The 141,484-nt window shown below is 49.6% G+C and overlaps 1 protein-coding gene, 2 long non-coding RNA genes and 2 pseudogenes across 14 annotated transcripts; 1 reads left to right on the forward strand and 4 right to left on the reverse strand.

Annotated features, from left to right (window-relative positions):
- Nucleotides 1-9,783: 9,783 nt before the first annotated feature.
- On the reverse strand, nucleotides 9,784-18,165 carry LOC128930962 (putative inactive beta-glucuronidase protein GUSBP11). Of its 10 annotated transcripts, none has more exons than XR_013528328.1 (9): nucleotides 17,948-18,165; nucleotides 17,316-17,512; nucleotides 17,042-17,228; nucleotides 15,460-16,339; nucleotides 13,730-13,847; nucleotides 13,417-13,531; nucleotides 12,208-12,285; nucleotides 10,399-10,594; nucleotides 9,921-10,051 (listed from the first exon to the last, which is right to left on the reverse strand). XR_013528328.1 is itself a non-coding variant. In XM_078353699.1 (9 exons), the coding sequence occupies exons 1-3, from the start codon at nucleotides 18,047-18,049 to the stop codon at nucleotides 16,125-16,127; spliced, it is 750 nt and encodes a 249-aa protein (XP_078209825.1). In that variant the 5' UTR covers nucleotides 18,050-18,165; the 3' UTR covers nucleotides 9,921-10,051; nucleotides 10,399-10,594; nucleotides 12,208-12,285; nucleotides 13,130-13,241; nucleotides 13,417-13,531; nucleotides 13,730-13,847; nucleotides 15,460-16,124. The 10 variants fall into 10 exon arrangements, 8 of the variants coding, with proteins under 8 accessions (XP_078209826.1, XP_078209825.1, XP_078209828.1 ...); XM_078353699.1 differs by lacking the exon at nucleotides 17,316-17,512 and adding an exon at nucleotides 13,130-13,241 and having other exon boundaries at nucleotides 15,460-16,585; XM_078353702.1 differs by lacking the exon at nucleotides 17,316-17,512 and adding an exon at nucleotides 13,130-13,241 and having other exon boundaries at nucleotides 10,399-10,605; nucleotides 15,460-16,585.
- A 4,487-nt stretch (nucleotides 18,166-22,652) lies between these two features.
- Nucleotides 22,653-30,832, reverse strand: LOC128931294 (uncharacterized). Its single transcript, XR_008479428.2, has 4 exons — nucleotides 30,664-30,832; nucleotides 25,442-25,610; nucleotides 25,216-25,320; nucleotides 22,653-24,379 (listed from the first exon to the last, which is right to left on the reverse strand). It is a non-coding gene; the product is annotated as an uncharacterized LOC128931294 (long non-coding RNA).
- Nucleotides 30,833-31,060: 228 nt separating this feature from the next.
- Nucleotides 31,061-68,630, forward strand: LOC118151309 (uncharacterized). 2 transcript variants are annotated; one of them, XR_013528330.1, is made up of 5 exons: nucleotides 31,061-31,225; nucleotides 34,936-35,098; nucleotides 43,638-43,801; nucleotides 62,379-62,469; nucleotides 62,985-68,630. It is a non-coding gene; the product is annotated as an uncharacterized LOC118151309 (long non-coding RNA). The 2 variants fall into 2 exon arrangements; XR_008479429.2 differs by having other exon boundaries at nucleotides 62,379-68,630.
- A 24,872-nt stretch (nucleotides 68,631-93,502) lies between these two features.
- LOC128931265 (myb-binding protein 1A-like) lies at nucleotides 93,503-110,833 on the reverse strand (annotated as a pseudogene). The gene is made up of 26 exons (XR_013528331.1): nucleotides 110,631-110,833; nucleotides 110,380-110,475; nucleotides 109,275-109,358; nucleotides 109,102-109,176; nucleotides 108,886-108,993; nucleotides 106,963-107,138; nucleotides 106,637-106,804; nucleotides 106,392-106,509; nucleotides 104,694-104,991; nucleotides 103,673-103,785; nucleotides 102,888-103,011; nucleotides 102,510-102,677; nucleotides 102,324-102,423; nucleotides 99,911-100,007; nucleotides 99,652-99,803; nucleotides 99,287-99,373; nucleotides 99,054-99,205; nucleotides 98,794-98,964; nucleotides 98,519-98,697; nucleotides 97,092-97,301; nucleotides 96,826-96,951; nucleotides 96,670-96,738; nucleotides 96,071-96,184; nucleotides 95,761-95,883; nucleotides 94,656-94,792; nucleotides 93,503-94,489 (listed from the first exon to the last, which is right to left on the reverse strand). The product of XR_013528331.1 is annotated as a myb-binding protein 1A-like (transcript).
- A 4,024-nt stretch (nucleotides 110,834-114,857) lies between these two features.
- Nucleotides 114,858-115,872, reverse strand: LOC128931264 (glutathione hydrolase 6 pseudogene; annotated as a pseudogene).
- Nucleotides 115,873-141,484: the final 25,612 nt, after the last annotated feature.

The raw sequence follows: 141,484 nt of genomic DNA on the forward strand, positions 1-141,484 counted from the left end.
AAAGCCAGCAGCACAATAGAAACCCACAAATAAAGCCCTAACTCCCCAAGACAAAGCACCTCGGATTAAAAAAAGGGGGATTTATGAGTTCTACTGCAGCAGACTTAAATGTACCGGCCCAGCAGTTCTGAATGAACAATGGAGCTCATGGCTCAGCACTTGGAGGCCCAGCTCTTGGCCTCAGCATGGTCTCCTATCAGGCTCAGCTCCTGTGTTTTTGGCAGCATGTATCTACAGGCCCAGCACTGGCCTCCCAGTGGCCTCATTAGGCCAAGCTGGTGCCTCCCTGGTGACATTATCATGCTCAAAATTGGCTTTCTGGCATCTTCTCCCAGACCAGAATGTTGTCAATTAAACCTTTACAGGCCCAGCTCTTCCTCCTGGCTGCATCTACAGGTCCAACTCATGCCTCACAACAATCACATTTTGCCCTGCTCCTGCCCATCTCCTGGCAGCCTCTGTAGGCCCCAGCCTTCCTCAAGTCTGGCTTTTGCCCCACGTGGGCCTCACCCACCTTTGGCCTCCCAGCGGCCTAGACAGCTCTAGCTCCTGCCTGACAACAGCCTTTCCAGGCCCAGCTTTTGCCCCACGTGGGCCTTCTAAGGCCTAGTTACTACATGTTTTTCAGCTGACTTTGCAGGCCTATGTTTTGCCTCACTGTCGCTTTTTTTCGGGATTATCTTATGCCTCACATTTGCCTCTCAAGATTCAGCTTCTTTTTCACGGCAGCCTTTGTTAGACCTGCTGCAGCCTCACCATGGCCTCTCTAGGCTTATCTTCTGCCTTTTATTGAACACTCAAGGTCATCTCCTGCCTTATGGTTGCCTTTTCTGATGCTGCACTTGTCTCACAGTTGTCTCTTCTAGATTCAGCTTTTTAGGTCATTGATGGTAAACAGCAGTCAAAAGCTTAAAGCTTCCCTGGACTCTGATTTGTTTACTTCACAGCAGTGTGTGTTTGCAAAACACCTGTCTCCACTTGTAACCTTGACAGTGCATTTCTGTCAGATTTGTAATAAATTCTGCCTTTGTTTTTCACAGTGGTGTCTGTTTTATTTACTGTCTAATGGTTTGTCTTGTCTTCTGGGGGTTCAGAGGGGAATGGGCCTCTGCTTGGGCTGTTAGTCTTTGCCCTGGACATAGCACCTTCTCGTTTCATGTCTTCTGTTTTTATATTTTTTAGTTTTTTTCTTAGCCTCTTATTCTTTCAACCAGGCTGGAGTGTCATCATGTGATCATGGCTCACTGCGGTCCTGGACTTTTGCCTTCAATCAATCCTCCTAACTCAGCATCTTGAGTAGCTACAGGCACATGTCACCATCCCTGACTAATTTCTGCCTTGTTAGAGAGTTTGGTTCTCACTCCATGGCTGGCCTTAAACTTTTGGACACAAGAAATCCTCTTGCTGGGTCCTCTCAACATGCTGAGATTACAAGCTTGAGCCATCATGCCTGGCCTAACGCTTGCTCATCACGAAGTATTAAGAATTTACTTTATGATCAATATATTGATGATTATATACATTTGTGACATTTATGAATGTGTAGATATTTTAAAGTTTTCTGGGATACCAATTTATTTTGAGGCAAATATTACTTTGTCATGCGAGTTGAAGTGCACTGGTGTGATCTCAGCACACCGCAACCTCTGCCTTCTTGGCTTAAGTGATCCTCCCACCTTAGCTTCCTGAATAGCTGGGACCCCAAGTATGAGCCATCATGCCCATCTTATTTTTATATTTATTGTAAAGACAGAGTCTCACCATTTTTCCCAGGCCAGTTTAAAATTTCTGGATTCAAGTGATCTTCCCCCCTCAATATACCTCTGTGCTGGGATTACAAGTGTGAGCCACTACATCTGGCCTGCTATTCTCTTTTCATGGATCATTAAGAGTTTAATTTTTAATTAGCATACTATAAATATATATTTGTATATACATGTGTTTATGTTCATATGTGAATATATAAGTGTATATATTTATTTGTGAGACGGAGTTTCGCTCTTGTTACCCAGGCTGGAGTGCAATGGCACGATCTCAGCTCACCACAACCTCTGCCTCCTGGGTTCAGGCAATTCTCCTGCCTCAGCCTCCCGAGTAGCTGGGATTACAGGCATGTGCCACCATGCCCAGCTAATTTTTGTATTTTTAGTAGAGACAGGGTTTCACCATGTAGACCAGGATGGTCTCAATCTCTTGACTTCGTGATCCACCCGTCTCGGCCTCCCAAAGTGCTGGGATTATAGGCTTGAGCCACCGCGCCCAGCCGGGTGTATATATTTTCATAGCGTGCATGCACGCATGCGCGCGCACACACTGTGAAAGAGATATTTGAATACCTAGAAATTGATAAGCTTCTTCCAGTTTGTGAAATGACCCTTAGCACAAACATGAAAGAAGTACAAAGTATCATTATGAATGACCATGGACCAATATGACAATGAGCCAATAGTACTTTGCATCTCAACCACCTTACAGCACAGCATCTCAAAGGGCTGGATATATCCGATCATCATATTCTTTGACATAGATTAGAATGCTTTGTAATTATTACTTCTCTTCAGACCTCAGTGTAATCCTCATCAGTGTGAAATCAGAAACTGTTTCCCAAATCATAGAGAGATTGAATAACAGCTTTGGGCAGGAAATAGTTAATGCATTTGGTTTGTCAGGACAAGTTCCTGGCCTAGGCAGATGGAATATTGCAGAAGTTTGTGTGTGTGTGTGTGTGTGTGTGTGTATGTGTGAACATTGTTGTGCACAGATGAGGGGGTGGAAGTAGGGGGCTGATAAAACTAGCAGGGGGCAGGCTGCTGGGAGCAGGCACTTGTTTTGACAGCAGGTGTGTAACTCCAGCACTAAGAAATAATTGTAAGCATCAGTTTCCTCTTTTGAAAATTAAAGATTATAATTCCTCCCTTGATTCATTGATGAGGTGGTCCACTATATGCCAGATATCTAGTATAAAACAGGTGCTGAATAAATACCACTTTCTGTAGCTCGTTCTTAATCACTGCTTAATTTTAAAAATAGAATACTACTTTTGTAAAAATTGTTTGTTATTACATAAAATCTAAATCCTATAAAAAGTACGAAGAAGGCCAGGTGCCATAGCTCACACCTGTAATCCCAGCACTTTGCAAAGGCAGGGTAGGAGGATTGATCAAGGTCAGGAGTTTGAGACCAGCATGAGTGACATAGCAAGATTCCGTCTCTATAGAAAGTAAAAAAAAAAAAAAAATTATTGTAATGCACACCTGTAGTCCCAGCTACTTTAGAGGCTGAGCAGGTGGCTTGCCAGAACCCAGAAGTTTGAGGCAGCAGCCTGGGCAACAGAATGAGACCCTGCTAGAGAAAGAAAAAGGATAGAGAAAACAGAGAAGCAAGAAACAAATCATAAAATTTTCAACTACCAATAAATTACTCAACATTAGGTGATATGGCCAGGCACCTTATCTCACACTTGCAAGCCCAGCACTTTGGAAGGCCAACGTGGGTGGGATCACTTGAAGTCATGAGCTTGAGATCAGCCTGGCCAACTTGTCTCTACAAAAAATTCAAAAATTAGCTGGGAGTCATGGTGGGTACCTGTAATCCCAACTACTTGAGAGGCTGAGGCATGAGAATTGCTTGAGCCTGGGAGGTGAAAATTACAGTGAGCCGAGATTTCACCATTCCACTTCAGCCTGGACAACAGAGTGAGACTGTGTCAAGAAACTAAGGTAAGGTGGGAGAATTTCTGAACTTCGTATAAATGCCTATGTGTAAGTGGTATCTTCATTCAACATTCATTAAAATTATGATAAAAGAAAAAAGTGTCACGAATCTATTTAATCTGCAGTTTCTATTTTCACCCACAGCTGTTGTATTTTTAAAATTGGTTTGAGAGTTTCTGTATAATGCATGCATACTTGGATGACATCTTTCTTGGAAGAATATCCTTAATTCATTTTCACTTTCTTCAGTTCTTCCTCCAAGTTCTGACTCTATTATTATCTGGTTCTGGCTGGGGCAATGGGAAGACCTGAGGCTGGCTGGAGGTTCTTCTAACATGTGCCTCATGTTCTCCTGCTGAAAGGCTAGTAGAGTACTTTCTTTATCATTGAAGTTCAGTAGCTTAGCCAGGGTTGGCTCTAGGCCAGTAATTCTGTATTAGTTTTTCCAGGTATACAGGGTGCCTTTGACTGCCTACTTATCTCTTCATTTCTTCCTTTTTTCTTTTTCACTCTCCCTCCCTCCTTCTGTCCCTCCCTCCCTTCCTCTCTTTCTCCCTCCCTTCTTTCTTTTCTTTCCTTTTTTCTTCTCTTTTTCTTTCTTCCTTCCTTCCTTGCTTTCTTCCTCTCTCTCTCTTTTTCTTTTTTTCTATAGAACTTTGCTCTGTCACCGAGGTTCTAGAACACAGTGGTGTCATCATAGTTCACTGCAGCTTCAAACTCGTGGGCTCAAAAAATCTTCCCACTTCAGCCTCCCGAGTAGCTGGGACTACAGGTGTGCACCACCACACCTGGCTAAGTTTTGTTACTTTTGTAAAGATAGGGTTTTGGTGTGTTGCCCAGGCTTTTTCTCAAACTCCTGGCCTCAAGCTTTTCTCCCACCTCAGCCTCCTAAAGCACTGGAATTATGGGCATGAGCCGCCGTGCCCAGCCGTTTTTTTTTTTTTTTAAGGTTAACTCAGGGTCAATTGACAACCCAGTGTTAGACTACTATCTCTAATCTCCACAGCTTTTTTCAGTTGCGTTAATATACTTCTTTTATCCTCTGATTTATTTTGATTACATAAAGCATTTTCTGCATGTTGCACTTTTTTTTTTTTTTGAGATGGAGTCTCACTCTCTCACCCTGGCTGGAATGCAGTGGTGCAATATCAGCTCACTGCAATCTTTGCCTCCCAAGCTCAAGTGATTCTCCTGCCTCAGCTTCCCAAAGCAGCTGGGATTACAGGTATGCACCACCACACCTGGCTTTTTGTATTTTCAGTAGAGAAGGGGTTTTGCCATGTTTGCCAGGCTGGTGTCAAACTCCTGACCTCAGATGATCTGCCCACCTTGGCCTCCAAAGGTGCTGGTATTACAGGTGTAAGCCATTGTGCCTGGCTGCCACATTTTCTTTATTCTTTTTTCCATCAAGGGAAGAAAACTTAGGTTGATTCCATCTCTCCACTATTGTGAATAGTTGTCCTCAATTTTTTTTACACTTGTTATCAAAAGATAGAATTTAGTTTCTCTTCCCTTGAAAATGACCATAGTCCCCTGCTTCTGTAAGCAGAATAAAGTGAATTGTTGCTCATGACCTGACAAAGTTAGGTCATAAAAGATGATACTGTTTCCACTTGGCTCTCCCTCCTGGGGTGGGTGTGCTTAAAACCCATTCATCATTTTGTCAGACAGCCCAGATCATGTAGGGAGGTTATGTGTGGGTATTCCACCAGATAGCCCCAGCTGATTCCCTGGCTGACAGCCCACATTAACCAGGAGTTACTTGAGCAAGAAAACCTTTGACAGTATTCTAACTCCATACTGTTTAGAGGCAACCACATCCTGAGCCAGAACTGCCTAGGTGAGTCTAGTCAGCCTCCAGAATTATGAGAAGACTAATAAGTATCATTGTAACTGTATAATTTGGGGTGGTATTTTTTTATTTGTTAGTTTGTTTTCTCAGATGGAGTCTCACTCTGTCTCCCAGGCTGGAGTGCAGTGACACAATCTCAGCTCACTACAACGTACACTTCCTAGGTTAAAGTGATTCTCCTGCCTCAGCCTCCTGAGTAGCTAGGATTATAAGTGTGAGCTACCACACCTGGTTAATTTTTGTATTTTTAGTAAAGAAAGGGTTCATTATTTTGACCAGGCTTGTCTTGAAATCCTGACCTCGTGATCTGCCTGCCTTGGCCTCCCAAAGTGCTGGGATTACAGGTGTGAGCCACTGCACCTGACCAGTATGTTACACAGCAATAGGTAGCAAATACACAAAGTCATCTTCCAATACTAATATGTCAATTCTCCACTTGATACCATTCAATGGTTTAGAATTGAGTGTAAAATAAAGACAAAACACAATTCTGAATCCATCTGACAAGGGATTAATAATTAGAGTATATAATGAGCTTAGGTAAAAACAAAAATAGAACAAAAAGCAAATAATCTGATTTAAAATGGCCAAACGATCAAAATAGACATTTCTCAACAGAAAACATACAAATGGCATCTTTATAAAAAGATGCTCAACATCACTGATAGAAACTACAATGAACTATCATGCAATCCCAGTTAAAATGGCTTATATCCAAATGACAGGCAGTAACGAATGCTAATGAGGATGTGGAGAAAAGGGAACCCTGTTACACTTTTGGTGAGATAGTAAATTAGTGCAACCACTATGGAGAATGGTTTGGACAGTCCTCAAAAAACTAAAAAGAGCTACTTTATGACACAGTAATTCTACTGCTGGGTATATACCCAAAAGAAAATAAATCAGTATATGAAAGAAATATCTACATTTTTACATTTGCTGCAACATTATTCACAATAGTCAAGATTTGGAGGCAATCTAAGTGTCCATTAACAGGTGAATGGGGCCAGGCGCAGTGGCTCATGCCTGTAATCCCAGCACTTTGGGAAGCCGAGGTGGGTGGATCACAAGGTCAAAAGATTGAGACCACCCTGGTCAACATGGTGAAACGCCGTCTCTACTAAAAATACAAAAAATTAGCTGGGCATGGTGGGACGTGCCTGTAATACCAGCTACTCAGGAGGCTGAGGCAAAAGAATTGCCTGAACCCAGGAGGCAGAGGTTGCGGTGAGCCGAGATCGCGCCATTGCACTCCAGCCTGGGTAACAAGAGCAAAACTCGGTCTCAAACAAACAAAAAACAGGTGAATGGATAAGGAAAATGTGGTACATATACACAATGGAATATTATTCAGCCATGATAATAATAGAATCCTGTTACTTGCAACACCATGAGTAGAACTGGAGATTATTTTATTAACTAAAATAAGTCAGAGAGACAAATTTTGCATGTTCGCAGTCATTTGTGGGTGCTAAAAATTAAAACAATTGAACTCATAAAGATAGAGAGTAGGATGAAGGTTACCAGAGGCTGGAAAGAATAGTGGGCTGGAGGGGGTTCACAGAAATAATTAATGAATACAAAAATACAGTTAGAATGAATAAGATGTAGTACTTGGTAGTACAAAAGAGTGACAATGGTAAACAATAATTTACTTATTTAAAAATAGCTAAAAGGGACCAGGTGTGGTGGCTTATGCTTGCAATCCCAGAACTTTGGAAGGCCAAGGCAGGAGGATCACCTGCCAGGAGTTTGAAACCAGCCTAACATAGCAAAACCCTGTCTCTACTTAAAATACAAAAATTAGTCTCAGCTACTCAGGAGGCTGAGGCAGGAGAATAATTTCAACCCTGGGGACAGACATTGCAGTGCGATGAGATTGGAACACTGCACTCCAGCCAGGGAGAAAGAGCTACACTCCAGTGCAAAAAAAAAAAAAAAAAGAAAGAAAGAAAGAAAAAGAAAAAAGGAAAAGAACATAACTGAATTGCTTGTTAAATAAAGAAGTAAAATAAATGCTTAAGATGAGGAGTATCCGATTTACCCTGATGTGATTATTACACATTGCATGCCTGTATCCACTAGGAAGCAGAGGCTGGTCCTGGAAGGGCCTACCACAGGCAGGAGCCAGGCCTGGACAAACCCACAAGAGGAGGCTTTGGGCCTGGAGAGGCCACTTTCAGGCAGGAGCTGGGCCTGGAGAGGCCGACTTCAGGACCATTTGGGCCTGCCCAGGCCACTGGAGAAAGGCTGGAGCCAAGCCAAGAGAAGCCAACTTGTGGAAGTTTGGGGCCTGTAGATGCTGACAGAGAGCAGGAGCTGAGCCTGGGGAGGCAACCATGAGCCTTTCAGGCCTATGGAGGACATCAGAAGCTGGGCAGGAGCTGAGTCCACAAAGGATGTTGGGAGGCAGGAGCTGGGCCCAATGAGGTCATTGAGAGACAGAAGCTCACCCTGGAGGGGCCAAAGTGAGGAGGTTTTGCAACCAGAGAGGCCACCAGGATGGCAGGACCTGGGCCAAAATTGGCCAACTTTAGGAACATGTAAACCTCTGAGGCCACCAGGAGGAAGCTGGAGCCAGGCGAATAGAAGCTGACTTGAGCATATTTGGGTCCTCGAGATGCATTCAGAGGGCAGGAGCTGATCTTGGAGATGCCATTATGAGGCATGAGCTGTGTGGGCCTGGAGAGCTTGATTTCAGGACCTTTCAGGTCTACAAATGCCACAAGGAGCCAAGTTCACAGAGGTTGTTGCAGGGCAGGTGGGGGGCCTGTAGATGAAGCCATGAGGAAAAGCTTGCCCAGAATGGATTCCAGAAAGCAGTACCTGGGCCTGGAGAGGCCACAAAGGAATGAGCTTATGAGCTGGGCTTGGAGAGGCCACCAAAAGCTTCCGAGTAGCGGGCGTGCAGGCCTAAATCGTCTAGTGAGGAACAAGCTGGGCCTGCAGAGGATGCCGAAAAACAGGAGCCTCCATCAGCCTGGGGAGGCCATGGTGAGGCATGACATGTGCCTAAAGAGGCCATCAGAGAGCCAGGAGCTGCCATGAGGCAGGCACGCAGGCAGGCAGAAATGGCCTGGGGAGGCCAACATCAAGGGTAAGAGCTGGGCCTACCTGTTGGTAGGCAGGAGGTGGGTCTGTCCAGGCCACTGGGAGGCCAAAGGTGGGCCTGGAAAGCCCAACTTGAGGAAGGCTGGAGCCTACACAGACTGCTAGAAGCTGAGCAGGAGCTGGGCCAAATGTTGTTGTGAGGCAGGAGTTGGGCCTGTAGATGCAGCCAGGAGGAAGAGCTGAGACCACAGAGGCTGACTTGAAAATGTTCTGAGCTGAAATAGGAAGCCAAAAAGCCAATGCTTGGCCTGGAAAGGTGTCTACCACAGGCAGGAGCCGGACCTGGAGAGTTACACGAGAGGACTAGTGCAAAGACACATGTACACATATGTTCATTGCAGCACTGTTTACAATAGCAAAGACTTGGAACCAACCCAAATGCCGATTAATAATAATAGACTGAATAAAGAATATGTGGCACATATACACTATGGGATAGTATGCAGTCTTAAGAAAGGGTGAGTTCATGTCCTTTGCAGGGACATGGATGAATCTGGAAACCATCATTCTCGGCAAATTGACACAAGGAAAGAAAACCAACCACCACATGTTCTGTCCTAAGTAGGTGTTGAAGAATGAGAATACATGAACACAAGAGAGGGGAACATCACACACTGGGGTCTGTTGGGGGGTGTGGGACTAAGGAAGGGATAGTTGGGGGTGGAGAGGTTGGGAAGGTATAACATTAAGAGAAATTCCTGATGTAGGTAATGGGGACATGGAGGCATCAAACCACCATGGCATGTGTGTACCTATGCAACAATCCTGCAACATTTGCACACGTACCCCATAACTTAAAGTGTAATAAAATTTTTTAAAAAAGAAAACAGGCTCCAAGGTAGTGACTAAACAATAATTTGTAATGAAACAGACTAAGGCACAAATGAGTCAATAAAATTAAGAAATAATAAAGCAGGCTTTAAAGTAGTGAACTAAACAATATGTAATCAAAAATAACAATCATATATAAATGATTCAATAAAGTATACAATTTTTTTCAGATAGAGTCTCACTCTGTTGCCAAGACTGAAGTGCAGTGTTGTGATGTCAGCTTTCTGCAATCTTCACGTCCCACACTAAAGCCATCTTCTTACTTCAGCCTCCTGAGTAACTGGAACTATATGCATCCACCACTGTGCCTAATTTGTATTTTTTTTGTAGAGATGGGGTTTCAACATGTTGTCCAGGCTGGTCTCTAACTCCTGGACTCAAGCGGTCCACCTGCTTTGACCTCCCAAAGTGCTGCAACAGAGCAAGCCACAAGGGCACAAATACTTCCGTGAGAATAGTCGGAGCTCCTCCTCCTCCATCAGCTTCTGACTGAAGGCTGCTGGCCCTGGCTGATGCCTGTTACCCACAAAGCCTCCTATGTCACCTGGTTACCAGGAAACAACAAAGTCAGGCCAGTGGCTCACAATGCCACTTCCCACAACCCCACCCAAAGGCTCACAATGCCCATCCCTGCTGCTGGCCATCTGTGGCCACCCTGCCCCTCTCGGTGACTGCATTATTCATCCTGAGTGGCCTGAGATACTCCATTTTTCACCATAGGCCTCAAAAAACCCAGAAATGTCCCTTCATAGATTGTATATAGATAAATATATATAGAATTCTATATAGAGAGTGTATCTAACCTGTGAATAAAAACAAAGGTTTCGTTCGGCATGATAAATCCACAAACACACAGCATTTTCACAGAATCCTTTGGGGCCCACCTCTCACCTTCAGCTTCCTGTTCTTGGTTATTTGGGCTTCTGTCTTGTATGCTCTGTCAAGTTCTAGGCCTTGTAAGGGTGAGTTCCATGTCTCCACTCATTTATATGTGCCCAGGACGGTTGGCTCTTGGGAGAGTCTTCATGACTGAGGCCATGGATCCTTCGCACTGTCCCTTGAATCCACTTGACACAAAATACTCATCCTGCAATGATACTTTGAAAGTGATGCTTCCATTCAATTAGGGGCCAACTGTATTACGGATCCCTAGTACCCAATACGTGGCATATAAGAAATGAATGAAAAATGAGTGAATGAACTCAAGTGTGCCTACAAGGTGAGAGAAAAATGGTCCTACTTACTAGGTGTGCTACGAAGGCATCTGGGACCATTGGCTTTGCTATTTCATAGTAGGCTTGGGGCTTTGAAGGCTGGTATTTCCTCATTCTAAACCTCAAATTCCAATAAATTACCACCAAGTGGACAAAGGTCCATGGGCCAGAGCTCTTGGTGTGAACAACATATCTTTTGTGGGTGTGATTAATGGACAGGGACTATACAAAACTAAAAACAAAGTTTGTGTGCTGACTACCTGCAAGCCATGGTGATAAAACACTCTGTATACACGATCTTATTCAATGCTTGTTACATATCCATGAAGTGGATTTTTACACAAAGTTTCTATTCGAGCTTTTTGGAACAAGAGGCTAGTGTGGTGACTTTCACCTACTCGGCAGCAGATTCAGATACTTGTTATCTGATGGCCAATCTCGTTACATGTATACTCCTACATGCTTCTCCTCCCCCTCTCAGGATTTTATAGCAAATCCCACACATCATATAATTTCCTCCCTGACTCTCTTGGTATATGTCTGTAAAAGATACAATTCTTGTTTGTTCTTTCAAAACAAGGTCTCTGTCAACCAGGCTGAAGTTCAGTGGCATGATCTTGGTTCACTGTGGCCTCTCCTGCCTCAGCTTCCTGAGTAGCTGCAACTACAGACTCACACCACCATGCCAAGCTAATTTTTTAATTTGTATTTTAGTAGACACAGGGTCTTGCTATGTTGCCCAGGCTGGTCTAGAATTCCTGGATTCAAAGGATCTTCCCATCTTGACCTCCGACACTACTGAGATTATAGGTGTGAAGCGCCGTGCCCGGAGACAAGAACTCTTTAAAAAATATAATAATCCCAATACCATCATCAACCATCTCACACCATTGCTCTTTATCACTGTCAACTCTCCTTCTAGCTCCAAATTTCCAGTCATTTCATGTATTTATTGTGTGAATCAGGATCCAAATAAAGTCTCTCCTTGGGATTGTTTGATTCACCTCTTAGGATTTTCTTGATCCTGACCAACTTCCCACTTTGATCTCTGTGCTGTCCCTTGTAGTCCATTTATTGAATAAATCAGGTCATTTCCCCATAGTTTGGATTACGCTAAGTGTGTTACGCTAAGGACAGCCCTGCTCAGACACATTCACTGGCTTGGACGTCCCCACCTTAGCAAGACCTGGGAATCCATGCAGGGTCCCCCTCTGAGCAGATAACCTGATTTTGTAACTCTCTCTGCCCTTCCCAGCTCATGTGTGAATCCCTGGGCTATGCAGCAGCCACACCCACCAGGCCCTTAGGGCACTGGAGTTTCACCCACCTCCCCAGGGGCAGGACACCAATCAGCTTCCGAACCTCCAGCAGCTGCTCAGAGTCTAGGGTCAGCACCATGGCACCATTGTGGAAAGCCAGGGGCAGGAGGGTCAGGACAGCCAGGGTCCTCCCATCCAGTACAGCCCCAGCAACTCACCCAGCTCACCTCAGAATCCAGTGGCTCCAGTGATGGGGCTGGGCCCTCTGCAGGTGGGTGTAACCTAGGAAGAGGATGTCATGTTCCCTGTGGGAGAGGAGGAGCAGGGGCTTAGGTGGAGGCCAGGTCAAGGCCTGCCAGTGACACTGGGACACTGCAGGCCTGGGTCACCCCAGGAAGAAGTGTTGCCCTACAGCACTGCACCTGAATGAGGGATCCAGGATCTCCCAGGGACAAATTGCTCTCAAGGGAAAAAGAGGACGAAATGGGGCCATGTGAACCATGGACTGGGCCTGAGCTGTGGGGCTCCTGGGGTGAGGCTTTGCCAGGAACACCCAAAGCCTGAGCCTCTATCACTCAGCATCTCCCAGCCGGGGCTAGAAAAGGGGAGGAGGCACATGTTGGGTATGACTTGGGTATGACTTGGGAGGTTTCATTTGAGGACCCCAGAAATAACTGGGGCTCATAAAGTGCTACTCGGAGCAGGTGGGATACCCTGCCCCTCATTCAAGTTACTAATTTTTCATACTTTTAATAGAAACAGGGGTTCATCATGTTGGCCAGGCTGGTCTCAAGCTCCTGACCTCAGATGATCCACCCACCTTGGCCTCCCAAAGTGCTGGGATTACAGGCATGAGCCACTTCGTCCAGCCTGTTGTTGTTTTAAATAAACCAACTTTGCTGAGATATCACTCACACTTTAGTGCACACCCATCACCGATTTTAGAGCATTTTCGTCACCCCCTAAGGAAATTCTGTACTCAAGGCCAGGTACGGTGGCTCAAGCCTGTAATTCCAGCACTTTGGGAGGCCAAGATGGTAGGATCACTTGAGGCTGGGACTTCAACCAGACCGGGCCACATAGTGAAAACCCGTTACTACAAAAAAATGTAAAATCTTTGCAGGGTGTGGTGCACACCTGCGGTCTTACCTACTCAGAAAGCTGAGGTGGGAAGATCATTTGAGTCCAGGAGTTTAAGGCTGCAGTGAACTATTACTGAGCCACTGCGCTCCAGCCTAGGTGACAGAGCAAGAGCTCATCTCTAAAGACAAACAGAGAAAATTTGGCCGGGTGTGGTTGCTCACGCCTGTAATGCCAGCACTTTGGGAGGTCAACGTGGATGGACCACAAGATCAGGAGATTGAGAACATCCTGGCCACATGGTAATACCCTGTCTCTACTAAAAAATACAAAAATTAGCTGGGTGTGGCACATACCTGTAGTTCCAGCTACTGTGGAGACTGAGGCAGGAGAATTGCTTGAATCTGGGAGGCAGAGGTTGCACTGAGCCGAGTGCCACTGCACTTCAGCCTGGGTGACAAGAGCAAAACTCTATCTCAAAAAAAAAAAAGTTAAAAATTTTAAAATTAGGCTGGATGCAGTGGCTTATGCCTATAATCCCAGCACTCTGGCAGGCTGAGGTGGGCAGATCACCTGAGCTCAGGAGTTCAAGAGATCAGCCTGGCCAACATGGTAAAATCCATCTCTACTGAAAAAAATACAAAAATTAGCTGCATGTGGTGCACATACCTGTAATCCCAGCTACTTGGGAGGCTGAGGTAGGAGAATCACTTGACCCAGGGAGGCAAAGTTTGCAGGTAGGAGAGATCCCACCACTGCACTCCAGACTAGGTGACAGAGCAAGACCCTGTCTCAAAAAAAAAAAAGTAAATGAAAGAAACCCTGAGTTCTGTAGCAGACACTCCGTTCCTCCTAGCAGCCTTGCGCCACCTCCATGGTCACAATTGTGTGCCCTTATTTCCCTCCCAGTCTGAGAAACAGGGGTCACAGGGAGCTGACCAAGAGGAGGGGTCTCTGACAACACGTGGAGACTCCCCAGCAGCTCCTCCTCCAGGTCTACAAGGAACAAATCCAGACCCAAAGACACCAGGTCCCAGAAGCCAAAGCCTGGGATGAGGCCAGCAGGAGGCAGCCTTTGCCTCTGCCTTTCACCAGATGGGCTGGGTGGGGACACATAATGCGGGAGACGTGGGACACAGGCAGAGTGGGGAGAGACTCTTGCTGCTCCAGGCACAGCCAAGCTAGTGCCTTAGTTTCCTTCCCTCAAATCTGCAAAGGGTGAGTTCTTCACAGCTCACTGCAATCTCCGCCTTTTGGGTTCAAGGGATTCTCCTGCCTCAGCCTCCCAAGTAGCTGTGATTACAGGTGCACACCACCACGTCTGGCTAATTTTTGTATTTTTATTAGAGACAGGGTTTCACCATGTTAGCCAGGCTGGTCGTGAACTCCTGACCTCAGGTGATCCACCAGCCTCTGCCTCCCAAAGTGCTGGAATTACAGTCATGAGCCACCACACCAGGCCCCACAAAGGGTGACTCTTCCCTGCCTGCTGAGCTAGACTGCCATGGGAGTATTGGGGACTGCAGGAAATGCCCCACTCCTGGCTGTTCTGCCTCAATCTCGGCGTTCTGTAATACCCGTCCCCCAGGGCCTGGCATCTCCACCCTGTTTGTCCCTGCCACCTAGTCTGCTGTTCAGGATGCCATCACACCTCTCTCTAACCCCTGGGTGTGCCTTGGGACTCACACCTCTGTGGGATCCACCATGGTCCTGATGGGCTCCCACAAGAGGCCGGAGAGCATCGAGCAGGTCTGCCACATCCATAGTCTAAGCTCCATGACCACCTGTGCAAGCAGGAGGTGATGCTCAGGGAGGCTGATGAGCTGCTTCCCTGGGGAGCCAGGACCCTGCTGAGCTCTAACTGCCCCCTGGGCTCCCCAACATTGGGACAGCAAAAAGCAGGGGGTTGGAGGGGCTAGAGGCACCTGGTCATTCCAGCTGCATCCCGTGTGCAGCTTCCCAGCAGTTTTGCTAATGAGCTCTTGGAAGTGAAGGGAGGCCCAGGGTCACAGTCTAGATGCCCAGAGGAGTCAATCCAGGCAGGGCAGCTTTCATCAGCCCTGCCAACCTCCCTCCCTACCCAAGGGCCCCAGGTCTTGCCCAAATCTCTCACCAATTCTGCTTAGCCCTGTTGTTCATTTTTTTCTTTCAATTTTTTGTAGTTATGAAACCTTGTTATGTTGCCCATGCAAACTCTTGGCCTCAAGTGATCCTTCCACCAGAGCCTCCCAAAGTGCTAGGATTATAGGCATGAGCCACTGCAACTGGCCATGTCCTGAGATCGTCACTGCTGTCTGCCAATGGTGAAGTAAATGGAACAATGGTGCTAATGCTCCAAGTGGCCCAGGGCCAGGTGAAGACAGGAGGCCAGGAAAGCAGTGGGGCTGCAGGGATCTTACCTTCAGGTGGTGCTCGCTGGCTGTGTGGATGTCCTCATCATTGGGGTTGAGTCTGAAGGTGCCCTAGGCCCACTTCTCAGTCACCTATAGCAGGTGGCAGTAACGCTGGGGGGCAGGCGAACAGGTATCAGGAGTCAGGAGAGCCCCTGCCCTGGTCCCACCCTATCCCTAATGGCTGACTGTCCCTGTCTAGGAGCTGAGTCCTGAAAGCACACCTTGGGAAGGGGCATCTGGGGTGGGGACATCTTCACTCATGAGCCATGTGGGCATCAGGGGTCATTAAAGGATGGAGAGAGGCACTCATCAAGGCATGCAGTTAAACAGCACTTGAGCATTTAATTAGTTCAACATGAAACCACAGACTGGCAACACTGCACTATTTGCTCAGGGATTTGGTGGGAGCCTGGGGCCACAGGGAGGGGCCTCGGGCCACAGGGAGTACCTGGTAAGCTGCCTGTTCCTTGAGCACAATGTGTACCAAGGGGAGCTGGAGTGAGGGTAGCTCCATGGGAAAGGGACAGGATTGCCACCCTGAGCTGTGTGACCATAGGCAAGAAGACCCCTCTTCTCCAAATGAGGTCAACCACACAGGTGATTTTGGGAGCCGGTGCCCGCTCAGACAGTCTGGATTTGAGCTTTGTAGGTAGATGGGAACCTGGGAGGGTTTAGAGATGCTGGGAGAACCTTTTTCCTGGGAGAGCTTTCCAAACAGGGAACAAACAGAGCCACCCTGGGCCCCGCTGAGAAAGGATCCTACTGGAAGCTCTCGCCACTGTCTTGCTCCATGCTGGTGGTGATGGTGATGGTGATGTCATCAATGCAGGTAGTGTCGTGAACAGAAGCACAGACCGCTGCAGTCCCGCCGAGCTGAAGTCAAAGTCTGTGTTGTGGACAAAGTAACCCTTGGGATATCCAGGGTGGGAGAACTGTGGTTTGCTGGACCCCTGCTGTGGGTTGTTTAACCTCAGCTCACATGTCTGTGGCCTCCCCAGATCCAGGCCCGTCCATTCTGTGAAGGCAAATCTGTCCCTAGCAGGAAGACTATGGGGTGGGGTGGGGAGGTGGGGCGTGTGGTGGAGGCAGGATGGTAGCCACTTGCAGGTGTCAGTCATGTAGCAGATGATCCCTGGTGGCTGGATGGAGGGAGTGTGTCGTTGATGGCAATAGTGACGGGGAGGTGGGAGGGCAGGGGCCCCACCTGGACCAGGCTGCTGATGTTGGCCTTGAAGGGGAGGTAAACCCCCATGCTCTAGCACATCGACCCCGTTCACCCATCACAGACACTGGAGATATGGGGAGGGGGTGGCAGGTCAGTGCATGAGGAGGGGCCATGTTATTGGGCACTCCCTCATAACTTGCAGCATAGAGCTGAGGCCTGCCAGCCAGACGGGAAGAATGGCATCCCAATGGGGTAGACTAGGTCACCTATCCCCCTACACAGGGAACAGCCTCCAGGGCAGAGCAAGGAAGGGCCCCTCACCGTTCCAACCCAGGAGACAGGCTGTGGGTGGCACCTGGGACTCCCATGCTGTTCAGCAGCCACACCCACCCACCTGCCCTACGTGCTCCTGGCTGCACTCACCAGAATGGCATAGGAGTGGGCACTGCCAATCCTCAGCACCACTCTTCTCTGCAGGTCCTGGGTCCACCACTCTGGCAAGGTCACATCCCATTTGTGCCACACCCAGCTGACAAAAATGCCATAGCCGCGAGTCCTGGCAGATGTTCTTGAAGCTGGAGAGAACCTGCATGTCCAGGGTGGGGCCAAACTGTGGAGAGAAGGGTGGAGCTCAGCTCCTAGGCCCCCAAACAGATCTGGGACCAAGTTACATTCCTGGCTTCTTTGCAGAGCTGACCTCAGGATGTTTAAACTGTCTCCTCCTCCCCATCCTCAGGTCCAGCTCTGTGCAGCCCAAGAGGCTCTGGCCCGACTACTGGGAGGAGTGTTTGGGTGGCTCATGCCGGTAATCAGTGCTTTGGAAGGTCAACATAAAACGATGGCTTGAGGCCAGGAGTTCGAAACCAGCCTGGGCAAAGTAGTGAGACCCTATATCTAAAAGAAAAATTTTTTTTAATTAGCCAGGCGTGGAGCCCCCTAGCTAACTTGCAAGGCTGCAGCAGGAGGATCGCTTGAGCTCAGAAGTTAGGATTGCGCCACTGCGCTCCAGCCTGGGCAACAGGGCCAAGCCCAGTCTCAAAAAATATTTTAAAAATTAAAAACAAACATTAAAAAAAAGGACACTGCCCGGGCTCAGCCTTCGCCTCGGGAGGGGGCTCGGCAGGGGCGCTTCCTCCTCCTCCGCAGCAGTCCTCCTGGGTCCCCTCCCTGCCCCACTCCTCCAACCCAGCGCTCCCAAGCCCACTGACCTTTAACCTCCTCTGGGCCCCCAACCCCCGGGCGACAAGGGAAAGGAGCCTGCGAGGCGGCCCGGGCTCCCCTACTCCCTCCGCCCGGCTTCTGTGTGCCTCTCGGCCCTGCCTTAAGTACCGCAGCAGCGGCCGCTACCACCGCTCCTGGAAGCCCCGGCGCCGGTCGTCGGAGAAGTCGGCGCGGAAGCTCCAGGGGCTGTCCAGCTCCTTGCACTTCCATGACGGGCTCTCCCGGGGGTACAGCATCCCGCCCTGCAGCACCACCGTGCAGCCACACAATAGCCCTGGCGCTGCCTAAACCACCGCGGACCCCAAAGTCAGGCTTTCCGCTCTGCTGCTCGGGTTCCGGCTGCGGGGATAAAAGAAGCCCGGGAGGAGGCCGGCGGGCACGTCGCTTGACGTACTGAGGCCGTCGGCGCCATTTTGGTTGAGGGCGAGTGCCAGGTCTGGAGGGGAGGGGGAGCCGGGAGCTGCTGGGTGGTGCCAGGGACTGGGAACCGCGGGCTAGGCCTTGGCGAAATGGGACACTCACACTCAAACCCAGTCAAGAAGGGCAAGGTCTTCCCACCCCGACCCAGGCTGGACGATCCAGGGCGGCAGGCCAGGACAGAACCCCTGAGATGTGAGATTCCCTATTTTCTTCAAGGAGCACCTCCACTTGCTTTCCCCAGCGTAACTCCTCTGAGCAGGACCCAAGGGAACCTCTTCCATGCCTGCCAGGTGCATCGGTGGCCCTCGCCTGTAATCCCAGAACTCTGGGAGGCAGAGGTTGGTGGATCACTTGAGGCCAGTCTGGCCAACATGGCGAAAACCGATCTCTACTAAAAAAAATCAATAAATAGCTGGGTGTCCTGGCGGGCACCTGTAATCCCAGCTAGTAGAGAGGCTGAGGCTGGAGAATCGCTTGAACCTGGGAGGCGAAGGTTGCAGTGAGCCAAGATCATGCCATTGCACTCCAGCCTGGCCGGAGACTTATCTCACACACACACACACACACACACACACACACACACACAAAAAAAGGCCAGGGCCGCGGCTCAAGCCTGTAATACCAGCAGTTTGGGAGATTGAAGTGGGCAGATCACTTGAGGTCAGGAGTTTGAGACCAACCTGGTCAACATGGAGAAACCCTATTCCCACTAAAAATACAAAAATTAGCCAGGTGAGGTAGTGGTCTCAGACCAGCTACTCAGAAGGCTGAGGCAGGAGAATTGCTTGAACCTGAGAGGCGGCCATTGCCATGAACTGAGATGGTGCCACTGTGCACCAGTCTGGGTGATAGAGTGAGATGCCATCTCAAAAAAAATGTTTACTGAAAACCTTTAGAACAGGAAGGAAAGGAAAGGAAAGAAGAATAGTACAACTTGGAAGAGGGCCAAGTGTGTGACCTGAGAAACCAAGTGCCCTGCTAGACCTCTTGACTTGGGGTTTCATAAGCTGGCATCCTTCTGGGGTCTTGCCACTCCTGATTCCTTAGCTTGGGGCTGAGAACACACGTTCTTCTTAGACCATAAAGTCATTCTCAGGGAACACATCAGTTACGGCTGTTGCGTGCCCCTGCCATACAGAGGGGCCCCTTGGGTCCTAGGACCACCACCTGGACTCAATTGTTTGTATAATTCCTCCCCACCCCCTGTCTGATGCTTGCCCAGTCTTCTGAAAATGGACCTTAACACTGGAAATGGAGTCCCCAGTGTAGTGAAATAAATACATTCTAGGAACTGACAAGGCCTAAAGGCTTTTTCACAAAGGTTTATGCTCTTTTTTCCTTATTTTCTTTAATTTTACTTTTACATTACCTTAGCAAAAGGTTTACACACTTAAATTAGGATACATTTCACTGTTTATGAGGCAGGTTTAGGCCAAATTTAACAAAAGTAATCCCAGCAACAGGGGAGGCTGAAGCAGGAGAATCACTTGAACTCAAGAGGCAGAGGTTGCAGTGAGCTGAGATCATGCCACTGCACTCCAGCCTGGGCGACAGAGTGAGACTCCAACTCAACTCATAAGTAAATAAAGGGAGAAACATATATTTATATATGTATAATGTTTATGTTATATGAAAATATGACATTTCTATTTATAAAACAATCTACATATTTAATACATTAATTCATTAAATATATATTTTATATACATTATATATACACATATAAAAAGGAATTTATTATGGGAAGTAGAATTTATTATGGGAAGGTCCTCTCCTGAGAGGAAGAAACTGTTGCCTCCACCACAACTTCTCTCTTGGCTCATTCCAAGCTTGGCCAAATTAGGGAAGTGAGTGGAGGTTGCTCTGCATGCCCCCTCCTCTGCCTAAGTGTGTTTTTGTAACATCAGCTGGCATCACACAAAGGGCAGGAGAAGCAAACACCCAGAACTCTTTTGCTGGTCAGAGATTCCCTGAGTGTCTGTCCTCACCCAAGCCTGCTCTGTGTGTCTGTGTTGTGAAGCTTGAGTCTTTGGAAAGAAATCGGAAGGGGGGCGGGGTGGCAAAAATGTTACCATGAGAATGCTTCTCATTCCTCTGTTCTTGTAGGGTCCTGTTTTGGGGGAGGGTGGGGGTTGGGGGAAGTGTGACCTTGTGTCTTTGTCAATAAACTCATTTACACAAAATTTTTTAAAAAAGGAATTTATTTCTTTGCTGTTCTGACACTTCCCTGGTCTTCTTTTCCCTGTTGGTTCTGGTCTTGTCTCTGATTCCTGGAGGTAGCCAGCCTCTAAATCCATGGAATTTCTTGAATGACAGGTGTGTCTGTTACTCATAGTGGCCACCCCAGGGTCACAACTGAGTGCATGCTAACCAGATGACTTGGCCAGGGGGCAACCACACCAGAAAGACCAACCATGTGATTTGAAGGTTGTGATGTTGAGCCACATAATGTCAGCCCGACCTCCAGAAAGGAACTGGGGGGCTGGAGATGGACTCAATTGCCTGGCCAATGATTGCATCAACCCACCTGCTGTGATAAAACCCCTGGACGTGGAAGCTAAGGTGATCTTCCCTGGTTTGAGATACACATCAGTATGCTGAGAGGATGATGCATCCTGAGGACACAGAAATGTCATCTTCAGGACTCTCTCGGAGTTTATACTACGTGTCTCTGCTTTTGACTGGTGTTACTTTTGTCAGTTTTTCTTATATAAAATTGTAATGGAAATATCATGCTCAGCTGGGCACAGAAGCTCATGCCTGTATCCCAGCACTTTGGAAAGTTGAGGCAGGCAGATCACTTGTGTTTGGGAGTTCAAGACCAACCTGGCCAACACAGCGAAACCCTACCAAAAATACAAAAATTAGCCAGGTATGATGGCACTCACCTGTAATCCCAGCTACTAGGGAGACTGAGGCAAAGAGAATCATTTGAACCTGGGAGTCAGAGGTTGCAGTAAGCTGAGATTGTGCCATTGTACTTTTGCTTAACAGTGAGACTTCATCTAACAAAAAAGTATCTTGCTTTTCTGAGTTCTTTGAGTTGTTATAAATTATCAAACCGGAGGACACTGTGGGAACCTCTGAATTTGTAGCCAGTTGGTGAGAAGTACATGTGATCTGAGCACACCCAAACTTGCAGCTTGCATCTAATGTGAAGGCAGCCTAGTGGGGGTTTGTGGCCTTAACTTGTGGCATTTGATGTTAACATCAGGGAGTTGACATCAGAATTGTGTCATACAGGACAGCTGTGATGGCTCATGCTTGTAATCCCAGCACTTCGGGAAGCAAGGTAAGAGGATCACTTGAACTTGAGTCTGGGGCTACAGTGAGCTACCACACCACTGCAGCCCAGCATAGGTGACAGAGCAAGACCCCAACTCCAAAAATAAAAAAAATTGCATGGCACAGTGCCTGTCTTTAATGGCTCAAATGTTGCAGAAACTTTTTTTTTTTCTTTGGAAAGCAGAGTCTCGCTCTGACACCCAGGCTGGAGTGCAGAGGCACAATCTCTGCTCACTGCTACCTCCAATTTCCAGGGTCAAGTGATTTCTCCTGCCTTGGCCTCCCGAATAGCTAGGATTGCAGGTGGCCACCACCATTCCTGGCTAATTTTTGTGTTTTTAGTGGAGATGGGCTTTCACCATGTTGGCCAGGCTGGTCTGGAACGCCTGCTGGGATCCCAGGTGTGAGCCACTTTAGAAACGCTAGAAAATAAAAACCTTTAGAGTATTTTTACCACCTGGTTTTCTTCTCTCAATGTCTTTCTCTCATTTCCTGCTTTAAATCTCTAGCTTAGGGGCTGGGCATGGTAGCTCATGCCTGTAATCCCAGCAATTTGAAAGGCCAGGGTGGGCGGATCACTTGAGGTCAAGAGTTTGAGTTCAGCCTGGCTAATATGGTGCAACCCTGTCTCTATTAAAATACAAACATTACACCTCACCGTGGTGGCACACACCTGTAGTCCCAGCTTCTTGGGATGCTGTGGCAGAAGAATGGTTAGAACACAGGAGGTGGAGGTTGCAGTAAGCCAAGACTGCACTACTGTACTTGATCCTGAGCGACAGAGCGAGACTCTGTCTCAAAAAAACAAAATAAACAAAAATCTCTAAGCTTGGGATTGGCCTTCTCTATTTTTTTTCTTTTTAAAAAATAGATGTAGATGCTATGTTGCCCAGGTTGGTCTCAAACTCCTGGTGTCAAGTGATCCTCCTGCCATGACTTTAAAAGTGCTGGGATTATACATGTGAGCATTGAGCACAGCTTTGTTTTTTTCTACATGAAAAATAACGGGATTATCTTCCAGAGCTAATAAATATGTTCAAATAACCAAATATTTGGACATTTTTCCAAATAACATTAAGGAAAAATGTCACTTGATAGGAAATAAGCAATCCAGAGCAAGATGATTGCACTCTATAAAGGTGAAAAAACTTCATCTTTATTACATTTCCCCAATACATGCACTGCTCTGTTCTCTTGAAAACACACAGTGCATGTCCTCCTTTAAAACATACATCCTCTTTAACATACAAACATGTCAATATGAGGTAAAAAATCATGTCTGAATTCTCACATTTCAAAAACATACACTTAACATCAAATAAAAATTTATTTTTACAGGAATTTAGGGGAACTACCATGTAGCTATAAAGGTAATATACTAAGTAAGTATCAGAGAAAAAAAGTGTCATCCCTTCACCACCACATGTAATAATACATACAAAGATTTAAAGATAAAATACTTAGGATAAACATAATCCTCTCTTAAAAGAAAAACAAAATTATATTTATGTGTATATAACAGCTATAACACTCATCACACAACTCTATAGGAACAATGTCTTTTCAAAATACCAGGATTTCCAAACTATTTAAAATAAATACAGTAAGAATTCTAGGGGCTGGGTGCAGTGGCTCAAGCCTATAATCCCAGCACTTTGGGAGGCCGAGGTGGGTGGATCACGAGGTCAGGAGATCGAGACCATCCTGGTCAACATGGTGAAACCCCATCTCTACTAAAAATACAAAAAATTAGCTGGGCATGGTGGCGTGTGCCTGTAATCCCGGCTACTCGGGAGGCTGAGGCAGGAGAATTGCCTGAACCCAGGAGGTGGAGGTTGCAGTGAGCCGAGATCGCACCATTGCACTCCAGCTTGGGTAACCAGAGCGAAACTCCATCTCAAAAAAAAAAAAAAAAAAAAAAAAAAAAAAAAAAAAAAAGAATTCTATGCCCACCTTTTTCAAAATAAACCAATAAAATGTATAGTATATATTAGACCTATTAACATATACCTAAGATATGTTAAAAATCACAACTGGATTCTCACAATTCAGTAACAAACATGAAACAGCAAATAAAAATTCCTAGTACAAGAATTTACGAGAACTACCACATAGATATGATATAATAGATTACATAAGCATCATAGATAAAAAGAGTGTTCACTTCAGGAGCACATATAATAACAGATAATAAAAGATTTAGGATAAACAAAATACCTTCTTAAAAATGGAAAGAAAATTATATTTATGTATATGTAACAGCTATAACTGTCATCAAAAATCTCTACAGGAGCAGCATGTCTTCAAAAGTATAAAAATTTCCAAACTATCTGAAATAAATGTACTAATAATTCAATGGCCGACGTTTTCCAAACAAACCAACAAAATGCATAGTATGCATGAAGCTATCTGTTACAATCCTGTGGCACTCATATTTTACAAATAATTCTGTGCCAATCTGAGCACCTGCACTGTGCCTTCAAATGCTCCCGGACTGTGGCAACCAAGTCCATAGGAAGCAGGACCTCCAGGTTCCACCCCAGGGAGGTTGAATTCAGCAATCTAAAAAGGGAGGTGGTGCTGCAGGAAGGGGTGGAACAAGAAACACCGCTGGTTTCTCACTGTCCTCCAAGGATGCCCAGAAGTACCCCCTACCCACCACTCCTAGGAGGGCAGCATAATCACTCTATTCGGCTCCTTCTAGAACAGTCCAGGTTCTTCTAGGTTCTTCCAGATGATCTGCACAAATGGTTCCTCTCTTCCTTCCTGGTGTCTGCCATTAACATTGGAATAAACTTCCTGCTGAAAATCCACATCTTCCCTGGGTCCAGTGTTCTGGAAGTGAAAGAGAGGAGGTCACATTTCAAGGAGGCAGTTCTCTAGACAGGAAAGTTACTCACATCCCACTTCAATTCTAACTAGCAATTGACCAATCCAATTTTATCTCCTGACCTTCATTCTCTACCCTGCTTCTGAACCATCATGTTCAATTGTGATATTCACACTTTGGCGAACCTGACTCCAAATCTCACTTAATACACCCAAGGCCAGCCCCAGCGATCTGCTTCATAGTCAGGACTTTGGGTGGGTCTGCTCAGGGAGTAGAGCACCCTCAGAGAATGTGGCTTTGGACTTCATCACACCTGGGGCCTTTGGTGTAACTTAAGATCTAAACTTGTAACCATGCTAGCTGTGTTTCTAATGTGACATCATCACTAACCACCAATCCAGAAGCCTGATCCGTAATCTCACTTCCTAATGGTTAAGTCTCATGCTGGGTCCTCAACGTGGTTAGCTGCACAAGACATAAACCGAATCTTCACTGAATCCTAGACCCACATCAGTAACTCAAGTGCGTCAATCGTAATCAACCTCCTGGAACTCAGTATTTATGATGATTTTTGATATGGGGTCTCAGACCGGAGTGCAGTGGCAGGATCAGGGCTCCCTGCAGCCCCAACCTCCCAAGCTCCAGAGATCCTCCCTCTTCAGCCTCCTGAGTAGCTGGGAATAGAGATGCCTCCCACATCACCCAGTTAATTTGTGTATTTTTGTGGAAAAGGGATCTCGCCATGTTGCCCAGGTTTGAAGCTGGTTCAAGCAATTGGGTTCCTCAGATTTCCTAAATAGACCATAATATTCTGCCTTGACTCTAGGGGACACAAATGTACCTTCCCTCAGGCTGATGACCTCAGGCCTCCATGGTCCCTGGAGCTCTAGGAAAGGAGGGCGTGGTCTCATACCCACACCCAGTTCTCTGGGTCATAAGCCTGGATCTGGATAAGAAAATGGTCCTTGAGAAGACGGGGACTCCTCAGATGCCCCTCCCTCCCTTCATCCAGCCTCCAATCCACTTGACTCCTCCCCACCTCCTCCACCTCCCCACACCCCACTCACCTTCTCCAACTCCTCTGGGGAAACACAAGCTCTCCAGTGCATGGAACAGAAGAACTGGAACCGAAGCTTCTGGAACAAGGGTCACTGGAAGCGGTTCTTCCCATACAGGAAGTGGAAGATGGCTTGTTTGGGGGCCTCATCAACCTCCTCCACGTCATTGGCCAGGTACCTGGGGGCAGAAATCAGGTTGCTGCTGAGGGACACTGCCAGGAGAGACCTCCGGCTGAGGTCAACTTCCAGAGAGAAGGGCAGGTGACTGTCCTCAGCTCAGGACTACTACCCACCCTGCAGAGAGCCATGCTTTCCTCAGGAGGAACCTGCTGGGCAGGGACCTGCTGAAAGATTTCTCTCACACCTTCAGGATAGAGAGAAACAAAAACCCAACTGGTGGCCAAGAATGGTGGCTTACGCCAGCAATCCCCCCACTTTGGGAGGCCAAGGCAGAAAGATTGCTTGAGGCCAGGAGTTTGAGACAAGTCTGGACAACATAGCAAGACCCTTGTCTCTATTAAAAATAGAAAAAATCTCTCGGCCATGCATGGTGGTTCACGCCTGGAATCCCAGCACTTTGGGAGGCTGAAGCAGGTGGACTGCTTGAGGCCAGGTGTTTGAAACCAGCCTGATCAATGTGGAGAACCCCATCTCTACTAAAAATACAAATATCAGCCTGGCATGGTGACACACACCTTATTCCTAGCTACTCACAGAGCTGAGGTGCAAGAATTGCATGAACCCAGGAAATGAATGTTGCAGTAAGCCAAAATCAGGCCACTGCATTCCAGCCTGGGAAACAGGACTCTGTCTCAAGAATTAAGTAGGCTGAGGCTAGGCATGGTGGCTCATGCCTGTAATCCCAGCACTTTGGGAGGCTGAGGTGAGTGAATCACAAGGTCAGGAGTTCAAGACCAGCCTGACCAAGATGGTGAAACCCTGTCTCTACTAAAAATACAAAAATCAGCTGGGTGTGGTGGCAGGTTCCTATAATTCCAGCTGCTCGGGAGGCTGAGGCAGAGAACTTGAACCCAGGAAGTGGAAGTTGCAGAGTCAAAATCATGACACTGCACTCAAGCCTAGGCAACAGAGTGAGATTCTATCTCAAAAAATAATAATAATTAGTAGGCTGGGCACTGTGGCTCACACCTATAATCCCAGCACTTTGGGAGGCTGAGGTGGGTGTATCATGAAGTCAGGAGATTGAGACCATTCTGGTTAACATGGTGAAACCCCATCTCTACTAAAAATACAAAAAAAAATTAACTGAGCATGCTGACACACACTTGTAGTCCCAGCTACTTGGAAGGCTGAGGTAGGAGAATTCATTGAACCCAGGAGGTGGAGGTTGTGGTGAACTGAGATCACACCATTGCACTCCAGCCTGGGCAACAGAACAAGACTTTATCTCAAAAAAATAAAATAAAATAAAATAAAATAATAAATAAATAAATAACTGTCCTGGTGTAGGGGCACAGCCCTTTAGTCTGAGCTAATCAGGAGGCTGAGTTGGGAGGATTGCTTGAGCACAGGAGGTGGAGGCTGCTGTGAGCTATGACCTCACCACTGCACTCCAGCTTGGGGGACAGAGCTAGTCTCTGTCTCAAAAAAAATAGGATACACTGATATTTTATAAAACTCTGCCTTCTACAGGCATCTAGTGTAATGGGACTGGAAGAAATCAGGGAAGATCACCTAACCCCAATGTCACATTGTAACAGGATGTAACTGGAGTGCTGTGGGTGTGCAGCGGTGGGAAGATAAGGGCAGGCATCGTAGAGGCGTGGGGTGAACTGACTTTAAGAAATGTGTCATTCTCCTCAAAACACGTGTACAGGACCCCAGACAGAAAACACAAAGTCGAGTGGCGGGCATTTGGAAGGAGCAGTGAAACCAAGCCAGGAAACACCAAGAGGATGAGCCAGTTTGGCTTTAGAGACATTGCAGAGAGGGTGGAATTGACCCTGGCCTCGATTCCTAAGGACATCAGCTAAGGAAGCTGTTCAGGTGGGCAGTAGGGGGTCAGACCTGGGCTTTGGAGAGATGTTCAGGGTGCACTAGGAAGCCCCCTGGCTTGGGGAGAGGCTCCAGGAGACCACAGCAGGGAGGATTTAACAGTGGATTCGAGTGATGACAGGGGCCTGAACTGTGGCCTCTGTCATGGGAACCCGGAGGACAATGTACCCTTGCATTTGGGGTTGATGTGGGAAGGAGAGAGACAGAGGAACCAGAAATGGCTGCTTGCTGGGGGAAGTGTCATGTCCACTACATTTCCTCTCCCCTTGGGGGCTGGTTACAATTCTTTTTGATTTATTCTTTTATTTGTAAACTGATGTTTGAGCTTGGGTTTTTTTTTTGGCTTTGTTTGTTTTTGAGAAAAAGTCTCAGTCTGTTGCCCACGCTGGAGTGCAGTGGCTCAATCTTAGCTTACTACAACCTTTCCCTCCTGGGTTAAAGTAGTTCTCTTGCCTTGGTGTCCTGAGCAGCTGGGATTACAGGTGCACATCACTGTGCCTGGCTAATTTTTGTACTTTTTTAGTAGAGACAGGGTTTCAACATGTTGGCCAGGCTCGTCTCGATCTCCTGACCTCAGGTGATGTGTCCACCTCAGCCTCCCAAAGTGCTGGGATTATAGGCGTGAGTCTGCACCTGGCTTGAGTTTGTTTTTAGATAAAGCAGTCTAAAAACATCATGGCATAATGCTATCTTTTCAATACACAGAGTAAAGAGGACAAGTAGGTGAAAGAATAAATGAAAGATTGGAATCCCACTTCCCCCCACTGTCCCAAGGTGTTGGACATTGATGAATAGGAGGAAGCAAGCCACTCACAGGGCCAGGAAGAAATGAATGCATCAGTATTGCCAGGAGAAGAAGCCGGCATGGCTAAAATATGCTATGACCATAGCTAGCAGGTACTGATGGAGAGAAAGGAACACACAGAGAGAAAAGCCACATCTTGGAAGAGAAAGATCCTGGAGATGGGGCAATAGGGGGCTGGGGAGGGGCTGCCCATCAGAGAAGGGACCTCAGTGTTGGGGTGACTGTGCTTATTTGGAATCTGTGGGGTGGAGGTGTATTTGATGGTGGGATGCAAGTCTGAGGAGCCAGAGGAAGGGATGTGGGTGATGCGCCCAGCATGGTGAGCTCCAGTGGGATCTTTGCAGGGAGTGTGTCTACATTGGCTGGCATCAGGAGGGTCTTTTCTGTGCCAGGCAGTGAACTTTCTGAAAGCGCTAGGAGTAGAGAGGCCAGGAGCTTCAGGGCTGTGGCTGGACTGTGGCCCAGGGTTCAGATATCAAAGGATCAGTAGGACAGAGAGGGGCCACTCAGTCACTCTGAAACAGACCAGCAGAGTCCCAAGGAAAATGCTGACAAATCATAAAAAGACCAAGAAGAGCCAGGAGTATTCTGTGACCCCAGTTCTTTGACAGGCAGAGACAGGAGCTCCAGCCAGCTTGCCTATGACTCCGGCCGCCCTCCTACCTCTCCAGCCGCCCTCCTACCACTCCAGCCTGCTCGCCTATGACTCCAGCCGCCCTCCTACAGCTCCAGCCCGCCCGCCTATGACTCCAGCTGCCCTCCTACCGCTCCAGCCCGCTCACCTATGACTCCGGCCGCCCTCCTACCTCTCCAGCAGCCCTCCTACTGCTCCAGCCAGCTTGCCTATGACTCTGGCCGCCCTCCTACCTCTCCAGCCGCTCCCCTACCACTCCGACCGCCCTCCTACCACTCAGGCTGCCATCCTACTGCTCCAGCCCGCTCCCCTACCTATCTGACCGCCCTCCTACCCCTCCAGCCCGCTCCCCTACCGCTCCGGCCGCCCTCCTACCGCTCCAGCCCGCTCCCCTACCACTCCAGCCCGCTCCCCTACCGCTCCAGCCGCCCTCCTGCCGCTCTAGCCCGCTCGCCTATGACTCCGGCCGCCCTCCTACCTCTCCAGCCGCCCTCCTACTGCTCCAGCCAGCTTGCCTATGACTCTGGCTGCCCTCCTACCTCTCCAGCCGCCCTCCTACCGCTCCAGCCAGCTTGCCTATGACTCCAGTCGCCCTCCTACCGCTCCAGCCCGCTCGCCTATGACTCCAGCCGCCCTCCTACCACTCCAGCCCGCTCGCCTATGACTCCAGCCGCCCTCCTACCGCTCCAGCCCGCTCGCCTATGACTCTGGCCGCCCTCCTACCTCTCCAGCCGCCCTCCTACCGCTCCAGCCTGCTCGCCTATGACTCCAGCCGCCCTCCTACCTCTCCAGCTGTCCTCCTACCGCTCCAGCCAGCTTGCCTATGACTCCAGTCGCCCTCCTACCGCTCCAGCCCGCTCGCCTATGACTCCAGCCGCCCTCCTACCACTCCAGCCCGCTCGCCTATGACTCCAGCTGCCCTCCTACCGCTCCAGCCCGCTCACCTATGACTCCGGCCGCCCTGCTACCTCTCCAGCCGCCCTCCTACCGCTCCAGCCAGCTTGCCTATGACTCCGACCGCCCTCCTACCTCTCCAGCTGCCCTCCTACCGCTCCAATCCGCTCGCCTATGACTCCAGTCGCCCTCCTGCCGCTCCAGCCCTCTCCCCGATGACTCTGGCCGCCCTCCTACCTCTAGCCCGCTACTTTAGAACTCCGGCTGCCCTCCTACCGCTCCAGGCAGCTCCCCTACGACTCCTGCCGCCCTCCTCCTGCTCTAGCCGGTTCCCCTACCACTCCGGCCTCCTTCCTACCGCTCCAGTCCGCTCCCCTATGACTCTGGCCTCCCTCCTGCCACTCCAGCCTGCTCCCCTATGACGCCGGCCACCCTCCTACCACTCCGGCCACCCTCCTACCCCTCCAGCTCGCTCCCCTACCGCTCCGGCTGCACTCCTACCACGCCAACCTGCTCCCCTACTGCTCCAGCCGCCCCCTACCGCTCCAACCGCCCTCCTACCGCTCCAACCCGCTCCCCTACCGCTCCGGCCACCCTCCTACCGCTCCAGCTCTCTCCCCTTCCACTCCAGCCACCCTCCTATCACTCCGGCCGGCTGCCTTCCTACCGCTCCAGCCCGCTCCCCTACCACTCCGGCTGCACTCCTACCGCTCCAGCCCGCTCTGCTACAACTCCAACTGCCCTCCTAATGCTCCAGCCGCCCTCCTACTGCTCCAGCCCGCTCCCCTAACACTCCGGCCGCTCTCCTACCGCTCCAGCCCGCTCCCCTACCGCTCTGGCCGCCCTCCTACCACTCCAGCCTGCTCCCCTACGCCCTCCTACCGCTCCAGCCGCTGCAGTTTCCGTCACCACCACCCACTGCAGCGAGGCCAGCCGCGGTACAGCAGGCTGCAGCCTCCAGCGTGCAGTAGGTGGCTCTGCTGCCCCTTCTCCTGGTCCTCTAAGCCGTGAACACAGTGGCTCCGCTAGAAGATACACAAGAGCCTGGAACAGCGTGAGGCGGCCTCAGCATGCCTTATATACTGAGGTTTTGCCCATGGTTCCTGGACTACATGTTATGATTGGATGAGAGGAAACCTTTAGGCCTACTCTGATTGGGTTTTATTTTCATGCTCTGATTGGCTGGCCTCAGACTTGTTTTCATCCAATGAGACTGTGTAGTTCAGGAACCTCTGTGCATAACCTCAGTATATAAATGGCTCTGTTGGGCAGGCACTCCATTCTAGGCTTTTCTGTGTCTGTCGGCTGTGCTCCTCGGTGCTGGGCTTAGAGGAGTAGAAGACGGGAAAGCCAGCTGCCGCCTGCTGGAAGCTGGAGTCTGCAGTACTGCGGTTCGGAGGTTCACTGTGGTTGGCGGTAGCCACTGACGCATGCCCCTGGAGCGGTAGGAGGGGAAACGAGTTTGGGGTGAGGTGGGAGGGCTAAGGAGGGTGGTTATTGCCAAAGGGACAAAGAGGATGGCGAACAGGATAAGATGTTGAAAAAAGACGGTGAGGAAAAGATGGTGGGAAAACTATTTTGGGGTAGATGGAAGGGGAAAATGGAGTGGCAAGTGAGAGGAGGAATGAGAGGATGGTGAGGGGGGAAGCAGGGGGCGAGGAAGAGGGAGAGAAGCTTTTGTGAAAAGATGGTGGGGAAACGTTTTTGGGTAGATGGAAGGGGAAAAGAGAGTGGCAAGTGACAGGAGGAATGAGAGGATGGTGAGGGGAGAACCAGGGGGTGAGCAGGAGGGAGAGAAGGTCTGAAAAAATACGGGAGGAAAGAAGACAGTGTGTAAAAAGATTTTGGGCAGATGCAGAAGGGAAGAGGGGGACAAGTGGGAGAAGGAAAGGTGATGCAAAGAGGGAGGGGGAAGAGAAAGTGGGCAAGCAGGAGGGAGAGAAGGTTTTGCGAAAAGAAGGGGATAAAATTTTTTACGTAGATGAAGAGAGAAAAGAGGGTGGCGAGTGGGGAGGAGAAAAGGTTTTGCAAATAGACGATGGGCAGGAAAGAAAGACTGCAGAAAGAAAAGACAGTGGATAAAGTGGATAGATGGAGGGGGAAGAGGGTGGCAAGTGGGAAGAGAAAAGAGGGGGTGGCCAGAGGGAGTGCAGAAAGAGGGATGGGAAAAAGAAGATGGGAAAAATAGCGTAGAGGGCAAAGACGTGGCAAGCAGGATAAGGGGAAGAAGAGGGTGAGTGGGAAGCGGGGAAGGCTTTGCAAAAAAGATGGTGAGGAAATGTTTTGGGATAGATGGAGAAGGGAAAGAGGGTGGCAAGAAGGAAAGGGGAAAAAGACGATGGGGCAAACAGTTTTGGGGAGATGAAGGGGGAAAAGAGGGTGCTGAGCAGGAGTGGTGAGAAGGCTTTGGTAAAAGATGGGGAAAATGTTTTTGTGTAGATAGAGGAGCAAACGGAATGAGAGTGAGGCAGGAAAGAGGGTAGGAAAGAGGAAGAAAACACAGTGGGGGAAAACGGTGTATAAAAGTTTTGGGGTAGATGAGTGGGGAAAACTGTAGTGAGCAAGAGAGTAGAGAAGTCTTTGTGAAATGACAGTGGGGGAAAATGTGGAAAAAGCTTTGGGGTAGATGGAGAAAGAAAAAGGCTGGCGAGAGGGAAGGGCCAAAGGCTGTTGGGAAAAGAAGATGGAAAAATAATGCTGGGGGACAGACAGAGGGTTTGGGTAGATCTTTTTCTGATTTTTAAATAAGGTTATTTGTATTTTTTGCTTTGGAGAAGTTTGAATTCTTTATATGTTTTCTGTATTAGCTGCTTGCCTGATGGCATAGTTTGCAAATTCTTCCATATTCTGAATTTTCTTCATTCTGATTGCTTCCTCTACTTTGCAGAAGCTTCTGTGTTTAATGCAATTGCATTTGACGCTTTTTGCTTTTGTTGCTGTGGCTTTTGATGTGTATTTGAAAATCCCTTGTCCTAACCAATTTCATGAAGGATTTATACTGTTTTCTTCTCTAGTAGTTTCATAGTCGCAGGTCCTACATTTAAATCTTTATTTTGAGTAGATTTTTGTATTTGGTAAGATAACGGTCTAGATTTATTCTTGACCGTTTATTATGTATGTGTTGTGTTGTCCTAGCACAGTTTATTGAAGAGACTGTCCGTTCCAAAGGTGTGTTTTTGGTGCCTTTGCTAAAAATGAGTTGACTTTAAATGCATGAATTTATTTCTGAGTTCTCTATGTCTGTGTGTCTGTCTGTCTCTCCCTTGCCACTTTTATGGCCAGTACCATGCTGTTTTTGTTACTAACGATTTATAATACATTTTAAAATCAGGTATTGTGATGTTTCCAGTTTTTTTCTTTTTGTTCATGATTCTTTTATCTATCTGAGATATTTTGCATTTCTATGTGAATTTTAGGATTTTTTTTCTGTTTCCATGAAGAATGTCTTTTGTAATTTCACATGAATTGCATTGATTCTGCAGATCACATTGGGTGATAGATATTTTAATGTTCTAGTGCTTGGACATGGGCGATCTTTTCATCGTGTCTGTTTTGATATCTTGTCTCTTTTATCATTTTCATTGTGGGATCTTCCAAATTTTTTGTTGTGTTTAGGTATCTTTTTTGGGTGGTAGAAGTAATGAAACAGCTTTCTTGAATTACGAAGGAACGTTGAATTTTATTTTTTTCAGCATTACTGAAATGATGATAAATTTTTTCTTGATTTGCTGAATGTGATGTGGCACATTTACTTATTTGGGTTTATTGAATTGCCCTCATATTTCTCAGATGAATCCCTCTAAATCGTGGCAGATGATCTGCTTATTGTCTTGTCCAATGCAGTTTTCAAATAGTTGGTTGAGGATTTTTTGCATCTGTGTTTATCAGGGATATTTGCCTGTGGTTTGCTTTTTTGTGTTGTGTTTTGGTCTGGTTTTTGTACCAGGGCTGGCCTCATAGGACAAGTTTGGAAGTGTTCCTTCCTCTTTATTTTTGGGGGAATATTTTGAGTATATTTGGTATTAGCTCTTTTAAAAATGTTTCATTGAATTCAGTAGTAAAACCATGATTCTTGTGCTTTTTTTTGATGGGAGACTTTTTATTACTACTTTAATTGCATTACCCATAATTAGTCTGTTCTGTTTCTTATTTTTCTATCATTCTCTCCACACCAGCCAAGGGAAGCAGCGGAGGCCCCAGCAAGTGGCCACACTAGCTGCTGCCCTTCTCTCTGGCCACTGACACATCTGGTTTATCTCACTATCCCCAGGTGTCATGTGGGGGGCAGAGTGTAGCCTTCCCTGACCTAGGAATGCACCAACACAGGGCTCCAGGGTGAACCCAGAGTTGGGGCTGCAGCTAGAACTTCAGGGAAGGAGAGGACCCTGACCTCTTACTTCCTGGTTCCGGTGGTGAGGTTCCAGGAGTGTGGCCAGAGTGGGCCCACTCAATGTTGTGTAATAACAGGACAGAGAAGACAGCAGCCTTTAACACTTCACATGAAAATGTGGCATAAGAACCACTGATCAATCCAGTCTTGGTCAGAAAGGCATTGCCATTGTTGAGAGAGCCACTGTCTGAGTGCCTGTAGCTATGTATGTATGAAATATATACATATATATAATGCTGTTTGGCTTACGGTGTCTAAAATATTTACCATCTAATGTGTCATAAGAAATGTTTGCCTCTCCCAGTGCTACCTGCTTATGGTTGTGCATGACCCTGTAAAGATTTAACCACTTTTAATAACAGTAAACAATATTAGCTACCGTTTACTGAGGCTCAGAAATGTTTAGTAACTTGCCTAAGGTCACACAGCTAGTAAGTGGCATAGTGGGATCTTGCAGTGACAGTTTGGAGGGAGAGGAGAATAAGTGATAGACTTGATTACTGCCATGCAGATGCAGGTGGCCCCCTGGACTTCAGCTTCTCCAGGTCTGTGCATAACTCCAAAACTGCCAGGCAGCTCTGTGACCCCAATATCTCCTCTTGAGGTTGCTCTGGGATGGCTGCCAAAGCTTCTTTTTAATAAAAATCCTCATGAGAACACTGTGACCAGAGCTTCTATGTTTCTGGCATTTTCCTTCCCCTGGGGCCGCCCAACCTCAGCCATTCTTTTGTAACTTGGCTAACTCCTTTCTGGTTTCCTCCTAGACTTTACCTTGTGGGTTCACAAGGGAGACTACTGTTGCTAAACCCTGCTGAGCGTCATTTCTGGTGGGCAGAGTTGACAAGCCACCTGCTTCTTCACTACTCCTGACTCATCTCTGCAGAGCAGACACACCTCACTTTTTGGGCATCACTGAAGAATGTTCTGGTAAGTACGTTTCTCAGGAATCAAAGCTTAGTGCTCAGAACACTCAACTTTAGAAATTTGGAATTATTTTGCACATTAAATCTTTTTTTTTTGTAAAAGATGGAGTCTTACTCTTACTGCCAAGGCTGGAGTGCAGTGGCACAATCTCAGCTCACTGCAACCTCTACCTCCCGGCTTCAGGCAATTTTCTTGTGCTAGCCTCCTGAGTAGCTGGGATTACAGGTGCCTGCCACCACACCCAGCTAAGTTTTACATTTTCCGTAAAGACAGAGTTTCACCATGTTGGTCAGGCTGGTCTTGAACTCCTGAGCTCAGGTGATCCACCTGCCTCAGCTTCCCAAATTGCTGGGTCTGTGCTATGGCCAGGTCCAAGACAGGACCCAACCAAGTCTAGGGTGACAGCCAGGGCAGGGTCAAACCTAGGGTGTGGCCTAGACAGAGACAAGGCAGGCAGAGCAGGGCCAGGGTGATGCCAAGGCAAGGGAAAGGACAGAGAATGGCCAGGGCAGTGCCAGAACAAGGGTAAGGACAGTGCAGCTTCATGGCATGGCAAGAGTCCAGGGAAATGGTCAGGGTCATAGCAGCACTGGCAACAGGGCTCGGTCTAGGACAGTGACAGCCAGGGTCAGGGCCAGAGTAGTGCAAGACCAGGGTAATTCCAGGCATTTCAGGGTCAGGACAGGATCAGGACCAGTACAGAACCAAGTAATGCCTTAAGCAGGGAAAGGCCAGGGATGGGTCTAGGTTACGGTCAGGTCAGGGCCATAACAGAGGGGCAAGGCTAGGGAAGGACCTGAGCAGGATAAGGGCCAGGGCCAGGGCTGTGACAGAGCAGGGTCATGGTGCAGCAGGGACAGAGCTGGTTCATAGACAGGACAGGACCAATGTCAAGGTAGAGCCAGGCTAGTGCCAGCTAGTACCAGGGCTGAGAAGGGTCAAGGCATATTGAGGGCAGGACCAGGACCAGGGAAGAGCCAGGAAAGTGTAGGGCAGGGCATTGGCATAACTTGGCTGTTGCAGGGCCATTTCAGTGCCAAGACAGGGCAGAACAGGGCAGGATGATGGTAGAGCCGGGACAGGGACAATCCAAGGCTGAACCAGGTCACTTCAGTGCCTGGATACCTCCAAGTCCAGTTCATGACAGGGCAGGTCCAGGGTAATACCAGGCCAAAGTATAGGACTAGGGTCAGGTCCAGAGCAGGGCCTAGTTAAGGCTAGGTTAAGGGACAATGGCAGGGTCTGGGGGCTGAGGACAGAGACAGGACATGTCAGGGAAGGGCGGTTTAAGACAAGGGCTATACTAGTACAAACCAGGCCTAGGGCCTTGGCAGAGTCATGACAGGTCCTTGGAAGGACCAGAGACCAGGGAAGGGTCAAGGTCAGGATAAGGGCAGTGATAGGGTCAGGGATATGGCAATGACGGGGCAGAACCATGGTGGGGCAGGTCCAGAGGAAGTCCATAGAGAGGGTAGAGAAAAGCCAAGGCAGGGTTAGGGCAGGTATAGGGAGGGACCAGGGCCAGGACATAACCAGGGAAGGGTAGGCCAGGAAAATTACATGACTAGGCTAATGCAGGGCCAGGTCAGTCCTGGGAGAGAGCAGAGCAGGCAAGGCCATGGTGGGGACAGGGCAGGGATGGGCCATGGCAATGACAGGACCCATCAGGCACATGACATGTCCAAGTCTAGGTCATGGTCAGAACAGGACCAGGACTATGACCTCTGACAGCTTGGGGTCATGTCAGGACCAAGGTTGGGACAAAAATCAGGGTCAGATGAAGGCACGGCCAGCCCAGGTCCAGGGAAGAGGCAGTGCATGCTGGGGCTGGGCCAGTGTAGCACAGGGCCAAAGAAAGGCCAGGGTAGGACAGGGACAAGTCAGGGTCAGGGCTATGGCAGGACTGGTGGCAGGGTCAGAGCCATGGTAGGACCAGAGACAGGGCCAGAGCAGGTCCTGGACATGGATGGGGTTGGGCAGGGCAGGGCCAGAGTAGTGCAGTGCCCAGTCAGAGTTGGGTCAGGGCAGGATAGGGCCTGGGCAGAGCAGTAGTAAGGTAGCACAGGGTATTGCCAAAAGCAGGGCATGGTCATAGCAGGGGCAGGCCTAGGAACAGGGCCAGGGTATGGTGGGGCAAATACAGGCCCAGTTTAGAGGATGACAGAGTAGAGCCAAGGCAAGGCCAGGGAGAAGGCACACTCAGGGCCAGGGTCAGGCCAATGCAGAGAGGGCCGATGAAGGGTCAGTGTAGGGTGAGGGCAAGACCAGGACATGGTGGGGCAAGGAAGAGCAAGGGAAGGGCCAGGGTCCAGACCAGGGAAGGCTCAGGATCTGGATAAGGACAGAGTAGCACCATTGCAGGGAAGGGCAAGACAGGGCTAGAGCCTGACCATAGAGAGGGCAGGGCAAAAGCCAAGTCAGGGTCAGTGCAAATCCAGGAAGGGGCTAGGGCAGGCCAGAAACAGGGCACAACCAGTGTAGGGTAAGACTGGGTAATGCCATGACTGGGCCATGGCAGTGCCAGGAAAGGGCAGTATATGCAGGGACCTGATAGACTAGGTCAGAGACAGGTCCAGGAATGGCTGGGACAAATCAGGCTCAGGACATGTCCACGTCCAGGTCAGGGCCAGAACAGGACCAGGACAGTGACCACTGGCAGGCTGGGTGCCATGACAGGACCAGAGTCAGCAGGAGCAGCAGGGCCAGAATCAAACCATGGCAAGCACAAGTCCAGGGAAGGTACAGGGTAGCACATGGCCAAGACAAGGATAGGGTAGGGCCAGGGAAGTGGGTACAGCAATGCCTAGTCAGGACTGGACGAGGGTAAACTGGGGCTGGGTCATGGCTAGGGAATAAACAAGGGCAGGGTCATAGCTAGGGACACGATGGGGCCAGGAGAGGTCAAGACATGGGGAAAAACCAGAGCAATGCCGGGGACATGGCAGGGTCAGACCTTGAGAAAAGGTAAGGTTAGACAAGCTCAGGGCCTAGGCAAGCCAGGGCTAAGGTAGCACAGAAGCAAAGCAAGGCAGACAGTGTAGGGTGAGGACAGTGTCAGGGTATGGCAGGGCAGCGACAGAGATACCCAGGGCTGCTACATGGACAGCAGGGCCCACAGCAAGGCAGTGTCAGGGAGGGGCTAAGACAAGGGCAGGGCCAGGTCAGAATTACAGCCAGGGTAGTGTAAGACCAGGGCTGGATATGGCCAGTGTACGGAGGCCCATGTCAGGCTAGGATAGGCTAAGGGCAATGTCAGGGTTGAGGCAAGACTAGGATAGCACAGGACCAAGGTAAGGTCAGAGAAGGGCAGGGCCCAGGCAGAACCAGGAAATGGCAGGGCCAGCATAGCAGAGAGATAAGGAAAGGCTAGGGCAGGTAGTGGCCAGGGCAGGGCCAGAAGCAAAGTAAGAATGACAGGCATGAATGAATGAAAGGGCAGGACCAGGCCAAGTTAGAGTCAGGGCTATGGCAGGGCGAGGACCATGGGCAAGTCAGGGCCCAAACAGTATTAGGGTTAGAGCAGCACACTGGCATGGGAATTGTAGGGCAGGGCACTAGGGAGTACAGTGCCCAGTTGGCTGTGCTAGGGCAGGACCTGGGTGGGTCATGGTCAGGGAAAAACCAGGGACAGGGTCACAGCCAGGGACATGATAGGACCAAGATTAGGGCCAAAAGCAGTGCAGAATCAAGGCCAAGGCAGGAACGTGGCAGTACCAGGGCTTGGCACAGGATAAGGTCAGGATGAACTGGGGGCCAGGTCAGGGCAGAACTAGGGTAGTGCAGAGCCAAGAGAAGGCAAAATCAGTATAAAGCAAAGACAGTGCCCAGGGATGGCAGGGCAGGGACAGGGAATACCAGGGTTGGGAAATGGACAGGAGAGGACCCACAACAAGTCAGGGCCAGAAAGGGGCCATGACAAGGGAAAGGGCAGAGAATGGCCAAGAAAAAGGCAGGGCCATGGAAAGGTGAAGGCAACGGGTGGGGAGGGCCAGGGAAAAGGCCATGGCTGAGGCAGGACTAGGACAAGGCAAAGGCAGGTCCTGGGAAGGGTAGAGCCCGGACATTGCCAGGTTCGAACCACGGTATGGCAGGGCCAGATCAGGGTCAGGTCTATGGCATAAACAGAGCAGGGTCAGCTCCGTACTGTAGCCAGGGAAGGTCCAGGGACAATGCAGGGATAAAGAGGGTTCGGGGTGATTTGTATTTTGCTATAGCCCCCTAATTTTAGTAATACTGCCACAAGTACTATTGAGCCAGCAATAGGGGCTTCTACATGGCCTTTGGGAAGTCATGGGTGAAGTCTGTATAGACATATTTTGACTATGGAAGCCATCATATATGACAACAATGTGGTGTTATTAGTTCAAGAACATAATAATTCTTGGGTTATATTTGTTATTGTTTAGTATATTTAGTGATGAGATGTTTTGGATATATAGGAATGTAATAAGTAAGGGGAGGGATCCCCTAGTATATGAAATAAGAAATATGAGCTTCCATTAAGACATTCTGGCTGATACCCTCAGCAGGTAGTGATGATTAGAATGGGGATTAATGTAGCTTCAAATAGAATATAAAATATAATTAGGTCTGTGGCTGTGAATGCTATAATTAGAAAAATTTGTAGAAGAATTAGTGTGGAAATATAGAGCTATTTGTGGGAAAGAATCAGTGGCTACGTGATGTTGAGTAGCTAGAATTATAAGGGGTAGTAATCAGCTGTTAAAATTAGAAGAGGGGATGTTAATGGGTCTGAAAGGAAAGTCAGTGAGAGGCTGCGTGGGTTGTTGGGTTGGCAAAAGCGTAATAGTGCAAAGAGGCTAATAAATAAGCTATGGGTGGCTGTGTTGATTCAGATTGTTATTTTTTAAAAGTTATGTTGCTGGTAGTAGTATGATATCCCAAATTTTGGGGATAATATTTTTTATATTTTTAAATTATTTTTTAGGGTGTACAGAATATAACTTTTTTTATTGTTCCATTATACAATTTTACCTTTCTTTGGAATCTCCAATTCTCATAGTGGCAGAAAATTAGTCATGGTCATTTCTTGGTAAATTCAGGCATTTTACATTTAAGCTTAGTTAATTAAGAATTGTTCTTTTTCCTTAGCCTGGCTCCTAGGCTTGGGGATATACTTTATATCTCAGTCTCAGGGAGAGGTGTCTGCTCCCCAGACCTCCAGGTGGAAGTGTGTCACTGCCGCTTCTGCACCTGCATCCCCAAACTTTATCTGGAGAATTCAATAATAGTCTCTCATACTTCTTTACATCCAACCCCTAAGTAGGATACAGGGATATCCCTTCTTGGAGACCATGACTGCTTTTATCATTACTTCCGCCCCATTTCACCTCTTCCCTCAACTCAGCTTTATCTAGTCTGGGGTTGGAAAGAGTGTGAAAAAAACTGATTGAGCCAATATACTATTTGTTCAATTTTTGGATCTTATGTCTGAGTTGAGAACTCTTGTCTTAAAACTCAAGAATTTGGCATATTTCTTCACTGATTCCACTGTGACAGCTTCCCTAAACAATGGATATCTTGCATCTATTCCCCCAAATGGTAATTGGAGGAGGAATCCAGAGAAAAGGGAGTGTGGGATGGGGAAACCATAATTGGTGAACCCTCACATATTATCCCAGCTATATAAGAGATAGAGGATGTGAGAAAGATAAACCAAATATTAGCAGAGTTCATACCCAGGGCATAAGACGAAGAGAAGAAGGAAAAAGATTTTGGTTTTACATCTTTCCACATTGCCTAATTTGTTTTTACAATAAACATGTATTTTTTGGAAATGAATTTAATTAGTCTAAAGATTAGTGAAATGGTGAAATGGCTCACATCTGTAATCTCAGCTCTTTGGAAGGCTAAGGGTGAAGGATTGCTTGAGCCCAGGAGGTTGAGACCAGCCTGCGTAACATAGTGAGATCCCACCTCTACAATACATTTAACAATTAGCCAGGCATGGTGGTGTGCACCTGTAGTTTAAGTTCTGCACACAGCTTAGGCCGTATGTGTTGGAAATTGTGACTAGTAGGGCTATGCCTACTGCAGCTTCACATACAGCAAATACTAGAAGGACAGTAGGTATTAGGAACTCAAACTCAGTAGTTTGAGTTCTTTGTTTTGTGTATTAACCCCTTTCCTGAGGCATAGTTTGCAGATACTTCCATATTCTGGATTGTTTCCTCATTCTTCTGATTGCTTCCTCTACTTCACAGAAGTTTCTAATTTGAATGTAATTGCATTTGGTTCTTTTTGCTTTTGTTGCTTGTGCTTTTGATGTCTATTTGAAAATCCCTTGTCCTAACGAATTTCATGAAGCATTTAAGCTGTTTTCTTCTCTAGTAGTTTCATAGTTTCAGGTCCTACATTTAAATCTTTATTTTGAGTAGGTTTTTGTATTTGGTAAGATAACGTTCTAGATTTATTCTTGTACATGTGGGTGTTGTGTTTTCCTAGTAGTTTATTGAAGAGATTGTCTTTTCCAAAGGTGTGTTCTTCGTGCCTTTGTTAAAAATGAGTTTCCTGTAAAGGCATTAATTTATTTCTGAGTTCTCTATTCTGTTTCATTTGTGTATGTCTGTCTGTCATTCTTCTATGTCTGTCTGTCTCTCTCTGTCTCTCACTTGCACCTTTTTTGGCCAGTATTATGCTGTATTTGTTACTATAGATTTGTAATATATTTTGAAATCACGTATTTTGATGCTTCTAGCTTTTTTCTTTATATTCATGATTCTTTTGTCTATCTGAAGTATTTTGGATGTCTGTGAATTTTAGGATGCTTTTTTTTCTATTTCTATGAAGAATACCTTTTGTAATTTCATGTGGATTGCATTGATTCTGTAGATCTCACTGGGTAATGTATACATTCTTCATAGTGCTTGGACATGGGATATATTTCCATTTACATGTGCCTGCTTTAATACTTTCATCTGATTTATAGCTTTTGTTGTGGGATCTTCCGACTTTCCGGTTATCCCTAGGTATCTTTTGTTGGTGGCAGCAGCAGTGAAATAGCTTTTTGAATTTTTATTATGAAGGACTGTTGAATTTTACGTTTTTCAGCATCTACTGAAATGATTATATGGTTTTTTTGATTTGCTGAATGTGATGTAGCATATTTATGTATCTGTGTTTATTCAATCATTCTCCTGTTTCTCAGATGAATCGCACTTCATCATGGCAGATGATCCTTTTATTGTCTTGTCAAATGCAGTTTTCATGTATTTTGTTGAGGATTTTTTGTATCTGTGTTCATCAGGTTTATTTGCCTTTTTCTTTTTTGTGTCTTGTTTTGGTCTGATTTTTGTACCAGAATAGTGCTGGAGTCATAAAACAAGTTTTTGACATATTTCTTCCTCTTCATTTTTGGGGAAATATTTTGAATAAAATTGGTATTAGCTCTTTTAAAAATGTTTCATTGAATTCATCAGTAAAACCATGATTCTTGTGTTTTTCTTTGACAGGAGACTTTTCATTACTATGTAAATTGCATTACCCATAACTGGTCTATTCAGGTTTCTTATCTTTCTATCATTCTATCCACACTGGCCCAGGGATGCAGGGGAGTCCCCAGCGAGTGGCCACACTAGCTGTTGCCTTTCTCTCTGGCCACTGAAACATTTGGTTCATTTCGGCATCCCTGGGTGTTCTAAGCGGGGGGGCACAGTGTAACCCACACTGGCCTGGGAGTGCACAAACACGACCCCTGGGTGAGCCCAGAGCTGGGGCTGTAGCTAGAACTTCAGGGCAAGAGAGGCCCCTGGCCTCTCACTTCCTGATCCCGGTCCTGAGGTTTCAGGAGTGGGACCAGAGTGGGCTCACTCAGTGTTGTGTAATGACAGGACAGAGAAGGCAGCAGCCTTTGACACTTCACATGAAAATGTCACATGAGAAGGACCACTGATCAATCCAGTCTTGGCCAGAAAGTCATTGCCATTGGCGAAAGAGCCCGTGTCTGAGTACTTGTAGCTGTGTATGTATGAACTATATACATGTATATATGTAATGCTTGTTGGCTTACAGTGTCTAAATATTTATCATCTAATGCGTCAGAAGAAATGCTTGCCTTTCCCAGTTCTAACTGATAATGGCCATGTGTGACCCTATAAAAATGTAACCATTTTTGATAACAATAAACAATAATATTAGCTGCCATTTACAGAGGCGCAGAAACATTAAGTAACTTGCCTAAGGTCACACAGCTAGTAAGTGGCAGAGCAGGATCTTACAGTGACAGTTTGGAGGGAAGAGGAGAATAAGTGATGGAGTTGATTCCAGCCATGCAGATGCAGGTGGCACCCTGGACTTCAGCTTCTCCAGGGCTGGGCTTAACTCCAGAACTGCCAGGCAGCTGTGTCACCCCATCTCTCATGAGCTTGCTCTGGGATGGCTGCCAAAGCTACTTTTTAATTACAATCCACTTGAGAACACTGGTCAGAAGCTTCTGTCTCCCTGGCATTTTCCTTCCTGTGGGGCCTCCCAACCTCAGGAGTTCCTCTGTAACATGGCTAACTCCCCTCTTGTTTCCTCCTAGACTTTACCTTTTGGGTTCAGAGGGGAGACTGCTGTTGCTAAGCCCTGCTGAGCATCATTTCTGGTGTGGCAGAGTTGACAAGCCACCTGCTTCTTGACTACTCCTGACTCATCTCTGCAGAGCAGACACACCTCACTTCTTGGACATCACTGAAGAATGTTCTGGTAAGTAAATTTTTCAGGATTCAAAGCTTACTGCTCAGAACACTCAGCTTTAGAAACCTGGAACTATTTTGCCCGTTAAAATCTGGGCTCACTGCAACCTCTGCCTCCCGGGTTCAAGCAGTTTTCTTGTGCTAGCCTCCTGAGTAGCTGGGATTACAGGTGCCTGCCATCACGCCCAGCTACATTTTATATTTTCAGTAAAGATAGAGTTTCACAGCATTGATCAGGCTGGTCATGAATTTGTGACCTCAAGTGATCCGTCTGCATCAGCATCCCAAAGTGCTGGGTCTGTGCTGTGGTCAGGTCCATGACAGGGCCCAGCCAACTCTTGAGTGATGGCCAGGGTAGGGTCAAACCTAGGGTAGGACCAAGGCAGAGGCAGAACCAGGATGGTACCAAGACCAAGGAAAGGACAGGGAATGGCCAGAGTAGGGACAGGACAGGGGCAAGGATAGGGCTGGTTCATGGCATGGCCAGGGTCTGGGGACAGGGTCAGGACCATAGCATCACCAGCAACTGGGCTGCAGCTAGGGCAGTAACAGTGCCAGAGTCAGGCCCAGAGCAGTGCAAGGCCAGGGTAATGCCAGACATTTCAGGGTCAGACAGGATCAGGACCAGGGAAGAACCAGGGTAAGACCTCAAGCAGGGCAGGACCAGGACCAGGATGTAGGTTATTGCCAGGGTGGGGCCGTAACAGAGGGGCAAGTCTAAGGAAGGGCCTGAGTAGGTTAAGGATCAGGACCAGGGTGGGGGAAGGGCCAGGACTGTGACAAGGTAGGGTCATGGCAGGGCATGGCCAGAGCTGGTTCATAGAGAAGGCAGGGACAGTGCTAAGGTAGGGCCAGGGCTGAGGAAAGGACAGTGAAAATCAAGTGTGGGACCAGGGCCACGCACAGGCAAGGCAGGGTAGGTCAGGGCATTGGTACAACTGGGATGTTGCAGTGTCATTTCAGTGCCAAGACAGGGCAGAACAGGGAAAGACGATGGTAGGGCCAAAGTAGGGACAAGCCAAGGCTGGTCCAGGTCAATTCAGGACCAGGATACCTCCAAGTCCAGTACAGGACCATGGCAGATTCAGGGTTATTGCAAGCCAAAGTGTAGGACCAGGTCTGGGCTAGGGCCAGGTCCCGTGTGGGGCCTAGTCAAAGCTAGGTTAAGGGTCAAGGTAGGGCCAGGTCAGGGTCTAAGCCAGAGTAGGTCAAGGGCAGAGCTAGGGCAGGGTGAAGACACAGCCAGGGCACAGCAGGGAAGGGTGGGTCAAGACAAGGGCTATACCAGTACAGAGCAGGACCAGGTCCTTGTCATGGACCAGGAAGGGTCAGGGTCAGGCCTGGATAAGAGCAGGGTTATGGTCAGGGATATGGCAGGGACAGGGAAGGACCATGGTAGGGCAGATCCAGAGCCAGTCCATACAGAGTAGAGAAAAAGTCAAGGTCGGGTGAGGACAGGTCCAGCAGGGATGAGGTCCAGGGCACAACCATGGTAGGATAGGCCAGGGCAATGACACTACTGGACCATGGCATGGCCAGGTCAGTCTTGGGAGAGAGCAGAACAGGCAAGGATGTGGTGGAGACAGAGCAGGGAAGGACCAAGGCAAGGATGGGACAAATCAGGCCCATGGCATGTCCAAGTACAGGTCACAGCTAGAACAGGACAAGGATCATGAGCACTGGCAAGCCTGGGGTCATGTCAGGACCAAGGTCAGGACAAAAGGCAGGGTCACAGTGAAGGCATGGCCGGCCCAGGTCAAGGTAAGGGGTAGGGCCTGCTAGGGCCAGTGTAGTACAGGGACAAGGAAAGGGCAGGGCAGATAGGGGTCAGAGTAGAGGCAGGGACAGGGAAGGCCAAGGGTAAGGAAAAGGCAAAAGAAGTGCCAGAGAAAAAGCAAGCCAGGGAGGGTTGAAGGCAAGAATGGCCAGTTCAGAACCTGAGTCAGAGGAGGCCAAAGGCAGGGCCAGGACTGAGGAAGACCAGAGTAGGGAGGGACACATCAAGCCAGGGTAGGGCTAGGGCAAGGTTAGGGACAAGTTAGGACTAAAATAGCACAGGACTAAGGCAGGGCTAGTGCCAGGACAGAACCACAGAATGACAGGGCCAGGTCAGGGTCAATTCAATGGCATGGGCAGCGTCAGCACATTGCTATGGGCAGGGCAGGTAAATGCAGAGCCAAGGAGGGGCCAGGGTTAAAGCAGACATAGGGTGGGTCTAGTGTCAAGGCACAGTAATTGCAGGGCGTGTATGTTGCCAGGGCCAGTTTAGGGACAGGTCAAGGTTGGGTGAGGGACAGGGCCAGATCAGGGCAGGACCAGTTAGGGTACAGGGCAAGAGCTGATCCAGAGCAGAACCAGGACCAGGAGAAACCAAAGGTAGGGCCAAGGTAGGGTAGGGCTAGGGCAGAGTAGGACTAAGGTAGCACAGCCTGGCCAAATGCAGGGTAGGACCATAGTAGGGGAAGGATGAGGATCAGGGCAAGGGCAAACACTGGGCCAGGGTATGGTGTGGCCAGTACAGGGCCAGGATAGAGAATGACAGGAGGATGGCTGGAGGAATGGGTAAGATCAGGACCATGGCCACGTGAGGGCCATGACAGAACCAGAGCTGGGTTAGCACCCTCGTATTGGCAGTGCAGGGCAAGGAAAATGGCATTGCCCAGTCAGGACTGTGCTAGAGCAGGAGCAGAGCTTGGATAGGACCAGAACTGTGGCAGGGCAAGACCCAGGGTAGGAAGAGGGTTGGGTCATGGCCAGGAAAAATTCAGGGGCAGGGCAAGAGCCAGGGACATGAAAGGACAAAGATGAGGGCCAGGGGTGAGTAGAAACAGGGCAGAACCAGAAATAGCCAGGAACATGGCACGGCCAGGGCAGGTTCAGGACCAATACAAGGCAGGGCAGGGATAGGGTAGTACAGAGCAAAGGCAGGATAGGGCCAGTGTAGAGCAAGACTGCAGCAAGAGGATGTCAGAGTGTGGTCACAGAAGGCCATGCTGAGAACATGGACCCGGCAGGGCCCACAACAAGACAGGGCCAGAAAAGAGCCAGGACAAGGGCAAGGTCACTGAAGGGCCAAGGAAAAGGCAGGGCCACGGAGGAGCTAAGGTAAGGACAGGGCTATGTGAGAACCAGAGTCAGGGCCAGGGCAAGACAAAGGGAAGGAAGAGCCACAGCAGACCAGAGTAGGGCCAGGGCAAGGTCAAAGCTAACACAGGACTAGGAGAGCACAGGTTTAAGACAGGGCCAGTGAAGGGCAAAGCCATGCCATCGCCAGGGCATGGTCAGGTCCATGGCTTGAACAAGGCAGGATCAGTGCCATACCATAACCAGGGAAGGTCCAGGGACAAGATGGGACCAAGATAGACCAGGACCAAGTCAGCCATAAGGTAGATTCAGTGACAGGGCATGGCTGCATCAAGGACAGGGCCAGTCCAAGTCCAGGTTCAGGAAAGGTCTAGAGCATGGATAGAGCCAGTGCAGAACCAGGAAATGACAAAGGCAGGTCCAGGGCAAAGTATGGTTAAGGGTAGGACCAGAGCAAAGCAGGACCAAGGTAGCACACGGCCTGGCCAAATGCAGGGGAGGACCATGGCAGGGGAGGACTAGGAGTAGGGCCAGGGAAAACACTGGGCTCTGGGCATGGCAGGGCCAGGGCAGAGGAGGGCAGTGCAGGGCAAGACTATACCATGGACAGAGTAGGCCTGGGGTTGTCATCCCAGAGCAGGGTGAGGGCAAGTCTGATAAGAAGGCAGGGCCAGAGCCAAGACAGAGCCAGGGAAGCGCAGGACAATTTCAGGGGAAGGGGAAGGTCAGAGCTTGCAGGGGCAGGGTCATGTAGATCAGGGACAGGATAAGGATAGGACCAGGGTCAGGGTCAGGGCCAGGGCCAGGGCCAGGAATATCATAGGTCCAGGGCCAGCTCAGGGCAAGGCAGGGAAGTACCAGAACCAGACCATGGGGCAGGGAAAGTCCCAAGGAAGGACCAGGTAGTACCAGGGCTGAATGACAGCTCCGAGTGCAAGGGCTGAGGAAGGATATGGGAAGGTCCATAGCTGAGCCAGGGTCAGATCGAAGACATGAACAGGGAGGGGTCAGGATCAGGACAGGTCCAGGGCACAACCAGGGAAGGGATAGGCAGGGCAATGGGAGGACCAGACCATGGCAAGGCCAAGTCACCACCGGGACAGGGCAGGACAAGACCGGGGTCACACAGGATAAAGGTAGGGCAAGTCCATTGCAGGGCTGGGGTTTGGACCAGAACCAGAGAAGTGCTGAGGCAGGGCCAGTGCTGGGACCAGGACTAGGAAAAAGGGCAATTTCAGGAACAAGGCAAAGAAAGATCCTCAGGGCCAGAGTCAGGGACATGGCAGGACCAGCAACAGGGCTAGGTACAGACAGTGATAGGACCAGAGTCAGGGCGAGGGCCAGAAGAGCGTGTACTGGGTTAGGGCTCAGGCAAATCAGGGCCAGGGCCAGGCCAGTGTCATGATAAGGCCTTTAGCAGGTCAGGACCAGGACAGGGTTAGTGCCATGGCCAGGTCTAGGACAAGACTGGGGCAGGAACATGATAGGGTCAGCACCATGGCAGGACCAGGGATAGGAGCAAGAGCCAGTGGTCAAGGTCAGGGCTATGGCCAGGTCAGAGTGGCAAGACCAGAAGCAGGGTGAGTGAGGTCAGGACCAGGGTAGAACTAGGATTGTGCAAGGTCAGACCCAGGCCAGAAGCAATGTATGGTCAGGCTCTAAGACACTGTGGCCATGTCTAGGCTGGGGCCAGGGCCACAGCAGATGCAGAGCCAAGGAGAAAGCAGAAACATGGAGGGTCCAGAGGAGGGCAAGATCAAGGCAGAACCAGAACCAGCAAGAAGCAAAAGCAGGGAGAGGGCAGTGCAAGGCCTGGTTAGGGCCAGTTCCAAAACAGGGCAGGGCTAGGATAGTACAAGGCATAGCAAAAAGCAGGGCAGGGGTCATAGCTGGGGTACAACTAGGAACAGGGCCAGGGTATTCTGGGGCCATTACAGGGCCATAACAGAGGATGACAGTGCAAGGCCAGGGTAAGGAAAATGTAGGGCCGGGGCCAAGGCAGAGAGTGTCAGTACAGGGTCATTTCAGGGTGAGAAGAAGACCAGGGAATGAATGGGCAGGGAAGGTCCAGGAGAGACCTGTGGTCCAGGGTCAGGGCCTGGAAAAGGAAAGGGCTAGGGCCAGGGATATGACAAGACCACCAAATCAGGGCAGGGAAAAAGTTAAGACAGGGTCAGGACAGGTCCAGAAAAGGGCCAAGGCCAGAGCACAAACTGTTCAGGGTAAGATAGGGTAATGGCATGACTGGTTCATGGCAGAAACAAGTACAGTGTAGCAGAGGGCCAAGGAAAGGACACTGCAGGTTAAGGCCAGGGAAACGTCAGGACCATGACAGTACCAGGGCCAGAAGCAGGACAAGACCAGAGTCAGGACAGTTCCAGGGCCAAGAGAGGGTCAGGAACATGGCAGAACAAGTGACAGGATGAGGGTCCTGGGCAAGTCAGGGCCAGGGTACTGGGTAATGCAGTGCCCAGTCATGGGTCAGCCAGGGCAGAACCAGGACTGGGGTCAGGCTGGAGCCTGGACAGAACCTGAGCTGGGCCATGGCCAGGGAGAAATGAGAGGCAGGGTCACAGCCAGTGTTATGACAGTACCAAGACCAGGACCAGGACAAAGTCAGAAACAGGGAAAACGAGGGACAGGACAGGGAAAATGCAGGACCAGAACTTGGCACAGGGAAGGGCAGATATAGGTAGCACAAAGCCAAGACAGGGTAGGGCCAGTGCCAGAGCAGGACTAGAAAAGGGCCAGGCTATGACAGGACAGGCACATGCAAGCCCAGAGTCGTGATATGGACAGAGCAGGGCCCCCAAAAAGACGGTGCCAGAAAGGGGCCAGGACAAGTGCAAGGCCAGAGAAGGGTCAGGGGCCAAGGCAAGAGGAGGGCTAGGTCAGATCCAGAGCCTGCACAGGCTGAAGGCAGGGCTAGAGCTAGGCAAGACTAGCATAAGGTCACAGCAAGGTCAGTGCCAAGGCAGGACTGGGATACATAGGGCTAAGGCAGACCAGGGAAGGGTAGAGCCAGGGCAGAACCACAGCAGGGAAGGTTCAAATCCATGGAATGGACAGTGCGTGGCCAGCACCATGTCATAGCCAGGGCAGGTCCAAGGACAATCCTGGGCCAAGAAGCACCAGGGCCAAGCAATCATAGGATGGGTCCAGTGCCAAGGCACAGCCAGTGGGGGCCAGGGTATTGCCAGGGCCACCATTGGCCAGGCCAAGCCTGGGTTGGTGATAGAGCCAGACAGAGGGCAGTGCCAGCAAGTTTCCAAGGTAAGGGCAGGCCCAGAACAGGACCAGGACTAGGCAAAGGTAGAGCCAGGACAGGACACAGCCAGTGTAGGGCCAGGCCAGAGCAGGACTAAGCAGGACTAAGGTAGTACAGGGCATGGCTAAAAGCAGGGGAGGGCCATAGCAGTGGCAGGAATAGGAACAGGGTTAGGCCAAGCAGAGGGCACAGTGTGTGGCCAGAACAGGGCAGAGGAGGTCAGGACAAGGACTAGGTCATGGACAGATTAGTCCTGGGGTCAGCCCTGGGCAAGACCAGGAAAAGTTCAAGAAGGCAGGGCCAGGGCCAAGGCAGAACCAGAGTAGAAAAGGACCAGTGTAAGACCAATGCAGGGTGAAGGTGAGGCCAGAGCACCGAAGGGGTCAGGGCCATGGTGGGTCAGGGCCTGTACAAGGTTAGGGCCAAGCCCCAGAATATTGCAGGACCATGACCAGGGCAGAACCAGAGCCAGGTTCTGGCTCTTGAAAGAGTTGTAGGGTTTATGGGATTGGCTTGAAACCAGTTTCTGGAGATTTGAATCCCTTTTTCATTTAAGATTTTACATAGGCTGATTCTTTGCATGTGTAATAAAAATGGAGACAGCTATAAAGTCATTCTAAGTTATTTAATTGTTCAATGGGAAAAACTTTCATTTTGAGAAAGAGGCTTCTCAGACTATGAAGGCTGTCAGTACCTCTGCAGTTGATGAGATGAATGAGCCTGCAGATGAAATAATATCTCATGCAGTGATGCATCGGGGTAGTTGGAGTATCATCCAGGTATTCCAGATAGGCTGAGAAAATGTGGTGGGAAGAAAGTTAAGTTTACACCTACAAATATAATGGTGAAGTGATTTTTAGCATAGGTTTGGTTAAGTGTGTAGCCTGAAAATAGAGGGAGCCAGTGGATTAAGCCTGCTATCATGGCAAACACTGTCCCTATTGATAGGACATAGTGGAAATGGGCTAATATATAATGCATGTCATGTAAAATAATGTCTAATGATGAATTGGCTGATACAATTCCTGTTAAGCCACGTATTGTGGAGAGAAAGATAAAGTCTAGAGCTCAGAGTGTTGCAGGAGACCATTTAATGTTGCCACCGTGTGATGTGGCCAATCAGCTAAAGACTTTTACTCTGGTAGGGATAATGATGCTTATAGTGGTGGAGGAAAAGTATGCTCGTGTATCTATATCTATTCCTACTGTGAATATGTGGTGATCCCATATGATAAAGCCTAGGAAACCAACTGATATTATGGCTCATATTCTACCTATACCCAGATGGTTCTTTTTTGCTGGTATAGTATGTTACAATAAAAGAAATCATTCCAAAATCTGGTAGGATAAGGATTTAGACTTTGGGGTGCCCAAAGAATCAAAATAAATGTTGGTATAGAATAGGGTCACCTCCACTAGCAGGATCAAAAAAGGTATTATTAAGGTTACAGTTAGTAATATAGTAATATCAGTGGTTGGAACAGGGAGAGAAAGAAGTAGAGTAACTGCTGTAATAAGGATGGATCAGACAAAAAGGGGTGTTTGATATTGGGTTATGGCTGGAGGTTTTATATTAATAATTATGGTAATAAAATTTATGATTCCTAGGACAGAACAAATACCTGCTAGGTGGAGTGAGAAGATAGTTAAATCTACAGAGGCTCCTGTGTGTGCCAGGCTTCCTGCTGGGGGAGGATAGATTGTTCAGTCGGTTCCAGCACCGGCTTCTAGTACTGAGGACACAAGTAGGAGTAGAAGGGATGTGGGGAGAAGTCAGAAGCTTCTGTTACTTATTTGAAGGAATGCTATATCAGGGCACCGATTACTAGAGGGAAAAGTCAGTTGCCGAAGCCTCCGATCATGATTGGTATTACTATGAAGAAAATTATAATAAGTGTGTGAGTGGTGACAGTAACATTATAGATATGGTGGTCTCCTAGTAGGATTGCTGGCTGGCCTAATTCTGATGGAATTAGGAGGCTTAGGGCTGTGCCTGCTATTCCTGCTCGTGCACTCAGTAATAGATGTAATGTTCTGATATCTTTATGATTAGTTGAAAATAATCAGTAGTTGATGAACATAGGTAGAAAAAGGTAAAATGGCTGAGGAAGCATTCGACTGTAAATCTAAAGACAGGGGAATAAGCCTCTTTTTACCAGTCCGGAGGAGATACTATCATATTGAATTGCAAATTCAAAGCGGCAGCTTCAATCCTGCTGGGACTTCTCCTGCCTTTTTTTTTTTCTTATGGCAGGAGAAGCAGATTGAAGCCGGTTGATCAGTTATTTAGCTGTTAACTAAATTTTTGTGCGTTAAAGTCCCATCCATCTAGGAAGGGCTTGGTTTAATGAAAGTAGTTGATTTGCATTCAAGTGATGCAGAGTAAAGTTTTGCAGTCCATAAAATTGATACAGAAATTAAGTATAATTGACTTCCTGAGGGCTTTGAAGGCTCTTAGTTGTGATTAATATTGACAGGGTTATATGTAGAAGGAGAGTGAAAAAAAATGATCAGTGGAGGAAGGAACAGTATGGGTTTTATGTTTTCAAATTGTCATTCTATTTTTATGTTGTTGGATGTAGGAAATATTGTTATTGAAATAGAGTAAATTAGGCATATGTGAAAGTATAGATTTTGTAGAGTTATTATCGCTATAGTAATTGGAATAATTAGGTTATTGTTTTTGTTAACTCTTGTTAGATTTCTTATTTAGGAGAGACTCCTATTAATGGTGGTATGCCTCTTAGGGATAATAGAATTAGTGCAATAATAGGTATTAATCACATTAGTTTATTTCGGGTGTGGGATAGTGATAGCGTTTTAGTATTCAAGTTTAAGTTAAGTATTATGGATATAGAAGCTGTTAGAATATAGTAGATAAGTAAGTTTAGGATGGTGATGTTTGGGTCATAGGTTAATACTGCTATTACTCATCCTATATGGGTAATCGAAGCATAGGCTTGGATTTTACATAGTTGTGTTTGATTAAGTCCTCCTCAGCTGCCAGTTATAATGGTTAAAATTGAAATTAATGGGAGGTTATTTGTGTTGATTGATGGAAAGATTTGAAGTTACATGAGATGGGAGGTAGTTTTTGCCATGTGAGGAGAAGTATGGCAGGTATTGGGGGGTCTCTCGGCTTACCTCTGGGAGTCAAAAGTGAAAGGGGGGGCTATTCCTTGTTTTATTGCCAGAGCTATTATTATGGGTGAAAGGTGGTTAATGTGAGGGGTAATTGTTCATTGTCCGGAGGGCATGTTGTTAGAAAGAATAGCTATTTTAAGAATTATGATGTGCTTGCTTGTGTTAGGAAGTTTTGGTGGCTGCTTCTGTGGAGCGGTGGCTTATGTTTTTTATTAGGATCGGCATGATGGCTGATAAATTTATTTCTGAACCTGCGCAGATGAGGAATCAGTGTGAGCATAATACTGTAATGAAAGTTCCTGTAAAGATAGTAAGGGAGATGGTGAGTTGGGCTAGTGGGTTAATTAGTACAGGAAGGATTAAACCAACATTTTGGGGTTATGGGCCCAATAAGCTTGTTTAGCTGACCTTACTTTAGTGCATAATACATAGCACGGAAAGTTTTGAATTCTCAGGTGTGGGTTCAATTTCTATAGCCTTAAAAAAAAGGGGATTTAAAACTCTATAATTTACTCTATCAAAGTAACTCTTTTTTTCCGGACACATTTCTTGTGTTTGGGGTGGGATGCTGGACATTAGAATAGGTATTGAGATAGATATCATATGCATAGTGCTAGTGTAAGTGATAAAAAAAATTTTCATAATAAATGTATTAGCTGGTCATAGGAGAACTGAGGATTCATTTAAATTCATAAAAATAGGGTGGTTAAGAGAAGGGTTTGGTGATTAAATTTATTGTGTAAAGTTCTGGTGAAATTATGGTGTGGGGTGCTCCTAGAAAAATAGTGTAGTTAAGGCATTTATTATAATAATATTTATGTATTCCGCTATAAAGGAGAGTGAATGAACCTGCAGCATATTCAGTGTTGAAACCTGAGACGAGTTCTGATTCTCCTTCTGTTAGGACCAAAGGAGCTTGGTTGGTTTCTGCTAATGTGGAGATAAATCATATTATGGCTAGGAGTCAGGGTGGTAGAAGTCAGAAATGTTCTTGTGTTGTAATGAGTGTATATAAAATGTAGGACTGATAATGGAATGATGGCTAGGGTGACTTCATGTGAAATTGTCTGGGTTACAGTTTGTAATGCACCAATTGGTGCACAGTTTGAATTGGGTGCTCATCCGGATCATAGAATGGAATAAATGGCCAGGCTTGATGTGGCTAATATAAATAGAAGGCCTAAGTTGAAATTGATTGGGGATCTGGTCTGGGGAGAAGAGCTCATAGGAGGGAAATGGAAAGGGCTAAGGTAGGAGCGGTTATGTAAAGGGTTATAGTAGATGTGGAGGGTCATAAAGATTCTTTTATGAAAAGTTTTATTGGCGAATGGTTGAAGTATTGTGTAGGGACCTATGATGTTGGGCCCTTTACATAGTTGTATACAGCCTAGAATTTTTTGTTTGATGAGTGTTAGAAATGCCGATTAGGGCAGGAATACTTAGGAGGAGGAGGTTCATCATGAACTTGGTGTTAAGAAGAGGAACTGAACCTCTGAGTGTAAAGCTTTGAGTCTTATGTGGGTACTGGGCTCTGCCATCTTAATGAACCCTGTTCTCAGGCAGGGAAAATTGTTAGATTGAGATAATATCATCTGTTGGGTTTGGGCACTTTGTAAAGTAGGCTCTATTTCTCTTGTTCATTCATACTGGGAGAAATATTGAATACATAAAAACCGACCTGGGTGTCTCTGGTCTGAACTCACATCATGTGGTACTTAAATCGTTTGAAAAATGAACCTTTAATAGTGGCTGCACCATTGGGATATCCTGATCTAACATTGAGGTGGTCAACCCCATTGTCGATATGAACTCTAGAATAGGATTTTTCTCTTATCCATACGGTAACTTGGTCCGTTGACCAAGTTATTGGGCCAATGTCTGTTAATTTAGTTAGACTAGTGTGGTCTTAGTTTATACTGTTTGGAGGTTACTGTACACCAAGGTCACCCCAACCAAAATTTTTAATGCATGGATGATAAGTTAATGCCTGTATGTTTTTTGAGTGTTGTTTGTGTTAGGAAATTGAAGCTCCATAGGATCTTCTCATCTTATTTGGTCGTATCCGCCTCTTCAGGGATGGATCAGTTTCACTGATGAAAAGTAAGAGACAGTTAGACCCTTGTGTGGCCATTCATACAAGTCCCTATTTGGGGAACAAGTGATTATGCCACCTTTACACAGTCAGGGTACCACAGCCATTGAACATATGTCACTGGGCAGGCAGTGCCTCTAATACTGGTAATGCTTGAGGTAATGTATTTGGTAAACAGGTGGGGGTAAGGTTTGCCGAGTTCTTTTACTTTTTTAAATCTTTCCTTAAGGACATGCCTGAGTTGGGTTAACAGTTTTATATGGTGTTTAGAATATAAGTTATTATAGTTGAGCTGTTATTTCAGTCTGATATAACTTACACAGGAGAGAATGCTTTTGTTACTTATATTAACATTGTTGCTTCTACTAATAGATTAGTGCAATGTGATGTTAGGTGTTCAGTAAAGTGAGTAGAATTGAAATACTTAAATATTGAGCTTGAACACTTTCTTAATTGGTGGCTGCTTTTAGGTCAACTATGGTAATGAAGTTTTTTACTCTCTTTAAAAGGTTATTTCCTAGGGAGAGAAGAGCTGTCCCTCTTTAACAGTTAAACTTAACCATTAGTCAACCTCCTATAACTGGTCCAGATATACCAAGAGGCAATATTCTTGTGCTTGAATAATCCCAGAGCCATGAGCCAGGCAACTAGGGATGACCCCTATAGCCCAACGCCTACTAAAATTGTTCAAGCTAGCCAAACCCAATCTTGCCCTGCCTGTCCTTTCCTATAGAACCCCCAGTAAAGGCAGTGGCCTAAATGTTCTTGCTCTTGTCTTCTGCCTGCTGACCACCTTAGTGTCTTTCCCATGAGGCCCTGTGTGGCATGCTGTGCATCTTGTTTCTTCAGCAACTCTGAATATTAAAAATCTCTTAATGGCATCAGACTCTCCATGTTATCCTTCAGTCATCTTTGTAAATTAAGACTTGGGCACAATGCATTGGAGATTTAACCACTATTTGATTAATTAGAAAAGGACTACCCAAAACATGAGTATTCCTATGTTTCCCTTTAAAAATTGCATTTAATATAGTTAGTTGTTGCTTTAGGAATAACTATATCTATGTTTAATGAAAAATGAAACAATCTATGTGTACTAATGGAAAAGCTTAATGGAACTCAATCTGTATGATCTAATTGTAGAGTTTGTGACTCTTATTCAGAAGTAGACACAGATAATTTGGAGAATTTTTCCTCTCTTATGTGTGTCTGAAATTTAATTTTTTAAGGAAAAGCTGGAAGTAGAATAATCAGCCAGCTGATTATAAGAGCTAGTAAGCATTGCTTCACACAGAATATTTTTTTTTTATTTATTTGTAGCTTTAGGGTTTTTTCCCCACTAATGTTTTGTAGATTTTAATGTGTAAAAGTTTTAACTCCTTGGTTAAATTTGTTCCTTAGTATTTTATGTTTGGATGCAATTGTAAATGGGATTTTTTTTAAATTTCCTTTTTGGATAGTTCATTGTGTATATAGAAACACAACCCATTTTTGTATGTTGATTTTGTATCTTGTAACCTTACTGAATTTGTTTATTAGTTTTAGTAGTTTTTGATGGAGTTGTTGGGGTTTTCTATATGTAAGAGTATGTTATCTGCAAATGGATAATTGTACTTTTTTTGTTTCTGATTTGCATGTCTCATATGTCTTTTTATGGCCTACTTGCTCTGGCTGTGACTTCTGGGTATAATACTGAGAACTGATGTGAGTTGGCTTCCTTGTTTCGTTCCTGATCTTTGAGGAAAAATTTTCAACTTTTTAACATTGAGTATGTTAGTCTATAAACTTATGGTCTATGGCCTTCATTGTGTAGAGATACATTCCTTCTGTGTTTCATTTGTGGAGAGATTTTTTTTTTTTTAATTATGAGGATGTTGAATTACATGGAATGCTTTTTCTGTACTATTAACATAGTTATATTTTTATCCCACATTCTGTTAAATTGACGTATCAAATTGTACATATTGAACTATATTTGTATCTCAGAGATCACAGTATATAATTTTTTTAACATGCTGTCAAATTAGGTTTGCTAGTATTTTGTTGTGGATTTTTGCATCTTTGTTTACCAGGAATTTTGGCCTGTAATTTTCTTTGCTTGTAGTGTACTTGTCTGCCTTTGGTAGCAGGGTAATGCTGACCTTATAAAATTAGTTTGTAAATGTTCCCTCTCATTCAATTTCTTTTTGAAGCTTGTGAGAAAGATTAACAATTTTTCTACTGTAAATGTTAGTTAGAGTTTGCCAGCGTATCCATCAGGTCCTGGACTCTTTCTTTGTTAGGAGTTTTTGATTACTGATTTCATCTCGTTACTCTTTATTTGTCTCCTCTTAGTTTCATTTTTTTCATGGTTTAATATTGTTGGATGTATGTTTCTGGGAATTTATCCATTTCTTTTAGGTTATCCAATTTGTGCATAATTGTTCATAGTCTCTTATGATCCTTTGTTTTTCTTTGTTACCAGTTATAATGTCTTATAATTATACTTATCTGAGAGTCATCTCTCCTTTTTTCTGTCATATAACTGAAGATTTGTCAGTGTTATCTTTCCAAAATCAAATCTTAGTTTTGTTGATCTTTCTGTTGTCATTCTAGACTCTATTTCATTTTTTTCTGCTCCATTTTTTCTTATTTTCTTCTGCTGACTTTGTATTTAGTTGCTCTTTTCTAGTTATTTGAGGTATAATATTAGATTGTTCATTTGAAATATTTCTCTTTTTTTAAATGTAGGCACTTGTCGCTATAAACTTCCCTTTTAGAACTGCTTTTACACCATCTCATAAGGGTCATATGTCGTTTTTCCATTTTCACTTGTGTCAAGATATTTTTTCACTTTCTTTTTTGATTCCTTCTCTGACTCAGTATTCAGGAATATGTTGTTTAATTTCTACGTATTTGTAAATTTGGGATTTTTCTCCTGTTATTTATTTCTAATTTAATACCATTGTGAGTGGAAAGGATGTTTAATATTATTTCAGTCTTCTTAAATTTGTTAAGGCTTATTTTGTAGTCTAACATAGGATCTATGCTAGAAATTGTTTTATGTTCATTTTTAAAGAGTATATATTCTGTTGCAGTTCATTGAAATGTTAGGTTTATATTTGATAGGTTCATTTGGTCTATAGTGTTGTTAAAGTTGGCTGGGTCCTTACGGTTTTCTGTCTGGATGACCTGTATATTGTTGAAAGTGAGATGTGGAAATCCTCTACCATTACTATATTGCCGTCTGTCTCCCTTCAAATCTGGTAATATTTGCCTTATGTACTTAGGTGCTTCAATGTTGGCTGCATATACATTATAATAGTTATATCCACTTGATGAATTGAAACCTTTGTAATTATATAATGACCTCTCTTGTGACAATTTTTGACTTAAAGTCGATTTTTTTTGTTTCTTGTTGTTTTTAATTGTACTTTAGGTTCTGGGGTACATGTGCAGATCATGCAGGATTGTTGTGTAGGTACACACATGGCAACATGGTTTGCTGCCTCCATCTCCCCGTCACCCACATCTGGCATTTCTCCCCATTTTATCCCTCCCTGATTTCTTTAACACCCTGCTGTCCTTCCTTGCCCCCCACAACAGACCCCAGTGTGTGATGCTCCTCTCCCTGTGTCTACGTGTTCTCATTGTTTAACACCTGCCTATGAGTGAGAATATGCAGTGTGTGATTTTCTGTTCTTCTGTCAGTTTGCTGAGAAGGATGGTTACCAAATTCATCCATGTTCCCACAAAGGAAACGAACTCATCATTTTTTATGGCTGCATAGTATTCCACGGTGTACATGTGCCACATTTTCCTTGTCCAGTCTATCGTAGATGGGCATTTGGGTTGGCTCCAAGTCTTTGCTATTGTAAACAGTGCCACTATTAACATATGTGTACATGTGTCTTTATAATAGAATGATTTATAATCCTTTGGGTATATACCCAGTAATGGGATTGCTGGGTCAAATGGAATTTCTATTTCTAGGTCCTTCAGGAATCGCCACACTGTCTTCCACAATGGCTGAACTAGTTTACACTCTCACCAACAGTGTAAAAGTGTTTCTATTTCTCCACATCCTCTCCAACATCTGTTGTCTCCATATTTTTTAATGATCACCATTCTAACTGGCATGAGGTGGTATCTCAGTATGGTTTTGATTTGCATTTCTCTAATAATCAGTGATGATGAGCATTTTTTAATATGTTTGTTGGCCTCATATATGTCTTCTTTTGAAAAACGTCTGTTCATATCCTTCTCCTACTTTTGGATGGGTTTGTTTTTTTTCTTGTAAATCTGTTTTAGTTCTTTGTAGATTTTGAATATTAGCTCTTTGTCAGATGGGTAGATTGCAAAAAATTTTTCCCATTCTGTTGGTTGTGGGTTCGCTCTAATCATTGTTTCTTTTGCTGTACAGAAACTCGGGAGTTTGCTTAGGTCCCGTTTGTCTATTTTGGCTTTTGTTGCCAATGCTTTTGATGTTTTGGTCATGAAGTCCTTGCCTATGCCTATGTTCTAAGTGGTTTTGCCTTGGTTTTCTTCTAGGGTTTTTATGGTGTTAGGTATTATGTTTAAGGCTTTAATCCATCTGGAGTTGATTTTAGTGTAAGGTGTTAGGAAGGGGTCCAGTTTCTGTTTTCTGCAAATTGTTAGGCAGTTTTTCCAACACCATTTATTAAACAGGGAATCCTTTCCCCATTGGTTGTTTTTGTCAGATTGTTAAAGATCAGATGGTTGTAGATGTGTGAGGTTGCCCCCAAGACCTCTGTTCTGTAATTTTGTTTGATATGTGTATAGACACCTATGCTCTTCTTTGATTACGTTTTTAATGGAAAATCTTATTCTGTGCTTTCGTATTTAGCCTATATGTTTCCTTATAGCTAATGTGAGTTTCTTGTAGGGAGCATAGAGTTAGATCTTTTTGAACATTTATTAAGATTGCAGTGTTTTCTCTTTCTCCAAACACAGTAAGTTTGGACTCACGGGACTTCACTGTGCTAACCAGGATGGACTCAGTCTCCTAGCCTCATAATCTGCCCATCTCAGCCTCCCAATGTGCTAGGATTAGAGGCCTGAGCGACCTCCCCAGCCAAGAAGTAACTATTATTATACCAAGGCTATCTGAAAATATCTCAATTTTAGACACTTTTAATTAACAGCTTGACATGGCACTGAATTTTAGACTTATTACCATTTTCTCCCCGAAGTTTGAAGGTATGATATCTAACTTCCAGTACTGCTGTGAAAAGTCTGGGCACATGACTATGTTTACCAATCCTTGTAATTTGATTTTTTTTAGTTTTGCATCCTTCAAAAGAGCTCTCTGTCTCTGGTATTCTGAAATGTCCTCACGATGTTCTTTGATGTGGATCTAATTTCAACCACTGACCTAGGTACTAAGTGAACTGTTTCAAACTGGAAACTTATGCCTTGGCACATTTTCTTGAGTTAATTATCTCATGTATATCCTCTCATTTTCCATTTTCTTTTTCTTAAACTTCTAATGTTTGAATAATGAGTTATCATCCTCTTTGATTTGACCTGAAGTTTTCTTATCTTATTTCCTAATTTCTTTCACTTAATCATTTCACCCTGATTCCCTAGAAAATTTCTAAACTTTATATTATAATCCTTTTATTTATATATCAAAAACTGTTGAGCAATTCTTATATATCAGGCACTGTAAAATATTTGTTTCCCATAAAAGACAATTCCTTGCATATATCTACTATATTTGGTTTTGGTTTTCTCAATCTTTCCACTAATTTGATTTTTATTTTCTCTTCTTTAATCTGTACCCACTTGCTAGGCCCATACTTATTCTAAGTTTCCTTCCACTGATGCATTGAATAATTTATGACTCTGTTACTTCGGCACTACTTGTCCTCTTATATTAGCCTCCTCTTTCAACATGCTTTGGGTTTCCTATCAGGTGGTACCCCACTTCATTCTTTGAGACGTCTTTCCTAATTTTCACTGGGTCTGAATCAGAACTTTATCAGTAATTTTTCAGCCCTTTTTGACTTCACTTTCCTTATGGTTAATTTCACACTGAAGTTCATTATTGTTACCTTTTTTTGTATGGTTGCCATCAAGAGGCAAGCTTTTCTTTGTTATTAACAAAAGCCAGTAATTAGCAACCATTTAACTTATATGTTTTGAAGGAAAGAAACAATTTTACATGATAATTTTTCTGATATTTGGTAAATCAAGGAGACTTTTTAGAGCCCTTTCAATTCTTAAGGTGATTCTTAGCCTTGAGATTTCTGCTCTAGATTTCTACCCACTGGCTCATGGATCTGATCATTTGAGTTCTGTGATTGAAGCATCACTTTCTAATCTGGCCACTTCTGCAGAGTCAGAAACTGGCATCAAATAACATATATGCTTCCAGATTCATGCAAGTATTTCATTACGTAAATTTTTACAACTTCCTTTGTAGGAGCAAATCATTGCACACTACATTTTATTTTCTACCTATTCAAATATGTTTCAAATTATTCATTTATTCATGTATTCCAGTTATTCATTAAGTAGGGGTGTGTGTGTGTGTGTGTGATGTTAAATGAGTGAAAAATAATGCATACAAAGATTAGCCTTAAAATGTTGTTTTATACTATTATACATCTGAAATGAGCTGTACAGGCAGTTTCAGGAAAGGACTACATAGCTCAAAGAAGGGAGGAGTAGGGCATGATTGCTGTCTCATTTTAATGTCTCTCTGGGCCTGGTAATTAAAAGCACTTTACATTCTTCAGATAAGTGGTTTTTTTTCCTTTTCTCAGAGTTTATTTAAGAGAAGGCTACAATTGTTGAGACTGCTTTTCTATAAGACTTGTGAAATGTGGGAGGAGAGGACTACTGTTTCTTTGTAATGTAATTTTATAAACTATTGGATCTTTTAAACAGTGTGATAAGCAACCTCAATAAATATAAAGGTAATGTAACTGAAATATAAGGAATATTATAACACATACAAAGAAAAAGATATAATTGTTGTTTTTCTTATTACAGATTCCTAACCTGAAAATCTGAAATCCATAGTGCTCCAAAATCTGAAACCTTTTGAGCAACAACATGACATCACGTGTAAGAAATTCCACTTGTGAGTACTTAACACAAACTTTGTTTCATGAGCAAAATTACTTACAATAGTTTGTAGAATTAACTTCAGGCTGTATATATAAGATATATATAAAGCATAACAGAATTTTACATTTAGTTTGGGGTTCCATTCCCAAGATAGCTCATGTATATGTAAATATTCCCAAATCTGAAAAAATCAGAAATCCAAAACACTTCTTGGCCCAAGCGTTTTGGATAAGGATACTCAACCTGTCAGTTGAAAATAAAATATTTTTCTTTGATAGTTTTACATGCCACAAATTTTTCTGACTCCAAACAAGCCCATGTAACTATTGCTTCACAGATGTGTGATTTGAAGCTTAGCAGAAAACCTGTCTCCCACTTTTTCCATATTGTTTTCTAGGTATAATGCAGATAACTTGTAAAATAACATTCTAGGGTGTAATATATAAATCCTGCCTAAACAAAAGCAAAAGGCGCAGGAAATAACAATAGGTATAACTTCTAACTGGCTAACTCATGCTTCTCTCCAAGGGAAAAGCCAAAAATGTGCCCCTGAGGTGGATGGCTGGTTAGTGAATTATGGGTAAGACTCTGTGGAAGACAAGAGCAACCTAAGACAGGCACAGCTGTAGGGCAGCGACCAATAGCTAAATTTATACAAAAAGCCAGCCTGCTCCCACGAAGGAATCGAGAAGCACTACAAGCAGATGCAGCAGCAGCGTCATTGACAGGAAAGTACGTTGCAGGGAGGCCAGCAAAGGCTAAATTCATACTGGGAGCAGATGTACTAGCAGTGTAATTGACAGACAATCAAGTTGCCTGTATGCCTCCCAGGTGGATGGCTGGTTAGCCAATGACAGATAAGACTCTGAGGGATGAGAGCAACCTAAGACAGGCACAACCACGGGGATGCCAGCCAAGGCTAAATTCATACCGGGAGCAGATGAACCAGCAGCGTACTTGACAGGCAGACAAGTTGCCTGTGTGCCCCCCAGGTGGATGGCTGGTTAGCCAATGACGGGTAAGACTCTGAGAGACTAGAGCAACCTAAGACAGGCACAGCCACGGGGAGGCCAGCAAAGGCTAAATTCATTCTGGGAGCAGATGCACCAGCTGCGTACTTGACAGGCAGACAAGTAAGTTGCCTGTGTGCCCCCCAGGTGGATGGCTGGGGAGCCAATGACGGGTAAGACTCTCTGAGAGATGAGAGCAACCTAAGACAGACACAGCCGCAGGGAGGCCAGCAAAGGCTAAATTCATACCGGAAGCAGATGCACCAGCAGCGTACTTGACAGGCAGACAAGTTGCCTGTGTGTTCCCCAGGTGGATGGCGGGTTAGCCAATGACGGGTAAGACTCTGAGAGATTAGAGCAACCTAAGACAGGCACAGCCACGGGGATGCCAGCCAAGGCTAAATTCATATCAGGAGCAGATGCACCAGCAGCATACTTGACAGGCAGACAAGCTGCCTGTGTGCCCCCCAGGTGGATGGCTGGTTAGCCAATGACGGGTAAGACTCTGTGAAGGACGAGAGCAACCTAAGACAGGCACAGCCGCGGGGAGGCCAGCAAAGGCTAAATTCATACCGGGAGCAGATGCACCAGCAGCGTACTTGACAGGCAGACAAGTAAGTTGCATGTGTGCCCCCCAGGTGGATGGCTGGTTAGCCAATGACGGGTAAGACTCTCTGAGAGCTGAGAGCAACCTACGACAGGCACAGCCACGGGGATGCCAGCCAAGGCGAAATTGATACTGAGAGGAGATGCACCAGCAGCGTACTTGACAGGCAGACAAGTAAGTTGCCTGTGTGCCCCCCAGGTGGATGGCTGGGTAGCCAATGACGGGTAAGACTCTCTGAGAGATTAGAGCAACCTAAGACAGGCACAGCCGCAGGGAGGCCAGCAAAGGCTAAATTCATTCTGGGAGCAGATGCACCAGCAGCGTACTTGACAGGCAGACAAGTTGCCTGTGTGTTCCCCAGGTGGATGGCTGGTTAGCCAATGACGGGTAAGACTCTGAGAGATTAGAGCAACCTAAGACAGGCACAGCCACGGGGATGCCAGCCAAGGCTAAATTCATTCTGGGAGCAGATGCACCAGCAGCGTACTTGACAGGCAGACAAGTAAGTTGCCTGTGTGCCCCCCAGGTGGATGGCTGGTTAGCCAATGACGGGTAAGACTCTGAGAGATTAGAGCAACCTAAGACAGGCACAGCCACGGGGATGCCAGCCAAGGCTAAATTCATACCAGGAGCAGATGCACCAGCAGCATACTTGACAGGCAGAAAAGTTCCCTGTGTGCGCCCCAGGTGGATGGCTGGTTACCAATGACGGGTAAGACTCTCTGAAGGACGAGAGCAACCTAAGACAGGCACAGCCGCGGGGAGGCCAGCGAAGGCTAAATTCATTCTGGGAGCAGATGCACCAGCAGCGCACTTGACAGGCAGACAAGTAATTTGCCTGTGTGCCCCCCAGGTGGATGGCTGGTTAGCCAATGACGGGTAAGACTCTCTGAGAGATTAGAGCAACCTAAGACAGGCACAGCCGCAGGGAGGCCAGCAAAGGCTAAATTCATACCGGGAGCAGATGCACCAGCAACGTACTTGACAGGCAGACAAGTTGCCTGTGTGTTCCCCAGGTGGATGGCTGGTTAGCCAATGACGGGTAAGACTCTGAGAGATTAGAGCAACCTAAGACAGGCACAGCCACGGGGATGCCAGCCAAGGCAAAATTCATACCAGGAGCAGATGCACCAGCAGCATACTTGACAGGCAGAAAAGTTCCCTGTGTGCCCCCCAGGTGGATGGCTGGTTACCAATGACGGGTAAGACTCTGTGAAGGACGAGAGCAACCTAAGACAGGCACAGCCGCGGGGAGGCCAGCAAAGGCTAAATTCATTCTGGGAGCAGATGCACCAGCAGTGTACTTGACAGGCAGACAAGTAAGTTGCCTGTGTGCCCCCAGGTGGATGGCTGGTTAGCCAATGACGGGTAAGACTCTCTGAGAGATTAGAGCAACCTAAGACAGGCACAGCCGCAGGGAGGCCAGCAAAGGCTAAATTCATACTGGGAGCAGATGTACCAGCAGCGTACTTGACAGGCAGACAAGCTGCCTGTGTGCCCCCCTGGTGGATGGCTGGTTAGCCAATGACGGGTAAGACTCTCTGAAGGACGAGAGCAACCTAAGACAGGCACAGCCGCGGGGAGGCCAGCAAAGGCTAAATTCATTCTGGGAGCAGATGCACCAGCAGCGTACTTGACAGGCAGACAAGTTGCCTGTGTGTTCCCCAGGTGGATGGCTGGTTAGCCAATGACGGGTAAGACTCTGAGAGATTAGAGCAACCTAAGACAGGCACAGCCACGGGGATGCCAGCCAAGGCTAAATTCATACCAGGAGCAGATGCACCAGCAGCGTACTTGACAGGCAGACAAGTAAGTTGCCTGTGTGCCCCCCAGGTGGATGGCTGGTTAGCCAATGACGGGTAAGACTCTCTGAAGGACGAGAGCAACCTAAGACAGGCACAGCCACGGGGATGCCAGCCAAGGCTAAATTCATACCAGGAGCAGATGCACCAGCAGCGTACTTGACAGGCAGACAAGTAAGTTGCCTGTGTGCCCCCCAGGTGGATGGCTGGTTAGCCAATGACGGGTAAGACTCTCTGAAGGACGAGAGCAACCTAAGACAGGCACAGCCACGGGGATGCCAGCCAAGGCGAAATTGATACCGAGAGGAGATGCACCAGCAGCGTACTTGTCATGCAGACAAGTAAGTTGCCTGTGTGCCCCCCAGGTGGATGGCTGGTTAGCCAATGACGGGTAAGACTCTGAGAGATTAGAGCAACCTAAGACAGGCACAGCCACGGGGATGCCAGCCAAGGCTAAATTCATATCAGGAGCAGATGCACCAGCAGCATACTTGACAGGCAGACAAGCTGCCTGTGTGCCCCCCAGGTGGATGGCTGGTTAGCCAATGACGGGTAAGACTCTGTGAAGGACGAGAGCAACCTAAGACAGGCACAGCCGCGGGGAGGCCAGCAAAGGCTAAATTCATACCGGGAGCAGATGCACCAGCAGCGTACTTGACAGGCAGACAAGTAAGTTGCCTGTGTGCCCCCCAGGTGGATGGCTGGTTAGCCAATGACGGGTACGACTCTCTGAGAGATTAGAGCAACCTAAGACAGGCACAGCCGCAGGGAGGCCAGCAAAGGCTAAATTCATACCGGGAGCAGATGCACCAGCAGCGTACTTGACAGGCAGACAAGCTGCCTGTGTACCCCCCTGGTGGATGGCTGGTTAGCCAATGACGGGTAAGACTCTGTGAAGGACGAGAGCAACCTAAGACAGGCACAGCCGCGGGGAGGCCAGCAAAGGCTAAATTCATTCTGGGAGCAGATGCACCAGCAGCGTACTTGACAGGCAGACAAGTAAGTTGCCTGTGTGTCCCCCAGGGGGATGGCTGGTTAGCCAATGATGGGTAAGACTCTCTGAGAGCTGAGAGCAACCTAAGACAGGCACAGCCACGGGGATGCCAGCCAAGGTGAAATTGATACCGAGAGGAGATGCACCAGCAGCATACTTGACAGGCAGACAAGTTGCCTGTGTGTCCCCCAGGTGGATGGCTGGTTAGCTAATGACGGGTAAGACTCTCTGAAGGACGGAAGCAACCTAAGACAGGCACAGCCCTTGGGAGGCCAGCAAAGGGTAAAGTCATATCAAAAGCCATTCTGCTCCTAAGAAGTACAGGAGCAGCGATAGGAGCAAATACACATGCAAGGTAATTCCCAGGCAAGGATGTTGCCAATGAGGAGACTTGGACTCTGCATTCTGTGCATAAAACAGATGTAAAAGCTTTCTGATAATAGTATCTAGATTTTAAAGGGAAGCTTCTAAAGGGGCAAAATGTGGAAGAAAATGAAAATTAAATGCAATAGTAGATAGTTTCTATAGTATGTATGTATGTATGTGGTAGTTAAATAAAAGTACAAATAAAGCAGAATGGGAACCCCTCTCTTTACATAGATAAGCTCACCAGAGCACATCTTTGGGTCTGTAACCAGCACATTTCTGCATTTCCTTATTTTCTGATTTTCCTGGATCACCTCCCCCCACCTTTTTACCCCTTACCTCAACTGCAAGTTTATGGAGTCAAATGATCAGGATGCTTAATTTTGTAAAACCTGATTGTCATCTGAAACCGACTTCCTGCCTCAACTTCCAGCCTCAAACAGCATATAAGTTGGACTGCCTCCTTTGTTAGGCTTCCTGACCATTTTAGGTGTGAGCCTGCTGCCATCCTGGGTGCATCTGTAATAAAGTTCTCTTCTGTCTCAAAAGGAAAGAAAAAGATTGGTTAACTTTCATATACCGAACACATTTAGATTCAACAGTTTTCATTTTGTCGTATTAGTTTTATCTATGTCTGCCTCTAGCCATCTTTTCGACTGAACCATTTAAAAATAACTTGCAGTTGCAATAAAATTTTATTTTCAAACACTTCAGGATGTATATTCTAAGAATGTCAACATAGGTTTTGAAGGAAATCAAGACCAAATGTGTTTCACTTAGTGATATAGGTAGGCTGTATTAGACCCCTCCTACCATATAATACCTTCCATGTTCTTATTTGATATTTATTGCTTGGAACATTCCAACATATAAACTAGATTCATGCAAATAAAAACACTCTGAGTATTAAAGAGGCCTACTGAGGTTTTATGGATAGGAAGAGAGCTTAGAAAGAGGATGAATGAAAACAGAACAGTGGAGCAGCGATTGTATTTGCATAGGGGAAATTTAATGATTGGATCAAGTGGTCCTTAGTATGTTTTAACATAACTGATCACAGGGCCTTGGAAATTGGGAAGTAGGCCAAGGTTATGTTCTCAGGTGGACTTTATGAGCCACTTCCTTTGTTTCTTAAAGCATCCACATCTGCCACTGAAAAACAGTATTTCGCATTGTATATACATAACATGATGGTGCTATTATTTTACTAATAACCTAGTAAACACAGACATATAATTATGAGATCATGGTAGATATGGGATTTGGGCGAGCATACGAAGTATATGTCCAAGTAGAAGGGATTTCAAAATCGCTCTTACTGGGTTACGATTGTGTTGCTAAAGTGCTTTGCAACTTGAAAGAGCTATTGAGAATAAAGTTTGTTATGAGAGATCACTGCAGCTCATGGTTGTTAATGTTGTGACCGTGGAGAACATGGCCTTTTGGGAATGGGCGTCCAGGGACCAATGTATGATGTATATGTTTGAAATAGGGGAAAAATCCAAAAAGTATTTAGAGTTGCAGACAGACTTTTAGTTTTAATATGTTTAGTGTATTCAAGTTTGGAATTTGTTTTATGTTTGTTAGAGATGGGCTCTCATTCTATTGCCCAGGCTGGAGTGCAGTGGTGTAGTCGTAGCTCACTACATCCTTGAACTGTTGGGCTCAAGCAATCCTCTCACCTCAGCCTCTTGAGTAGCTGGGACTACATGCATGAGCCACTGCACCTGGCTAATTAAAAATTCATTATAGTGACAGGTCTCACTGGATTACCCAGGCTGGTCTCAAAATCTTGTGCTCAAACAATTCTCCCACTCGGTTTCCAGCATGGCTGGGATGAGAGGCATGGGCCAGACACCTGGCTGTCTTTTATTTGCTGTTCATTCTATATAGTCTAGGTGTTTGGGGAATAAAAATGTGAATCATCTTAACCTTACAGTTCAGGACTTGGACTCTGTGATGGATTTAATAGTGTCCCCCACCCACCCCAAAAAAACATTCCTATGTCCACCACACTAAGTAAATATTAGAATGTGACTTTATTTGTAAAGAGGGTCCTTATATAAGTAGTTAGGTGAAGATTGTCATACGAGATTAGGATGGGCTCTTACAGGAAGAGAAGAGGACCCACAGATTCATGGAGGTATAGAGAGAATACCACGTGAAGACATTGGCAGGGATTGGAGTGATGTGCCTATAAGCCAAGAAACACCAAGGATTAGTGGCAACCACTGGATATATATAGAAAGAGACATGGAACAGATTCTCTCTCAGAACCTCCAGAGGAAACAAACCTGCTAGAAGTTTGATTTTGGGAGTTTAAGAGAATAAATTTTTATTGTTTTAGGTTACCTACTTTTTGATCATACATATTTTTTACTTTAAAAAAATTTTTACAAAATTATGGGGTACATGTGAAATTTTATTACATGTATGTAATGTATAAGTCATTCAAGGATATATAGGGTGCCCATCACCCAAGGACAATACATTTTTGTTAACTGTAGTCGCCCTATTCTGCTATCAAGCATTAAATTTATTCCTTCCTTTTAACTATGTTTGTACACCTTAACCCACTTATCTTCCCCCTTTCTCTCATGTACCTGTCCCAATATCTGTTATCTCTTTCCACTCTCTACCTCCCCCCACGTGATGAAATGTTTTAGCTCCGACTTGGGAGAACCTGTGATACTTGTATTTTTTCTTTTTTTCTTGAGATGGAGTCTTGCTCTGTTGCCAGGCTAGAGCACAGTGGCTCAGTCTTGGCTCACTGCAGCCTCTCCCTCCTGGGTTCAAGCAATTCTTCTGCCTGAGTAGCTGGGACTACAGGTGCGTGCCAAACGCCCAGCTAATTTTTGTATTTTTAGTAGAGATGGTTCTTCACCATGTTGGCCAAGATGGTCTCAATCTCTTGACCTCGTGATCCAACCGCCTTGGCCTCTCAAAGTGCTGGAATTACAGGCACGAGCCACTGCGCCTGGCCAATAATTGTATTGTTGTGCCTAGCTTATTTTAAGATAACATCTTCAGTTCCACCCATGTTGCTCTAAATGACAAGATCTTGTTATTTTTTATGGTTGAATAGTATTCCATTGTGTATATACACAACTTTTTATTCACTTATTGGTGGACACTTAGGTTGATTCTGTTATCTTTGCTAGTTTGAATAGTGCTGTAGTAAACGTGAGTATAGATTTTTATTTGATATAAATTTTCTTTGGGTTAGATACTCAGTGGCATTGCTAGATCAAATGGTAACTCTATTTTTAGATTAGATAGAATGCTCTATAAAAGAAATTTGGGATAAAGTCCAGTTTAAATCCTGTTTCTGTGTTTATTTTATATATGTACATGATCAGTCTAATGCTGCGAGTGGGGTGTTAAAGTTCCCCACCATTATTTTATTTTACTTATTTAGAGCTAGCAATATTCGCTTCATAAATCTGTGTACTTCAGTGTGGGATATATATATATATATATATATATACACATATAATATCTTCTTTCTGATTTCATTCCTTTATTATTGTATAGAGTTTCTTTGTCTTTTTGCCAACAATCCCATTATTGGATATATACCCAAAGGATTGTAAATTGTTCTGTTATAAAGGCACATGCTCATGTATGTTCACAATAGCAAAGATCTGGAACCAACCCAAATGCTCATCAAGCATAGAATGGATGAAAAAAATGTCACATATGTACACCACAGAGTACTATGCAGCCATGCAAAAGGATGAGTTTATTTCCTTCGCCAGAACATGGATGAATATGGAAACCATCATTCTCAGCAAACTGACACAAGAACAGGAAACCAAACATCACATGTTCTCACTCTTAAGTGGTTATTGAGCAATGAGAACACATGATACAGGGAGGGGAACATCACACACTGGGGTCTGTTGTGGGTGGAGGGATAGGGGAGGGATAATATTGGGAGAATACCTAATGTAGGTGACTAGTGGATAGAGGCAGCAAACCACCACGTGTGTGCATACCAATGTGCTTGTGCACATGAGCAGGTGAACCAGAGTGAGTGTGACTGCTCCATCCCAGGCCAGAGGGCTCCCTGCAGCTTTCAGGCCCCCCACTGCTCTCTAGGCCATAGACTCAGAGGGAAAGCCCATGTGTGTTGCACTGATCCAGGCCTGGGCCACAGGTAGGGAAGAGGCCCAGGCTGGCAGATAGGAGGCATGGTTACCCATGGGGCAGAATAACCACAGACAAGCCCTGCCTGTCCCTGCCCCTCAGGCCTTTGTGAATGATGGGGACGGGCTGGGGACAGGAGGCCCAGGTGGGTCAGGAGGCAAGCCTGGCAAACCTTGTAAGGGTGGAGGTCACAGCAGAGCAGGAGACCTACAGATGGGGCAGGCTGGGCCCTGCAGGGTGGGAAAGAGGCTGGGCTGGGCTTGGGGACACCAGGCATCAGACTCGGCCAGTGAGCACACTCTTCCTCCAAGCATCCTTCTGACATCCAGCAGCACTTTGGGGTCAAGGACCGAGGCACTGGCTTGCTGCAGTCAGGTGATGCCCACCCCCACCTTCCCCCACCCACGTGCTGTCATCATGGGTCCTGTCCTGTTGGCTGTCCTCTGCCCCCCCGCCCTGCCCTGGTCTTTCTTCACTGCTGCTGACTCCTGGAAAGAGTGGACTTTGCCCCCCAATCCCACTGTTGTTGCCTGCCAATGACAATGTGTCTCTGAGCCTCTGCTTCTTGTCTAACAAAATGGATAATACCTGCACCGAGGGCAGATATGGGGGTGCAGATCAAGGGCCAAGGTTGCAGAGGTGACCCTTCCTCTGGGTCCTGGGGCCTCATCGGGACCCAGTGATCTGGGATCCATCCTGCGGCTGGTGTAGGGAGCTTCTTAAGTCAAGGTGGGCAATGCCAACAGAGCCATGATGACCCCGTTTTTATCTCCTGCCCTCCCCCACATTCCTTCCATTACCATCCACCCTGGAAATCACCTCTTAGGTGATGAGCAGGAAACTCCACCTGGTCAGCCTGAGAGCAGTTCCCAAGCCCAGGGCAGGCACCTGAGAATTGGCCCTGGACTGGCCATGGGCCTGAGGTTCCCTGCCACCCTCTTCTGTAGGGCCCAGGCTTCTGATGGGCTGCCGGAGTAGGGCCTGATATGCTAGCCTGCTGGAAGCTGGTCTGGGACAGTGTAGGAGGCCAGGCAGCCTCCCAGGCCCTCCCTCCAGGAATGTGCCTCCCTGTCCTTGCCCCCACTGAGGCATGGTCCCTCGGGAACTGGGCTCCTGGCTCCCTGGCCTCATTGGCTTTGCCCTCAGAAGCACCCCTCAGGCCAGGCAGAGACTCTGGCCAGTCCTACAATCCAGGGCTAGGGCAAGAGGCCGGTCCTGACTCTGTCCTGGGGGGATGCTGTGTGGCACTAGCTTGGGCCCTGCCTTTTCTGAGCCCTTGGCCCTGGAGTCTATCTGGCTTGGAGGCCCAGTCAGATGTAGGATAATGTCCCTGTGGTCTGTACTCCAGTCAGTGAATGCTTCCCCTCCTGGGAGGGAAGGGTGGAGTGAACTGGCTCTGCCCAGGAACCTGCCTGACCTAAGTGGCATTTCAGTATGCACAATGCCTCCTGAGCTCAGAGTGCCACAGCCACTCACCACCTTCTAGCTGTCCCCACAGCCCAGATAGGGACTTCAAAGCTCAGAGAGAGGGAATGCAATGGTTCCAGGGCTCATGTGAGACTGGACTGTGCTAGGATGGGGCAAGGTTGTGTGGTCCAGTGTTCCCTGTGGGTGTCCAAGTCCCTGCCCTAGTAGACATTAGCTCTTCCCAGGCCATGAGCCCAACCCTTCCCCCACCTCTTCCTGGGGCTCCCTGGCTAGGCCAGAATAAATCTGCCTGCCCTGCCCCCGAGATGGGCTCCTGTGGCCCCCTCTGGGCTGTGTGCATGCAGTGACCAGTATTTTGGCTGAGAAACAGAATTCCAGGCGCATGGAAAGGAGTGGGCTGCCAGGCTGGTGAGGAAAGGGTGGAGAAGGCCTCACTGCCCAACCCCTGCCCTGCATGGCCCTTGACTTACTGGGGACCTGGCCTGAGCCCCATGTCCCTCCTAGTCCTGGCCTCACTTCCTCATCTGGAGTAAGGCTTTATCTCAAGTATCCTCCATTTAATGCCCATTGACCATTTATGGGGCCAGCACAGCCCAGGAAGGGGGAGGGGTGGGAGGTGCAGGGAATTGTAGGGAGGGCCATGGGGCTCGGCTCAAGGCAGCTGTGAGAGTTCCCTGGTTCTTTTTGTGGCTCTGTTCTTGGCTGGCTTCTTGGGCTCATGAAAGAGAATTCACACAGTTCCTATTCATTCCAGTGACCTGGCCGGAGGTGGACAAAGCACGCCACGCGTCATCTCATTTGATTCTTCTGGTAACCCTGCAGGTTCCCTTCATCAGCTTCACTTATCAGATACAGGGACAAAGGCCAAGACATAGAAGCCACTTGCTTGAGGGCTCACGGTGGACAGCAGCCAGCCCGGAAGAGGGATCTGGCCTCTGCCTCTCCTGCCCACTGGCCTGCATGGTCTGGGTGTCTGGCATCTCAGTGTCCCCAGGGTGGGTGTCTCTGGGCCATCGTGAGAACTCCCAGCATCCTCAGGGACCCTCTAGTCTGTTCATGATGGCCCTCACCTGTCACCTTCCCTCACATAGCTGGGATGGCTCTCCAAGGTGTCCTCACCCCTTTGGCCACCTGAGCCAAGACACCATTCAAGTAGACCAAGACGTGACTCAGTGGACAACTAGGCAAGTCGCCTAATTGGCCTGTGTTCCAGGCATCTGTGCCTTCCCCATGCCCGATAAGGTCAGAGCCAGGTGGAGGGTGCCAGCCAGGTGTCAGTGCTTGCCCAGATCAAAGGGCCAGGGCTGAGAGCTGGGCTGCCTGCTTATCTGTGGGCACCAGGGGCTGCTGGGCCAGGAGACAGGGAGGAGGTGGCTCAGGGATAGGCCTGGGCTTGCTCCTGCTGCCCCCACTCTGGGACCAGGCATGAAAACTGCTGAGGATGGGCCACTTTCCACATCCCCTTTGCAGATAAGAGTGCTGCTGGCTCGGGCATGGCCCCTGAGTTGCCCACAGCAGTCATAGCTCAGCCTCTGTGAAAACCCAGAGCAGAATTACAACTCACAGGCCAGGTGCAGTGGCTCATGCCTGTAATCCCAGCACTTTGGGAGGCTGAGTCAGGTGGATCATCTGAGGTCAGGAATTCGAGACAGTCTGGCCAACATGTTAAAACCCCATCTCTACTAAAAATACAAATATTAGCCAGGTGTGGTGGTTGGCACCTGTAATCCTAGCTACTCAGGAGGCTGAGGCAGAGGAATCACTTGAAGCGGGAGGTGGAGATTGCAGTGAGCCAAGATCATTCCACTGCACTCCAACCTAGGTGCCAGAACAAGACTCCATCTCAAAAAAAAAAAAAAAAAAAAAAAAAAAAAAAAAAAAAAAAAAAAAGCTGGACGTGGTGGCTCACATCTGCAATCTCAGCACTTTGGGAGTCCGAGGCGGGTGGATCACAAGGTCAGGAGTGTGAGACCAGACTGGCTAATATACTGAAACCCCATCTCTTCTATAAAAATGACATAAATTAGCTGGGCCTGGTGGTATGCATCTGTAATCCCAGCTACTCTGGAGGCTGAGGCAGGAGAATTCCTGGAACCCAGAAGGCAGAGATTGAAGTGAGCCAAGATTGCACCACTGCACTCCAGCCTGAGTGACAGAGCGAGACTCCATCTCAAAAAAAAAAAAAAAATTATGGCTCATAGGTTTTGCTGTTTTGGGAAATCAGGAACCACCATGGCCTATACGTAAAGAGGCAGCTGCCGCTGGACCTACTGCTTGGCAAACTGTGTGTTGGGCTCGGCCCAGACTCAGTTTCTTCCCTCAGGTAGATTCCCTCTAGCTACAGGGGCAGAAAATGTATTATGGCAGAGAGTGTGCACCACACCCTGGTGGGTGGCAGGTGGAGAATACGTCCTCGAGGAGGAGACATTAGAATGAGGCTTTGAAAGATGAGTTAGAGTTTGTTGTCAGCGTGTGAGATCAAGTAAATGTGTGAAGCCCTCGTTTTCCCTCCAAGCTAGATAAAATATGCCAAGAAAACATGTTTAAATTACAAAGCTGAGCCTGACAGCTAAAGCTAGCAGGAAATTCCCAGATGCCAGAAGCAGAGAGCTGAACTCAGAAAAGGGAGTGGGAGCTAGAATCAAAGCCAAGTGGTGCAGTGTTTAGAGACCAGATAAATGTCTTCAAAGCTTGTCACAGTATTTTTAATATAAACATTTTTACCATGAAAAATTTTCAGCATACATAAAAGCAGTGAGAATAGCCCAACCAACTTCCATATGACACGTCACCCAGATTCAGCAAAGGAACACCAGTGTGGCTCAGTTTCCAGGCCTGGAGCTTCTGCATTTTAATCATGGTGGTTCCATTTCCAGCCAGGCTTCCTGATTCCAAGCTGTGTCCCCACGCTGGTGGGTAGTTTTCTCATGGAGTTCAAGAATGGACATTTCCCACTGGCTCTGGCTTAATAGAGAGAGCCTAGTTCCAGCCCCTGCTGTATACAGGCCTGGGCCTTCTAATTCCTTCCCCATGGAGGCCCCCTATGTTTCCAGGGACCCCAGCAGAAGCAAATCCCAGACCATTCTTTAGGCAATTCTTCATGATGCAGAGACTGCATGGGACACAGGACAATCGCCACTGCAGACAAACTCAAATTCCAAATTAATAGAGCAGGCCAGGTGTGGTGGCTCACTCCTGTAATCCCAGCACTTTGGGAGGCTAAGGTGAATGAATCATGAAGTCAGGAGTTCGAGATCAGCCTGACCAACGTGGTGAAACCCCGTCTCTATTAAAAATACAAAAATTAGCTGGGCATGCTGGTGTGCACCTGTAATTCCAGCTACTTGGGAGTCTGAGACAGGAGAATTGCTTGAACCCAGGAGGCAAAGGTTGCAGTGAGCCGAGATGGCACCACTGCACTCCAGCCAGGTGACAGAGTGAGACTCCATCTCAAAAAAAAAAAAAGAAAGAAAGATCTGAGGAAATCGATGTCAGTGGAATACAGAGAAGGGCGAGGGAGAACGAAGGTTGTTTGTGATACTGCCTAACTCAGTGACCTGTGTGGCCCATTGGTGCATGGGGAAAACAGAGGAGAAGAGGTTCGGCAGTGGGTGGAGTCTGACTGTGAAAGGCTTGAAGGCCAAGATAAGGCATGTGGATTTCTTCTTGGGGCAGTGGGGAGCCAGTGAAGGTTTTGGAGCAGGGTAGGTCCATGTAAGATGTGTGTGTCAGGATATTTATTCTGAGATCAAGCGTGGGAAGGGTGGCAGAGGAAGCTGAAGGCTACTCAGGGCTGGGGTTTGCGGGGTCATGAGGAAGTACCAGGATGGGGATGGGGGAATGGAGGGAGAGTGGGGACAGGAAGAGCCAGCTCAGACTGAATCCAGACAGTGCCTCTGCTTTAGGGCGAGGCACTTTCTCCCCAACATCTTTGGCCAGCCTGGTGACTGCCTCCTGCTTCAGCAGACTTGGATTCTGAATGCAGAGTCAGACAGCTCCTGTGCCTTTTCTCCAAGCCCTCCACCCACACTGTTCAAGAGGTGGCCCCAAAACCTCATTCACCCTGAGGCCTGAGAGGCCAGCACAGTTTAATCCTGAGTAGAGGGATCACGGAGGAGGTGGGAAGTCTGAGTGTGGTGACCTCTCAGGCGCCGATGGGGCCGTGTGTCCTCAGCACTCTCCCTTGGCTTGGCCAACCTGAGCTGTCCCTTGGATGGTAGAGCCTGGCCCCACCCCACCCATGCCTCCTGAGCATCCTCCCTGCCCACAGGATGTGGAGGATGGCAAGTCTTCTCCAAATAACAGGTCAGCCATCTAAAAATAATCACGGTTCAGCCCAGGCCAAGACAAGGGCCGAGTGCAGGGTCCAAGGTTACAGAGTGGGGGCTCAGTGCTCCCCAAGCTCAGCCCTGTCTCTCCAGCTCCAGAATGGCCTTTTGGGGTCACACAGGTCAGGCATGCCAGGAGGATGGCTCTTCTCACCATGGACGGGGGTCCGGGGCTGCCCACCAGGACGGTGAATCCCCATGGGGGTTCTGAGCTCTGGGCTGCTGTGAGAGGTGGCCAGCACCTGAGGCACCCGTCCACCCCCTTTGGCTTTCTGATGGCCTCTTGCCTGAACATTCAGGGGAGGGAGTGAGGCCCCGGCCCGAGACCTCGAGGTGGGTGGGTAGTTTTTGAGTCCTCCCTCCCTGCTGCCCCAGCCCTGCCCACCGGGCCCTGGCTGCCTGCCCTGTCTCCATTGTCCCAAACTTGCGGGCTCAGCACACGTGAGCTGAGTGAGGGCTCCCCACATTCTTCACAGGATGTTCTCCTGTGGAACTACTGGGAAACCCACCCCTTTCAGAACCAGGGGTGTGGCTGCCAGTCTGCCGAGAAAGTTCTCCTCAAACAAAGACCACGGGATTGTGGGGTGGTGGACAGGGGAAGCTTCTAGCTTGGAGGCCCAGCTAGATTGGTCTTTATTTTCCACAGAGCTGCCTGCTGGCCTCTGTGTTCGCATCGGACAAGGTTCACATGGCTGGGCCATTGCCCATCCTGTCGCTTCTGCCAGGAACATTCTCTCTGCTCCCTCCCCATGCCTACCCTGATTGTGTTCAGGACCCTTCAAGGCTTGTGACCTCCCAGAGGGCCACGAGGGACCTTTCCTCCTGTCTACCCCAAGCAGAGGGGAGGGCAGCAATGATGGACCCCACCTCCCCCCAACCCTGGACTGCCTTGTTCCAAAGGAAGGCACTGGGGGACAGGCAGCAGTGTGGAGTGTCCCGTCCTCACGTGTTGTCATCTAGGGCCAATTCCTCCACCTCTTGGGGCCTCAGTGACCCCAGCTGTAAGATGGGCATGGAAATGGGGAGCTAAGGGCACGTAGGTGTTTGGCCAAGTTGATCAGGCTGGGGCTGGTGCGTGGGGACAGAGTGTGCCTGCCTCTGCCAGGAGTCCACCTGCCATCTTGGAAGCTTCTTCCCATCTGAGTGAGCAGCCAGAAACCAGGGAGGGGTGAAAGATCCAGGAGGGGCCTGCACTTCCTGCTCCAGGGTCTGGCCAAGGTCTGGGCCACGTTCCTCTGATGCCTCTTCACCCACCTGGCGGGGGCTTTTCCAAGTGGCATTGGGGGTGGTGGTTCTCCCATCACCTTCTAAACACCAGATGCTGTCCTGCTCTTCAGAGTACAGTCCTCCCTCCACGGCCTCCCTTCTCGTTGCCTCCTCTTCAGCCTTCTCACACCGTGGCCTGACCTTTCTCCTTGCTGTCCTCAATGTGCCCTGAGCTTTCTCTGACCTTGGGAACATCAGTGGGGACCTTCCCGCTTCCCAGCATTAGGGGGTCTCCTTGCACACCCACTATGTACACACACTCCCTGGCCTGCTCTTTCTTGCATAAGAGAGGAGCAGTCACTGCCTTAGCCAAGTGCAAGGGGCTGTGCCCGGGCCCTCTCACCCCACCTTCCCCTCTCTTTTCCTCCTTCCTTCCTCTCTCCCTCTTTCTCTTCTCTCAGATCCCATCTCGCCAGGGTCTCAGGCCCACGCAAAAGCAGCCGGGCCCATGCACACATTCAGCCGGGCAGTCAGAGGCCAACGGGCTGCCTTGTCTGCCACTCCCAGCCTTTGTCTGGCCATCTGGCCATCAGCTGTGGGACTGCCTTCCTGGGGGAGATATGGAGATGAGGGCTGCCTTGCTGTGTGACCTAGGGTCTACCCTGTCTTGCTCTGCCCCTCTTCATTCCACCTCGGACCTCCAAGGCCCCTCCCATCACTGGCAGTGGACTCCTGTTGAGTCTTTTAACCTCTTGTCCTGGAAAAACAAAGCCAGGTCATGGTGTGTTCTCAGCATCCCCTCATGTCTTCCTTTGTCATCCATGAACCTCACAGTCATCACTGGGGACTCTGAGGCCCCACCCTGGCCTATCTTCTGTCCTCCAACATGCTGAGTGGACTTCTGCCCCAGGGCCTGGGCGCCTGCTGTTCTTGCCCCAAGAATTGCACAATTTGTTTTCTTACCTCCTCCAGGTCCTGGCTGAAATATCTCCTCCTCTGACCCCTCTCCTTAAAATTGTGGTGGCCAGGTGTGGTGGTTCATGCCTGTAATCCCAGCACTTTGGGAGGCTGAGGCAGGCAGATCGATTGAGGTCAGGAGTTTGAGACCAGCCTGGTCAACATGGTGAAACCCCGTCTCTACTAAAAAGACAAAAATTAGCCAGGCATGGTGGCGTGCAAGTGAGCCTGGTGGCCACAGTCAAAAATAAGGACTGGGCTGGGCACAGTGGCTCATGTCTGTCACCCTAGCACTCCAGCCTGGAGGCTGAGGCAAGGTTCAATTGCTTGAACCCAGGAGTCGGAGGTTGTGGTAAGGTGAGATTGTGCCACTGCGTTCCAGCCTGGGAGACAGAGCAAGACTCTGTCTCAAAAAAAAACTTGATGGTGGTGGTGGTGGTGAATGACAGGAGGGTAGGATGGGGGGGTGGATGATAGTGTTTTCAGCCATCAGGAAAGGCCCTGAGATGCTGGGAGCAAGGGCAGCTGTGTGATTCGGCATGTGTGAAATGGAGTTCCAGGTCCAGTTCTGCCCTGATTTGCTGGGTGACCTTGTGTAGATCCCTTCCACTCTCTGAACTTCTTTCCCAAGTAGAATAATAAGTGCAGTGTGGTAAAGTATAAGGAGCACAGGCCCTGGAATCAGACAGATGGGGTCACATCCCCACTGGGATTTTTATTGCCTGGGGGCTACTGGGAAAGCCACTTTCCCTCTGCGTCTGTCTCCGCATCTTTGAGGTGGGAGGGGCTGGAAAGGCACATGATACATGAGATACAGCCAGGTGCAGTGGCTCACAACTGTAATCCTCACACTTTGGGAGGCCGAAGCAGGTGGATCTGAGGCCAGGAGTTCTAGACCAGCCTGGACAACATGGCCAAACCCCATCTCTACTAAAATGCAAAGATTGGCCAAGTAATGCCAGCTATTCAGGTGGCCGAGGCATGAGAATCACTTGAACCCAGGAGGTGGATGTTGCAGTGAGCTGAGATTGTGCCACTGCACTCCAGCCTGGGTGACAGAGTAAGACCCTGTCTCAAAACAATAAACAGAAGAAAATTTTAAAAAGACACGTGAGATATGACATGCTGAGACCCCAGCACAGTGTCTTGCATGTAGAAAGTGTTCAATAAATAGGTCTTTACTCCTTTAGAAAGTACCCAAGCCTGGGCGTGGTGGCTCACGCCTGTAATCCCAGCACTTTGGGAGGCTGTGGTAGGTGGATCATGAGGTCAGGAGTTTAAGACCAGCCTGGCCAACATGGTGAAACCCCATCTCTACTAAAAATACAAAAATTAGCTGGGCATGGTGGCACAAGTCTGTAATTCCAGCTACTGGGGAGGCTGAGGCAGAAGAATTGCTGGAACCCAGGAAGCAGAGGTTGTAGTGAACCAAGATTGCGCCATTGCACTCCAGCCTGGGTGACAGAGCAAGACTCTCAAAAAAAGTACCCAAAAGGCTCACCTAAAACTGGGAAAACTGGACATGTATTGGAAGGGATGGTGCCATGGAATTGCCTGACCTCGTAAGGCTGGTCTTGCCATCCTGGGGTGCAGGTGAGGCTGAGGTCCCCTCTCTCTGAGCTGCTTCCTCAGTCACTTTGCCCCACAGGCAGTTGACCTCAAGTGGGTGTGAAGTGGGCCAGTGTACTGGGGCATGGGCCCAGGCCACCCCTCAAGCTCTCCTTTCCCTGCACAGTGGTCATCTGCAGCTTCATGGTGGTAGCCCCCATTTTCAGCTACCTGAGCAATCGCTTCAACAGGAAGGTGATTCTCAGCTGTGGCATTTTCTTCTGGTCTGCAGTCACCTTCTCCAACTCCTTCATTCCCCAGCAGGTGAGGCCCACCCTAGCTTCTCCCCCACCCGTGCATCCCGGGCCCTCAAGTGTGTCATGAGTCTCACTGGCCTGTGCTCATCCAGCCCGGGGCTTCCAGCTTCTTTGGTTGAACCCCAGCATCTTCCCAGTGCAGAGGGACAAGGTGGTCTTCAGGCACTTTCACAAACCAGCCCTGCAGCTGGGGCCTATTCCATACTGGCCTGACTGGAGAGACCTGTAGCCTTAATGGCCTGACTCCTTTTGAGTGGCCCTCTGACTTGGGATGGATGCCAAGAACAAGTCTGGCCTAGGAGTGAGGGCCCTGGGTTCTAGTACTTGCTCGGCTGTTACCTGGCTATGTGATTCTGGGGGAGTCACTACCCCTCTCTGGTTCTTGCTCAGTTTGTGCTTGGTCTGATGACCATCTAACTTCTTGGGTCATCCCAGAGAAGCAAACATCAATTCAACACAAGGAAGCATCCTCTCATTTAGCTCTCCCAGGCCTCAGCTTGACTATCCCAACTTGGTGGTTTACTTAGCTTTGTGACCTGGAGATACTTATGCTTAATCTCTCTGAGCCTCAGTTTTCTCATCGATAAAATGGGGATGATGCTTCCCAACTCGAAGGTTTCCTGTAAGAAGTAGCCGAGCTGTGAAGGGCCAGACCCTGGAACACACCCTGTGTTCATCCAGTCCCTGTTTCTGCTCTTTCTTCTGAAGATGAGCCTGTTGCCTTGTGAGATAGTGAGTTTCCCATCTCTAGGTGCATTCAAGCAGAGAGGGGCAATCAAATGATGGCTGCTGTAGAGAAAGATGATGGAAGAAGGGGAGAACAGGTCTGTGTTCAAGGAGATTTTAGTACAGCCCTGTCCTTAGGAGCACCGAGGCTTTGGGGCAGGAAGATTTGACGGGATATTCTGCACTCAGATCCTTCAAGAGGTGCAGAAAGAGTCCTCACTAGAGACAGCTGTCTTTTGAAATCCATGGGGTCAGGGAAGGCTTCCTGGAGGAGGTGGCATTTGAGCTAGGCAGACAGGACTGAGAGATTAGGCCTTTTGGTGAAGGCATCATGGGCAGAAGGGGCCAACCCACAGCTGCAGAAATGGTGCAGTGTATTGAAAGAGTGAGATTGGGCTGGGCGCAGTGGCTCACACCAGTAATCCCAGCACTTTGGGAGGCCAAGATGGGTGGACCACCTGAGGTGAGGCGTTTGAGACCAGCCTGGCCAACATGGAGAAACCTCATCTCTACTAAAAATACAAAAATTAGCTGGGCATGGTGGTGTGCCCCTATAATCCCAGCTATGTGGGAGGCTGAGGCAGGAGAATTGCTTGAATCTGGAATGTGGAGGTTGCAGTGAATGGAGATTGTGCCATTGCACTCCAGCCTAAGTGACAAGAGCAAAGCTCCATCTCAAAAAAAAAAAAAAAAGACTGAGGATTGCATCTTCACTGGAAAGGAAGTGGGGACTGAGTCATGGAGAACCTTGAATGCCAGGCTCGAGGGTCTGAGCTTCCTTCTGTGGTAGTTTGAAGAACAGTGGCCGGGTCAGATGTGGATGGATAGAGGGGCCACTGGAGGGAGGGCAGAGAGAATCAGCAGGTTTTCAGGGACACCCTTGCTTCATGCCTCAGCTTCACAGAGGAGGGTCAGGTCAGGTGTGCTCCAGGCCCAGGATGGCAAGTTAGCCTGGTGGCCACAGTCAAAAATAAGAACTGGGTCTGGTGCAGTGGCTCATGCCTGTAATCCTAGCACTTTGGGAGGCTGAAGCATGTGGATTGCCTGAGCTTAGGAGTTCGAGACCCCCTGGGCAACACAGTGAAACCCTATCTCTACTAAAATACAAAAGAAATTAGCTGGGCATTGCAATGTGTACCTGTATTCCCAGCTACTCAGGAGGCAGAGGCAAGAGTCACTTGAACCTGGGACGCAAAGGTTGCAGTGAGCCCAGATTGTGCCACTGCACTCCATCCTGGGTGACAGAGCAAGATCTGTCTCTACAGAAAAAAAAGGACTGGATCAGAAACCTCTAGGGCCCGTCAGGGGCTTGTCTTGCCCCTGGCCAGGCCCCTTGTCATCAACCTCTTGGGCTGCTCCTGGGACTGACCAGTGAGTCAAGGCCATCATGCCAGGTCTGTGCCCACTTCTGGGTGTGTGAAAGGGGAGGGATGGTTGGTAGAGGAGATAAGCAGAGGCACAGAGAGAAACAGGTCAACCCCACTGAATCTGGAAATCCATCGCAGTCACAATTTGCATCCCATGGGGGTTTTTCGTAGACCTTGGCCATGTGGTTCTGAAGTTAATTTGGCAGAGAAAATGCCGAGAAGCCGCCAAGAACATTGTGAAAAATGAAAGGGGATTTGGCTCTCAGTTATGAAAATGCAGCTATTCTAACTCAAACAGCAGAGCCATGGACTAAGATTCATGTGACAGTCCTCATTTCTGTGCGGATTTAGTGGAGGACAAAAGCTGCATATGAAACAGGTGGCTTGGGAAGAACTATCTCTCCATCTGGATTGAAAGAAAAGTTTGGTCTGTATTTCAAACCATCCTGCAGAATAAAGTCCAGATAGGTGAGAGTAAAGCAGAAAGCAAGCTCTTAAAATCTAGGACTATACATCAATAAGAAAAAGACAAATAACGCAGCAGAAAAATGGGTTAGAGATAGTTACAGACAGCTTCTGAAGACACCCAAATGGCCAATAAATGTAGGAAGAGACAGTGCTCAGCCTCTCCAGTGATGGGGAAATGCAAATGAGAGCAGCGAGGTACCATTTCACACCCGTCAGATTGGCAACAATTGCAAAGGCTGACAATACCACGTGTTGTTGAAGCTTCGGGGACACGGGGACTCCAGCCCTGCTGTTGGGAGTGTAAGTAGAGTCTCTTTGGAGAGTGAAATGGCAGGATATTATAAAACTCTCTGTATCTCCCACGGCCCAGCCCTCTACTTGGGGTATATACCCAAGAGAGAAACTCCAGCTTGTAGACACATCCATGTAAGAAGGTTCATTGCAGCACTGTCATAGCAAAAACAAAACAAACAAACAAAAAAACAAGGAAGCAATCGAAATGGCCATCTCTAGCTACACAGATGAATAGTGTGTATGACTCTTTTTTGTTTTTGATAGAGTTTCACTCTCACTCTTGTTGCCCAGGCTGGAGTGCAATGGCTCAATCTCAGCTCACTACAACCTCTGACACACCCTGCCCTCCCTACCCTGGGTTCAAGTGATTCTCCTGCCTCAGCCTCCGGAGAATCTGGGATTATAGGCACCCACCACCATGCCTGGCTAATTTTTGTATTCTTAGTAGAGACGGGGTTTTGTCATGTTGGTCACGCTGGTCTTGAACTCCTGACCTCAGGTGATCCACCCATCTTGACTTGCCAAAGTGCTGGGATTACAGGTGTGAACCATCATGCCTGGCCTTAAATGTGTTTCACTGCGCCTTGTCGCCTAGGCTGATATGCAGTGGTGTGATCACAGCTCACTGCAGACTTGACCTTCTGGGCTCCACTCACCCTCCTGCCTCAGTCTCCTAAGTAGCTAGGACTACAGGCATGCACCTTGATGTCCTACTGATTTTTATTTTATTTAAAACATTTCGTAGAGACAGGGTCTCGCTATGTTATCCAGGCTGGTCTCGAACTCCTGGCCTCAAGCAATCCTCCTGCCTCAGCCTCTCAAAGTGCTGGGATTACAGGTGTTAGCCCCTGTGCCCCGCATCACAAAGAGGGCCAGGCATGGTGGCTCATGCCTGTAATCCCAGCACTTTTGGAGGCCGAGGTGCCTATAATCCCAGCTCCTCAGGAGGCTGAGGCAGGAGCATCACTTGAATCCATTGGGGCAGAAGTGGCAGTGAGCCAAAATTGCATCACTGTGCTCCAGTGATACTTCATCTCAAAAAAAAAAAAAAAAAAAAAAAACAATGCAAAGAGACAAATGACCCCACAGAAAAACAGACCAAGGTTGTGGGCAGGTAATCCAAGGAAGATTACCTGCGGTCAGAGGTAATCTGTGAACGGTGGTCAGAGCCAGGGAGCAGGTCTCCTAGTTGGTGGAGAGTGGACACCTAGGCTTGTGTCCCAGAGCTTATGGGGGCAGAGGGGTCTGCCTGGGCCATACCACTCTCAAGCTGGGATCGTCCTGTCCCATCCCATCATGGGCCAGCCAGGCCCCATCAGACCCACTAGACAGAGGGGCAAACTGAGGCCTGGAGTGGCTGGTTTTTACAGAGGTGCAGCCCACCAGCACCCTTACCCTTCTCTCCTCTGGCTCCTGGGCCTTGCCGGGGGAGGGAGCAAATGGGAAGCAGAGATGAGAGGCAGAGAGTTGGTAGCCGGTCCCCAGCATCTGCCACCCCTCTCCACAGTAATTCTGGCTGCTTGTCCTGTCCCAGGGGCTGGTGGGCATCGGCGAGGCCAGCTACTCCACCATTGCACCCACCATCATCAGTGACCTCTTCACTAAGAACACACGTACGCTCATGCTGTCCATCTTCTACTTCGCCATCCTGCTGTGCAAGGGACAGCCGAGACACCAGGGTCTGGCTGAGGATCTGGGGAAGATTCCCTGCACCCTTAGGGAACACAACAGGTGGATGGTCAGTCTTTGAGAAATGCCTGGACCCACTCCCTGGCCAGCTGGCTGGGTGGTGAGGGTGGGCAGCCTCCTTGCAGACCAGTGGGCACTCCCTGTCCGCAGCTTGTCTCTGCTCAGCCTGATGTGTCTCTTCTCTGCAGCGGCCTGGGCTACATCACTGGCTCCAGTGTGAAGCAGGCAGCTGGAGACTGGCACTGGGCCTTGCAGGTAAGTCCTATGTCCCTTCCCTCCACAAGGACACCCTCCAGTCCAGACCTTGCCCCAGGATTGCCCAGAGATGGAGCCCAGGCTAGGTCATAGGCCTCCAGGATTCTTCCCCAGCTGCCTGGACCCTGAAATCCCTGCCCTTCCAGATTAGTGCAGATCGAGGTGTCAGAATGCTCAGGTGGGCGGGGAGCCAGACACAGTCCCACTGCCCTCAGGACCCCCAGGCTGAGTGTTGGAATCTCCTGCCCAGCAGTCCCGGGAGAGAATCAAGGATTCTCCCACCATGTCAGGAAATTCCAGGTCCATGGTGGTGCTTCCTGCTTCAAGCCCTGGTGCTGTGCTAGGGTAAGGCTGGGACGAGACCTCTGCGTGAAGGCCCCAGGGTCTGGAGTCATTTCCTGTCTCACTGGGTTTGGGGCAAGTTACTGAGGCCCCAGGACAGTGCAATCAGAGGAAACAGAGGCCCCCAGTCTCTCGGAGTGGAAGCTTAAGACAAAGTGTTTTTTCCTAAAAGCAGGAAGGAAGCGGCCTCCATGGAATTTCTTAATGGGGGGCAAGAGGGAGGTGGCATGCAAAGGAACTCCCCAACCCAGGAGCTCTCAGTCTGGGAGCGTGAAGGGAGACTGTTCTGAGGGGCTGGTGGGATGGAAGCCAGGCTGCCAGGATGTCACTCTTTCATCCGGAGAGAAACCTGGGGCCTTGGAGGTTCTCTTCTGAAAAATGGGCTGGACACAGGGAAGACCCAAAAGGGCTGGTGAGCCTCTGTTCTTGTGAGGCCTGTATGGGCAACCCCCCTAAATGCCAGCCCACCTGGTCTGTCAGTCAGATGCTCCATGCCCAGACAGCACTTTTCCAGTGCCCTGTGGCTGAAGAACCTATGTTGGTAACCTGCCTCAGGAATTCTCTCCTCCCTCAAAGTCATCATCCCATCTGGCTATCTACTTTTCTCTCATTTGTCCATCTGTCTGTCCATTTATTCATTTATCCATTCATCCATCCGTCCATATATCCATATATTGATCCCTCCCTCCCTCCTTCTGTTCTCCATCCATCTCTTTAGCCATCTCTCCTCCTCTGTTTATCCACACACTGCTTTACTTGCCCACCCCTTCTTCTTCCTCTAGTCTGTCTGGCTTTCCTGCACCTTCCCTGCTCCTGTCCTGCCCCTGGTCTGGAAGGTCCATCTCAAGCCCCCAGCCTCTTGACTGACCTCAGCCCCAGCATTTCTCAGCAGCCCAGTTAGGAAGGCTGGGCAGATCCCCAACTCAGAGGAGAAGTGTGTGGCCTGGAGAAGGTGTAGTTTGCCTGAGTCCCCCTTCTGCAGCAGAGACAAGGCTGGCCAGGCCCTGGTGTCCTAACTTCCTGCTCCCTGAACGGTGTCCCCTGTCCTGGGCATGATCACAGGAATGCTCATCCTCATCCTGGTCCCAGCCACTAAGAGAGGCCATGCCAACCAGCTTGGGGACCAGCTCAAGGCCTGGACCTCATGGCTCCGAGATATGAAGGCCCTGATCCGAAAGTGAGTCTGGCTGGGAAGGGCCTGGTGGGCAGGGGGAGGAGTGCTGAACTGAGGGGCTCTCCCTGCAGGGCAGCCCCCCACACCCTCAGCTGGAAACCCACCAGTTCTGCTGTCTCAGTGCTGCGAGGGATGTTTGGCCCCGAGGATCTATTATTCCTGCAGCCTGAACCCTCACCCCTGGGGCCTGTAAGATGAAGCATTTGGGGCTTTCTGTCCCCTCAATGCACGGTGCTGCCCATGGGAGCTGGAGGAGGTCCCTCAGCTCAGTGCCACTGCCTGGCCTCTCCTCAGCCGCAGGTACCTCTTCTCCTCCCTGGCCATGTCGGCTGTCTCCTTCAACACAGGGGCCCTGGGCATGTGGATCCCACTCTATCTGCACTGTGCACAAGTCGTGCAGAAGATGGCGGAGTCATGCAACAGCCTGCCCTGTGGGGGCCAAGGACAGGTGGGGCCCCTTAGGGTGGGACCTCAGACAGGAGGGCCCCTCAGCCTGAGCCCTGACCCCCCTCAACTCATGCCCCATCCTCTGTCCCCACAGCCTCATTTTCGGGGCCATCACCTGCTTTACAGGCTTCCTGGGTGTGGTCACGGGTACGGGAGCCATGCGCTGGTGCTGCCTGAGGACCCAGTGGGCCGACCCCCTGGTGTGTGCCGTGGGCATGCTGGGCTCTGCCATCTTCATCTGCCTGATCTTCGTGGCTGCAAAGAGCAGCATCGTAGGGGCCTATGTGAGTGCGGTGGGGAAAGGGGTGCTGGGGGAGCTGGGCCTCGGCCTGGGCCATGGGGAGGGTCTAGAATGGGAAATTCTGTGACTTGTGGGACAGTCCCTTCCCTAGGGAGGCTCCTGTTCTCTGGCTGCCCCTGAGCATCCCTGGCCTGTTGGGGCCTCTGGGTGACTCAGGGCCATGAGCATAGCTTGAAGTCTCTGGACAGCCCATGAATGGATGTGGACCTGGGAGGAGGGGTGAGGTTTTGTGGGCTCCCCACCAGCAGCCAGTGTGTAGGAGCAGCCTGTGCCCGCTGCGGAGGGAGGGTCCCCTTATGATTGCTTTGCTTTCTCCTGGGCAGATCCATATCTTCATCGGAGAGACACTGCTATTTTCCAACTGGGCCATCACCACCGACATCCTCATGGTGAGCCAGGCAGGCAGAGATCACCTTATACAGCTGACCCAGGCCTCGACCTCACAGGGGCAGCTGGGAAGGGTGGGTGAAGGGGCGGGAGAGCTGGTTGGGAGTGGGCAGGAAGGCAGGCCTGCCAGGAAGGTGAAGCCAGAGGCAGGGAGGGAATCAGAGTTTGGGGTCTGCGTCTGGACAGATCCAGGAAGCAGAGGGCTGGGTGGGCAGAGTGAGATGTGGGGACCGGGTGGGGAGGGGTGTCTCAAGGCTCAGGTTAGTGTCTGGGAGGCTGGCAGTGCCAGGTTGGCACCGAGGTACTGCTGCCTGCCAGCACTCCTCCCCCCAGGTCTGAGTGTTCATGGGCTCTGCCCCTCCTTGCTCAGCCTGGCTGCCAGGCACACCTGCCCAAGTGCTTGTGGCTGGGGCTGGCGGACAGAGGCCATCTTCACTGGGTCAACAATGGGCTCCAGCCCAGCCTGCTGGGGACAAAGGGCTGTCTGAGCAGCGAGCAGGGGCTTGTGTCCCTGGGTGGGGATGGGAGCACCCTGGGAGGAGCCAGGAGGGGGCTAGGAATTCGTGGCCATCTGGGGGTGGCAGGGGTGTGACACTTGGTCCCATGCCCAGGGATCAGCCTGGCCAGGGTCATCAGGGGACAGGGGAGTGTGTCTGGGAGGTGTCAGGGCAGGCTCTGGGGCAGAAAGAGGAAGGACTCATGGGTGGACCTTCAGGGTGCTCGGGGGTCAGGTGCCCAGCATGGGACAGCCCAGGAGATCAGTCTGCCAGGCTCCATGGCCCCTGCTGGCTCCTGTGCTTTGGAAAGCCTGCCTTGCACACCCCGAGCCTCCTGGGCTGTCTCTCTCTGTCCCCTGGGTCCATGGGCTGGGTGGTGGTGGGGAGGTCTGATGCAGCTTTGAGCCTCAGCACAGAGCCAGGCAGTGGCAGGGATGGGCTGTGGTCCCCATCCAGGCCCAGCATGAAGGGAGGAGTGAGTCTGTGCAGATCAAGTGCCCTTGGTGCTGGCCAGGACCCCTCCTCCACCACCCCCAGGGGAGCCCCTGACAGCTGCCAGCAGGGTCAGGGTCCCAGGAGAATTGTGTCCCAGTTTAATCAGTGTCAGTTTACTCCTGCTGGAAACGAGGCCACTCTGGCCAGATTCAGGCCTTTTTCCACCCGCCCCCACCTCTCCTGCAATGGGGTGCCCATGGGTGCTGGCTGCTGATGCCCACTAAGACTGGCACTCCGAAAAGGTGAGGCAGCTGGAGCTCAGGGCACAGGGGCTCAGGGCACCCACAGAGCTAACCGTGCCTGTCCTGCCCCCACCCCAGCCCCTCCTGACTCTGGCCTGCCCAGCTTTGAAGTGCGCCTCCTGTGGCTCAGGCCTGCTTGGTCTTATGGGGGCCTGGGGCCCAGCAGTACCTGGCATTCAGTGCTGAGGTGCCCATAGGTGTGAGCAGAGGCTCCTCCAGGCAGGTACCTGCCTCACCAGCTCCCTTTCCAGGCGTCAGGCCTTACTTGGTCCTCAGGGAGGGGAACCAAGATGGGTCTTTAGCTTGATGGGAGTGAGGACAAATGGCCCAAGCTGGGGTTCAGGTTCCCCTGGAACATGTATCTCTCTGGACCTCAGTGTCCCCGTGACCATGGGCCAAGGGCAGAAGCCACGGCAGCCTGATCTCAGGAACAGTGAGAGCTGAGCAGGAAAGGTGGCGGCATGGCCATTTCTGATGGCTGGGGTCCTGCGAGGCTCAGAGGGCTCTGGGCTAATGGCCTCTAGTGACTGGCAGCTGGGCAGCCCCCAAATTACCTTCCCTTTGCTGCAAGTAGCTGGGAGGGAGGTGAAGATTCCCATTTCTGAGGGGCGTTTCAAGGGACACAGCAGGTTTGAGGCCAATGATGCTTTCGATCTGGGGCAGGTGGCACTGGTCTGGGCTGGACGTGGGGAAGCCCCTGGGGCTGACTGAAGCTGTGTGTGGGTGAAGGGGCTCAGGGAGGAAAGGGGTGCCTGGTGGGAAAAAGCGGCCAGGCTGGCGGGGAGGAGGGAAGGGTCCAGGGGAGAGAGGACTGAGTCTGAGGGTGTGGGGCTTCGGAGGTGCCAGGCACTGGGCTGGGCCCGGCTCCTTGGGCTGATGACCTGCCCACCTATCCCACAGTACGTGGTCATGCCCACCTGGCATGCCACGGCTGTGGTCTTGCAGAGCTTCACCTCCCACCTGCCGGGGGATGCCAGGAGTTCCTACCTCATCAGCTTTGTGAGTCACCCTGGGAGGGGCTGGCCTGGGGAGGCTGAGGGTTTTGGGGGGCTGTGCCCTGACACCCACCCCCACATCCTCACAGATCTCAGACCTGATCTGCCAGAGCACCAAGGACTCCCTGCTCTGGGAGTTCCTGAGCCTGGGCTATGCGGTCATGCTCTGCCCCTTTGTCATCATCCTGGGGGTCATGTTCTTCCTCGCCATGGTGCTCTTCTTCCTCAGCAACTGTGCCAAGGCTGAGCAGCAGTGAGTGGGGATGAGGGGAGGCCTGCTGGGGAGCCCTGCTAGGGGGTGGTGGAGGGGAGACCTGGGTGCACCCAGGGGGTGACCTGGTTGCTGGGGTCCAATCCCTGGGCCTCCCCACACCTGTGGGGCTCAGTGCCAGCATCAGCCTGGAGCTGTGCGGAGCCACAGGGATGTCTGGTGGGTCCAGGCTTGGACTTGGTGGTTTCCAAAGCTGGGACCCCTCCCCCTTCCTTTTCCTCTCACCTTCTGACTGCTTTCTCCTTTCCTCTTTACTCCTCTCCCCACCCCTGGGCTCTCCCACCTCCCCCTTGGGCTGATGAAGTCCCTGCCCAGCACCTCCAGTCAGCTGGCCCCCACGACGCGATGTGCCAGAGCAGTGCCCGGGCCCAGCCCCTGCTGACGCGCCATCCTGACCCCCGCCTGTCTCTCCCCTAGGCTCAACCAGCGGGTGATGCTGCCTTCATCTGTGGAAGTCTGAGGTGGTGAGTGCAGGCAGGGAGGCCCTTGGGGAGGGGGAAGGCCAAGGCTAGGTGACAGGGAGCACTCTTCCTTTGGAGTCCCCTCCTGCCCCAGCACCTCCCACCAACCCTGGGCTTGGACTCTGATGTTGCCAGAATTCACTGATGGAACCACGGGTCAGGGCTCCTCCCTCCCTCCCTCCCCCCTCCTCCCTCCCTCCCTCCCTCCTTCCCTCCTTCCTTCCTTCCTTCCTTCCTTCCTTCCTAGGGCTGGGTGGGGCCTGGCTGGAACTCCCCACTCTATCTGGACTTCTGCCCTCCGGTTCCTCGTGGATGTACCAGGGCCTGGCTCCTCAGACCTTCCAGGTGGGAGCTAGAGCTTCCCAGCAGCACGAGAACCAGGGTCACAGCCCCAAGCCCAGGGGGAGGCCTGCTGCTTCAACGGCAAGGGGAGGAGGGAGGGCAGCCTGGCAGGGGGCCCCACTGAGCCCTGTTTCTGACCTAATGCCCTTTTCCCCAGGTGCCCCTGGGACAATGAAAAACCCACACTCCCACCTAGTCTGGAAGGTGTCCTACGGCATCCGGGACCACCTGGGCTGCCCACAGGCTTTCTGTGTTATCCACGGCTAGGTGCCCACCTGCTCTGGCAGGGGCCTGCTGAGTGGCCCTGGCTGCAGGAAGAGGCAGTGTCCTCAGTCACCCTGGAAGGCTGTGTGTGTTGGAGCCATGAGGTTGGACAGATTCCTGGCCCTAGATTTGGACTGCCGGGCCCCTGGGGCCAAGGAAGTAGGCAGCCCGAAGTGGGTACTGCCAAGAGCCCGGCCTGCCACCAGCCTATGTGATCCTGGGCCAGTCCCTGCCCTCCCTGGAACAAAGGGCCAGGGGGCTCAACTTTCCCAAGCAACTTGCTGAGCAAAGCACGATCTGCAGCTTTGAAGATTCACCAGGCACTGGGCCATACGGAGAGTGAATGGCCTAGGCAGTCCCAGCTTTGAGGCCCAGGTGAGGGCCAGCATGCAGGACTGCAGCTTCTCAGCTGGCCTCTGACCTTGGGGACATCAGACTCAACCTGGGAGATGAAGCTGGGCACCCCCTGGCTGGGCCAGTCTCTCTGGAGGCCACTGTCTATCTCGGGTTGGCTGCTAGGCAGGAGCTCCCAGGTGGGGATTGTTTTGACAAGCTGGCATCACGAGGGGTGAAGGCCCTGGCTGCAGCGGCGCAGCACCTGGGCCCCAGCCTCGTGGTCTCAGGGTTTCACACACCAGCCAACCTCTGCAGGGCTCCTGGTGGCCCCAGGAATATTTCGGCTGTCTAGCCCTTCGCTACCACCACCCCAAGCCAGGAACCCACTCCCTCTAGAGGCTGGGCTGAGCCTTGGCTAGGGCCAGGGCCCAGGAGACCATTCTAGAATCCATGGGGCAGCCGCCAGGGCTCTGCTGCTGGAGGAAGCAGCTCTCCACAAAGCTTCCTGCATGGGCTGAGGCACTGGGAGATGCCAGTCCCTATCACACAAATGACCCCCAGGGCCAGGCCTTCACACTGGCTTTGATCACCCAACTCATGCCTGTGCGCATACCAGGATACAGCTGCCAACATCACACCAGCCCCAAACCCCTTTGGGGGAGTTTAGCCCGTGTCATACACTCCCTGCACATTTGCTGCCATCAAGGCAGTGCTGGTGTCTGGGGCCCAAGGGGCCAGTTAGGAGACCCTGAGAGCTGGCTTGGACAGTGCTCTTTCCATCCCTTAGTTATTGGCTGACTGTGTCTTCAGTGGGTGTAAGCTAGTGGAATACCCACCCATGGAGCTGTGGGGTACCCGGGGAGGCCTGACAAGGGTGGGCTGGTACCCCACAAAGCCCGGCCTCCACCCCAGCCTCAGCCAGGGCCCCAGTGATGTTTTCTTGTCATACAAGAATCAGGTCCAACTGTTGCCTCCTCTTCCTTCCAGAAGCCAAACTGCTCCTTTATTTTTTAGAGCTGCTGATTATGAATCTCAGAGTCTTAAGAGAGAAGCCAAATATATTCCTCTTGTAAATGAAGAAATAAACCTATTTAAATCACTCCCTGTGGCTCCCTCAGCAAAAAAGCCTGGGGCAGAGGGTGCAAAAGACGGTCACACCTGTACCCAGCCTGCAGCCAGCATGTCACCCTGTACCCACCCAGGTGAACCCCAGAGCCCTGGACCTGGCCCACAGGGCCCTGAAGCCACAGTCCCAGCCTAGAACCGGGGGGGGGGGTGTCTCTGCATCCTGGGACCCCTGCAGGAACGGCTTGGGCTGTGCTTACCAGAGCAGGATGCCTGGGCAGGCAGTGACACCCTCCCTGGGGACAGAGCCTTAGAAATAGCTTGCATATTCAAATCATGGTGGAAAAATAGGAGTCTTGGGCAGATGGAGGCTGAGGGTGGCCTGCACTCAGCTTCCCCACCTTCCTCAGCTGCGTTTTCTTCTTGGTCCCACTCTGGAGCAGGCTGGGGCTCCTGATGACTAAAGGCGACCTTGCCTTTTTCTGTGCCAGTGTGGATGGCGGTGATTTGTCCAAGACCCCCTTTTTGGGAATGGCCTCGTGGTGCTGCTTTTGGCCTACAGGCTTCATTGGGGAGCTGGGAGCTCCATTCACCTTGGACAGCTTCCGGTTTTTCTTATGCAGTTTTGTGGACTTGGCAGGGGTGTTGGGGCTCAGGGTGGGAGTGCCAGGGACTGGGCCCTTGGTGGTAGGCATCCCGTTGGCCTGGTCTGGGACCTTGGCCTTTGTCCTCTTGCTGCATGTGCTGGCTGGCTCCCGCAGGTGGCTGCAAGTGTGCCATCCTCTGACCTGTTTCTTGCAATTCTTTGTCTCTGGCAAGAATCCCTTTTTCTTCTGCTTCCTGCTGATGGGGCTCTGGGTGGCGCTGGGGATCTCCTTGGTATCTTTCTCCAACTTGGGGTGCCTGAAGGGGAATAAGCTGGTAAAAAGGTGCCCAGTGAGGGCAGCAGCCACCTCCACCCAGGTCCCGTGGGGTTCCAGAGGCCCAGGGATCCCACATCTGTGTGCGCGCAGCAGTGTGAGGGTGATCCTAGCCCCGCCCAAGTGTGCATCCCCTGCCCAGTACCTACTGAACTCCCAGGGTTTTCATGGCCTGCCAGTAGAGGTCAAGTAGGCGGCTGGAGCCGGTGGAGTGCACCCCCTGCCTCAGGCCCTGCTGCTGCCCCTGCAGCATGCCCAAGAGCACTGTCAGGTCCAAGGTCAGCTTCTGCAGAGGATGGGAAGGCAGGGTGGTGGTGGCCACAGGGGCAGGCCTCTCTGGGGCTCCTGGTGGTCTTCCCACCTTGGCCCCGTTGCTGTCTCACCAGCAAACCCTGCAGTCTCCTGGGCCTCAGCCTCTTGTTCTGCCTGTTAAGGCATCCGTGTCTGTCTCACCATTGGAGGAAACACATGCCCAGGTGTTGGTTCTCCTCCCCACAGCTGCAGGCCTGGTCTGAGTCTCCACCGTGGCACTGGTGCACCCACCTCCAAGAGGGCCATCCCCACCACTCCATCACCGTGGGGCTGCCAATGCCTTTCCTCCAGCCTCCCTGTACGTCCTGAATAGGTTACTGTTGGAATCTGCTGGTTTCCAGGAGCCCTGCTCTCCTGGCTTCCTCGCTATCACCCAGTTTTGCAAGGCCCCATCCCAGGCCCCACCTCTGCCTGCTGGTGTAGCCTTGGCAAGCTCTCCCTCCATAAGGGCTGACTGGCACTTATGCTGAGGCTTCCCAAACCTTGCCCTCTAGGCCAGACTAGGGGACCGAGATGGCCACCTACAGCTGCCTCCCAACCCTGCCCTGTGGCTGCCCAACATGTCACATTCCACCCATCCACACCCTGCACGAGGCCTGAAAACATGGCCTCCCTAACGTATGTCCACCCTGAGTCTTCTCCCATCCTTCACCATCTCCAGCCCTGCCAACCCCTTCTCAGCTTTCTCACTGGACATGACAGTGCCATACCCTTGCACCCCGCCCTGCAGGACAGGGTGGCACAGTCCCTTCCCTAGTCACTTGCCCATCCACAGCTCTGTAACTGCCTAAATGACAGCCCAGAGCCCCAACCAAGGCACTGAGAACCTTCCCCACATGACCCCCACCCCCAAGGTCTGGCCTGGGTAATGGCACTGATGCCGGGAGGCCCTGAGGCCCCCAGGAGGAACCCGACACTGCCCTGGGCTGGGCCCCACCTCACCTCATGTTTACACGTCCTGAAGACAGTACTGAGCAGCTCCAGGGAGGACAGCACCTGCTGGTGCTCTGCCTTGGTCTGTGCAGGTTCTGGGGAGGGGTGGCCAGGCTGAGGTACTCTGGAGGGCTGTCAAAGCCTTTGTTTCCAAGCAGGGACTAAAGCCCAGAGGCAGGGACCATCTCCTGGGACAATCCCAATTCCCTGTCTCCCCACCCCCCACACTCCGGGAGGCTCAGGCTCCAATCCTGGCTTGTCCTCTCTCAGAGAACCGATCCCGAGCAGGCCAGGAGGAAGGGTGCCCCCCGGCTATTACCTCCATGACCTTTGTCAGGACCTGGCTGATCAGCTGCTTCCGCTCTGGGTCCTGGAAGCACGACCTCACCTCCCACATGGACAGGGTCTTCTGGAGCAGCAGGCAAGCTTGTGCCTGGTGGTTGGGTAAAGGTGGGTGCCTGGAGCCTTAGCATGTTGGGTATGAGAGGCTGAGGGGGGTGAGGGGGCCTGCCAGTCATGGATGTGGGCGGCGTGCAAGGCCACCTGCTGCTCTGGACTCCGTGACCACCTGCTCTCATGCCTTCATGTACAGGTGGGGGCACGGAGGCCTCCCAGCTGGATAGAGGTGGGACCTCAGGCAGGACAATTCCTACCCATTCCTGGCTAATGCCATCTTCATTCAGTCAGTCTGCCCCCAGCAGTCCTGGCACCTGATCAGACACTACCACGGTGTCCTCTGTGTGGCCAGATGGGCAGTGGTGGCTGTGGGAGTGAAGCCCGCCCCCTTAGTGCCTCCATGCTCGGTGTGGCAGGGATGGCTGCGCCCATGTTCACCAGGCCAGCACTCTGGGGCCTCAGAAGCAGGTTAAGCAGGTTAATTCACATGGGTCCTGGGCTGGGAGCCGGGAAGTCTCTTACCTGCTGGTGGGGCCGCCCTGGGCTTGTGACGTGCTAGACCAGGACAGGGAGCAGGCTCTTACAGAGCACCTGGCGGGGAAGGGAGGGTTGTGAGGTGTGGGTGGGGCTGGGGCTGAGAGGGGACCCCAAGTGGGCAGGGTGGGCCCTGACACTCACTGGGTGCCGGGAAAAGAGACTGAGGAACATGGGGACCGTGAGGGGACTGTGGCGCTTGGTCAGGAAGGAGCTCAGTACTGATGAGTAGACACATATCGTGAAGTTCAAGTCCAGGCAGCCGGCAGCCTAGGCCAGGTGAGAGAGCTGGCTGAGGCCAGGAGAGGGCCTCTGGGATGGGAGGAGACTGGGCTAGCTTCGGATGGTGGAGGGTGAGTTCTGGGGAAGTGTGAAGTGCATGGGCTCTGCCTGGGCCAGGCCCTGCTCACCTGTGAGCCCTCAGTCATGGGGCTGGGGTTGGTGCCAGCCTCCAGCTCCTCCTGCGTCTCATGCACGCACCCCTCGGCAGTGCCGCCCTTCAAGACTCAGAGCAGGTAGAGGGAGGCATTGAAGTGGTAGAGGGCGGTGGAGTCGGGCTGGCGGCCTCGATGCGGTCACCCAAGTCGTGGCAGTAGATACGGCCACGGCACAGGTGGTAGCTGCAGGTGGTGAGGACAAGAGCTGGTCAGAACAATCTCAATCCACCCCGCTCTGCCAAGCAGCACCAAGCAAGTCCCACTTTACAGGTGAGGAAACAGATCTGGAAGACAGATGTGACTGAGGACACAGAGGAAGGTAGGGCTACTGGCAGCTTGCTTGGGAGCTATGTGAGCTCATCGTGCTTGGGCAAGGGGGCACCCCACAGGGGGAACAGAACAGTTCCCCAAGTGGGGGGCTGCACCAGGGCCAACCACCGCCTGGCATACCTCTCCTGTCCATACTCATCCCTCGTGGGGAAGTGGCCTCCAGGCCTTTTGTAAAGCGAGGCAAGGGTTCTGCACTCAGAACCCTATGTGGCCCTTCAGGGCCAGGACAGAGTGGGGACAAGAGGCAGGATGCTCAATGAGTGACACTGTCCATGCACACTGGCAGAACTATCTGAGAAGGTGTGGCCTGGGGTGGAATGGAGGATGACCACCAGTCATGCCCCCCACCCTGCAGACCATCCATGCAGTGCCCAGGGGCCCAGGCCTTCAACTACCCAGCACCTAAGCCCTGAAGGCAGGTCTGCACCTGACACCTGCCTGGCTCTCCCCCGCCTGCCATCACCTCCCTGCTAGACCTGCCTCCAGCACAGCCCTGCCCAAAGCCTTCTCCACACCGCCAGCCATTTCCAAAAAGGGAAACCAGATCCAAAGCCTTCCCCACGCCAAATGTCCCTGCTGAAAATGCCTCTGCGGCCCCAGCCCCACTAGGGTCAGGCCTGCGAGGTTACAGGGGTCTGTGGCCTCACGCCTCACCTGACCTCCCAGCTGGATGTCTGACCACCTCACATCAGGATGCTCTTTCCCCTTTCTGCACTCCCCAAGGCCTCCCAACCTGACAAACTCCCACGTACACTGCACCTCCGAGGACTGGGTGTGTGTCCCCAGCCACAGGTGGTGCCACTGTCCCCACCCACCCTGACACAGCCCCACTGGAGACTGTCAGGGGCTGGGATGGAACCCAGCTCCAGGGCACCACTCGCACATGTCAGGAGAACACCGGGATGGACCAAGGACCATGTGAGTCACTGAGTGACACGTGACCTAGGGCTGAGTGGTGAGCCTGCAAGCTAGGGCCCAGGCTGGAAGCTTGGCTCTCTCTTTCCTGTACAACAAGCAAGCCAGGAGTTCTGCCTGGGGGCTGGGGGCTGGGGACTGCTGGCCAAACCCACCAGCCTTGCCCCCGTGCTCATGTGAGGATGCACACAGTCTTGTGCAGCAGGTCCTGCTCCTGCTTAGAGCTGCTGCTGCGTAGGCTGCACCGAATGATGCCCAGCAGCGGCTCTAGCAGCTCCAGGATCAGGACGTTCTCAGGCTGCTTGGTCACCAGCACCTCCACCAGGTCCAGCACCTGCAGCTGGGAGAGCTGGTCAGCAAGGAGGGGGCAGGGCATGGGCGGGCGGGGGGCGGTGATGGAGGTGGTGGAGGCACCAGACCCCAGGCTCACCCAAATCTGGAAGTCACTCTGCAGCACCTTCTCCTTCTGTGGTTTGCTCTTCTCGTCCTGCCGGGCCTGGATCCACAGCCTTTGCTCAGTAAAGAGACTGGCGAGGTTCTGGTCCAGGACCATCATGGCCTCATCCCCCAGCTCCTCCTCGTCCTCACTTTCCACTCCACCCTGAGGGACAGAGGCCCAGCAGTCAGCCTGGCTTCGGGCAGGTGGACACACAACATAGGGACTCAAGAGCCCTCCCCGGCTCCGCTCACCAGCGCCTTCGCAGCCTGCAGCACACTCATCAGCTGTACCCAGAAGCCCTGGTCCACATCCTGTCACGCTCCTCCTCCTCCTCGCTCTCCCCAACATCGCTTTCATCTTCACTCTCTGAGCCTCTGCTCTCCTCACCATCCTCGTGCTTTTCCTGTGGGGTGGTGGCAGGCTCATCACACACCTCTGCGATCTTCCCACTCCTGCCACCCCACCTGGCCCACGCTGGCAGCACCTCTGCAACCTTCAGCCGCTGCTCATCAGACTTGTCCATCACCACCACATGGTCATCCTCATCCTCACTGGTCTCCGAGTTCAGCACCTGGCGAGGAGACCCAGCCACTGACCCATCTGTGGCCCCCGCCCTCCTGACCAGGCCCTGCCTGCCATTGGCCAAAAGTCCCCATTTCAGGGAAGAAAACTGAGCCTAGGAGAGGTGGCCACACCCTGCAAGGACAGGACAGGGCCTCATTGAGACCCCTCCCACCAGGCACAGGCTGGCAGGAGGGAGGCTAGGAGGCTGAAGCGCTCCCCTACCTGATGCAGCTCCCTGCTCAGTGAGCCCCAGCACAAAGTGCATTTCCAAAGGTCCCAACTCACATCCAGAATCAGCTGTAGGGCACGCGGGGTCAGGTGGGAGCAGACGTGGTCGAACATGCTCTGGGCCACTTGACACATGAGGTGGCTGGGCTGGGCCAGCAGGGCCAGCAGGATCTCCACCAGCACCTCTACCCATGGCAGCTCCTGGGGATCTGCAAGAGGGTGGATTGAGCCCAGGCAGGGGACCGTTGTCCTCACTGAACCACTTCAGTCCCTCTTGTACCCAAGGATACACCCTGTCCCAGAAGCAAGGACCCACCAATGGCCTTGGTGCGGCTCCCATGGCGTCTCTCTCCCAGGCTGTTTCTGATGTAGGTCTGGATGTCACCCAGCAGGTCACAGCTCTCTGTAGGGGACTGGGGACAGGGTAGGACACGCACTGCGGACAGCCCTTCTGAGCCAGGCAAGGGGCTGGCCAAAAGGCAGCAGTGGCACCAGAAGCCTTCAACAGCCCAGCCACTGGCCGGCCCCAGCCAGCCACCCCGAAATCCAGAATGGAAGACCTCAGCTGGACCCCAGAATACCAAGGGCTGAGGGCCTTTTTACACCTAATATGCAGTTACAGGATCTGAAAACCTGCAGGGGACAGAAAAGGAGGCCAGCTCCCACTTTGACACTCAAGACAGACAGAGCTGACAAGGATGGTCAGGGTCCCAGAGTAGCCAGCAAACCCCAGCCCCCAATTCATAATTCTAAATGATTTCCTCCATGTTTGGCTCGGCATGAGGCAGAATTGAAAGTCGTTAGTTTCAACTAATTTAATCATATCTGAACTCACCTGACGGGACAGCCCTGGACTCCAGGGACTGAAGTGGCGGAGTGTGTGCCTGTGCAGGGCATCTTGACAACTGTGTGATCTGTGGTACCTAAAAGACAGACTTTTCCCTCAAAATGCAGTGGGCAACGTTTAGGCCAGGGTAGGAAAAGCAGCCCAAAGCCCTGGTCACTGCCCCCGGCTCCCAGGCTGTGTGCCACGCAGGTCCCTGTCCTCTGGGCTGCACCTTTTTAATTTATTCATTTTCTCTGAGACAGTCTTGCTCTGTCACTCAGGTTGGAGTGCAATGGCACAATCTCAGCTCATTGCAACCTCCGCCTCCCAGCTTCAAGCGATTCTCCTGCCTCAGCCTCCTGAGTAGCAGGGATTACAGGCACCTGCCACCACGCCCAGCTAATTACATTTAAGTAGAGATGGGGTTTCAGCATGTTGTCCAGGCTGGTCTCAAACTCCTGACCTCAGATGACTCACCTGCCTCCACCTCCCAAACTGCTGGGATGACAGGTGTGAGTCCCTGTGCCCGGCCACAGCTGCACCTTTTATCTGAAAGTGGGCACAGCAAACTGCAGCCTCCTCTGTGCAAGTCAACACCAGAGACCTCAAGGTTGCAGGCTCCACGTGTGTCTTAGAATCAGCAGGGCTCCACTGCTATCAAAGGTCTGATGCCAACACTCAGAAGGGGCATCATGGGCAAACTTTACCCACACAACTCATCCACAGGCTGGGCTCGGACTAACCAAAGCTGGCAAGTAAAGCCATCACAGCCAAGAGGCCAGACGGGCAAGTGAGAGACCCACCTACTCAGGCTATGTAAGACCAGCAGCCTCGATAAGAGCTTCCCATGTTGTGAGAAGAAAACTCTCTAAGACTCAGGGTAAGGGCAGACACAGTGGCTTATACCTGTAATCCCAGCACTTTGGGAGGCCAAGGTGGGCAGATTACCTGAGGTCAGGAGTTCAAAACCAGGCTGGCCAACATGGCGAAACGCCGTCACTACTAAAAATACAAAAATTAGCCAGCACAGTGGCAGGCACCTATAATCCCAGGTACTCAGGAGGCTGAGGCAGGAAAATTGCTTGAACCAGAGAGGTGGTGCTTGCAGTGATCCAAGATCACGCCACTGCACTCCAGCCTGGGCAACAGAAAAAGACTCCATCTCAAAAAACAGACGGCCAGGCACAGTGGCTCATGCCTGTAACCCCAGCACTTTGGGAGGCCAAGGCGGGCGGATCACGAGGTCAAGAGATTGAGACCATCCTGGCCAATGTGGTGAAACCCCAGCTCTACTAAATATACAAAAAAAAATTAGCTGGGCATGGTGGTGCACGCCTGTAGTCCCAGCTACTGGGGAGGCTGAGGCAGGAGAATTGCTTGAACCAGGGAGTCAGAGGTTGCAGTGAGCCAAGATTGCACCACTGCACTCCAGCCTGGTGATGGAGACTCTGTCTCAAAATAATACAAAAAACAAAAAAACAGACAAACAAAAGAGGAATCAGGATACTGAGTGCTGAATGTGGTCAGGGCTTCCTGATGGGAAGAAATGAGAGGGAGACCCCGCGGTTCTAGAGAACCCGTGGCCAGAAGGTGTTCCCATAGCCAGAGGGTACAGTGCAAGCTACTCTGCCTCTGAGTCTCAGTTTCCCCATGTCAAACATGGAAAAGCAGAGTCTGCCTCAAGTTTTGGGAATTAAGAAGGCCTGCCTGGAAAGCTCAGGACACCAGCTGGTGCCTGCTAAGGGGCCGGAGTGACGTTTCCTTGGATGATAATTCTACCCATGATGAGGCTGGCTTAGGAAACCTCCCAACATAACTCCCCAAGCCTTTCCTGGCTCCCCCCCATAGCCCTCATAGCCGCAGGACCCCAGGCTCACGGCCCCTCCATCCCAGGCCACAGTACCTTGAAGAGGTAGATACCCACAAGCAGCAGAAGGTGCTGGAAGGCGGCAGCCCTGGGCTCTGAGGAGGTGGCCTCCAGCTCCTTCAGAGTCTGCAGCATCCTGTGAGGAGCCAGGCAGATCCTCAGGCCCTGGCTGCCATCAGACCACAGCGTCCTGCCCACCCCCTGGAAATCCCACCCGCGCACCTGTCCCAGGCCCGGCACTGCTGCACAGTGAGGGGTGTCACGGGGCTCACGCTGTGACTGTGATTCAGCAGCACGTATGCGAAATGAACCAGGTGGTAGGTCCAGGGCTGCCCACCCCAGGTCTGCTCTGGTGCCAGCTTGAACTGCGTGCTGAGGGTCTGCAGCAGACTAGGTGACAGGCAGGGCTTGGTCACCAGACCGATGAGTGAATATAGCCGCCTCCCTCTGCCCTCCCCAGGGCTCAGTCTCCCAACTCTCCAGGACCTGCTAGGACTCCCTGGGCCTCAGCCGTTGTCCCCAGCATAGGGGAACTGCAGGAAGCAGGAGTCCTGAAGGCCTTTCCACCTTTGGACCTCTCCCAGGCTACCCCAGGCTCACCTGAAGAAGGTGCTGCTGACGGTCTCTTGGGCCTGGCATTCCAAAGGGAGGGAGAGCTGCTGCCTTGTCTCAGGGATCTGGGATGTGGGCTTCTTTGTGACGAAGAACAAGTGAACAAACACAATTAGGGGCGGGCGGGAGAGCAGCTGGTGCCATTCACGGCCGTTTGTTTCCATGGGCTCCCCTCCCCTGGTGGCACCACCCAGGGTTCAAGACCAGGAGGAGGGGAGCCCTTCTGACCCCTTCTGCTCTCGGTACAGTCCTCAGAGCCCTCACTGGCAAGGCTGGAGGTGGCTGGGCCAGGAAGGGCTGGATCCTCAGCTGAACATGGCTCAACCTGAGCTGGGGAGAGAGAATCAGTGCCCCCCTCAAAGAACCAAGAGACGTGAGGCTGTGTGGTTATGGCCGAGTCACGCCACTGCTCCTGCAAACACGGGGCCAGTGCAGCCCCCTCCTGCGACTGGGCACACTGAGGGTGAGGTGAGCACCCGGCTCTGCTCGGACACAGATGAGGCAGGTGTGGGGCAGGCTTCCCTGATGCCACCCATGGGCAAAGGCTCCCTGCAGGGCACGCACAGCACACCCGAACCTCTTAGGCGCCTGCAGCTGGGGTGCCTCCTGGGTCTCTTCCCTACAGGCTCCTGAGGAATTCCCAAGTCCCCTTGTGCCTGCTCCCCACTGATGACTCAACCCAAAGGCTTCTGGCTCCAGAGGACACAAACCAGAATGAGTTGAGGGGCTCATTCCTCGACCACATGCCCACGGGAAGCTCCAGCCCCTCTCGTACCTGGCCACCTCCTCCGTCAAGGCCTCCTCCATCCCTAGGTGCAGGCTGTCCACAAGGCTCACCAGTCTGAGGATGATCCATTTCCGCAGCCAGAACACAGCTCGCTCAGGCCTGGGGCGCAGAGGCGAGGTCACGTGAGCCACTTAGAACTGGCAAAAGCAGGCTGTGCCCAGTGGCTCACACCTGTAATCCCAGCACTTTTGGAGGCCGAGGCAGGTGGATCGGTTGTGGTCAGGAGTTCAAGACCAGCCTGGCCAACATGGTAAAACCCCATCTCCACAAAAAATACAAAACTTAAGGCCGGGTGTGGTGGCTCATGCCTGTAATCCCAGCACATCGGGAGGCCAAGGTGGGTGGATCACCTGATGTCAAGAGTTCAAGACCAGCCTGACCAACATGGAGAAACCCCATCTCTACTAAAAATACAAAAATTAGCTGGGCGTGGTGGTACATGCCTATAATTTCAGCTACTTGGGAGGCTGAGGCAGGAGAATCACTTGAACCAGGGAGGCAGAGGTTGCAGTGAGCTGAGATCACACCATTGTACTCCAGCCTGGGCAACAAGAGCAAAACTCCATCTCAAAAAACAAAAATTAGCTGGGCATGGTGGTGGGTGCCTGTAGTCCCAGCTACTGGAGAGGCTGAGGCAGAGACTCACTTGATCACTTGAACCCGGGAGGCAGAATTTGCAGTGAGCTGAGATTACATGCCACATGCCATAGCACTCCAGCTTAGTGAGACTCTATGGGGGGGGAAGAAAAAAGAAAAAAAGAAAACAAATTATCAAAAACAGGACGTTCCTTTAACTGATCTCAGAGACAGAAAACCAAGCTCTCCCGCTCCCAACTGCCAGTGCAGGACCTCGGTTTCCTTGAGAGCTATGGTACTTTCCCTCTCTCTGCTCATGGTTTAGGGCCAGGACACCGTGGGTGGGGGGGTGAGGGGCAGGGTCGCTGGGCTCTGCAGGCTAGAAAAGCTAACTCCTGAAGGACGACGGGTCCTTCGCACGGTCCACTCACACGTGCAGTGATGCATCCTGAGCTTTCTTCAGTTGTTGGTGCTTAAGTAAATCAAGGAGTCCAGGTTTGGCTGGAGAAACATGCCCTGCAGCCAGGCCACATAGCCCTGCAGGGCCCGAGAGCTCAGGAACCGCACGACCCACCAGAAGGTAGGCACCACTGGGAGACCGTGGTTGGTGGTGGGGGAGAAGGCCACCACCAGCACGGCCAGCTGCTGCTCAGGGTCATACCAGCATCCCTCTAGGAAAGTGCCCATGTATTCCTCCATCTCCGGGGTGAACTTGAACTGGTTTGGGAGCTGTAAGAGTTAGGCATGGTGCTGAGCCCACAGGCTTGCGGCCTTTAGGGTTAAACAGAGGCCCAGGGTCTCCCCTGGCACACAGCAGGGCTGAGCCTGAGCTTGCTCCATTCCTGGTCACCCCAGTGCTTCTGTCTGGCGTCAAGGCCTCCCCGGGTCTGACTTCCCCAGCTTCAGTGCCTCTGGCCCCAAAAGGCCCCTCTCGCCACACTGCTGAGGGGGATGGGCTGTTTTCCTGGCTCAACGCACAGGCAGAGCAGTGGTTAAGAGGCCAGACTGACCCAGGTTCAAGGCCTACGCCACCAATTCCTCACTGTGTCATCTTTGGGACCCAACCCAACCACCTCTAATGCGCTGCCTCGGGGCCAGGACCCGTGTTCCACTTTTTGTCTGGCGGCTTAGCATTTTAGCAACCCTTTGCGCTTGGCCATTACTGCCATTGTGTAGGTGAGTAAAGTGAGACACAAAAATGCCTAGAATAGAACTCCTCAGGGTCAGAGGGCTCCCAGCAGGACCACGTCTGGCCTCACAGCCCAAGCTCTTCTCATTTTAATTTTCTCCAGTTGTGCCCCGGGAGTGCAGTGCCACTATCACGGCTCACTGCAGCCTCAAAATCCTGGGTTCACGTGATCCTCCCACCTCAGCCTCCTGAGTAACTGGGACTACAGGTGCACACCACCGCCCAACCCAGGCTCTTAACCACTGCCTGATGCTTCAAGTCTGCCTCTCACCCAGAATGACAGCTCTCGGAAACTTGCTGCAAAGATAAAATGAGCTGCTGAGAACAGTAAACCCAGCAGCGCTGACTGGGCACCAGGCACACCGGTGCTCAAACACGGTCATGACGACTGTTCTCATCACCGCAACATGGGCAGGGGTGGAGGGTGGTCTGAACAGCCCGCTGGCTACCCACACCTAAGTGGGGGCCCGCTCCTTTTCAAAACTGTCAGAGGGAAGCCGGGAGCAGTGGTTCACATCTGCAATCCCAGCACTTTGGGAGGCCAAGGCGGGTGGATCACCTGAAGTCAGGAGTTTGAGACCAGCCTGGCCAACATGGCAAAACCCTGTCTCTACTGAAAATACAAAAATTAGCTGGGTGTGGAGGTGGGCACCTGTAATCCCAGCTACTCAGGAGGCTGAGGCACGATAATTGCTTGAACCCGGGAGGTGGAGATTGTAGTGAGCAGAGATTGCCTCATTGCCCTCCAGCCTGGGTGACAAGAGAAAACTCCAACTCAAAACAATCTGTCAGAGGGGAAGGGGTTCAGGCAGCTCACTACCCAGACAGTGGAGACACCCAGGTCTCTGGCCAGGCTCCTGAGGTGCCCTCTCCCCTTCTTGGCAAGGAGAGCACCTCCCTAGCCCTTCCAGCAGCATCGGGCTGCACAGGCGGTGCCCACCTTGGCCGTGCACATGTGCTCCATGTAATGGCGGATCACGTCTCCCTGCATCACCAGCTGCAGCTGTTCCTTGGTCAGCAGGGGAAGGGTGGTGCCCAGCAGGCAGAAACACAGGTAGCTAAGAGGGACTATGGGACCAAGCATGGTCAGAGCCCTTGGTCCCCCGGCAGGGACCTCAGGACTGGTAGTCCAGCCCAATTTACAGACAGGGAAGGGGGCCGAGAGAGGCCACATGCCACACGCACCTGGCTGGCCAGAACTGAAGCTTCAGCAGCCCCTGTTCCACCATCCCCTTCCAGAACTGCAGAAACTTGTCTTCCTTGAGTGCCAGGTAGAGCAGCTCCAGGGCAACGGCAGGCAGCTTTCATTCCTTCTTCACTGAGGACACTGCCATCTTCAGCATGTTCACCATCCTGTGGGGGGCAGGGGACTCAGGGAATGCTTGCCTCACCAGCAAGGGCCAGTGTGCCAAGAGTAGCCAGGGCACCCCCAGGCTACACAGCCAATCTGGGCTTGGCCAGATGCAGTCCCACAGCCCCAGGGAGAGCAAATCCATCCACCTCCCTCACACCTGGGAACATTCTCATCCGAAAATAGGTTGACGGATCCCACCAGCTTCTTGAGCCTAGAGGGAACTTTCTGCTGGGCCAGGAGGAAGAGCCCCAGCTGTTCAGGACAGCTGAGCATCGCATCCAAGTCAGTGCTGAGGACCTCTGGCAGCATCTCCTGCAACATGGCCTCTGAGACCTAAGGGTGGAAAGGTAAGAAATGGTGGCTTCCTCTGCAGGGTGAGCCCAGTGTGGCCTCTTTTACCTGCCAGCCTCCTGACACAGGGCCATCTGGCCAAGCATCAGAGTCATCAGAGGCCATTTGCTAAAAAACTCAAATTCCCAGGCAGCTGGGTTTTTGACAAGCATTTTGCTGATGCTAACTGGCCCGGTACTACCTGCCTTTTTTTTTTTTGAGACAGAGTCTTGCTTTGCCACCCAGGCTAAGTGCAGTGGTGTGATCTCAGTTCACTGTAACCTCCACCTCCCTGGTTCCAGCGATTCCCCTACCTCAGCTGGGATTACAGGTGTACACCTCCATGCCCAGCTAATTTTTGTATTTTTAGTAGAGGTGGGGTTTCACCGTATTGGCCAGGCTGGTCTCGAACTTCTGACCTCAAGTGATCCACCCACCTCACCCTCACAAATTTCTGGGATTAAAGGTGTGGGCCATGGCACCCAGCCAGAGCTACCCATTTAATTATTCCTGGTTTTGGGACTTCAGAGGACTAGCCAATTTTATACAAAAGGGGCCCTAGGTAGACAGCTGGGATTCAAATTCAGGTCCTTTTGGCTCTGAGGTCGACTCCTCAGCAGTCCTGGCCTGGGACTTCCCAGCCCCTGCCTTTCTCTTCAGTGGCAAAAAGGCCTAGGTGTACCTTCCCAAGTCGGGCAGTGGAGGCCCAGGAGGGACCAGCCTTGACCAGGAGAACAACAGCAAACGTTTTATATACCTGCCATGTGCCGAGTTCAGTTCTAGAGCGGCACTAGCCACACGGGGCTGCTGAGCGCCTAAAAGGCAGCAAATCTGACCAGGGATGTGCCTACATGTAAAATACACGCTGGATTTTGAAACACACTAAAAAAAGAGTAATGATACCTCAACGATTTTTTTTTTTTCTGAGAGTTTCATACTGTCACCCGGACTGAAGTGCAGTGGCGTGATCTCGGCTTGCTACAACCTCTGCCTCCCGGGTTCAAGTGATTCTCCTTCTTCAGCCTCCTGAGTAGCTGGGACTACAGGTGCCTGCCACCATGCCTGGCTAATTTTTTGTATTTTTGGTAGAGACAGGGTTTCACCATGTTGGCCAGGCTGGTCTCGAACTCCTGACCTCGTGATTGACCCACCTCGCTCTCCCAAAGTGCTGGGATTACAGGTAAGAGGCACTGTGCCCTGCCAGCTCAACAGTTTTGTATACAAATGCATACTGAAATAATATTTTAGATATACTAGATGATGTAAAATGTTACTAATGACACCTGTTTCTTTTTAACTTTTTTTTTTGTGAGACAGAGTTTCACTCTCATATGGCTTGGGCTGGCTAGAGTGCAATGGCATGATCTCGGCTCACTACAACCTCCAACTCCTGGGTTCTAATGATTCTCCTGCCTCAGCCTCCCAAGTAGCTGGGATTATAGGCATATGCCACCATGCCTGGCTAATTTTTTTATATTTTTAGTAGAGATAGGGTTTCTCCATATTGGTCAGGCTGGTCTCAAACTCCCGACTTCAGGTGATACACCCACCTCCCAAAGTACCGAGATTACAGGCATGAGCCACTGTGCCGGGCCTCTTTTTACCTTTTCAACAAAGTCACTGAAACACTTCAAATTATATGTCTTTATATTTCTATGGAACAGTGCTGTTCCTGATTCTCATCTGAGCCCTCTTTATGTCTTTGTAGCAGGAAGTGTCTCCCGAGCCCATAAGGCTGGTGAGCTCATACCTCGAAGAGAATGTCCACCAGGGCTTTCTGGGGCTGCTCCTGCAAGTGGTTCTGATACTGGGCCAGGGCCTGCAGCAGCTTCACTGACTTCCTCAGCACCTCCTGGTCCTGGTCCCCACAAAGGGGCAGAGGGTATGAGCAGGGACCACTACTGTCCCCCACCCATCCAAGACCAGCCTACACCCCGCACCCCCACCATCCTCCCAAAGTTCTCACCTTCACCAGCCAGCCTGACTGAAAGAGGGCGAGCACTCTGAACAGGTCTGCAAAGACAGCAGGTCTCACCATTGACTAGAAAAGGATTCCAGGCACAGCATGAGGGGCCGTGGGACTTCCCACCCCCAGCCTCTCACCCCCGGGGCTACTGACCTCCCCAGGCCCTCTCTCACCTTCTTCACCTGATGCAAGTCATATTTTTCTTGCATCTGCTGCAGGATGCTGCACAAATGGAGGTCTTCAAAAGACTGTAACAGCTGCCAGGAGGAAGAGGGGCTCAGGAAGTGGCCCAGTACATCCTCACAACTCAACCTCCCTTCCCCCTTCAACTCCTCCCAGGAAGCCTTGGGTGCCTAGTCGCACCCCATGAATGCCTCTGAAGCTGCTCTCGGAAACGAATCTTGCCTCCCTGCCCCATCTCCGCTAGGATTTCTGAAGTACCGTCTGCAAGTGGTTCTGGGACTGGGACTGGAGCTGAGCCTTGGCAGCTTCCTTTTTTTTTTTTGAGATGGAGTCTTGCTCCATTGCCCAGACTGGAGTGCAGTGTCCTGATCTCTGCTCACTGCAACCTCCACCTCTCAGGTTCAAGCAATTCTCCTGCCTCAGCACCCACAGTAGCTGGGGATTACAGGTGTGCACCACCACACCCAGCTAATTTTTGTATTTTTAGTAGAGATGGGTTGTCAACCTGTTGGCCAGGCTGGTCTCGAACTCCTGACCTCAGGTGATCCACCCGCCTCGTCCTCCCAAAGTGCTGGGATTACAGGTGTGAGCCACCACCGCTCCTAGCCACAAAAGTGCCTTCTACAGTCCCTGGATTGCTCTGCTGAAATTCTCAGCCACTGGGTCTTCTCTCCATAGCCCGGTCTGAGCTCCACTCAGGCTGATCCGGCGGGCCTGGGTCTTAACTGCTCTTCCCCTTGTCAGGGCTCCTCAGAGAGTGGGCTACTCCAATCAGCTGAATGCCCTGCAGGCCTAAGGGAGCCCACCCCACCCAGCGCTCACTGCTCCCAGCAAGTGTACCTAAGAGGCCGGGTAACGCAAGCACCAGAAAGAAAACCTGCTCTGCTTCCCACTCCCCCTGCCTGGACTGCTTTGGAGACAGGCCTTGCTCACGCTTTCTCCACCTTCATGTGAGGAGGCTCCCTCAGGCTGGCCTCCAACACACTCCCGACTTCTCTCTCCCGCTGCCCCTCCGTCGCGCTGAGACACCCGCCCTCCTCACACCCCACCGTTTTCACCTGCGTGGCTGGGATCCTGCCAGGAACAGCACCTCACCTGTGCCAGGGCCAAACTGTAGCAGGGCCGGGCTGTTTCTCGCCAGACCCCGAGTCCCGTGATTAGCCGCTTCAGGGCGTATTTCATCTCAGACCCCTGCGGAACCAAGCGCACCCTCGCGTTGAACGGTGACAAGAAGCTGCACACCCCGTCCACCTTATCATCCAGGTTCGCGACCACGTGCCCCCATCCCAAATCCCTGGGCCCGCCGCCGCTTCCTTGTTGGGAAGTGCGCGGCCCCTGCCCCAAACCCGCCGCTCCATCTTCGGCCTAGCGCGCAGATACTCCGGCAGCTTCTCGGCCACAAGTCGCGTCTCCTGCTCAGGCTTCGCAATGTCCCAGAAGTCCAAGAACCCACAGCTGTGTTTCAACAGGCCTGGCGGTCCGCAGGCCGGGCGCTGTTCTGCGTCGCGTCTCCCGGCGACGGGGGCTCGGAGGGTTCCTGGCTCCCCATCTCCGCCACACTCATGGAAACACGCATGCCCCGGATCCAGCCACTTCCAGGTCAGGGCCCGGCGCATGCGCACTGTTTTTTTCAGTTGGCTCGGAGGGGGAACTGGGAGGGGCTGGGCAGGGGACGGGGGAACCAAGAGGAGCGAGGCTGGGGCGGGCACCCAGGAGGGGCGGCGCCCTCGCTCTGAGCGGAAGTTCCTCGCTGCGCCGGCGCGGTTGTTCCAGCCTTTCGCTCACGTTCATTCTGTCCCGGAGGCTGGAGCATCTGCCCCTTTGGAGCCCCACGGGGCGGTTTCTGAGGGTCCATCTCGGAAACCAACTGAGGTGCAGCACATCATCCGCCTCGTCCTAGGACGGCCCTGCGCTTGGAGCCCTGAGCCATTCAAAAGTTACTGGCACTTGCTTTGCGCAGCGCTAGGCGGTTGGAACAAAGCGGCCGCTTTCTGGAGGAACACGGAGCTAAGTGCATCAAAAAAGATCGTAATTATGAGGCCGGGCAGGGTGGTCACGCCTGTAATCCCAGCACTTTGGAAAGCCGAGGCGGGTGGATCACGAGGTCAAGATATCGAGACCATCCCCGTCTCTACTAAAAATATAAAAATTAGCTGGGCATGGTGGCGCGTGCCTGTATTCCCAGCTACTCAGGAGGCTGAGGCAGGAGAATTGCCTGAACCCAGAAGGCGGAGGTTGCGGTGAGCCGAGATCGTGCCATTGCACTCCAGTCTGGATAACAACAGTGAAAGTCCGTCTCAAAAAAAAAAAAAAAAAATTCGTAATTATGAAGAGAACTGGGAATGCAGGGGTCCGAGGGAGCCTTTTTAGTGCTGAAACGTGAATACATCACCGGTTAAAAATACGCCTGTGGGAAGTTGAAAGGTTCCTTTTAAAGTTTCCTTTCTTGTCAAGGAATAAGCTGCTAGTAACTGTTAAGCTGTGGGGGGAAACCCAGCAAGAGCCGAGGCAAGGGCCTGAAGTCTCAGCATGTTCTCATATAAGTGTAGAATTAGTAAACAATCTTGCATGTTCTTCACATGTACCCCAAAACCTAAAATGCAATAAAAAAAACCCAGAAAAAAGAATTAGAGATATAGTTATTCCTATATGTAATCATCATATAGCTATTTATATGTAATCATAACTACAGATGTTTAATCACATAATCATATAGCTCTTCATATTAATCATACATATAGGTATGTAATGATATAATCTCTAATCTTACTTATAAGCCTCAGGAAGTATGGGACTGACATGGCATTGGAAAAGAGGTGACGCTAAAGCCAGATGCTCTAAGCCCTCTGTCATGCTCGCATAAGGGCTGCTGGAGGACACCTTGGCTGTGCGACTGTGTCAGTGCTCTGAAAGCACCCGGTTTAGCCAGCTAGGGGAGGACACATCCAAGATGGCGGGACGTCTTCCTGGGGGAGTAAGGAGAAAACTCCGCTCCCCCAAGCTCTTGTGGCAGGCCTGACGCTGTCACGGAGGCCCACAGACACCCAGTGACTTAACTGTTTCTCTGTGGTGCTGTGCTTGAGTGGTCATGTTCCGTGGCTACTTTCAAGTTCTGCTTCTGTACCTGGTTCCTCTTTTTCTTAGAATATAAGAATTAGTAACATAAATCTTAGTGACCTTGTTATTTCTTGACAAGTATAGGAAAAAAGTGCTGATGCCTTAGGTTTTCTCCTCACCTGGGCCTCAGTCTCCAAGACACGTGATTTACATGACCCTTCACTGACCGTCATTACCTCATTTTACCTGCTCTTCCCCCTGTAAGTGGGGTGAAAGAGCATCCAGGCCTGAGAAATAAATATGTCTGCTTTCTTTTATTTTCATATTCTTGTGGCTACTTCCTGTAGCCCAGGAAGTAAAAATTGCGTTGCTAAAAGATCCTTTGTTTCAGTGCCGATTTTTCTTTGCAGTACTGAGCATCTATTTGCACCAGCCGCTAATTATCATTCAACAGAGTCTATGGTAATGATTTGAGGGGTCGGTCAGGGAAGGCCTCTGTCAGGAAGTAGCTGACATTTGGGCTGAGAGCTGAGTGACAAGAAGCCCTTCCCCACACTCCTGCAAGGATCTAAGGGGAGGAAATCCCAATCCTTACAACTGCAAAGGCCCAGGGCTGCAGGGGCTGAGGCTGCCAGGTGGCTCAGAGAAGCAAGTTTGCATAGGATCCCGGGCTAGGATTTCACTCAGAGTGTGGTAGAAGTCATTGGTGAGTTTAATGCAGGGGCAGGCCTGGATCCAATTTAAATTCTCACCAGGTGATGCTGGCTGCTGTGTGGGAAATGATGGATCGTAGGTCCACACAAGAGGAAGAACAGGAAGACCAGTTAGAGACAGTGGTGGACTGGACCCAGGGAAATGAGAACAGGTCAGATTTCGGCTGATGTGGAGCAGGTGGGGTGGGTGGGTGATTGGATGTGGGGGGAGAGGAAGTGAGGGGGATGCCAGGTTTGGGACTAAAATAACTGAGTACATTGTGGTGCCATTACTGAGCTGGAGAAGAATTTTCTTGGAAGTGGAAGGTGGAGGTCGTGGGAATAAGGGTCTATTAAATCAGAGGAGCCTTTTACAATGGCAGGGAAGGGAAGCGCTGCTGGTCAAACTTGCTTCCTGGTTTGAGAAGCTGTTTTCAGAAGGCTGTGGTCCAGAGAGGACCTAACGCTGTGAGGAGGTCAGGGCTACCCTTCACCTTGAATTTCCACCCATTCAACTCCAACTCACCCTCTCAACTGCTTCCCTGCTTTGCTGTCTGTTCTAGAAAGTGAGATTAAAACATTTACCTCACACATCTAGTGCCCCAGGAGACAGGAGGTGAGCAGAGCCGGGGTGGAAGCTGAAAGATACCAACCCAGGCTCTCCCCTCTCTGTTTACTGATCACCTGTGCTGTCCATCCGGGAAGCCCCAACTCCAATTGCTTCAAGGCTGATGGGAAATTAAAGAAGCAGGAATGGCTCTTGGCCTCCGGGAGACTTGATCTTTATTTTGTATCAGTCTGGTTGAGAAAGATGGGTAGAGGGTGCCCTGAAGGGAAGGACAGGATGCCAGCAGTACCCTGGGCTCTGCCTGCCCTGCTCCCTGGGGCCCAGTGCTTGCCGAGGCAGAGGCTCTGCACTCTTTCTGCTGTCCTTCCAAAAGCTGGATCTGAACTCAGTGCTCGCCCCGGGCCCTGTTGCTTATTCCTCATCACCGTCGTGTTCCTTAGCTGGCAAAGGAGCCAGCAATTCCCTCAGTGTGGGTGGTTTGGAGAATGACTGTGCTAGCTCTGGATCCTGCAACTCAAATCTAGCTAATGGAAAAAGCCAGAGGTTGGGGGCCTGAGCCAGCAGTGAGCACATAATAGATGCACACTTTTTTTTAAATGAGGCTTCACTCTTGCTGCCCTGACTGAAGTGCAGTGGTGTGATCTTGGCTCACTGCAACCTCCACCTCCCAGGTTCAGGCAATTCTCATGCCTCAGCCTCCCAACTAGCTAGGATTACAGGTGTACACCACCACATCCAGCTAAGTTTTTTATATTTTTAGTAGAGATGGGGTTTTGCCATATTGCCCAGGCTGGTCTCAAACTCCTAGCCTCAGGTGATTCACCTGCCTAGGCCTCCCAAAGTGCTGTGATTACAGGCATGAGCCACCACACCCAGCCATTATTATTATTATTATTTCCAAAGACAGGGTCTCACTATGTTGTCCAGGCTGGAGTGCAATGGTGTAATCCTAGCCTCCTGTAGCCTTGAACTACCGGCTCAAGCAAGCTTCCTGCCTCAGCATCCCAGGTAGCTGGGACAACAGGCATCTGCCACTGCACCTGGCAAATTTAAAATTTTTGGTACAGACAAGATCTTGCTATGCTGTCTAGGCTGGTTTCAAACTCCTGGCCTCAAGGAATCTTCCTGCCTTGACCACCCAAAGTGCTTGAGATGACCGGTGTGAGCTGGGGTACACTCCATTACTGCTGGGTCTGCTCTACTCCTTCCCCAGGCTTCAGATAACTCTGTCTTGTGCCAGACCCATCCCGATCCTGTTAGATCCCCTGGTAGGGGCAGCAGCCATGGGGGACATGGGAGACATGCACGTGCTCTGCATAGGCTGCCACCTGGAGCAGGATCCCTTGACCACAAGTGCTGGGCTGCTCTGTTGGTTCTTGCTGGCCCTGGTGCTGGTGCTGGGCCTGGGTTTGGGGCTCTGCCAGATGGCTGAGTATAGTGTGAGTCATTTCTCTGGCCATATCAGGGGTCCTTGAAGCCACTAGCCCCAACACATTGGCCTCTGTGTCATCCAGGCTGGAGGATGAGGGGACAGGCCCAGGCACTAGCGGTAGACTTGGCCGTCGTGTTGCTGAGCAGAACCCCCATGCCTGGGAACAGGTATGCAGAACCAAGGGAGCTGTTGAGCGAGGAGGTGAGAAGGAACACAGAGCCGCTGCTGTCCATGGTGGCCAGGGTGCCGCTCTTGGGGCTCACAGCAGTTTGCAAGACTGGTGGGCAGGGGTCAAGGCTGGATGCCCCAGACCCTAGGGCTGCCTCCAGCAGTGCAAGCAGCTCTGGGCTGGCTGAGGGACTGGGGGTGGTGAACAGGATGCCCTGGGCCATGGGTAGCTGCTGCGCTGGTTCCAAAGTGGGCCTGGGCCCAGCCAAGGGCATCTCCACCCCCAGGTCTCCTGCCAGCAGACTCAGTAGTGAGTCCCTGGCAAGGTCTGAGGTGGGAGCAAAGCCTGCCCTGCAAAGCGTGGCTGCCAGCTGTGGGTTGGTAGCTCGGGCTCCAGCGCCCAGGGGCGTCCCATCAGGATGGCAAAGCAGTGGACAGAGACCTGTGCCCTGAGCTGCCAGGGGCTTGTCCACCAGGAAGCCCTCCTAAGCCAGTGTGGTAGGGCCGACTAGCAGGCATGGCCAGGGAAGGTGGCCAAAGCGTGCATGCAGCAGGTGCAGGGTGGGCAGAGCCATGAGCAGTGCCACTCCGGGGGCTAGGGTCTGTGCTGGGCCTGATGTCAGGGCCGTGGAATTGCCCAAGGAGCTGTTGTGGAAGAAGCCCCAAAACATGGCACCTGCAGGAGCTAGAGGGGTTACTCAGCAGGCGTGGGTCAAGGGCCGCTGACTTGTTTCAGTCAAGATCCCTTGACTGAGTCTGGGATCAGGAGTTACTGGCCACACCTGAGGTAAAGGTGATGCAGACCTGGCTCAAGGGATGGGGACTGCTGCCCAAACCCTGGGTCCTGCTTATCAAGCATCCTTGAGGTCAGGGCTACTGACTCCATGAGGCCCAGGTCACTGATTAGGCTGTGGGCTGGGATTGTGGTCCGGGATCCCGGGTCACTGACCTAGCCCCGTGGCATGAGGATGCACCATCGCCAGGCACAAAACAGCTCCCATGCCGGCATCCACAACGTTGCTCCCCGGCAACAAGCAGCTCCCAGCGTAGGTGGGAGCACATGGCTGCAGCAAGGAAGGGACTGTAATACAGCAGGAGGGACTGGGCCCGGTGACCCGTGACCCTCCCTCCCCCGAGCCGCTGCCAGCATGACTGACCTGCAGGGCTGATGATGGCACCATGATGGTAAATGCCAGGGCCATAGGAGTGTCCGCTGGGTGGAGGGGCCATGGAGCCCAGGCCTCCTGTGGGGCTGCGTTGATGCTGGAGCTGCCACATGGCCAGGAAGCAGCCCATAGCCAGCAGCAGCAGGGCGGCCACTAGACGGGCCCAGGTTCCGGGCAGCCCACCAGTCTTGTTCCTGCAGAGGGGTGTCCTGAGCTGTGGCTGGGACAGAGGGATGCCCAGGAACCCTGAGAGTCCCCAGGGAATGTTTTCCAGAAGGTTTGATTTAGCACCGGGCATGGGGGCTCACACCTGTAATCCTAGCACTTTGGGAGGCTGAAATGGGCAGATCACGAGGTCAGGAGATTGAGACCATCCTGGCTAACATGGTGAAACTACAAATACAAAAACATTAGCTGGGCACGGTGGCATGCACCTGTAGTCCCAGCTCCTTGGGAAGCTGAGGCAGGAGAATCGCTTGAACGCAGGAGGTGGAGGTTGCAGTGAGTGGAGATCAAACCACTGCATTCCAGCCTGGGCAACAAAGCGAGACTCTGTTTAAAAAAACAAAAAAAGGTTTGATTTAGCAAGAGGAGTTCAAGTCTGCCAAGGAGAAAAGGGCTTCTTCACAGTGGGCACAGCTTGGGCAAAGACATGGAGCTGTGAAAGGATTGGGGAAACTGAGGCTAGCTAGGGCGGGAGCTTCTGAAGGGGAGACTGAATCAGGTGGGAGGAAGGCCCAGTGGGGTGTGACAGGTGGGAGAGAAGGGGCTGGAGGCAGGAGCCGCCAGGTGTAGCCAGGCCCCAACCTGCCCAGCAGGTGCCTCCTCTACCAGGGCTTGGGGGCTGGGGACCTTTGACAGAGCAGCAGATGGTATCAAGCAGAGGCTGGCTTGGTACCAATGTCTTTCCAGATGCACAGACCTGTGACTGGGTCAGGCCAAGTCTGGGGCTGCAGCCTACGTTTTCCCCAAGTTGATGGGACAGTGCCTGGAGCTAAGCACAGCAGGGAGTCTCCTGGTCCCCCTGAGGGGCTCCAGATAGAGGGACTTACAAACCTTAAGCCTGGGGAGGCTGGTCCCCAGACCCCTCCCTTACTTAACCAGAAGAGTCCTGGGGCCTCCAGGGGTTGGGAACCAGTGCCTGTGATGTCTCCTTTCTCTTCCTCTTCCTCCTCTGACTGCAGGCTTGGCTCCCAGAACAACAGCTTCTGATAGACTATGGGCTCTGCTGTCCCCTCCATGGCCCCCAGTGCTTGCCCCAGCCCTCCTGCCTGCCAGCCTTCCTGGCCGTGTCTCAGAGGCCCTGCCTAAGCCTGGCAGGTGGGAGGTGGCAGCGACCTTGGGGAAGGCTGGGGTGGAATCCAGAACAGGTCTGGGCAGGGCAGGGGGCCAAGGAGCCTGCATGTTAGCCTGCCCCATTAGGACACAAGGCCTGAGGAGTTTTCACGACACAGCTTCCGGTGTGACTGCCTGTAAGGGATCGCAGCTCAGTGAGGAGGAACCCATCCCCAAGGCCACAACCTTGACACTCAGGCACCTGCTGGACACCCCCTTTCCCCTTGGGGGGATATAGCCCATGGACCCCATTTAGGACTCTAGTCTAGAAACTGTGGACTTGAATTTGAGCTCCAGTTGCATGGCGACTTGGGTTGGGGGTCCCACATGCTTGGGTCAGCACGTGACTAGGTTCTGGCGTTGGGGTATCTGGTCTCTGGCCAGAGTCAAGGCTCAGCCTGTGGCTACTCCGGGTCTGGATTTCTCTGGGGAGGAACTTGGTTCATAAGAGACCTCCCTGGTGTGTTATGCGACTCTGGTTCAGGAGGCCGCAGCCTGGAAACCAAGCATTGCCAAGTTTGTTCTGGGATTCCCATCAAGGACCTGTTGCAAAACAGTGCTACTTGTAATGCCTCCAATTGGAAAGCATCAAACATCCATGATCGGTAGAATGAGTGATGTAAGTCTCAGTGGACCATTCTGCGGCAATGAGAACGTGCGATCTACAATCATATGCAAATAACATACACAGGTCTGACAAATGTAAGGACGAGGGAAACCAGCCAGGCCTGAGAAAGCACATGCAATATGCTTTCATTTACATAAAGTATACAAACAGGCAAAACGAGTCTGCCCTTAGAAGTAGGGATGAGAGGGCTTCTGGGATGCTGGAGATGTTCTTTCTTTTTTGTTTTTGAGACAGAGTTCTCATTTTTGTTGCCCAGGCTGGAGTGCAATGGTACAATCTCAGCTCACTGCAACCTCTACCTCCCAGGCACACAAGCAATTCTCTTGCCTCAGCCTCCCGAGTAGCTGGGATTGCAGGTGTGCACGACCACGCCTGGCTAATTTTTTGTATTTTTAGTAGAGACAGTGCTTCACCATGTTGGCCAGGCTGGTCTCGAACTCCTGACCTCAGGTGATCCACCTGCCTCAGCCTCCCAACGTGCTGGGATTCCAGGTGTGACCTCACCCAGTCAAAATGTTGTTTCTTCATCTGAGCATTGGTTACAGGACTGTCCTGAGTGTGAAAATGTGTCAAGCTGGGCACTGATGACGTGTACTTTTCTATATGAATATTGTCTTTCAATAAAAAAGTAAAAATGAAAAAGCTGAAGTATTTTCTACATTAAAACAACAGCCATACAAATCATCCTTCAAATCATCCATCATCTCATCTGGCCCTCCAGCTGCTTCCCTTTCTGGAGGTCTCTTCACAAGCAAGTATGGAGGTTTTTAACGTTCATCACAATCACCAGGGGAACCTGTGAAGTCAGATCCCTAGGCTCCACTTCAAAGTCTGGCTCCAGCTGGACATGATTTCCTCACTGCCACAGTCCTGGGACCACGCCTTCAGTCTCAAAACAAATTCAGTTTCACCTGCTGTCTTCACTTCTCTCCTGTTTCTTCCCTTAGCTGGCGTCTGTCTTTAATTCCCCAGAGAAACCTTTGGCTTCCCCATTTTTTTTTCTTGGACCAATAATAAAAAAAAAAAACAATCAGAGCAGCCTAGGGTTACCACCTTCTAATTTTGCCAATGGTGGGAGGGTGGGACTCAAAATGACCATTGGATTATTTTATGACATATTATGATGTCATAAAATAATTTGGTTTCACTTTCTGTTAACACAATGTAAGAAAGTTAGAATCTCAGAATGAAGGTCAGTCCTTTCTTTTTAAGAAAAGGCATCTGAGAATGTTAGGGGTCTGTGCTGCCCCGTCTCCTGCCCCAGCCTCGGCCCCCTTTTGTCCAGCAGGCAGCATTATTTTCAGCTCCACCATGCCCAACCAATGTTCCTCTGCTCCTACAGCTAGGGCCTGATGAGCTCTTTTGGACGAGACCTCCACTGGCTGGGTTTGAGGCACATTTCCCAGTTTGGCCTTTCCCATTTCAGGGCTCAGGGCTCAGGGTAGGGGTGGGGGTTGGCATTTGTTTTAGGAGGCCTGGGTCTACTCCCGTGTCAGCTAATAACTGAATATATAACTGCAGGCAAGACATTTAACCTCTAGGCATCTTCACCCCACTTCTGTGAAATGGGATAACAATATTCATCCTCCTGGGGTTTTTTAGAGGATTCACAAGAAAATGCATTTAAAGCATTTAGACCAGTGCTTATGACAGAACAGTCCCTCAAGAACATGGGCTCCTTTCTCTGCTCTGTAAGCCTCAGTCCCCCCAGTGATTATTATGGATAATACACACACACACACACACACACAGTGGCTTGACGTCTGAAGTGTAAGACTGTAGATTCATTAATTTCTTCATTCATTCCCTCATTCATCCTCTTATCCTAATTGTTCTCAACCTTAGCTGCACATTAGTATTACCTGGCAAGCTTTACAAAATTCAACGACTGGCCGGGTGAGGTGGCTCACGCCTGTAATCCCAGCACTTCTGGAGGCTGAAGCAGGTGGATCACGAAGTCAGGAGTTTGAAATCAGCCTGGCCTGCATGGTGAAACCCCGTCTCTACTAAAAATACAAAAATAAGCTGGGCGTGGTGGAGGGCGTCTATAGTCCCAGGAACTCAGGAGGCTGAGGCAGGAGAATCGCTTGAAGCCCAGAGGCAGAGGTTGCAGTGAGCTGAGATTGAGCCACTGCACTCGGCTCCACACAGCCTGCAGTCCCAGCCCCAAGGGCGCAGCTGCCTCCCACCTGCCGCCATCCATGAGGACTGGTTCCAAGGGACCTGCAGCCTGTGGCTCAGCCAGGCCTTGTTGCTGCAGCTGCTCCAAACTCAGTGCTCATGCTCCCAGGAAATCCTCACCTGCAGCCAGACGTATGGCCACATGCTGGTGTCATATGTGTCATCCAATGCACAGAGGGGGCTGAGTTCTCCTCCCAGGAGCTGATCGCCCACCTGCCTCTCTGCAGCCACCCCCTCCTGCCTCCAACGGGTGCTGACCATCCAGGTCCTGTGCGAGGTGGTGAAACACACCGCTCCGTGGAGTCCGTGGTCAAGTGTGAGATCATCGAACATGTCATCCAAGTCCCCAAAAAGCTCCTGCTGGGCATGGCTGTTGGCTAGTCTAGCTTGAAGCTGACCTTCCATGTAGGTGACAGTTTTGAGTTCATGAAACAGAATCAGGAGACCTTCCATGCGACCATCACTGACTCCTCAGACTCATGGGCCCAGCAAAAGTCTCCCCAGGGAGTCCTATTCCCAGGTCATGAAGATGGCCCTCAAGGAAGAGGGCCAGGGTGAGTGCCAGTGGCTGCACCTGGACCTCATCTAGGAGAGGTGGCAGTTCTGCCAGTCACCATCCCCACCTTCCCCAGTGGCCAGATGGGCTTCATGCAGTACGGCCAGAACCCAAGCACCAACTTCCAGGAGCAGGTGCAGCTGCTGAGACAGCAGCAGGTGGCGCAGATCCAGCTGAAGCGCCACAATTCCAACGGGCACCACACCACCCTCGTGCTGTTCAAGTTTGCAGGCCCTGAGTGCCTGAGTCTTGCAAGGCTCTAAGTGATGTGAGTTGAGCCCCAGCGCCACCATTGATGCCACCCAGAACCTCGGATCAGGGAGCCTGCAGCATGCCTGGGCCCCTCCAGCTCTGGGCCAGACCTCCTGCTGGCTCTCACCCACCAACCAAGGGTTTACAAGGCCCAGAGTGCTGCCTGGCCTGCCCTGCTGGGAGGACTGTCTGCGTGTCTGTCTCTCCGGAGTTCTGCCTCCAAGCCTATACCGGCCGTGTACGGCACCATCTCTCTGCCTTCTGTTGTCCGTCACTCACCAAACACATGTATTTGTAGAAAAAAAAATTCAAATACCTATGCAGATCAGTTAAATGACAAAATCAGAATCTCTAGATTTTAGCTTCATCAATTGTTGAAGCTTCCTAGGTGGCGTCAATGTGCAGGCAAGGCTGAGAACCACTGCTTTAGCTAGTGATTTCTGCAATTGGAATCACCTGTAGCAATTGGAAAAAAACCCAAACACCAATACCCTGGTCCCTCCCTTTCACCCAGTCCTGAGCCAATTGAATCAGCTTCTCTGACACTGAGCTTCAGTCATGATTTTTTTTTTGAGTTGGAGTTTCCCTCTTGTTGCCCAGGCTGCAGTGCAGTGGTGTGATCTCACTTCACTGCACCACTGTCTCCTGGGTTCAAGCAATTCTCCTACCTCAGCCTCCTGAGTAGCTGGGATTATAGGTGCCCACCACCATGCCCCAGCTAATTTTTGTATTTTTAGTAGAGACGGGGTTTAACCACTTTGTTCATGCTGATCCTGAACTCCTGACCTCAGGTGATCCGCTTGCTTAGATTACAGGCATGAGCCACCATACCCCGCCTCTAAGTGTTTATTTATGGGTAAAATCAACATAGCTCCTGCAAAATGTTTTTTTTTTTTTTTTTTTGACAGAGTCTCATCTCTGTCACCCAGGCTGGAGTGCAGTGGCTCAATCTCAGCTCACTGCAACTTCCATCTCCCAGGTTCAAGTGATTCCCCTGTCGCAGCCTCTTGAGTAGCTGGAATCATAGGCATGTGCCTCCTCACTTGGCTAATTTTTATATTTTTAGTAGAGATGGGGGTTTTACCATGTTGGCCAGTCTGGTCTCAAACTCCTGACCTCATGTGATCTGCCTGCTTCAACCTTCCAAAGTGCTGGGATTATAGGCATGAGCCACCACACCTGGCCAAATGCGTTGTTCCTTATCCCAGTCACCAGAGAATCCAGAAGTCATTTATTTTTGGAGAGCAGTGCATTTTTACAACCTTGCCTCAGAGTTGTGGCGACACAGTATGTGATGGTCAACACCAGGCACATTAACTGTGGCAGCTGGGGCTCAGATGTGGCGACAGTGGTGCCTTCACCAGGCATTTCTGCAACATGATTTGGAACATTGATCTTGGTTGCATAGCCTCTGAGCTAGCTCTCCAACAGCTCTAACCCCATCCACTTTCTGTGACCATAAATGTTTTATAAATTTATTTTCTATTTAACTCAGGCAGAAGTGTGTCTTTTGTTGACAATTAGTAACACCGACTGATGCATATACATCTAGAAGCCCCTAGAGGGCAGCAAACAGCACCTGCAGCTCGGAGCGGGAGCAGGGAGGCAGGAGCAGCGCCTAACAAGTTGGACGCTGGCTCGAAGTCTCTGCAGAGGAACAGAGGGCATCTGTGCCTTCCTGACCTGCTGGCTCCCAGGAAGACTGTGTCTTAGCCGTGGACTAAGGAGGAAGACTCAGACAAAGGGAGGAAGTTCAATTCCAGTAGGAGGCTGTCGCTTTGTCACCTTTTTGTCTTGATATTTCTGAAGCAGAGGGGATGAATTACGAGGCCTTTTCTGGTAGCATCTAGTTCTTTATTCCCTCCTTTTACCTCCTGCCAATAGGATTCTAGTTGTCTTTGGGCCCCAGCCTTTTTCTTGTGTCAAGAGTTTTATTTATCTTAGATATTACCTGCTGCAGTGATCTTTGTCAGGTTTCTGGCTGCCTACCCTCTATTCTCCCTAATAGAATCCAATTTTTTTTTTCCAATTTTTACTTTCTTTTTTTTTTTGACACAGAGTCTTGCTCTATGTGCAGTGGCATGATCTCAGCTCACTGCAATCTCTGTCTCCTGGGTTCAAGTGATTCTCCTGTTTCAGCCTCCCAAATAGTTGGGATAACAGGCATGCATCAGCACACCTGGCTAATTTTTTTTCAGTAGAGATGGGGTTTCAACATGTTTACCAGGCTGATCTCGAACTCCTAACCTCAGGTGATCAGCCCACCTTGGCCTCCCAAAGTGCTGGAATTACAGGTGTGAGCCACCACACCCAGCACTTCTTACTTCTTGATTCTTTAGAGCAGGCTTTGTCAACCAGGTCACTCTTCCAAACCACAGAACACAGGAGTGATTTTCCTAATTCTCCCAAAAGCCTTTGCCTGTTTCCCTTTCTTCCTGCTGGAATTCAGCCTCTAGGCCTGGGCCCTGGGGACAGAAGGACTACAGTGAAAGACAGTGTGGTGGGCAGCTAGAAGGAGGCTGAGCCTCACCAACTGCTCAGCCAGCGGTATCAACCCTGGACTCTATACCTTCCCATTTCTGTCACCTGGGGAAAATAAATCTCTTCTTTGTGTAGCTGTGTGGTGAACAAAAAGGACTCACAGTCTATCTTTATTTTAATTTCCTCATCTCCATTCGCATTTTGTTCTGTGGGGACAGCCCATCACCATTCTTTTGAATTGAATATAGAGCAGGCCCACGTCTTTTGGGGACACTGTGCTTTGGTAAAAAGTTTTTGGGTCACTCCAAGTTATAAAGTTTCATTTCATGGCACAGTGGCTCATGCCTGTAATCCCAGAATTTTGGGAGACTGAGACAGGTGGATCACCTGAGGTCAGGAGTTTGAGACCAGCCTGACCAACATGAAGAAACCCCATCTGTCCTAGAAATACAAAATTAGCTGGGTGTGGTGGCATGCCTGTAATCCCAGCTACTCGGGAGGATGAAGCAGTTTCATTTTAGCCAGTTGTGGTGGCTCACACCTGCAGTCCCAGCACTTTGGGAAGCCATGGTGGGTGGACTGCCTGAAGTCAGGAGTTTGAGAAGAGTCTGGCCAACATGATGAAACCCTGTCTCAACTGAAAATAGGAATTTAGCCAGGCATGATGACGGGTGCTTGTAGTCGCAGCTACTAGGGCGGCTGAGGCAGGATAATCTCTTTAACCCGGGAGGCAGAGGTTGTGGTGAGCCATATTTGCACCACTGCACTCTGGCCTGGAAGACAGTAAGACCCTGTCTCAAAAAAAGAAAATGTTTCATTTCGATAATTGCAATTAAAAAATAAGTGTGGTTCCATTCATGGAGCTGGAGGGTAGAGCAGTGATTACCAGGGGCGGGGGAAGCGGGCTGGGAGTTACTGTTTATTTAGTGTGTGTGGGTCTATCTGGGAGGATAAACAGCTTTGGCAGATGCCATGTGACAGTGTGAGCATATCTGGGGCCACTGACATGATTCATATACATGTGAATTGGTTAAAATGGTAAATTTTGTGTTATGTATATTGTATCACAATGAAAAAATGCCAAAAAAAGTATAAATAAAAAATCCCAAAACACCCTACAGCCCTTCTCCAAAATTCAAGTCCATTTAAAGTTGAAAATTTTGGGTGGGGGGTGGTGGCTCACACCTGTAATCCCAGCACTTTGGGAGGGCAAGGCTGGCAGATCACCTGAGGTCGGGAGTTCGAGACTAGCCTGGCCAACATGGTGAAATCCCATCTCTACTAAAAATACAAAAAATTAGCCAGGTGTGGTGGCACGTGACTGTAATCCCAGGTACTTGGGAGGCTGAGGCAGGAGAATCACTTGAACTTGGGGGGCGGAGATCGAGCCACTGCACTCCAGCCTGGGCAACAAGAGTGAAATTCCATCTCAAATAAGTAAATAAAATAAAGTTGAAAACTTCTCCCTTGCACCTTCTCGGTCTGTTTTGGGCAAGCAGCACGCAAAAGGCTGTGTGTGTGTGTGTGTGTGTGTGTGTGTGTGTGTGTGTGTATAAGTGTAAGGAAGGGTGTGGTGAGGAGGGAGAGACTCTAATTAACTTCTCAATGTACCCCTGACCCCCTCCTGCTCCTGTGCCCTGGGATCCTCCTCCTCACTCACATGGCTGCTTTTGGACTCCCAGCATTGACATGGCAGGGAAAGGAAGATGGGGTGGGGAAGATCTAATTTCATATTGTGAGAGCTGCTATGAAAGCTTCTTGGGCTTTGTATATGGCTCTTTATCTATTGGGACAATTTTTTAGGTCCTTCCCAGACCCCCAGCCAACCCGTTACTGGGGTCTCACCTACAGTTCCCTTGGTGTAGCTGAGCTCTTGGCTCACAGGCAGCTCTGGTTTCAGCTTCTTGCTGCTGGGCTGCACCTTCTCTCCAGGTGGTGCTCCTAGGCAGATTTTATTCTTTGGGTTTTTTTGTTTGTTTTCAGATGAAGTCTCGCTCTGTCCCCAGGCTGGAGTTCAGTGGCACAATCTCAGCTCACTGCAACTTTTTCATCCCGGATTCAAGCGATTCTCCTGCCTTAGCCTCCCAAGTAGCTGGGATTACAGGCCTAAGCCATCATGCCTGGCTAATTTTTGTATTTTTAATAGAGATGGGGTTTTGCCATGTTGGCCTCAATCTCTTGACCTCAGGATCTGCCTTCCTTGGCCTCCCGAAGTGCTAGGATTACAGGCATGAATCACCATGTCTGGCCATTTTTTTAAATAGCTCTTACTCAAGGTTGGGAAGGTTTTAATCAGCCTGATGCTAGTTCTCCCACCCACTTAGATCACATCTGGTCCTTGGGAAACAATCATACATCATTTTTAAAAAAAATTTTTATTGCATTTTAGGTTTTGGGGTACATGTGCAGAACATGCAAGACAGTTGCATAGGTACACACATGGCAGTGTGTTTTGCTTCCTTTCTCCCCTTCACCCACATTTGGCATTTCTCCCCAGGCTATCCCTCCCCACCTCCCCCTCCCGCTGGCCCTCCCCTTTTCCCCCAATAGACCCCAGTGTTTAGTACTCCCCTCCCTGTGTCCATGTGTTCTCATTTTTCATCACCCTCCTATGAGCGAGAATATGCGGTGTTTCATTTTCTGTTCTTTTGTCAGTTTGCTGAGAATGATGTTCTCCAGATTCATCCACGTCCCTACAAATGATACAAACTCATCATTTCTGATGGCTGCATAATATTCCATAGTGTATATGTGCCACATTTTCCCAATCCAGTCTATCATCAATGGGCATTTGGGTTGGTTCCAGGTCTTTGCTATTGTAAACAGTGCTGCAATAAACATTCGTGTACATGTGTCCTTATAATAGAACGATTTATAGTCTTTTGGATATATACCCAGTAATAGGATTGCTGGGTCAAATGGAATTTCTATTTCTAAGGCCTTGAGGAACCGCCACAGTGTCTTCCACAATGGTTGAACTAATTTACACTCCCACCAACAGTGTAAAAGTGTTCCTTTTTCTCCACATCCTCTCCAGCATCTGTTGTCTCCAGATTTTTTAATGATCGCCATTCTAACTGGCGTGAGATGGTATCTCAATGTGGTTTTGATTTGCATCTCTCTGATGACCAGTGATGATGAGCATTTTTTCATATGATTGTTGGCCTCATATATGTCTTCTTTCATAAAGTGTCTGTACATATCCTTTGCCCAATTTTGAATGGGCTTGTTTGTTTTTTTCCTGTAAATCTGTTTGAGTTCTTTGTAAATTCTGGATATCAGCCCTTTGTCAGATGGGTAAACTGCAAACCCATTCTGTTGGTTGCCGATTCACTCTAGTGACTGTTTCTTTTGCCGTGCAGAAGCTGTGGAGTTTCATTAGGTCCCATTTGTCTATTTTGGCCTTTGTTGCCAATGTTTTTGGTGTTTTGTTCATGAAGTCCTTACCTACTCCTATGTCTTGGATGGTTTTGCCTAGATTTTCCTCTAGGGTTTTTATGGTGCCAGGTCTTATGTTTAAGTCTTTAATCCATCTGGAGTTAATTTTGGTGTAAGATGTCAGGAAGGGGTTCAGTTTCTGCTTTCTTCACATGGCTAGCCAGTTTTCCCAACACAATTTGTTGAACAGGGAATTCTTTCCCCATTGCTTGTTTTTGTCGGGTTTATCAAAAATTGTATGGTTGTAAATATGTTGTGTTGCCTCCGATGCCTCTGTTCTGTTCCATTGGTCTATATCTCTGTTTTGGTACCAGTACCATGCTGTTTTGATTACTGTGGCCTTGTAGTATAGTTTGAAATCCGGTAGTGTGATGCCCCCCGCTGTGTTATTTTTGCTTAGAATCAACTTGGCTATGCGGACTCCCTTTTGGTTCCATATGAAGTTCATGGTGGGGTTTTTCAGTTCTGTGAAGAAAGTCAATGGTAGCTTGATGGGTATAGCATTGATTCTGTAAATTACTTTGGGCAGTATAGCCATTTTTACGATATTAATTCTTCCTAACCATGAACATGGAATGTTTCTCCATCTGTTTGTGTCCTCTCTGATTTCGTTGAGCAGTGGTTTGTAGTTTTCCTTGAAGAGGTCCCTTACGTTCCTTGTGAGTTGTATTCCAAGGTATCTTATTCTTTTTGTAGCAATTGTGAATGGCAGTTCGTTCTTGATTTGGCTTTCTTTAAGTCTGTTATTGGTGTAGAGGAAGGCTTGTAATTTTTGCACATTGATTTTATATCCTGAGACTTTGCTGAAGTTGCTTATCAGTTTCAGGAGTTTTTGGGCTGAGGCGATGGGGTCTTCTAGGTATACTATCATGTCGTCTGCAAATAGAAACAATTTGGCTTCCACTTTTCCTATTTGATTACCCTTTATTTCTTTTTCTTGCCTGATTGCTCTGGCTAGCACTTCCAGTACTATATTGAATAGGAGTGGTAAAAGAGGGCATCCTTGTCTAGTGCCGGATTTCAAAGGGAATGCTTCCAGTATTTGCCCATTCAGTATGATATTGGCTGTTGGTTTGTTATAAATAGCTTTTATTACTTTGAGATACGTTCCATCGATACCGAGTTTATTAAGGGTTTTTAGCATAAAGGGCTGTTGAATTTTGTCAAATGCCTTCTCTGCATCAATTGAGATAATCATGTGGTTTTTGTTTTTTGTTCTGTTTATGTGGTGAATTACGTTGATAGACTTGCGTATGTTGAACCAGCCTTGCATCCCCGGGATGAATCCTACTTGATCATGATGAATAAGTTTTTTGATTTGCTGTTGCAATCGGCTTGCCAATATTTTATTGAAGATTTTTGCATCTATGTTCATCATGGATATTGGCTTGAAGTTTTCTTTTCTTGTTGGGTCTCTGCCGGGTTTTGGTATCAGGATGATATTGGTCTCATAGAATGATTTGGGAAGGATTCCTTCTTTTTGGATTATTTGGAATAGTTTCAGAAGGAATGGTACCAGCTCCTCTTTGTGTGTCTGGTAGAATTCGGCTGTGAACCCGTCTGGACCTGGGCTTTTTTGTGTGGTAGGCTCTTAATTGCTGCCTCGACTTCTGCCCTTGTTATTGGTCTATTCATAGTTTCAGCTTCCTCCTGGTTTAGGCTTGGGAGGACACAGGAGTCCAGGAATTTATCCATTTCTTCCAGGTTTACTAGTTTATGTGCATAGAGTTGTTTGTAATATTCTCTGATGATGGTTTGAATTTCTGTGGAATCTGTGGTGATTTCCCCTTTATCATTTTTTATTGCATCTATTTGGTGGTTCCCTCTTTTCTTTTTAATCAATCTGGCTAGTGGGCTGTCTATTTTGTTGATATTTTCAAAAAACCAGCTCTTGGATTTATTGATTTTTTGGAGGGTTTTTCGTGTCTCAATCTCCTTCTGTTCAGCTCTGATCTTAGTTATTTCTTGTCTTCTGATGGGTTTTGAGTTTTTTTGATCTTGCTCCTCTAGCTCTTTCAATTTTGACGATAGGGTGTCAATTTTGGATCTCTCCATTCTTCTCATATGGGCACTTATTGCTATATACTTTCCTCTAGAGACTGCTTTAAATGTGTCCCAGAGATTCTGGCATGTTGTGTCTTCATTCTCATTGGTTTTGAAGAACTTCTTTATTTCTGCCTTCATTTCGTTGTTTATCCAGTCAACATTCAAGAGCCAGTTGTTCAGTTTCCATGAAGCTATGCGGTTCTGGGTTGGTTTCTGAATTCTGAGTTCTAACTTGATTGCACTATGGTCTGAGAGGCTGTTTGTTATGATTTCAGTTATTTTACATTTGCTGAGCAGTGCGTTATTTCCAATTATGTGGTCAAATTTTAGAGTAGGTGTGATGTGATGCTGAGAAGAATGTATATTCTGTGGATTTGGGGTGGAGAGTTCTGTAAATGTCTATCAGGTTTGCTTGCTCCAGGTCTGAGTTCAAGCCCTGGATATCCTTGTTGATTTTCTGTCTGGTTGATCTGTCTAATATTGACAGTGGAGTGTTAAAGTCTCCCACTATTATTTTGTGGGAGTCTAAGTCTCTTTGTAAGTCGTTAAGAACTTGCCTTATGTATCTGGGTGCTCCTGTATTGGGTCCATATATGTTTAGGATCGTTAGCTCTTCTTGTTGTATCGATTCTTTTACCATTATGTAATGGCCTTCTTTGTCTCTTTTGATCGTTGTTACTTTAAAGTCTATTTTACCAGAGATGAGAATTGCAACTCCTGGTTTCTTTTGCTCTCCATTTGCTTGGTAAGTATTTCTCCATCCCTTTATTTTGAGCCTTTATGTATCCTTGCATGTGAGATGGGTTTCCTGGATACAGCACACTGATGGGTTTTGGATTTTGATCCAATTTGCCAGTCTGTGTCTTTTGATTGGTGCATTCAGTCCATTTACATTTAGGGTTAATATTATTATGTGTGAATTTGATACTGCCATTCTGATGCTAGCTGGCTGTTTTGCCCGTTAGTTGTTGTAGATTCTTCATTATGTTGATGTTCTTTAGCATTTAGTATGATTTTGGAATGGCTGGTACTGGTAGTTCTTTTCTATGTGTAGTGCCTCTTTCAGGAGCTTTTGTAAAGCAGGCCTGGTGGTGACAAAATCTCTGAGTACTTGCTTGTTCTCAAAGGATTTTATTTTTCCTTCACTTCTGAAGCTCAGTTTGGCTGGATATGAAATTCTGGGTTGAAAGTTCTTTTCTTTAAGGATGTTGAATATTGGCCCCCACTCTCTTCTGGCTTGTAGAGTTTCTGCAGAGAGATCTGCTGTGAGTCTCATGGGCTTCTTTTTGTGGGTGACCCGACCTTTCTCTCTGGCTGCCCTTAGTATTTTCTCCTTTATTTCAACCTTGTTGAATCTGACGATTATGTGCCTTGGGGTTGCTCTTCTTGCAGAATATCTTTGTGGTGTTCTCTGTATTTCCTGAAATTGAGTGTTGGCCTGTCTTGCTAGGTGGGGGAAATTTACCTGGATAATGTCCTGAATAGTATTTTCCAGCTTTGATTCATTCTCTTCGTCCCCTTCTGGTATGCCTATCAAGCGCAGGTTAGGTCTCTTCACATAGTCCCACATTTCTTGGAGACTTCGTTCATTCCTTTTTGTGCTTTTTTCTCTGATCTTGGTTTCTTGTTTTATTTCATTGCGTTGATCTTCGACTTCTGATATTCTTTTTTCTGCTTGGTCAATTCGGCTATTGATACTTGTGCATGCTTCATGAAGTTCTCATATTGTGTTTTTCAGCGCCTTTAATTCATTCATATTCCTCTCTAAGTTATCCATTCTTGTTATCATTTCCTCAAATCTTTCTTCATATCTTTTTTCAAGGTTCTTAGTCTCTTTGCATTCATTTAAAAACATGTTCTTTTAGCTCACAAAAGTTTCTCATTATCCACCTTCTGAAGTCTAATTCCATCATTTCATCACAGTCATTCTCCATCCAGCTTTGTTCCCTTGCTGGTGAGGAGTTTTGGTCCTGTCTAGGAGGTGAGGTGTTTTGGTTTCAGGTGTTTTCCTCCTTTTTGCGCTGGTTTCTTTCCATTTTTGTGGATTTATCTACCTGTCGTCTGTGTAGTTGCTGACTTTTAGATTGGGTCTCCGAGTGGACACCCAGATTGTTGATGATGAAGTATTTCTGTTACTTGGTTTTCCTTCTACCAACCTAGCCCCTTCACTGTACGACTGCTGAGGTCCACTCCAGGCCCTGCTTGTCTGGGGTTCACCTCTAGCAGCTGTGGCACAGTGAGGAATGCTACCAGTTTCTTTTTCTGCTATCTTTGTCCCAGGGTGATGCCTGCCAAATGTCAGTCTTTTGGATATAGAGGGGTCAGGGAGCTGCTTGAGGAGACAGTCTGTACTTTATAGGAGCCCAAGTGCTGAGCTGTGAGCTCTGTTGTTCATTCAGGGCTGTTAGGCTGCTATGTTTAATTCTGCTGCAACATAACTCATAAAAAAACCCTTTTTTCTCAGATGCTCTGTCTGGGGGTGGGTGGGGCTTTCCTTGTGAGTGTCCGCCATGCTGTCCTGCCCAGCTAGGAGGCAGTCTAGTCACTTTTTGCCTGCCGAGGCTCAGCCCCGCTGGTTTGAGGTTCGCCCTGTTGCTGCAGGCTCTACCCTTATGCTGCGGTCTCCACCCTGATGCCATACAGTACGCCCTGTGGCGGAGTCTCTCTGTTTTAGCGGGTTGCCTCGGCAATGGCAGGCTGCATCAGCAATGGGCGTGTACCTCAGTAGGGGCGGTTTGCCTTGGTAATGGCGGACGCCCCTCCCCCACGGAGCTGCGGCCTCAGGGAGCCCCTCCATTGGGAGCGTTTTGAATCACCGTTTTGTTTGTCCCACTGCGCTACCCTAAACGCTGTGACCCTGGAATCTCCTGGGCTAGCTCACTGTCCAAGTCCCGTTCAGTCTCAAGTTCAACCCTCCCAAGTCTCAGGTTGCCGGTTCAACCGGGCACCTGGACGAGCATGCTTTGTGCGGAGCGCTGTGTAGCGCCACCACAGTGCAGGCCGCCGCCGCACAGGCTGCCAGCTGCACCAGCCAAAACCTCTGCCTGGCAGTCCGCGTCTCCTCTATACCTAGGAATTTCCCCATTCTGTGGGCAACAAAGATCCGTCTGGAAATGCGGCCCTGACTCACCCCCTCCACGCATTGATTGTGAGCTTCAATCCTGGGTTGTTCTCACAGCGCCATCTTGAGTCCTCTAGCCATACATCCTTTTTTTATTTTAGGTTTCAGGGGTACCAGTTTTCAATGCAGCCAACTCTCTTCAATTTATGATAAAACCACTATCAGTCAGCACATCTCTCATTAACTCATTTTTTTAAAATAATTTTTGTAGAGACAGGGTCTTGTTATATTGCCCAGGCTCATTTGGAAGTCCAGGGCTTCAGCAATCCTGCTTTCTGCTCCCAAAATGCTGGGATCACAGGCATAGTGACTGCTCCAGGACTTGGATTTTAAAAACCAGATTTATTATTGAGGTACAATTTTTTTTTCACAGAGTCTGATTTTGTTGCCAGGCTGGAGTGCAGTGCTGCAATCTCAGCTCACTGCTAACTCCACCTCTGGGGTTAAGTGATTCTTCTGCCTCAGCCTCCTGAGTAGCTGGGACCACAGGCACCTAACCTGCCATGCCTGGCTAATTTTTGTATTTTTAGTAGAGACTGGGTTTCACCATATTGGCCAGGATGGTCTTGAACTCCTGACATGTGAGCCACTGGCGTCAGCCTCCCAACGTGCTGGGATTACACGTGTGAGCCACTGCACCCAGCTGAGGTATAATTTGCATGAAGTAAAAGTCACCAATTTTTGTGTATATTGCCAGCAACTGACACCACAATTAAGACCAAGAAGGAACCAATTGCTTCCAAAACCAACACTATAGTTCACCATGGAGGACCCCGTGGATGTCTCTGAGTCTCCCTCCACATTGCCATTTCCTGGGCGGAAGTAATTTGAGCTATGTGGAAATTTGGGCAGTACTCAACCTACCTAGATGAACCGCATCCTCGAACTGGGGAAGCAAAAGACTTACAACAGCCACATCGATGCTTGACCCAACCCACTGATCACACTTCCATCCCATCACAGCAAGTTAGGTGTTTCTCTACTTTTGTTTGATACATTACATTACAATCTCTTTTTGTTTTTTTTGAGATGGAGTTTCATTCTTGTTGCCCAGGCTGGAGTGCAATGGCATGATTTTGGCTTACCACAACCTCTGCCTCCTAGGTTCAAATAATTCTCCTATCTCAGCCTTCCTAGTAGCTGGGATTACAGACATGCGCCATCATGCCTGGTGAATCCTGCATTTTTTTGTGGAGACGGGGTTTCTCCATGTTGGTTAGGCTGGTCCCAAACTCCCAACCTCAGGTGATCCGCCTGCCCTAGCCTCCCAAAGTGCTGGGATTGCAGGCCAGAGCCACCCCGCCAGGCTGAGTATCTCTTATCTGTAGGAATCTCTGGGGAGTTGTATCTTTCGATTTCAGTAGTGGAAAGAAAACCACCAAAACACTGTATGGTGAAATCCTCAAAGGGAAGACCTGGAATCTGCATCCTTCGAGAAATCGTCTGTACCTCGGCACTGTTGTGACCTGCTGGCTGACATAGTAGCAAATTTGAGGGACAAAATTCATGTGAATAGTCTCCAGGCTCAAAAATGCTTCAAGAACCTGATGGTGTCTCTCCAACGACCCATACATGGGTGGTGCGAACCTGTTAGTGACAATGCGGGGCTGGTGGCTGACTGGTTTTATTTGAGACCATGAGATGGATCACTCGTCTTTGCTTGGAAAATAGGAGAATTTGAGTCCCCGGAAGAAGAGCTACCAGATCAGGTTAGACTGGCGGCTAGCAGAGTGCAAATGACAACATATCATACCATCAAGATGTTTCTAGATCAACACACAGACCTATCTATTGCACTACCATCAGTTGTAACCAAGATCAGTGGATTTGAGGAGAAAGAGGCATTTTCCTGGAAAACACTCGGAAAGATTTTTGGGTATGGGGGAGCCCTGTGCCACCCCATTATAATGTGACCTCTCACCTCAGATGTCCTAAATCTGCCAACAGTGGCAAACTGTTGGGTTAAAAGACTCAATCCAATGCATTTTGGATTTAAGGCTCCTGACATAATTACTGGAGCGAATATTACACTTCCACTTATTCAGATGGCTGCATCTCACTGAGTGTCAAGAGGAACAGGGATGGGCATATGGTCAATCCAACTTTGAACATCCTAAAGAATTATGGGGTGACAGGCTACAAATGAATACAATCAGTTCCCTGCTTAAAAAAAAGACACAGAACATTTCCAACAAGGAAGCAGTTTTCTAGCATCCCTTTGCTCCACCCCTTACCTCTGGTCCTTGACAAGCACTCATCTGAGTTTGATTCCTGTGTGTTGGTCTTCACCTAAGAAACCATGTTTTGGCTGGGTGCAGTGACTCATGCCTGTAATCCCAGCACTTTGGAAGGCCGAGGCAGGCGGATCATTAGGTCAGGAGTTCGAGACCAACATAGTGAAACCTTGCGGCTACTAAAAAGACAAAATTAGCCAGACATGTTGGCGCATGTCTGTTGTTATAGCTACTCGAGAGGCTGAGGCGGGAGAATTGCTTGAACCCAGGAGGTAGAGGTTGCAGAGAGCCAAGATGGTGACACTGCACTCCAGAGCAAAACTCTGTCTCAAAAAAAAAAGAAAGAAAAGAAATAAAGAAATCCTGTTTTGAGGATTTATGTATTGTAAAAGGAATCATACAAGATGTACTTGTTCATATCTGGCTTCTTTCACTTGCAGAAAGCCTTTGAGAGGCATCTGTGTCATTGCATGTATCAGCTTTTTTATTTTATTTCTGAGGAGTGTTTATTGTATCCATATACCACACTGTATTGATTCACCCATCGATGTAGATTAGATTGCTTCCAATTGTTTACTGTAACGAATGTAGGCATTATAAGCATTTGTGCACAAGTCTTTATGTAGATGGATGTTTTCATTCTTCTTGGATAAATATCTGGGCAAGATTGCCAGGTCATATGGTAATGGTTAACTCAACAAGAAACCACCAAGTTATTTTCCAAAATAACTGTACTTTCTGCTTTCCCACCAACATGGTGAATATTCCAGTTGCTTTATATTCTTGGCAACACTTAAGTATTGTCAGTTTTTAAGGTTTTATGAGTGTGTGTGTGTGCACGCAGTGGTATCTCATTATACTTTTAGTTTCCATTTCCCTAATGTCTAATGATATTGGACATCATTTTACTCACTTATTGCTATTCATATATCTTCTTTGCTGAAGGGTCTGTTGAAGTCTTTTGCCCATTAAAAAATCAGGTAATCTTATTTTATTACCAAGGTGTTTTTTTTTTTTTTTTTTTTGGTTGTTGTTATTTTCGTTGTTTTTAGACAGATTCTCACTTTTGCTGCCCAGGCCAGAGTGCAATGGTGTGATCTCAGCTCACAGCAACATCCATCTCCAGATTCAAGCAATTCTCCTGCCTCAGCCTCCCAAGTAGCTGGGATTACAGGTGCGTGCCACCACATTACAGGGCTAATTTTTGTATTTTTAGTAGAGACAGGGTTTCACCATGTTGGTCAGGCTGATCTTGAACTCCTGACCCCAGGTGATCCACCAGCCTTGGCCTCCCAAAGTGATGGGATTACAGGCATGAGCCACTGGGCCTGGCCTATTACTGAATTTCAAGAGTTCCTTCTGCATGCTGGATACAAGTTCTTTATTAAATTATTATTATTTTAAAAATTGATTTATTTTTAGCAACCCCATTAAATGAATAAACAAATTTTCCATATGTTTTCTCTCAGTCTGTGGTTTGACTTTTCATTTTCATTTTCTTTTTTATTAAGGTGGACTCTCACTCTGTCATCCAGGCTAAAGTGCAGTGGCATGATCTTGGCTCTCTGCAACCTCTACCTTCTTCCCAGTTCAAGCAATTCTCTCACTGCAGCCTCCTGACTAGCTGAAATTATAGCCATGTGCCACCATGCCCAGCTAATTTTTGCATTTTTAGTAGGTTTCACCATGTTGGCCAGGCTGGTCTTGAACTTCTGCCCTCATGATCTGCCTGCCTTGGCCTCTCAAAGTGCTGGGATTACAGGCATGAGCCACTGCACCTGGTCAGCTTTTCGTTTTCTTAATAGCAGCTTTAAAAATCAAAACTTTAAAATGCTGGTAAAGTTCTAGTTATCATTTTGCTTTTGTTTCCCATTTAAAAAATCTTTGCCTAACTCAAGGTCATGAAGATTTTGTTCTATGTTTTCTTTAGAAGTATTATAGTTTTAGCTCTTATATTTAGGACTATGATTTATTTCAAATTCATTTTAAGGTATGATGTGAGGTAAAGGTCAAGGTTTTTTAAATTTTATTTTGACATATAGGTAATCTAATTTTTCTGGCACTATTTATATGAAAGACTATCCTTTTCCCCACTGAGTTACCACTGAAGAAAATCAGTTGAATGTGAGCCTAATTCTGGACTGTATTCTGTTCCATTGATATCCCTGTTTATTTTTAGAGTGAGAGAACACTATCTTAATTATAATTGCATTATAATACATCTCAAAATTGAAAAATTTTATCCTCCAACATATTTCTTTCTTAATTTTTATTTATTTATGTTTTTAGGGAGAGTCTCGTTCCGTCACTTAGGCTGGAGTATAGTGGTGTGATCTCAGCTCACCGCAATGTCTGCCTTCTGGGTTCAAGTGATTCTCCTGCCTCAGCCTCGCAAGTCGCAGGGATTACAGGTACATTCCACCACACCTGGCTAATTGTTTGTATTATTATTATTTCTTGGAGACAGAGTTTTGCTCTTATTGCTCAGGTTGGAGTGTAATGGTGCAATCTCAGCTCACCACAACCTCCGCCTCCCAGGTTTGAATAATTCTCCTATCTCAGCCTCCTGAGTAGCTGGGATTACAGGTGTGTGCCACCATCCCTGGCTAATTTTATTTTGTATTTTTAGTAGAGATGGGGTTTCTCCATTTTGGTCAGACTGGTCTTGAATTCCTGACCTCCAGATCTCAGGTGAGTCACCTGTCTCAGCCTCCCAAATTGCTGGGATTACAGGTGTAATCCACCATGCCTGTCCCATATTTCTTATTAATTTTTTTTCAGGTAAATTTTAGAATTAACTAGTCTGTTTTTAAAAATGAATGCCTGCAGAAATTTTGATTGGGATAGTGATACTCTCTGGATAAAATTGAGAATTTGCAATGTTGATTCTTAAGATCCATGAATATGGTATATCTCCCCATTTCTTTAGGTCTTCCTTAATTTATCTCAGCAGTATTTTGTAGACTTCCTGCACCCTCTCTCTTTTTCTCACATCAGGACCACTCACATGATTTTGTTTTTTTCTGACAGATTCTTGCTCTGTCACACAGGCTGAAAAGCAGTGGTGTGGTCTCTGCTCACTGCAACCTCCATCTCCCAGGTTCAACTGGTTCTCCTGTCTCAGCCTCTCAAGTAGTTGGGATTGCAAGTATGTGCCACTACACCTAGCTAAATTTTGTATTTTTAGTAGAGATGGGGTTTTTGGCCAGGCTGGTCTTGAACACCTGACCTTCGGTGATCCACCTTCCTTGGCCTCCCAAAGTGCTGGGATTACAGGTGAGGACTTTAAAGATACTTTCTTTAAAGTGCTTTTTGGTTAGCTCTAAAATGATTTTCTCAGTAATCAGTTCCACTGTTTGCAGAGTTTGTTTGCTTACATGACGTTGGTCTTCCTCAGTGCTCTGTCCTTCCTGGTGTGGGTTATCTGGAGAGTCTCTAGAAACCAAGTCCATCTGTTTGTGACCTCAGCTTGGTTCATATTGGGCTGGGCTCTAGACAACGGTTTTCTCAGAAGTATCTACTGTGGGTCTCCACCTCATGTGAGTGATGCATTTCTGGGAAAGTACCTGTGAGTGTGGTGGCTGTGCTGAGCCACAGGCATGTGGCTTGACCTTTGCATTACCTTGGAGAGGTGGTGTAGCCACTCTGGCTTATGCTCACCCACTGGCAGGGTGGGTCTCAGTGGCAACCAGGCTCTGCTCCCAGTCCTGCTTGGCATCGGCACCATGGCCCAACCTCTGCCCAGCTGTCTTCCCTCTGCAGAGACTGCCAACATCAGCTCCTGTGTCCCCTCCTGGCTCCAGTCTCCTTTCTCCTAAGGAGAAGTCTCCAGTTTTGTCTACAAAACTGTCTACCTTTTGTTATGGCTCATGTTTGTGTCATTATTTCTTTTAAAAAAAGCTCATGTTTGTGTGTTTGAAGCAGAAGAAAAAGGTTTCAACCATCTCAATCTGAAGCGCTGTGACTTCTCTAGGTGTGTTTCCAGCTGCTGTGAACTTGGTTTTGTTTGCAAAGCAGATCGGCAGAAACGCATGCACCCCAGAGTCTGCATTTACAGCAACCACTCATGTCAAGCCTGTTTGAACCTGCCATGACCAAGGTCCAGCTCAGCCTGGGGCAACGGGATAAAGGTGAAAGCCACCTCTAGTTTTTATTGAGTCCATTTTAAACATATATGCATATTCATTAATTTTCTTCAGAGGGTGTCTGTGTGTGTGTGTGTGTGTGTGTGTGTGTGTGTACATGTGTGATCACTATGTACCAGACATAAGGGACTTTGTAAGGGACTTACAAGCATGAACTAATTGAATCCTCATAACAATCCTAGGATGCAGATACTATTATTATGATCCCCATTTTACAGATAAGGAAACTGAGGCCAAAAGAGTGCTGAGCGATGACTGGGATGCATAGTCCTGCGGCTCCCTCTGCTGTGTGTGCGCACATGTGCCTCACATGCGTGCCTTAGCCTGCACACAAGCGTGGGGGCATGAAGTCCATGCTACCTCTGACAATGGCATGCTTTTACTCAGCCAACAGTGGAATGCAGAAGGACAGGAGAGTGGCAGGCTCAGGGACTGGCTTGGGGACACCAACCCTCTGACCTAGACATGCTCTGCCCACGTCCCCCCTGCCTACTCACAGGCTCAGATGCAGGAGTCCGAGGCTGGCAAGGAGGGCTGGCTGCAGCAAAGGTGATGGGCTCTCTCTCCCGCTCTCCCATTCCAGCCCACCAGCAGGACGAATCTGTTCCCTGCAGGCTGTAGGGACCAGGGCCTGGAGAGGAAGCAGACATGAAGACAGCCATCTCCTTAGAGAAGAAGGCCACCATGCCCCCTCACTACTGTTCTTCATGTCTAGAGACAGTGAGATGGAGAGAGAACAAGGGATTCAGGACCCAGGAGAGAACAGAATAAAGAGGAATACAGAAATACAGGCTGGGTGCAGTGACTCGCAACTGTAATTCCAGCACTATGGGAGGCTAAGATGGGTGAATCACTTGACATCAGAAGTTCGAGACCAGCCTGGCCAACATGGTGAAACCCTGTCTCTTAAAGAAAAAAAAATTAGCCGGGCATGATGATGGGTGCCTGTAGTCTCAGCTACTTGGGAGGCTGATTAAGGAGAATTGCTTGAACCCGGGAGACGGAGGTTGCAGTGAGTCAAGATTGCACCACCACACTCCAGCTCAGGCCACAGAGCGAGACTCTGTATCCAAAAAAAAAAAAAAAAAGGAAAAAGAAAAAAAAGAAATATAGAGGAGGTGGCAGTGCAAGGAACGAGTCCTCGGCCATGGGGATTTAGAGCTGTGGGGAGTCCGAGTGAAAAAGGCCTGGAGCCAGAGATTCCTCCCACCATCCATACGGACCTGTGTTGGGCGGGGCGGGGCTGGAGCAAGCGTGTGTATTGTATCCAGGTTCTCCTGGCTGCTGTTCTGCTGTCTCTAGGTCTGACGACAGGCGCCTGGCATCATGGTGCCCTCCTCCTGCATGGGCCAGTTGGCTCTACCCTCCTGGTGCCAGTGTCAGGTTCCACGCTGTTCCCTGGGGGAACTTTGATCTGGAAAGAATGAGAGTAACCTATCTGGCTTTTGCCCAGGGCTGAGCCGTGTCACTGAGACCTGGCCTGAACTTCCCCTGCCACCTTCCCACCCACTGGGACGCCAAGTGGTTACCTGGGCTCAGGAGAGACAAGGTAGGGGTCTTTCCTGCTTTCCTTCCCTTCCTTCTCTTTATCATCCATCGTTATTATTATTATTTTTTTTTGAGATGGAGTTTCACTCTTGTCACCCAGGCTGGAGTGTAATGGTGAGATCTCAGCTCACCACAACCTCCACCTCCCAGCTTCCAGCAATTCTCCTGCCTCAGCCTCTCGAGTAGCTGGGATTACAGGCATGTGCCACCACAGCTGGCTAATTTTATATTTTTAGTACAGGGTTTAGGCTGGTCTCGAACTCCTGACCTCAGGGGATCTGCCTGCCTCAGCTTCCCAAAGTGCTGAAATTACAGGTGTGAGCTGCTGTGCCCGACCCATCACCCATTGTTTATTCATTAGTTCACTCATTCCACAAGCATTGGCTGATGGAGTGGGGATGAGTGATGGGGGCATAGGGACAAGGAGACAGGGTCCTGCCCTTTAGGGAGCCCCTTGCCTGGTTGGGGGGAAGGCAGGTGGTCACACCTCAGAGACCACTGGTTGAGAAACACAGCCCTGCTTTGGAGGAGGAAGATGGAGTGTGATGAGGTTTGTGTTCTAGTGGACACCACGTGGGGTTAGTGGAGGTAACGAGCAAGGACAGGCTTTATCAGGGGAGGCTTCCCGGAGGAGGGGGCAGTTAAGCTGGACCCTGATCTGGAGAATGAGGAGTAATGCGTCTGTTTGAGAAGTAGGAACCCAGGTGCAATCACAGAAGTGCAAGAGTTTTGTGTTTGCAGTTTGTGGTGGCAGCAGCTGAGAAACGGAGGTGAGATCGGCTGGGGGACTGGTTAGGAGGGGCCTTGAATGGCCCCCTCAGGCACTCCCCTGTTGGTGAGGGGACCCATGAGTCAGGGATAGGGGTCCTAGCTGGGACAGGATGTCAAAGCAAGATGTAGCTGGGGGTTGGGGGAAGTGGCAACTTGATGGCACTCCAGGCCTTGCCAAGGAGGGGCTGGAGCCTCTGAGACCTCCCCTGCCATCCCTAGCCCAGTCCCAGTTAGTCTAAAAAATGCTTTTGAGGAAGCCCAGCTGGTCTATGGGCTGTGGTGACTCCAGTGGGCTCTGGCCCAGGGCTCAGCCCAGCCCCCTGACTTGACCTGGCCTCCCCACCCCCACTGCCCACTCTGATTGATGCAGCCTTTTGCTGG

The sequence above is a fragment of the Callithrix jacchus genome, chromosome 17 (assembly GCF_049354715.1).
Source record: "Callithrix jacchus isolate 240 chromosome 17, calJac240_pri, whole genome shotgun sequence".
NCBI classification, from domain to species: domain Eukaryota; kingdom Metazoa; phylum Chordata; class Mammalia; order Primates; family Cebidae; genus Callithrix; species Callithrix jacchus.

Excerpts from the sequence above, each read along its gene's own strand:
- LOC128930962 (XM_078353700.1), bottom strand. The coding sequence starts at position 18,049 with ATGGAAGTGCAAGGAGCTGGACAGCCCCTGGAGCTTCCGCGCCGACTT. Across the intron at positions 17,229-17,947 it reads TGGTAGCGGCCGCTGCTGCG|TTTGGCCCCACCCTGGACAT; the intron begins GTACTTAAGGCA and ends TTCTCTCCACAG. Across the intron at positions 16,586-17,041 it reads CCCACTCCTATGCCATTCTG|GGATCATCTGCTACATGACT; the intron begins GTGAGTGCAGCC and ends TCCAGCCACCAG.